Here is a 144,179-nt window from a genome sequence, read left to right on the forward strand (position 1 = left end):
CTAAGTAGGCTTAAAGTTAAATTTTGTTTATCCCTTCAGAATAAGGAGAAAACGTGACCAAGTAGAGAAGCACTGGACATGTTTACAACTCTGGTAAGGTCGACAAGCAGCCCTGAGATTGTAATGATAAATATATTATGTGGGAAAGGAATGTGGCAGTAAGAAAATCATGTCTGCTCTCTGGAACTTGCTTGGTCATGCCTGGGAGCCAAAGACCTGGACCACTCATTCAAGTCTAGAGGAGGTTGAAGGGATCTCTTGAGTGTTTTATAGCAACAAGACAGCGTCTCCAATGCTCAAAACAAGAATCTGACCATTCTTGGAGTAAAGTTGAGATTGAATGCGATCCTTAGGGGAAGGCTGTCTGTGAGTGTGAGCATACGGGTTCATGAGTGTGGGTGCCCTTACTACATGCTTACTGTGACGAGTAGGATAAAGATACAGGTTGGTCAGCATCAAGAGTCCAGAATGAAAAGAACAGACATGTGGGGCAAATCAGGGTCCATCCAGATGAAGCTGCCATATACTTTTTTTTTTTTTCCCAGAAAGCTTATTCCTGCATTTTATTATGGATGATGGTGGGTATCACATGGTATTTGAATTTCATTAGATAAATTTAAAAATGAGTGTAACAATTATTTTTTAAACAAACTTAAAAATACTACTCACTTATTTACAATTGTGTAAACATAAAATACATAAATATGACTTTACAATTATTTTAATGGGAACAAAGCAACACGGGGTTGAAAACCAATGCTCTAGAATGTATTTCTAGACACAGAATTTCTGGGTCAGTTATGATTAATTTTTACTTTACTATATGTTGCCTAATTTTTCTCCAAAGTGGGTATACTCAGATACCTTCCTTTTTTTTTTTTTTCCATATGCTTTAATGGTAGACAATAGGGGGAGGTTTCCAAGGCGTGGGAAGTCTGAAAGAAAGCAGAGGAAGCACTTGAAGAAAGTAGAGGAGCTGCAATTCCCTGCTGTGGAAAGAAAAGTGAGGAAGCTGATTTCATCTGAGGGCCAGGGAAGGGGAAGGAGGACACAAACGGGGAAAGAAAATGAGAAGCAAGTTCGGATGTTATTATTTTTTAAACGTCCCCTAGAGGGATTATCAGAAGAAGAAGGAAAGCGGCAGCCAAAGATTTCAAGTCAGGGAATAAGAACAGAAAAAATATATATATACCACCTTTTTCCTTCACATCTACTAGGATAACTATTATTTAAAAAGAAAAAAAAAAGGAAGGGAGGTAGGGAAAAAGGGAGAGAAAAAAGAAAGAAAGAAGAAAGAAAGAAAGAAAGAAAGAAAGAAAGAAAGAAAGAAAGAAAGAAAAAGAAAGAAAGGAAGGAAGGAAGGAAGGAAGGAAGGAAGGAAGAAAGAAAGAAAGAAAGAAAGAAAGTAAGAAAAGGAAGGCAAGAAAGAAAGAGAAGGAAGGAAGGAAGGAAGGAAGGAAGGAAGGAAGGAAGGAAGGAAAGAAAATCAAAGAAAGAAAGAAGGAAAGAGAGGTATCAGAGAGGATGTAGAGAAATCAGAAACTTCATGCCTTGCCACTGTGGAAAACAACTTGGTTGGTTGCTCAAAAAGTCAAGCATGGATTACTATATAGAAATTCCAGAAACTTACATCCAGAAATTCCATTTCATGCTAGGTACCCAAGAAGACAGAGACCAGCACGTGTTCATACACCCATGGTCATAGCAGCATTATTCCCCATAGCTAAAAGGTGGAAACAACCCAAGTGTCCACTGGCAGATGAAGAGACAAACAAAATGTGGACTATACATACGAAATATTACTGAGCCTTAGAAGTGGGCATTCAGACCCATACCACGATGTGGATGATCCTGAGCAACACTGTAAGTGAAATAACTCAAGCACAAAATGACAAATGTTGCATGATTCCTCTTATATGAGGTATCTAGAAGGGTCAAAATCATAGACAGAAAAAAAATAGATTACCTGGGGCTGAGAGAATTGAGATGGGGAATCATTGTCCAATAGGTACAAAATTTCTGTTAAGTATGATAAATAAGTTCTGGAGATGGATGGTGGTGACAGTTACAGAATGACATTGCAAATGTACTTGACGTCACTGAATTATTCACTTAATGGTTAAGATGATAAATTTTATGTGATGTGGATTTTGCCAAATTCTTTTCTTAAGTAATCCTCCCTTTCCATAAAAGGGAGATCGAAAGACACCTTGGGACCTAATTCCCACAAAGTAAAAAAGCTGACTAGATTTAATTGTAAGGGCCATAGAGGCAAGGACCCAAAGTAACAGATATTGCCTTTTCTGGTCACTCGATGACACTCTGTGCACACCCTAGACTCAGGAGGCATTTCTTTAAAAAGATTTTATTTATTTATTCGTAAGAGACACACAGAGAGAGGCAGAGACACAGGCAGAAGGAGAAGGAGGCTCCCTTCAGGGAGCCCAACATGGGACTCGATCCCAGGACCCCGGGATCATGACCTGAGCCATAAGTAGATGCTCAACCACTGAGCTAGATGCCCCTCAGGAGGCATTTTTATAGTTGACCAGGAGGCAAGAAGCATTGTCTCCTATTTTAAATGGTTATAAAGGGTTCACTCTCTCAATAGTCAAGGATTCAAAGAGGAATATTCCTACCTCCTTTTGCAAAGGCAAGGAATGAGACAGGAGGTGGGAAAAACCACAGTATGGAACTTTGCAGAAAATAGCATATGTCCAGGGAAAGACAGACTCTATCTGGACCAGATCAAAGTGATTGATGGAAGCAATGGTTAACACAAGAATGACTGAGTTTCTTTATATTTTACTGTTCAAGGTGGAGGGTGGTCTGTAAATTAAAGGGGCTAAAGTAGATGGATGAATATAGGCCCAATTCAGAAACTGTGATTAAGGATTTTTTTTTTCCCCAACAGAACTTCTTAGGAATCTGAAAAAGATACAGCCTCAGAGTTGAGGAGGAATGATAATGCCTGGGCTTCAAGGAAAATAGGAAGAAATTCACAATTCAAATGTCACCACTCCTCCAGTATTGACAAATGGGACCAAGCGATAAAGGGAAGAGAGTTTCAGTGGCCAGCTAGCATTAATTCTTACTAACAAAACACAGTTTGGTTATAGTTTTCAGGGGCCTATGGGAAATAAGTAAAGGGATTGATCTACCGATAACCATTTTAAGAGACGGAAGAAAAATAATTATTCATGATAGCCCCTGCCATAAAATGTTTCCAGACATTTCAATTGCAATGAACACAATTTATTCTCTGCATTTTTTTTTAGTAAAACAAAACAAAACAAAACAAAACAAAAAACCACTGAGGTTCAGCAGTACTGAATGATTCATGCAAGACTTCCTTATTTGTGGTCAAATCAAGACTATTCTCCAAATTATCCACCGGATATAGGATTACATCATTAAGGCACAGGAAGAGCTGATAGATTAAAAGAACATCATTTAAAAAAAAAAAGTAAGTAGGATCAAGAAAATGGGTGGCTTCCCTATATCAAGGTGTGATGTGCCAGGGAGGTGTAATAAATACATAATTACATGATTTATCATGTGACTCTATCCTAGGACTCAAACCGCCCACTGATGGACATTTGAAATCAAGTAGCTGATGACGGAGATCTTCCTGAAGATGCAAAATCATGAGAGTTGTGCACAGACTCCACAGTTTTAGACACCTAGAAAGCATCATAGTGGTGATAAGAGAAATAAAGAGATGATAGTGAAATTGATGACCCTCAGGCTGGAGAAATTAGAGCTAGACTAAATTTAGTGAAAACGTGGCAGGAATTAATGAGCATGGAAAAGCAGAGAACAGGCTGGTTGAGAAATCTCGGGACACACACTGAAGGAATGTGAAAAACAGACACTGAGCATCGTTACCATGTGGAAGATTTGCAATTCCAGTTAGAAGATGGGATGTGGCTGGTAGAAACAGATCTGCTTCCAATTTTTCTGGGTATTCATTATATATGGCTTGGGCTAGTAGAGTTTATCATTCTCTTGATACAGAACTTTTTATTGATGGCCTCATCAAATATCCAGGGCCAAAGAGTCTGAAAAAAAGAGCTCTTTATTTATGGCTTGATAGAAGAGCGAGAGGGTGTTCAATACGGAAATCATTTTACAGTTGGAAGCCAGTGCTGTTTGCTTCTTCTGTACTTTACAGGATAAGGAGGGGATAATGCAGCTCCAGTCCCAGAAAGTTTTAAATGCTATATGCTGGAAGGCTGGTGGAAAGGGGATGTTTCTCTAAAGAGAACTTTTCTTAAAATGGAGAGGTGCCATCTAAGAAAAGGTAAATGGGATCAATGAAGGTAGAATAAAGGCCAACTTTCAAAATGAAAAATAAGGTAAAATTCTGGGGCCAGAGGGTTACCAAAAATGTGGGGGAGGGTAGGCCCAATTACGAGTGTCACCGAGAGGCAAGAAGGATGGGCACCTGGGTGACTCAGTGGTTGAGCGTCTGCCTTTGGCTCAGGTCATGATCCCAGGGTCCTGGGATTGATCCTGCATCGGGCTCCCCACAGGGAGCCTGCTTCTCCCTCTGCTGTGTCTCTGCCTCCCTCTCTGTGTCTCTCATGAATCAGTAAATAAAATCTTCAATAAAAATGTTTGAACTCTAAAGACATCAGTTGATGGGGGCGATCGAGAACTCTCATCCATGCTGAAAAACGGCACTGAATGTCTTCTCGTTTCCTTTTGTTCTCTGGTTCACCAGCTGTTCCAGGCCCGAAATAAAGAAATATGAGCTTAGAGAAGACTTTCTGGGAAAACAGGTGGGAGGAAAATGTGACTGCCCAGATCAGAGGCAGATAGCCTTCAGAAGTGGAATGCCAAGTTGCTGACCCTGAAATTCAGGTGCGTGGTGAGGGTTGTCCTTCCAAGTGTCACCTCCATCTCCTTGTCAAAAAAATGTGCCCTGGTACTTACATGTTTGGCTTCATCTGTCTTCCTTTGGGGCCCCTTTTTCTCCTAACATAAACACTCTTGAGGTAAGTTCAACCCATCTGGCCTCCACTCATCCTGGAGTCTACATTATGTACATTTAGAGCTGCTGAAGCTGAGAGAAACTGAGAGATTTCACCCCAGAAATCTGAAAGGTAGGAGGTAGACACCATTGAGCTTGGTGCATTTGTTTTTTGTGTTGTTTTGTTTTGCTTTTAAGATTTTATTTATTTATTCATGAGAGACACACAGAGAGAGGCAGGGACACAGGCAGAGGGTGAAGCAGGCTCCCTGCGGGGAAGCCCGATGTGGGACTTGATCCCAGGACCCCGAGATCACAACCTGCATCGAAGGTAGATGCTCAACCACTGAGCTACCCAGGCACCCCTGAGCTTGGTGCATTTGAAGAGAGGGAAGAGCTTACGTCAGGAGAGGCTGGGATAGGAGGAATCACAGGACAAAGGCAGGACCTGGAAAATGCGAGAAGCATGGAGAAGAGGTAAGAAGGGAGAAGGTGTATTAGTCCTGTTTGCCATGACAACAACCCCCCACGGGTGGTAAACACTCTGGGCTTACTAGAAAGTGACTCTGGGAGGGATGTGAAGCAAAGAGACTGTACTTTGTCCTCTTGTGGACCAGACAGGGACCTACAAGCTGTCTTCTGAGTCACCAACTAGCACCACGCTAAAAATCCCACCTTAGCACACACCAGCCAGGCAGAGCTAATAAAGGGTAGTATTTCTCATCAGCTCCGATCCTTCAGATGCACCCGAAACCTCAGACCTAGGAATTGAGGGATGGAAAAGGATCCACAGCAGAAAGTATGTTCCCTATTTATTGTTAACTTTTATTTTGATGGCAAAACTGGAGACTAGGTTGTTGGCCATATAGTTAGTAATGGGACCACAATGGATAGTTAAAATGAACTGAAAACCGAGGTTGTACCTGGGTGGCTCAGTGGTTAAGTGTCTTTCTTTGGCTCATGTCATGATCCTGGGGTTCTGGGATCGAGCCCTGTGTTGAACTCCCTGCTTGATGGGGAGCCTGCTTCTCCCTCTCCCTCTGCTGCTCCCCCTTCCCCGCTCATGCTGTCTCTCTTGCCTTGTCAAATAAATAAATACAATCTTTAAAAAAAAGAACTGAGTCTGAGACGTACTAACATTTCCTAACAACCCACAATGGGTCCATATATTAGACGCAATTTCTATTTTCAGTTTTCTTTCCTCCTGGCATAACTAAAATCGGCTCTTTTATGACTGTGTATAAAGTTGCACTGCCTCAGAGTATCTCCAAATTCACCCTTTCTTCAAGCTTTATTTTTTTAAGACTTTTTTGGCAAAGATTTTTTTCTTTATTTATTCCTGAAAGACACACACACACACAGAGAGAGAGAGAGAGAGAGGGAGAGAGAGAGGGAAAAAGAGAGAGAGAGAGAGAGAGAGAGAGAGAGAGGAGAGACATAAGCAGAGGGAGAAGTAGGCTCCCTGTGAGGACCCCCATGCAGGACTCAATCCCAGGACTCTGGGCTCACAACCTGAGCCGAAGGCAGATGCTCAACCAATTAGTCACCCAGGTACCCCTAAATATTTTATTTATTTATTTGAGAGAGAATGAGAGCATGTGTGCATGAGCAGGGAGAGGGGCGGAGGGAGAAGAAGAAGCAGGCTCCTCATTGAGCACGAAGCCGATGCAGCACTTGATCCCAGGACCCCGAGATCATGACCTGAGCCAAAGATAGATGCTTCACCAACTGAGCCACCCAGGCACCCCTTCCTTCACATTTTAAAGGAAAGACAGACCTGCCATTATTCCAACATTCTGTGATGGGACACACAGATTTATACATTTTCCCATCTATGTTTTTCATCCATATAATTGAGACTGAACGCAAATCCGTTTGCACACTGAAGATGTTTCAAGGACCAGACTTAGGCTACATTAATGGGGATGTTTCCCCAACAGGGCTTGAGATTTGGGTTTGAAAAGTCATTCTTCTTCAGTAATTACAGGATATAACAGGACAATAGGCAGGGTGTTCTATTTCTACAAGAAGAATTGTATTGGACTGAATCCCAGCCACACTTCCCCACGTTTGGCCATCACAAGCTCCTCTCTTCCATGATTCTATGGAGAGGAGACACAATGCCCTGGGGTTTCTAGAAAATTCGGCAGAAATCATCTGCCTTCCTTTGCTAGTACTCAGCAGCTCGGGGCCCTCTGTACGCCCCAGCATATCCATCTGAATTCTGCTGTTTAACACAAGTGGGGCCATTTACTTCTATCTCTCGACAGGTCGGTTGTGTCAGGTAACAAGAAATACTGCCATGGCCCCGTCACGGAGGCAAATTGAATCTGCAAGACTTGAACTTGAAAAAACCTTTAGAAACGTCTTATTGGGGTGTTATTCTTCCACTCGAAGTTGACGGATTCCACTTCACAGAAATGCAATTATCCATTTGTTGTAAGAGGCTCCTGGATCTCAGCTATAAAAAAAAAAAAAAAAAAAAAAAAAAAAAAAAAAAAAACCAGTTCAGTGATGTTTCTCGTTAGCACTCCTCTTGGCAGGGCATGACGTTAAACATTGATCTGCTTACTATAATGGAATCATTTGCTGAGAAAGAGAGAGAGAGAGAGAGAGAGAAGGAAAGGTTTGCAAGAGAAAAACTCCGAGTGATGAGGGAAAGAATTTCCAGCCAAGCATTCATTAGAACCTGCTTTTTAGACCTGCGTCCGATGTGCACCAGCTGTGTAAGTTTTACTTCTTAAACCAGGAATCTCAGCACTGCTGACATTTTTGGGTAGGAGGATTCATTGTTATGGGGGCTTTGCTGTGCATCACACGGTGTCTAGCAGCGTCCCTGGCATCTGCCCACCAGAAGCCCCCTCGGGACAACCCAAGTGTCTCCAGAGATGCCTCTGAGAGGCAAAATTGTCTTTTGGGGAGAGCCACTGTTCTCATAAGTGTTCACCTGCTTGTCTGGAAAGTAAAACTCGTGAGAGTGGAGAGTGCTGTTGGTTCAGGGGATAGTTAGTGAAAGGGCAATCTGCTAGTGAACATACTGTACTATTATGACATACGCACCTTTATGTATTGCCACATCAAATTTTAAGTATCTTCACATGTAACGGATTTGGCAGATATTAGCTGACAGAACTGGATGAAGGCATTTAGGAGATGCTGATCCTTAAGGTGCCTGGGTGGCTCAGTGGTCGAGCATCTGCTTCAGCTCAGGGCATGATCCCGGGGTCCTGGGATCGAGTCCCGCATGGGAGTCCCCGCAGGGAGTCTGCCTCTCCCTCTGCCTATGTCTCTGCCTCTCTCTGTATGTTTCTCACAAATAAATAAATAAAATCTTTAAAAGAATAGCTGATCCTCTTTCCAACCATAGCAAACTCAAGAGTAGAGAATTTCCAGACACATTATGTTTTAAACCCCCACATAACTAGTTAGAGAGGATTAAGTGCCAAATGGCGATTTGATCCATTACATTTTACTCTGACTTTGAAGATCTTTGAAATTAAGAAAAGTACAGTGGGATTAATACTCCATGAGTAATACACATCCATTGTCTGGAAGCTTATTAACCTCCAGTCATCAGAATAAATGAATTTCCCCTAAAAATCACTAAGTGACCTACAGAATTGTAACACCGTAGACGGGGCCTCAAAAGTAAACTGTTCAGGGTGAAACTCTTGACCTCTGGTTGCTCTTCTGGAGAGAGGATTCTCCACCTCTAAGAAGAGTTCAGGAGGTCAGCAGACATAGCCATGGAGCAGACAGCTTAGAGGAAGCGTCGCTAAGATGTTCAAATCAAGAAGAAACCCACTAACTGTTATAGCTAAACGGATAAAAGATATCTGAAGCCACACACAGCAGAAGTAAATACAATTTCTCTTCTGGAAGAAACTTTGAGTATACGGATTCTAGATCTGTATATGTTTTGTCGGGATCTATTAATTTCTGACACTCTTCTGAAACTTTAGAAGCTAGAAAGTTTTCCTGGAAGGCTTCGTAGTCATTCATTATTTAAATAATATGAATTTCAAAAAAAAAAAAGAAAGAAAAAACTCTACATGCAAGAAGAGGTGCTTTAAACTCAATTCTGTTCTTTTATTATTTCTTAACACAAAAAGAGGAGGATTGCCCAATACAACTGTTAGATGCACGTGTTTCCTTGTGCAAGCTACGTTTGCATATTGCCAAGCAAATGCTTATAAAAGGATCAGAGACACAAACAAAACAAGTTAAAAGATGCAAAGAGTTTGAGGTGAGTATCTTGTTTCTAAAAGTGATGATTTAAGTACAACAAAACCAGGGTGTTGCATTGGAAAATTAAGGACACCAGAAGGGAAGGAAGCCAACTGGGCAAAGGAGACCCGGAATTGGTTTGTTTGGTTTATTTTTTTATAATTCTCATAAATGGGATATCCATAACAGAAATTCAAAGGTCTGGAGCAATGCTGGAATACCTAGAAACTTAATAATTTTTTCTCTGCATTTTAATCCTGTGTTAGGCTCCTCAGGAATGCCTTTCTTCCCCTGATGCAGGCCATTTATGGTTGATGCACATTTGCACTGTGTATTTTCCAGCAACTTTAGTGTCTTTGGACTCACAACACTGAAGAAAAAGAGTATTTTGGAATACCGTAGTGTCTGGTCCTTTAAATTTTTGGCATACATGGAAAACTTAACACGAGATAGGAGACATTCTCCTCTTGGGTTTAAACCTGTAATAAAATGTTGCTGACAGACTAATTATAAACGTTTTATATATTTCGTGCATATGTGCTTCTCTCTAAACCAATTTAATTCCCATTAATGCTAATCTTGTTAATGCCCACTTGGAGAGGAAAGGAATACTCTTCATAAAACTATTGATTTATTTGAGCTATTTAAACGAGGGATGAGAGAAATAGGAAAAGAAAAAAAAAAACCTCCGTTTTACCCACATCTGTATTTCTTAGAATATTTTCCAAACATTAACGAACATTCGGTTAAACATGGTACAAACAGGGAAGTGGGGAAAAATAAAGTGACGAAGTGGCGGTCCTCCAGCCATGCCAAAAAAAAAAAAAATAGTGACATTTATTCATCCTTTTAGTGTTAACTCCAAGATTAGAAAGGAGATATTACAAAGAGAAGCAGATTTTCTTTGTTAAAAAAGAGGTAAAGCAAAAAGAGCTTCATACTCCTAAGCTCTTACTGAAGTGCGTTTTTCCTTAAAAAAAAAGATGATCAAAACCACAACTAGGTAAGTTATGCTCCTACCCTTTTTAACCTTCTCCTAGTGTGACTGTCCATCTTGTTCTCCAGCTAAGACTCTGATAATTTCTCTCAACCTCAGCCAAGCCGAGAATTCCGCATCTCGGGGCACTTCAAGGAGCCCAGACCGGCTCTTAAAAGATACTGTGTCCTGGTCCGAGTGGTGTCCTTGACCACTGGTGACTCCTTGTGATGGAGTGTCATAAGGCTACCGAGGCCTCAGAGAGCAGTAGGAAACCCTCTCTGTCCTATATCAGACCATCCCCACCCCAGCTAACCGCTTCTAAGAGTATACACTGCTGACTTCTCATCCTCTCTGGAAGAAGTGGCATGAAAAAGGGAACAAGTGAGAGATGGGGTTCGGCCTGAGGCCAACCATCTGACCTTATTAGGATAAGTCATGTAAAACCTCCCTGAGACTCAGTTTCCTTATCTGTAAAACGGGGATCCTAATCCCTATGTGCTACGTTCTTACACCACATAGCAGAAAGACGGAAGAAGGTTAAGTTTTATTTGAAAGCACTGTGGTTAGTGTGCCGTGTTATTAATCAGGAAACGGTTAATTAATAATAATTAATAATTAATCAGGAAGAGGTGGCACGGGGAAAAATATTAAAAAGGAGGAAATGTAAGGAGAGAGAGAGTTTTATCTGGGACCCGTGAGAAGAGAGAGAGAGAGAGAGAGAGAGAGATGGAGACAGAAACAGAGAGAGGACTGATTTACCCTTAGGATTTTCTTAAAAGTTTCGTGGTGACCGATGCTCCTAGTTTAGGACTATGTATATAAAACATTAAAACAACAACAAAAAAAACATCAAAAAATGCAAAAAGTATTTTTTGCTTGTTGTGTATCCAAATATTGGGTGCTGGTGATGCCATGAAGATGGGGGCGGAAGCCAGAATGCTCTTAACATTCTCTGGGGGGGGGGGGGGGGGGGGGTAAAAAAAATACCGAAACAAACATTTTCAGCACAAATAGTAAACTGCCATTTCTCTACCGATCGGTAAAAAAATATATTATATTTTGATATTTTTTTTTCTTTTTAAATTACACTGTCACCCATCCCAGCCGAAGTCCTGGCCAGTCATCTGGTAAAACTTCAAGTTGAAGGGCCTGTAGAAGTCGCGCAGCCTGCGCACCACGTCGCGGTCGATGTCGGGGTGGGTCCTGCCCTTGGTCTTGCCCAGGCAGTGGGGCTTGCTGCTGCCCTCAGCCTTCTTGAGGCACGGGAAGCCCTTGGTCTTGTTGAAGTAGAAGTGCTTGTCGGTGATGATCCTCTTGAGGCCCAGGAAGTCCTGCACGCGGCCCAGCTCGCCGGCCGGGTCGCTGATGAGCCGCTCCCCGCTCACGAAGAGCATCTGGCCGAGGGGAAAGTGGCGCAGCCAGTGCTCCAGGTGCTTGGCGTAGATGCCGATCTGGATGGCGCTCCACGACGTGTCGATGAGGCCCGTCGAGCGGTTCTTGAACGTCAGGCTCTCGAAGGTGGGGATGTCGGGCCGCTTGGACAGCGTCTGCGTGTAGTCCGAGATGGCCCTGGTCACCGGGTCCCGCACCACCACGATGAGCTTGGTGTCCTTGGACATGGCCGAGATGCGCGCGGGCGCCTCGCGGGTGACAAAGTAACTGGGCGTCTTCTCCATGGTGATCTGCCCGTCCAGGGTCCTCGGCATCAGGTCCCTGGGGGGAGGATGGGGGGGGCGAAAAGGGGAATGAGTGTGACAGCCTCCAAAGGGGGTGACTTGCCCTGCGGTGCGGAGGCAGGGAGGGCTCATTCCAAGCAGGGGAGCATCCTCTAGACTCCGGAGCTGGGCGTGCATCCACCCTCCCACGTTCTGGTCCAGCTTGCACCAGCTTCTCCAGGGCCTTGTGTATTTAAATGGGGGAATAATACTACCCATTACCTACATTGTTGTGATGATTAAGCGAGTGAATATAATATACTTCAATACTTTAGGAGACTGCCTGACACAGAATTAAGTGCTCTGTAATTTTTTCTTTAATTTTATTATTATTAGGAACACACGATGCTGTGTAAGAAAGCAAGAAAGAACCTCCATCAAAGAAAGAAAGCAACCTCCATCAAATTCTTTAGGTAAATTAAACTATCATCATAAACACAATCATACCATTATGCTATTACAATAGCCTGGGCCCTTTCTGCAGTTTTCTTACAAACGATTCTATTTAACACAATGCCACTGCCTGGTACACAGCACACTTCTCTTTAAAATTTCCGAATTTGGGACAGCCTGGGTGGCTCTGTGCTTGAGCACCTGCCTTCAGCTCAGGGTGTGATCCCGGGGTCCTGGGATCGAATCCCACATCGGGGTCCCCGCAGGGAGCCTGCTTCTCCCTCCCCCTATATCTCTGTGTGTCTCATGAATAAATAAAATCTTTTTTTAAAAAATTCTTTAGGTAAATTAGACTATCACCATAAACATGATCATACCACTATGAGATGGTACCCTGAGCCCTTTCTGCAGTTTTCTTATAAACAATTCTATTTACTATAATGCCACTGCCTGGTACACAACACACTTCTCTTGAAAATTTCTGAATTTTCCTGTAACAAGACTTAAATCCATTTTTTATTGAATAATTCGAAATGCCATCACTGCAACACTCTACAGATCTTGGTTCCTCTCAACACGTTCAGCCATGGTGATCTGCCTGTCCAGGGTTCTCGGCATCAGGTCCCCGGGGGAGGATGGCGGGGGTGGGGGGGAAGCAAAAAGGGGAATGAGTGTGACAGCTCTCACACACTGTTACTATGTTATCTTTTCACAACGCCAAAGTGAATTCTGGCTCTTTGTTGTTCAAAACGTTCTCAATTCTCATCTGCTTACTCTTCCTCATGGCGTTAGGATCACTTTGCCACTTCGAAAGAAAAATATGCCACTGGGGTCTTCATGGAGCAGATGTTGCTGCCTTGATCAATCTCAGGGCCTGTCAAAAGTATGAGCAGGAGAGATGAAACCTATTTGCTCTCCCAATTTATTTTTTATATTTTTTAAAGATTTTATTTATTTATTTGAGAGACAGAGTGAAGCAGAGACACAGGCAGAGGGAGAAGAAGGCTCCTTGCAGGGACCCCGATGTGGGACTCGATCCCAAGACCCTGGGGTCACAACCTGAGCCGAAGGCAGACGCTCAACTGCTGAGCCACTCAGGCATCCCTTACTCTTCCAATTTGAATGTACTACCATTACCTCCACTGTTTGATATTAAGGCACTGCCTTTCTAATTCCAAGTTTTACAAGAAATAGCTCTAGCTCAAATCAATATTAGAATAAATGTATTTTGGAGATTTCATTTCAATGACTAAACGAAATTTGTCCTTTGATCCATTGTGGGAAGAATCAAACATCTAAATGTTCTTATACTGGATTCACTATTATTCCTGGAATACAATCCGTTTGATTCGGATACATTATTCTTCTAACAGAGTCCTACATTTGGTTCATCATTATTTTGCTCTGGATTTTTCATTCATATTCATTAATGGGATGTTTCTGTATTTTTCTTTTGATCAATAGCTTAATCAATTGCTAGAATATGAATTATTCCACCAATAAAATGAGTTGAGAAATGTTTCACATTTTTCTTTAGCTTAGAGAAGTTTAAGTAGCAAAATAGTTTTTTTAAAGATTTTTAAATATTATTTACTTGAGAGAGAGAGAGAGAGAACATGCGAGTGGGGGAAGAGGCAGAGGGAAGTGAAGAGAGGGAGAGAAATGGACTCTGTGCTGAGCATAGAGCCCGACGTGTGACTCGATCCCACAACTCTGAGAGATCATGACTTGAGGCGAAATCAAGTGTCAGAGACTTAACTATTAACTGAGCCACTCAGGCACCCAGCAAAATAATTTTCTGTTCCTTAAATCTGGTGAGTATTACCTACAAAGCTATCTTATACTGATGCTTTGTGGGTAAGGATAGGAAAGAAACAAGAGTTTTCAAGTATCTTTTTGGTTTCTTCCATAGTTATTGGTTTCTTATAAATTTTCTGATTTGTGTCAATTTTGGCAATTAATATGTTTCTAAAAGTCACCCAATTGAGCAGTTACATCCACAGTCTGGACTGTAATTTTATAATCCCCAGGAATTTGGTCTTTTCTGCCTTTCTTTCTGCTTTCTAGATTCTGTCATCTTATATTTATTTATTTTTATTTTTATTTATTTAAAAGATTTTATTTATTCATTCATGACAGACAGAGAGAAAGAGGCAGCTACACAGGCAGAGGAAGAAGCAGGCTTCATACGGGGAGCCCGACGTGGGACTCGATCCCGGGTCCCCAGGATCACACCCCGGGCTAAAGGTGGTGCTAAACCGCTGAGCCACCGGGGCTGCCTGATTCTGTTATCTTTTTAAGTTATTTTATTTGCATTTTAGCTTTTTAATGATCCCTTTGTTCTTTTTCTATTTCTGCTCTGCTGTTCTTCTAATTTATTTAACAGGATACTTCATTTATTTCCAATCCCTCTTCACAAGTCATGATAGCATTTGAGGCTATTATTTCCCCTCTACACACAAACTTGGTCAAATTTCACATGTACTGTTGTCATTTTCATAAATACTTAATTAATTGCATTTTGTACTTTTAATTTCCTTCTTAGTGTAGGTGTTATCTAAGATTGTTTTTATCTTTTACTTTTAATTCTAATAGTTCGTTTACCGCATTTTTACCATAACTTGGTTATGAGTTTCTATTTTGCCTTTGTGGTAAAAAAAATATACTTTGTGTTATGTGAATTTGCCTCTGTTAACGTCCTGTAATTTCATCCCACCTATACTATTTGCCAACTTTATATTAAGAAAAATTTCAAACACACCCCAAAGTAGAGAGAATGCTAATGTAAATCTTGTGTACCTTACATCCAACTTCAAAAAATAGCAACTGCTGGCCAATTTTATTTCATTGTCAACCCCCTCTGTTTCTGCTCCCTCCTCCACAAATGAATTACTTTCAAGTCTGTCTCAGACATCACTCAACTGGTTCATAAACATTCTAATTCCCCAACAGGTATTGGCGAGGATGTGGAGAAAGGGGAACCCTCTTGCACTGCTGGTGGGAATGCAAACTGGTAAAGCCACTGTGGAAAAGAGTATGGAGGGCCATCAAGAATCTAAAAATAGAACTACCCTAAGACCCAGTAAATTGCACTACTAGGTATTTACCCAAAGAATACAAAAACACCAATTCAAAGGATACAGGTGCACCAATGCTTACAGCAACATTATGTACAATAGCCGATTATGGAAGCAACCCAAGTGTCCACTGTCTGCTGAATGGATAAAGAAGATGAGAGATCCATTATATACAATGGAATATTACTCAGCCATCAAAAAGAATGAAATCTTGTCATTTGCAACTATGTGGACAGAGCTAGAGAGTATTATGTTAAGCAAAATAAGAGAAAGACAAATATCATGATTTCACTCATATGTGGAATTTAAGAAACAAATGAGCAAAGGGAAAGAAGAGGAGAGAGACCAACCAAGAAACCGACTCTTAACTGTAAAGAACTGATGGTCACCAGAGGGGAAGGCGTCGGAGGATGGGGGAAATAGGTGATGGGGATTAAGGGCACTTGTCATGATGTATGGAAGTGTCCAATCACTTGTTTTGATTGTACACCTGAAACTAATATCACGCTGTATATTTTACTAACTGGAATTTAAATAAAAATTTAAGAAAAAAACCTATTCTGCTTCCCATTGTCATTATTTTTGGCACAAATTCCTGAACATCTGTGGCAATAAGCCACTGACCCTGGGTTAGTTCAGTGATGTCGTTATTCTCAGATTTTTGCTGTCTTTGATATTTTAGTCTGGTTTTGTTTACTTTTTTCCTTGGAGAAGGACATGATAATTAGCTATCTGATTTCTGTTGCCTTTTGCTGTTGTTTTAAGAAATCTGCAATTCCTTTTGCAAAAGAACCTTTAAAGTCATCCGTCCCCCACCCTGCCCCCCCCCAGGGGTGTTCATTGCAAATGGGTCCTGCAAACTCTAAGACCCTAAGGTTTGGGGAGGACTAAGGAGCAACCAGAGTTCATTGTCATCACCATGCAGACACAAGTTGCTGTTACTGAACATGTGACATTAGCGTCACTGCATGACATGAATTCATGGGCTTGTCACTGCCCATCTCCCCATAGAAAACTAAGAAAGTGGCAAGGCCAACCCATTCTGGAAGCTTATGTTATGCTTTTACAAGATGAGCCAGGAGATCCATCCAGACATTGTTGGAATAATTCAGGGAATGGAATTTGATCAACTGCATGAAAAAAGTCTGGAATAGCAGAAGCAAACATGAAGTATCAGGGAAGTGATGATAAAGAGTATTTGGTGATTAAAAAAAAATTCTGAATCCTTGCCTCCTTTCCTCTGATTTCTGACTTTTAACTACTAGGCTTTCTTTTTTGACCAGTAATATAGAGAGAACATACTTCATTCAGAAGCTACTGGTTGGTGGTGCACCTTAGCATTCAGAAGCTAAGGAGGCTTGGTTAAGTGTCTGCCTTCAGCTCAGGTCATGATCCTGGGGTCCCGGGATCAAGTCCCACATCTAGCTTCCTGCTCAGCGGGAAGTCTGCTTTTCCCTTTCTTCCTCTGTCTTTCCCCCTGCTTGTGCTTGCATTCTCTCTTTCAAATAAATAAAGTCTTAAAAAAGAAGAAGCTACTGGTTGAGGATCTCAATCTCCCTCTCCTCCGTCTCAGGGGAACACACAGATCTCCAGCAGCCCTTTAGCACAGATTCTGGCTATAGATTGTGCAGCACAAGAGAAAATCCTACTGAGGTCTCTAAGAAAAAAAAAGAAACCATATTTTAAATTTTCTTACTAGAGTAGGTCAATAGGCGTTTGAAGAGGAAACTGCTAAAATAGGATTTCAGAAGAAAAACACATTACTTGCTGTCATCTACAGGGTGAGGAAAACAGGCTGGTTGGGCATGGGGGTTACAGTGTGGGTAGGGAGTCTAGTTAACTGGAAACCACCTGCAAGCCACTTTTTTTCAAAAAGGAAGAAGTGATAGTCTAAATAAATCCTTAACGAACCTAACATTGCAAAAGGACTCACAAAGGGATTCTTTAAATAGTAATCTCCCTTTTAATTTCTTTATTCATTCTCTTACTGCAATTTGAATTTTAATGTTCAAAACAGAGCTCATCCATCACACAGAATGCAATACATGTGTAATTTGGAATACTGTATTTCAAAGTGTTCAAGAGAACCTGCAAATCATCCTTCCTTACCTGAGTGAGACTTCCACTGTGACTCTACTCTGTGCCAGGCCTTGGGCCTGAAGGGGGAGGGAAAAAGCCATCCCAGTACACAAAAGCGTTGGAGATATCCCATACAGGCTAAGGGAGAAGAAAGGTGTACGCAGTAAACCTGTCAAGTTTCCCTACCTACGGAACAAGCTGGGGATGAATTGGATGATGGGAGGTGTAGGTGCTAGGAGGCCTTAACTTCCCGACTAAGTGTGTAAGGCTTTCCCAACGTCACCTCCAAATAACGATGAGGATTTGGAGACATTAATAGTAGGTATGGGGATGGGGAAGTGGGTAGAAACCAGAATTGTGAGGAAAAACTAGAAAAGGTTTGTTTTGTTTTTCCCTGAGGAAGGCAAGAGTAAGAGGGGATCTCACAAGCAAATTAAGAATCATTACAAAATGGGCTGCTAGTCAACGTGGAAGTGTCACCAAAATGTTTCCCTCTAAGAATAATTGTGCCAGTTGGCTTGGGAATAAATTGATTCCCCTTAAAAACAGCTCATCTCTCTCTCCCACCATAACAGGCAAATAACCGGCTTTTCCAGTTCATGGCTTTCCAACCAGGCACTGTCATTGCCTGAATGTCACACATATAAGGCCTTCATTGGACAGGTGTGTGGATGTCCCAGGAACATGTCAGAGGGGCTGTGACTTTCTCTGGATCCTTGTGATCTCGACTAGATGGGGTTCTCCTGGCAGCCGGAAATTCTAAACACTGGGTGTCATCTTCTTAAGAACAGTTCTTGGTATGTTCCTTGCCATAATGGTCATGTCAATGCTGCTTATGATCCAGATTCCCCAGCCCTTTGGCTTGATTCTTCAGGTGAGGTGAGTAAGCTGAGACTGGAGAGCTTGAATGACTAGCTCATGGTTGAAAGAATAGCTCCATGTTGGAACACGTGTCAAAATTCCTTTCCTTTTATAGTTGCCTAATATTCCATTGTATGTAGGGAGCATATCGGGTGTACCCCATTCATCCTCTGATGGACCTTTGGGTACTTCTACTTTTTGGATATTGTAATTCTTGTTGTGTTCTTTGGTGAGAAAGAGCAAATGTGTGCAACCCACTTTGTAATAATCCTTAATTTGCTTGATGCCTCGCCATATAGAAAAACCAATTCCAGATGGCTGGTACATATAAATATGAATGATAAAATAATAAATCATTTGGAAAAAAAAACCTTAGGAGAGAATTTTAACGATTGAGAGGGGCAGATATTCCTTAAGTTTCTTTTTCTTTTTTTTTTTTTAGATTTTATTTATTCATGAGAGAGACACAGAGAGAGAAACAGAGACACAGGCAGAGGGAGAAGCAGGCTCTGGGTGGGGAGCCTGATGAGGGACTTGATCCTAGGACCCTGGGATCACAACCTGAGCTGAAGGCAGCCCTCAACCACTGAGCCACCCAGATGCCCCAATTTAGCCCTTCTGCCAGATGAATAGCATGTTTTTCATTTCCAGCTGCTTTTCCTCCTCCCACCCCCACCCCCAACCTCTCTAGGCTTCTCTTCCCCCACTGCTTTGTCCCCAGGCACTAGGCTGCTTCTGCCCTAGGGGCCCTCAGGTGCACAGAGGGGGCCCCTTGCTGGCCCTGATACTCTGGCTCATTTCTCTGTCTCCCCCTCTGTTGGATACCACTTCCCACAGGCCTCAGGTAGCAGGGGAGGGTGGGACAGGGCATCTGTATGGGGCTAACCAGTCTAGTGCCAGGACTCTTGCTTTGGGGAGGAGGGTCCTCTGGCCTGTGAAGGGGACCCAGCACAGGGGAAGCCTTGCAAGGACCTGGCCCCAGGCTGGATCATTCCCCACTCCCTGCTCTCCCCACCAGTAAATTGAGCATTAAATAGAATACCTGGTGCTTCAGGGCATGCGAAGACTTGAAAGGGACAGTCCTGCTCAGTCACAAGCCATTGTCAGGTGCTGAGCCTCAGGGCTGAGAGCTCCTTGCTCCCTCTTCACTATCCCCTCTGAGCTCCCCACTGTCACTCATCTCCATCTCCTCTGAGCTCCTCTTCTTCTTCCCTATTTCCTGCAAACTCTCCCTCCTCCTCCCCATCCCCTCTGAGCTCCCTCCCCCTCATCCCTCTATTTCTTAAGTTTCTTAAAGGAAGAATCACAAAGAAAAAAATGAATTGGACTCTATTAAAAATAAGAATTTCTGTTCATCAAATGATACCAATGAGAGTAAAAAGGCAACCATTAGAATGATAGAAAATATTTAAAATACATATACCTGACAAAAGATTTCTAGCCATGATACATAAAGAGTTCCTACAAATCAAGGAGTTAAAAGGAAATAAAATCAAAGAAGAAAAATGGGCAAATGTCTTAAATAGGCACTGCATACAAAAAACAGTATCAAAATAGTCAATAAATGTATGAAAAGGTACTGCACTTCATTAGTCATCAAGGGAATGCAAATTAAAACACAACAGCATACACCCACCTCAATGGATAGAACAAAAAGCACAAAGAATTCCTGGTGTGGACGAAGATGTGGACAACTGGCTCTCTACTGCTCTGAGTATAAAGAGCTATAATGACTTTAGAAAACTATTTGGATCTATCGAGCAGAGCTGAACCTATGCATACAGTCTGGCCCAGCAATTCCGGTCGGAGAACAATGCAATAGAAATCATACATACGTTCATCAAAAGACATGTTCATGAACATTCATAATTAATCATAACAGCCCCAAAGGTAAGTTCCCTAAACATCCATCAAAAGTAAAAGACTGAATATATATATGACTGAATATATATACATGTGTGTCTATAGAGAAATAAAATATATATAAAATAATATATAGAATGGCATGAATGACTCAGCATTTGTGAGTAAATCCCATAAACACAATGTTGACAAACACAGCAAGTCACAAAAATGTATGTACCATGTTATTTCTCTTGTAAAAAGTCCAAAAACAGGCAAGACCCACCTAGAGTGTTAGATGTTGGGGACAGTTGTTACCCTTGGGGGGATGAGTGATTGGAAGGCAGTTCTAGAGAGATGGGAATATCCCACTCCATAATGCAGAATTTCTGTCCTTTTCTGAATTTGGTTATACTTCAATAAAAAATTTGTAAGACATAAAAAATAAACGGACCAATCTCCATAATTCTCCAAGAAAAACAGGCACTTCAAAATAGTGCATTTAGTAAGTCAATTACGTTTCCAACCAACTCATTGAAAGATTATAAAGGAAAAGGAGCTGACCTCCCATCCGTAGGAATCAGGGGCTCTCTCAATGACCTTTTCCCCTTTGCACAAGTCAAGTTTCAGAGCAGCAGCCACATAATCTCTGTCGCACACCTGGGCCACTGATTTCTCACAGTGCTATGTGCACAGTGGTATTCACAGCATCATAGTGGATGTGTCTCTGGGAGTGTGGACAGGGGTACAGAAATATCTGAAGAATGCATTATGTTTGCAAAACATTTTAGCAATTGTTTCCTCATTTAATTTTTACATCGCTCCAGGTGAGATAAGATAGGCATTGTGTCCCCCAATTTTTCTGATAAGCTAGCTGAGATTCAGAGAAACTAAGCTGCATGCACAGGTTCCCACTGTCTGGATATGGAAGGTGACAGATGGACACCCCAATGCCTAGTGCAAGGTCACTTCGTTGCAACAGATGAGAGAAAGTCAGCAGACAAAAGGGATAGGACAGGAATACACCCAAGATGGACAACTTGAGAATATGAGAAAGCTGTCCAGAGGGCGGCTGTGAAGATTCTGGCAGAACCCAAATTCTTACCCGAATACAGATAGAGAGAATCTGTCTGTCTGCATTAGGGCAGCTGACAGTGAAGATGATGAGATGAGGATGGTAAGATTAATGTCAGTGATATGATGATATTATGTGATAAGATGATATTAATATCAGCGATAAAGGAAACTGGACACAGAGCACAAGCTGGAATGGATGAAGGAAAGCATGCAGGTTGTTGGGTGCGGTGGAGGGCTCTTCCAACAGGATCCAAGCTTGAGGAGCTAGAGATCTGGCTGTTGCAGGATAGACAGCACCGTTCTGAGGAGGCTGGGCAGCTGAATTATGATGGGAACCAAGCAGTTTTTAAAGAAAATCCTTAATTTTTACACATCCTAAAATGATAGGAATTTTACTAAAAGAAACAGATAAGCCCTGCCCCAAAACTATTGTTTTGGAGAAAGAAGTAAGCTCCTGTTCCTCTAAAAAAGGGGGAAAAATGTTTCTCTTTAAGTAGAGTTGGGACTAATTTTTCTTTTTATTTATTTTTTAAATATTTATTTCAGAAGGGGGAGAAAGAGAGAGCCCGAGCAGGGGCTGTGGCAGAGGGGGAAGCAGACTCCCTACTGAGCAAGGATCCTGAGAACCCGAGAACCTGGGATCATGATCTGAGCTGAAGGCAGATGCTTCACCAACTGAGCCACTCAGGCTCAGTTTTTAAAAGTTAGGATTTCTGCCTAAGAATGCTGATGAGGACTAAACATTATTGACTTTATCACAAAATATGGCACCGATGGATCACATGTCTCCATGAAGACAACGTAGTTTTATGGGAAACTCAAAATTGGGCATAGAAATGTGGATTCATTTTGGTTCTGCAGCTCCTAAAATGTGTGATCTTAGCAAATCGTTTGGTTCTCTGGGCCTTGGCTTCTTCGTAAGCAAAACAGTACGACTAGTATTGTCCTCCAAGTCTCTAGGACCATCCCACCTCCAAGACTCCTGGATGGTGCAGGATTTAAATTCATTATTAGCTTGTCAGGCTTAGAACTTTGCACGGCCTCACTACTGCTCTGTTCTGAAGTGTGACTCCACCAATCACTTACACCAAAAAAAAAAAAAAAAAAAGATTTGTATAAATCATGAGGCAGGGCAAACTTGCATCAAGAGAATTCATTTCTAAATCAATGAGGTCTGAAAGAACACAGTTCAAATCAATGATGCTGAGGTTAGTCCAAATAAAGGCTCCCTTGGTGTTCCCCTAGCCCAGGAGATGAGTGGTGAGATCAGTTCAGAGAGGCCTTGCTACTTGTCTGAAGACACACAGTAATGAGTGAGAGTGACAGAATGAAAATCTAGGGTTGTTCAGCTCCAAAGTGCGTATTCTTTGAACTTCCCCAGACATGTAGGCAGCATCAGGAGGACTCTTGTGGTCGATGTTATTGGTCATCTCCAATATTTTGTCCAAACCTACGAGCATTCAATGCACAAACTTCCCTATTCATGGCAGGGTACAAATCATTCTGCTTGGAATCTTGCAAACAGGCAGAAGATACATGTTTTTCTAGGGCTTTCTTCCGTAAGGCAAGGACAGGCTGCCAGGAAAAGTCTGGAGAGTTGGAACACAAAGGTAATTTACCTTGAGGAGTCAATAAATCTGGCCCTTGCACAGCACATATTTTCTTCTTCGGCTACACAACCAAACAGAAACAATGCGTCTGTTTTTGGAAGCTTCTGGCAGCAGAAAATTCTAGGAAAAACACGCTCTCTGCATGGCCCTGGCCTGAAGGTAGTTCCCAGGGGTCCCCGATGGCGTGAGCCTGGAGCAGAGAAAGCTGCCAGAGACTCCCAGCGCTGTCAGCCCACCATCCCTCGGGCCCAGGTCCAACCACATCAGTATTTCTTTTCCTGCTGTTGTTCTGTTGGACTCCACTCCAAACGTGACTTGTAAGGCTGGAAAGAAAACTCTCTTTAGTTACTGTTTGAGTTGGCTTCTGTGGGAGGGGAAGACTTATGTTTTGGAACCGGCTCCCATGCTGACCCAATCTAGATGCACGATTCTAATCACCCAACCCTCGTCAAGGTATGTCATCGTCAAGCATGAAGGCTGTGGTTAGGAAACTCTTTCTGAAACTGGGAGCGAACAACCAAAGAAAGAGAGAGCTTTCTAACTCTCCCCAGGCCTTATGTCAAAGGGAGAAAGGGTATTTAAAAAATCAACCAACCCACCGAACAAACAAAAGCCGCATTATGTTCCTTGGTGCTCTCAGGGGAGGTTCTAGAGAAAAGTCCAGGATTCTTGGTTGATAATTTGGGGGAACTTCATAAAAGGGCAGAAAATACATCTGCATCCCAGTCAGAGAAGAGAATAACACTGAAAGGGAAGGAGCAAGATCTTAGATCATAAATTCAAGGGCGAATCCTTTATGTTTGCACAGGACCTTAGTTTTCCCAAGCAATGCCACCAAGCATCTCATTCATTGAGTCAGCACATACAGAAATAGGCCAATATTTTACAAGGCTCCGAGCCTCCCCCTCTGCTTTTCTCCTTCCAAGTTTATTCCATTGGGGACTGTGTCAGATTTAAAATATAATTTTTAACTCTGTATCCATGGATCCCAAAGTCTTTTCTTAAAAAGGGATCTGACTCTGGGCACCTGGGTGGCTCAGTTGGTTCAGTGTCTGCCTTCAGCTCAGGTCATGACTCCTGCTCAGCAGAGAGTCTGCTTCTCCCTCTCCCTCTGTGCTCTTGCTTTCTCTCTCTCTCAAATATGTAAATAAAATCTTTAAAAAAATGAAGGTGTCTGGCTCTTGGGAACTGATGTGCTTCTACCAACATCCTACCAAGATGTCAAAAAATATCCAGAGGGGAAAAAACCCTAACATTAAAAACTAAAATTCACATACAACCTAATAATGATGTTTAAATATTTAAGATGATCAGAATCTAAGAAATCACCTGGAGAAAGACGGTAACATGTCATGCCTCTCCACAATGGGTTTCTCTCTGAACTTTAGACATTTAAAAATATATATTTTTAAAGATTTATTTATTTATTCATTTATTTGAGGGGAAAGGGCAGAGGTTAGAGGTGAGAAATAATCCCAAGTAGAGCCCCACCGAGCATGGAGCCTGACACCGAGCTCAATCCCACCACTCATGAAATCATGACCCGAGTCAAAATCACTAGTTGGATGCTCAACCGACTGAGCCACCCAGGAGCCCCTGAACTTTAGACATTCTTGATGCACCAACCAAAAAAGTAACAATAATTCTTCCACCCTGTCCTGTGTAGAACTGAACACTTGCATCACCCGAAAGCAAGCACCTCCTCAAATCTGTACTACTCGTTCCTGCCCTTGTAGAGAACCACGCTCTGAAAAATATTTGCAAAATTTGGGGTGCTTGAGCATAAAGCAAGCATTTCATAGTCAGTCATACAGAAAGGCTAACACAATAACACTGCAACTAGCTACTTGACAAACAAGGTTGAGAGGTGGGAGGGTTGACATTACACTTTCTTAGTAAGTGCCCACAGGTTGTTCAAGTTTGAAAAGAGAAAAGACGCTTATCCTGAGCTAAGCTGTATTTCATTTGAAGTCTTATCAAAGTGACGTTTTCAGGGGACATCTGGGTGGCTCAGTGGTTGAGCGTCTGCCTTCGGCTCAGGGAGTGATCCTAGGGTCCTGGGATCAAGTCCCGCATTGGGGTCCCTGCATGGAGCCTGCTTCTCTCTCTGCCTAGGTCTTGGCCTCTCTTGCTGTGTCTCTCGTGAATAAATAAATAGAATCCTAAAAAAATAGTAACGTTCTCAGATATGCAATGATTCTGGAAACTTTTGCATGGAGGTATTTGGAAAAATCTCCTAAACTGCATTTCAGTTGAACAACAGATACAGTGAAATGAAAAGCTCAAGAATGAAGAAGTCAGTGTATAAGAAACTGAGGGGATGTCTCAGTTAGAATGAAGAGTTAGAATGAGTTAGAATGGAAATAAATCTTCATGAATGAGTCTACAACTAGTTGTTTTAAAAATGACTATAAATAGCAGAGATGAAGTATAATTTAGTCGGGGTTTAAAGTCTGATAAATATTTACGAACCCTCAGAAGTGTGTGTGTGTGAGAGAGAGAGAGTGGGGGGGAGAAGGAAGTTGGGGATGGGTAGGGGAAGAGAAGAAAGTGGGATTAAAAAGAGAAGAATGTTCTAGACAAAGACAAGTGGGAGGACCGCTCTGCTAGGCAGCAGCAGCCCTGAATGCCAAAATGGGAGGAGTTGCAGAAATCCCCTAATCCAGCCCCTTCATTTCAGATGCAGGAAGGTCTAAGAAGTCAGGCTGCAGAAGGGACACAAAGGTTAGCTTAGATTCTGGTCCACTGACAGCCCCCCACCCTCCGGCCTCTGGTTCCCTCTCTTTCTGTGATAGAGCATTCTTCCTTAATTCTAGAAATACAACACACACAGGGAGGGCCCAACCACCTTGAAACGTTTCAAATCCCTGGAAAATAAAGTTCCCTTGTGGAGGGCAAATCCCCTTCCAGTGCTTTCTGAGGCTGGAAAGTTAATGTTGACCATGAGCCCTGATGAGAAGCAGAATGGGTTTTCCTCCGTCCTACCTGGTACTCTAACCAGCATTAGAGGCTGAACAATCCAGAAGGGGAAGAAAGGGTTCCTAGCCCAAGTGGGCAGGTGGGGGCCAAAGGTGGGCACCTCTCCTGGCTCTGTGCTGGCCGCCACCACAAAGCCCCATCAAGGCTCACCGAGGCTATGACAGGAGTTTTATAAATGATTCATCGGAGAGGCCTGCTATCAGCTGTGTGCTACTGTGGACAGCTGCTTCAGAGCAGGGCTCCCTCAGACGGCCTGGAATTATCAGCTCTTTGCATATGTGTTGCTGGAGATAAGGGAAGAAACCTGCTCTCCTTGCCTGGGGATGGACAAACTGAGGACAGCGGGGAGGCCAAGAGGGATGCGCAGAGGGCACGACGGCAGAGAAACCCCAAGGAAGGTCCTTTGTTACGTTTTGGCAAGAGTGGGGCATTCGCTTCTTTAGGTTTCCTTGATTTCTTCTTTTCTCTTCTGTTTGTTAGGTTCTGGCCACAGAGTAGGTGCTAAGTCAACATATCTTTTAAATTTCAAACAGGAAAAGTGACATAAACATGTGGTTTTTATAGGGTCCAGGGCATTGCATTGCCTGGATGTTCTTTCAAAAATTGCCAGCAGGAGACGGGGCCCCCAGCTTCCCTGGTTTTGAACAGGAGAAAAGGATACACGTTCTATCACAGGAACAGAACCTCCAAGATAATCTCACTTCAATGCTACAAAGAAAACCTCCAAGATAGGACATCACTGTGAAATGAGGCGTGCAGAAAAAAAAAAAGAAAGAAAGAAAGAAAGAAAAGAAAAAGGAAAAGAAAAGAAAAGAAAGAAAAAAAGAAAAGAAAGAAAAGAAAAGAAAAGAAAAGAAAAGAAAAGAAAAGAAAAGAAAAGAAAAGAAAAGAAAAGAAAGAAAAGAAAAGAAAAGAAAAGAAAAGAAAAGAAATGAGGTGTGCAGACCAAACTTCAGGAAAGCCATTCAGGAGTGTCCATTAAGCGCAGTCCCTGGGCGTGGCTGTGCCACCTGCCGCTCAGAAGGAGAAAGCCATTGCTCTGCCAAGGACCCCCGTGGAGAGTATCACCACAGCCCTTGGACAAGATGCATCCTTGCTCAGAGCCTCCACCATTTAGAAAGTCTTCATCTTACACACACAGATTTACCATTCCCATTTATGCAACCCATGACCCCAAACATCCACTCTCATGACTAAGGCTGAGAAGCATCCCCAGGGAAGCTTCTCCAAAATCATGGCCCTGTGTCTTCGCAAACGTCTGAATGCTGACAATGGCCATGCGTTTGGGTTGCTGCTGACACAGAAGGTAGACACGGATCTGGTTTGGGGAAGATCTGAGTGAGGAAGCGGTTAGCGGAGAGAAAGGATAAGTCACTTATCCCATAGCGCAGATGACAGAGCATGAAATATCTTCCTGATAGGAAAATATCATTGGTTAGTATTATTGAGCGCTCCTTTCTTTGCGTCACCTCCTATGGAAATTCACGGTCCTGGAGGTACTTACTGGTCAGCCCGGTGTTCACAACAGTTGTACCCGGATGTCGAGGGACACTTTGTACAATTAAGCAAGTAGTGCTACACAAAGCCTTTTAAATATGTAGGTCAAAGGGCGCCTGGGTGGCTCAGTGGTTAAGCCTCTGCTTTTGGCTCAGGGGGTGATCCCAGGGTCCTGGGATTGAGTCTCACATCGAGTTCCCTGCAGGGAACCTACTTCTCCCTCTGCCTATGTCTCTGCCTTTCTCTGTGTGTCTCTCATGAATAAATACATAAAATCTGTTTAAAAATATGTGGGTCAAGGTGAAACAGACTAAGTAGGACACTTGGGTCTTTTCAAGGGCAGACAGTTGCACATTGAAAGCTAGACTTCAAAATAGCTCTAATTTTTGGAAAACATTTAGTAAGATTTAATCACCATTTTAAAAATTAATTAAAAGAATCAACTTTAGTTTTTTGGTTTCAAATTTTCATATTTACTCATTATAGCCAATATTTTACCTTTGGATTTTGATTGATAACTTGGAATACTCACAAAGAAAAATCACTTATGAAAACTAAAAGAGATCATTTTAATTTTTATACTTCCTCTAATTTACAATTTGGATCAAAAGATGTCCAAATTTTTCCTTTACACTTTAAAAATCCTTAGGCAAAGGGTTGCCAAACTCTGGCCCTCAAATTCAATTATTTTTATAATAAAGTGTTTTTTTTAAATAATAATGTATTTATTCATCAGAGACACAGAGAGAGAGGCAGAGACAGAGGCAGAGGGAGAAGCAGGCTTTGGGGAGCCCAATCCAGGACCCCATCCCAGGACCCCGAGGTCACGCCCTGAGCTGAAGGCAGACCCTCAACCACTGAGCCACCCAGGCGCCCCTATAATAAAGTCTTAGGAACACAGAGCCATGTCCATTGTCCATGGCTGCTTCTGAACACTGACAGCAGAGCTGAGCAAGCTGTGACAGAGACCATATGCCCACAAGGTCTAAAACATTCTCTTGACCTTTCCAAAAAATGTTTGCTGATCCCTGCGTTGGACCATTACTGTCAATAGAACAACATTAATATAAAGTCTTTTGTAGCATAATTAGCATTTTTCTAAAATTAAGTGTAAAAATCAGTGGTCCTGCCTAAATATATAATAGCTCATGATTTGTGTTATGTCCTGATTTTATGACTCATCTAAAAATTGCTGGTCCATCAACAGAATACTCAGCTGAGCAGTAATAACTAAATCTAGTCATCTTTGGTATTTTGCCAAAACTCTCAGACATGTAAAAACAATAAATTATATTTTTCCTTTTTTAAAGATTATTTATTTACCTATTCATGAAAGACACAGAGAGAGGCAGAGACGCAGGCAGAGGGAGAAGCAGGCTCCATGCCGGGAGCCCGACGCGGGACTCGATCCCGGGACTCCAGGATCGCACTCTGGGCCAAAGGCAGGCGCGAAACCGCTGAGCCACCCAGGGATCCCCCTGAAAGAGATTCTTAAGCAGGCTCCACGCCCAGTGAAGAACCTGACACGGGGCTTGATCTCAGGACCCTGAGATGATGACCTGAGCCGCAATCAAGAGTCAGACACTTAACCCACTGAGCCACCCAGGCGCCCCTAACTATATTTTTCTGTTCTGTCATTAGGAAGGAATATTTTTCCTTTGAACTGTCCACATGAAAATAAAGAGCCATAGTTTCAAAAAAAAAAAAAAAAAAAGGAAGGAATATTTGTCAACACAGGAGAAGAGAATATATTTCATTTAACAGTTTATGACGTTGAAATATCACTCTTTAACTGTTTATGAACACATGGATGTGGGGCTTCCATTTGTACTCTTGTTTGGAGTCCTGACAGAGAGGAGGTTGGGGTTGAGGGAAGTCACAGGGCTCAGAAAAATCCTCATAAAAGAGCAGAAGGCAGACAAAGGAGGCTCTGGTTCCAATCAGGCCCAAGAGCCCTCAGGAGTTGGACTTTCCAAATGAAGCAGTTCCAAATGACTCAGTGGTTCTACCATCACAGACACGTCCTAGACCTGCTCTCACTGTATCTGAGGGACTGCACAGAAAGGAGCCTATCTTCTTTCAGCACAGAGGGTTTAAAAAAAAAAAATCACAGGATGGAGGATGAGATCATGAAGAAAAAAGCTGTATTCCAAATTTCAAATTAAATTTATACCATACTAATACAAATTTTAATATAAACATATAAAGTGAAATTTGCACACATGAAAAAGGCTCGCTGCAGAAAAATTAGAAAAATCAGAGAGGCACAAAACCCTCAAAAAGGAAAAACCACCAACCATCAGTCAGATGCAGCATTTTAAAATATATCCATCTAGACCCTGCAGTTCTTCGTAACTGAATCATAAAATGGAATCATTTTGTGTGTACACCATTCTAAACTGCTTTTTGCACTTATGAATAAATGGGAAGCATCATTCTCTTTTTTTAAAAGATTTTATTTATTTAACAGAGAGAGAGAACACAAGCAGGGGGAGATGCAGAGGGAGAGGGAGAAGCAGACTCCCCACTGAGCAGGGAGCCTGATGCGGGGCTTGATCCCAGGATCCCGGAATCATCACTTGAGACAAAAGCAGACGCTTAACCAACTGAGCCACCCAGGCACCCCAAGAAACATCATTCTTGATATTAAATACACATCAACTTCATTTTAAATGGATGCACAGTATTCCACTCTATGAATCACCATAAAGTATGTAAGTGAATCCCTTATTGTTGGAGATCTAGGTTGTTTCCAATGTTAGAAATTCTAATATTTCATCATTTTCTTGATGTGGAGAGGAAGGCATGTGTATTTTAAAGGTTTTTAAAACTGCACTGCAAACTTGCCTTCTATGAAGGCATTTTCACTTTGTCTTTGATTTTTAATATATTATTTTGAACATCTTAGTTCTACTTCAGTAAAGGTTTATGTTTTCTCATGCGCTAATGCTGTGTGTTACAATATTGCACAATAACTGCCAAAAATACGGGAAATTTTTAATACTTATATTTTAAACTAGCATTTCCCAGATATTTATTAAGTGTATGACTTCTTTTAAAAGACATTTCCTGGTTATGTTTTTTTTTTTTCTTTTTGCCAATTGTTTTCTACTGGGATGCTTTCTTTCTTAGACGTTAAGCATTTTCTTTACATTAACAATATTTATACACTTTTATGTAACAAATGTTCTAGTTTATCATTTTACAGTATTTAAAAATTTTTAACATTTTAAAATCTCTCATATTTTTTCTTTATGACGTTTCCTTTTCCTTTAAGATGTTTTCTAAGTAAGACTGCCCCTCCATCAATATTGAATAAAGATTCATCTCTGATTTTAATATTGTTTTGAAATTCATTTTAAATGCTTGCTAATACTGAATTCTAAATTTTTTCCTTTTTAAAAAATGACTTTTTATCCAGTACTGATATGCCATCTACTCCATATACCAAATTCCTATGAAGCTTTCAAGCTGTGCATGGAATTTTATATACTTTTTTTTAAGATTTTATTTATTCATAAGAGACACAGAGAGAGAGACAGACAGACAGACATCATCAGAGGGAGAAGCAGGTTCCCTGTGGGAAGCCCGATGTGGGACTCAATCCCAGGACTCTGGGATCACACCCTGAGCCAAAGGCAGATGCTCAACCACTGAGCCACCCAGGTGCCTCTAAGTTTTATATTCTGTTCTGTGTTTATTTTGGCACCAGGAGAACACTTTTTAAATTATTGTAATTTTAGAATATGTCTCAAATCTAACATGAAATTGCCTGTGTATTCTATTAAGTGGGTTTTCTTCCAAAAGAAGAAATCATAAAATATTTTCATCAACTCCCCTTCCCTTTTTCACTTCCTTTGGCACTGAAATGTCATTAGAGGTAAAGATTAATTCAGTTAGAAATGACAGCTTGCTGTATTGAGTCTGTCAATCTAGAAGGATGACATATGTTTCATTGATACCGATTTTCTTTCACATTCCTAATAAAACTTTTATTTTATATTTAAATAGACATATAGTAAAACTGACTTTTCTGGAGCATGGTTATATGAAATTCAAGATGTATCTAGGTTTGTTTAGCCATCACCTCAATCAGAGTGCAAAATAGATCCATTTCTCTGATACTGTGTTCTCACTTTGTGGTCTTACCCTCTTTCCATTCCCTAACTCCTGGCAAATGTTGATCTGTTCTCCGTCACTATAGTTTTGACTTTTTGAGAATATAATATAAATGGAATTATGACACAGAATCTTTTTTTTTTTTTTAAGTAGGCTCCATGCCCAGTGTGGAGCCCAACACAGTGCCTGAACTCATGACCCTGAAATCAAGACCTGAGCTGAGATGAAGAATTGGATGCTTAACAAACTGAGCCACCCAAGGACCCCAGAATTATGACCTATGACCTTTGAAGCCTGGCTTCTTTCACTCAGTATAATGCCTTTGAGATCCATTCAAGCTGCTACATACATCAAGAATTGGTTCCTTTTCACTGTGGAGGAGAATTCCATTGTATGGGCATACCACAGCTTTTTTATTCACTCACATGGAGGTCAGTTGGGTTGGTTCCTGCTTTCAACAATCATGAATAGGACTGCTCTAATAAGCACTGGACATAGGTTTTTGTATGAACGGCACTTTTTCTCTTACGTAGCTAGCCACGAGTTGGATTTCTGGATCATTTAATAATTGATATATTTAACTGCCAAAGTGTTTTAAAGAGTGGCCCTTCCCTTCACATTCCCAAAGCAATTTGCTCCAATCCTTATCAGCACTTGATATTGTTGGGTTTTTTTTTCCCTTTCCTTTCCTCTAGATATGCAATGGTATCTCATAGTGGTTTTCACTACATTTTTTCTTTTTATTTTTAAAGATTTTATTTATTTATTCATGAGAGACACAGAAAGAGGCAGAGACATAGGCAGAGGAGAAGCAGGTTCCTTCCGAAAAGCCCCATGCAGGACTCAATCCCAGGACCCCGGGATCATAACTTGAACCAAAGGCAGTTGCTCAACCACTGAGCCATCCAGGCACCCCTGTCTTTCTTTTAGCAGTGTCTTTGGCTGGACAAAAGTTTTAATTTTTATGAGGTTCAATTTACCCATGTATTTCAGGGATTATGCTTTTGGCACCATGTCTATGAACTCCTTGGTCACAAATCCTTAGTAAAGCTTTTATGGGCAAATTGTATATGCTTCTTATTGTTATTATTCCTAAATAGCTTCTAGTTTTGCTATTTTGAGTGGATTATTGATTTTTCATTTTATCTAAATATACCTTAAAATTTTCCTTAAGATGCAAAAATCATTATTTCTTATGTGGCAATGTTTTTGGAAACCCTTTCTCTCCAAAAATTGAATAGATTGTGTGTTTACACAGAATGATGGTTTTGTAATGTCAAAGAAGCCATGAGGCATATTTGGGGTTTTTTTTTAAGATTTTATTTATTTACTCATGAGAGACAGAGAGATGCAGAGATACAGGCAGAGGGAGAGGCAGGATCCCTGCAGGGAGCCTGATGTGGGACTCAATCCCAGGAACCCCAGGATCACAACCTGAGCCGAAGGCCGATGCTCAACCACTGAACCACCCAGGCAGCCCCGTGAGGAATATTTGTGATAGATGTTTCCATTCACATGTGTCTCATTATCAATAGCCAAAAACAGGGGTGCCTGGGTTGCTCAGTCAGTTGAGTGTCTGCTTTCAGCCTGGGTTGGGATCCTGGGATCCCGGGACTGAGTCCTGTATCATGCTCTCCAATGAGAGCCTGTTTCTCCCTCTCCCTCTGCCTGCCACTCTGCCTTCTTGTGTTCTCTCTGTCAAATAAATAAATAAATAAAATCTTTTTAAAAAAGAGCCAAATATAACCTGTGAATATCAAGAAATACTTTAGGCAAAGGCAAGGTATCTAAAATTTATATAGAACTATATATATGACAGGATTCATATATTCAGGCCACCTGCACACCTGTAATGAGGCAAGGACAAAGGACCCTGACAGGTGGGACTGTCATGATGATAGTCTGACCTCAAGTCTCCAGACTTGCCCTTTGTGTGGCAAAGTCTGACACAGGACCTACCAATGGAAGGCAGAGGTTTTAACCTAAGCTCCAAGAATGAGTATCAGGAGATAATGAGCCCACTAAGTGTATATAAAAAGTGAACGTGAGCATTATGTGCATTTTCCTGGGAAAAAAAGTCTGAAATTTCATCAGACACTCTAAAATTACCATTCCATTTCAAGAAGACCCACTCATGTTCTCCCCCTTCTCTCATTTCAAACATGTCCAACTCACTATACGAATTCAATAAATATCTATTGAATGACTGTACAGATAAATATTTACTGAATTACTATTACATGGTCAAACTTTAGGGCTGACCTCAAGTGTAAGATTTTTATTTAGCAAACATTTATTGAGTGCCACCTTTGGCCCAACACTCTACTAGAATATGCAACTCCATGGACAAAAGGGCAATGCTCCTGTTCTCAAAGAGAAAGACATAATAGCAAATGTATTTCAGCGGGAAAAGTGCCAAAATGGGAGTATTTATGACATTCAGAAAAGGAGCATCTGACCTGTCTATGGACTGTGGAGAAGCCTTCCCAAATACAGTGGTGCTTGAGTGCAGATGAGAATGCTGATGACAGAGGAGCTCTAAGTAGCTCCCAGAACCCCCCTTTTTTTTTTTTTTTTACAAATGCTGGAGCGTGAGGCCATTGCAGAGTGAGTATGATATGGAGCCTGAGAGCCCATCACCAGTTATACACAGAGTCTCTTTACCATGGGTTTCAGTTTAACAAAGTCAAGCAGGAGAGGCAGGAGGAGTCTAGAAGAAATGGTGTTTGAAGACACAAAGGTTTAAGAGATCGTGGCACTCTCAGAGGACTCCAAGTAGCTCAGTCTTGCAGGAGGATAAATTGTGATGGATCTCACCATCCTATATCTACAAGTTCAATTTCCAGAAATATCAGTATAACTACACAAGCATTTACATAAATGGGTGTCCACCATAGCACCATCAAAAATGTTAAAATATGTTTTGTGATTGTTAGTTTAATTGTATTGACAGCCCCAATTATCCGCCCCTTGCTCCAATCCTTGCCTTTTGCCATGGATTTTGCAACTTTTTCATCACGAGTGGCATCTCTTTTCCTATTTCTGATACTGAGTTCAGCCATATGACTTGCTCCAGCCAATGGACATTAGCAAGTGTATAGTTATTTCAAGAAGTTTGAAAAGCCTCTTGTATTTTCCACTCGTGTTCTTGCGCCTGGCCATTACTATGAGGGCATGTCTGGACTAGGCTCTGGAGGATGAAACACAAACAGAACAAAGTTGAGTCACCCAAGTCAGCCAAGCAAAGACCACCCTAGATCAGCCTTCATCCAGCTGATTCCCAGACATGTGAGCAGACCCAGACAAGATCAGAAGAGCCATCTGGCCGGCTCACAGCTGACCACAGACACATGAACAAGGCCGGCTCAGATCTCAAACCAAGCGTGGAACCCAGCAGCCTTCTAAAATAAAGAACTATATGTTTCTGAGGTTTTGTGGTAATGCCATGGAATATTATTTTAGCCATAGATAATGAATACACTGTATTTGTATATACAATACAGGCTTACCAAATATCTGGACAGATGCACACCCAACTATTAATAGTGGTTGCCTTTGGGGAGAAGAATTGTTGGTCAACTTATACATCCAAACCCTGAAAGCACTGCTGTACTCTCTCAGAAGCAGAATTGCTATTCCTCTTTGATTCATCTTCCTTCTTTAACTTGTTCTTTAAATGCCAAAAGTAGAGCAGATATGAAATTATGTCCTGATTCTAGAAGGTGGCTGCCAGAAGAGTAAGAAAGAGTAAGTATAAAGGGCTAGAGCATTTGCAAAGCTTAGAACAGTTGGCTTTTGCTCCTGTCTGCAACACTAACAGAACAATGGTGAATGTGCCACCAACCTCTACTTTTTTAGCCTATTTTTCCTTTGTAAAGATGCAAGTGGCTCCCTGCTGCAAGTGGGGTCATTGAGATAATCATCATACTATGAATGGGAGAAGCCATGATGAGAAACTGTTAAAGCTACCCAAAATGCTGTACCAAGGAGCAAATAATCTGAACTCCTTGAGGTTGATCTAGCTTGGACTTTTGGATGATTAAAACAAATGAGATGTTTTACAGGTGGCTGGATACTGATGCAAAACATCTAAGATGATTTCATTCATCTTAGACCAACTCTCTGGGAGAAGATGTGGTTAACCTTTCTTAACCTTTACCAAGTCTAGAAAAAAAGAAAGTAATTACAAATTACTATTGATTTGGTTGGATTGTTCTACCCACATTAAGCTCCAACAAGCACCATTAACTGCCTGCAAGGCATTAAAAGTGACTGTAGAAATCGAAAATCTCAGGGGAGCATCCCTTGGTGAGAAGCATAGAACTCAGAGGTAGTAGGATGTGGTAATACCTCGGAAATGGGTCTGATTTAGGGACTAAAAGTATTTGGTCACATTTCCTACTAGGTAGGGGACCCATAAATATCTTAATTTTTTCTGTGTCTCAGTTTCCCCATCCATGTAATGGAAATAACCAAAGTACATGCATTATGAAAATCACATTCAGTCATTTGCCACTCTCTTCCTACTTCTGCCTTCAAAATAAGTATGGCAAAGGATCAATAAAGAACTGATGAGGGGGCAGCCCCAGTGGCTCCGGGGTTTAGCGCCGCCTTCAACCCAGGGCAGGATCCTGGAGACCCGGGATCAAGTCCCACGTCAGGCTCCCTGCATGGAGCCTGCTTCTCCCTCTGCCTATGTCTCTGCTTCTCTCTCTTTCTCTCTCTCTCTGTCCCTCATGAATAAATAATTTTTTTAAAAAAACAAAAAGGACTGATGCACTGCTGCTACTGACACTCTCCAATTCTCTCTCTCTCTCTCTCTTTTAAAGATTTATTCTACAAAGAGAGCACATTTTGAATGGGGAGAAAGGGAGAGAGGATCTCCAGAAGATTCCCTGCTGAGCATGGAGCCCACTGGGAGACTCGATCCCAGGACCCTGAGATCATGACCTGAGCTAAAATCAAGAGTCAGGAGCCCAACTGATTGAGCCACCCAAAGGCCCCCTTGCCCTATCTCTTATAACCAAAAAGTATTGATTCGTTATTAACCACCCTTTCCTGGCATGCTCTTATTTTTCCAATGTCAACTTGAATGGAGATATGTAAAAGATCTGTTGTAGTCACGAGAGTTCCATTAGGACTCTATCCTCTTAAATCCACAGTATAGTCAAGGGGAAATGCACCTTTATGGATGATACCAGCCCAACCATATTCACTTCTGCATTTAGACGTAAATGTAAATTTATTTATTTATTTTTTAAAGATTTTATTTATTCATGAGAGACACAGAGAGAGGCAGAGCCACAGGTAGAGGGAGAAGCAGGCTCCCTGCAGGGTGCTAGATGTGGCACTTGATCCCAGGTCCCTGGGATCACACCCTGAGTCAAAGGCAGACATTCAACCACTGAGCCACCCAGGTGCCCTGTAAATGTAAATTCATATTTACAAGTGCCTGACTAGAAGACATAAAATAATCTGCCCCACATTACAGGAATCAAATAAGGGCAAAAAAGTATAGCACTCCACTCTCTAGGCCAGAGCAGCCTCTCCAACATTCCCCAACCACTGTATGTCTGTAGAAGCAATCTATACCAATGAGAGCTAAGGACACTAAGAAACATGCAAAACATTTCCACTTATTTTTTTTTTAAAGATGTCATTTATTTGAGAGGAGAGAGAGAGAGCGTGCACACAAGCAGGGGAGGGGGGAGAGGGAGAAGCAGACTCCCCACTGAGCAGGGAGCTGGATGTGGGGCTCAATCCAGGACCCTAAGATCATGACCTGAGCCGAAGGCAGATGCCTAATAGACTCAGCCACCCAGGCGCCCCAACATTTCCATTTAGATAGATAAAACAGATCGCTTATTCACAGGAAAACTAGAATAATGTCCCTCTACACTGAGCTTGTTGAGACAGCCTCCAACCTCTTAATAAAACCAACTTTGTATGCCTCCTTCCAGATTCTCCACTGTTCACACACGTTCTGTTGTCCCTCTTTGTCCATAGTGCAGCTGTCTACGGTGGCAGGGCCCCAAGCCCCGTGCTCCTGACTTGTAGCCACGACGGGCCCCTCGGCCGAGCTGTTCTCCAGACCACATTAGAAGTCCCTCCACCTTGTGTTCCACTTTTAGATTCTTTGCGGATCGCCTATTTCTTTTGAGGGGTGCACACACGCCTTGGCTTCCCCTCCCCAATGGGCAGGACGTTCTCTGCTTTCAGATGTCTTCCGCACTGCCGGAATAGAGTCTTGACCTTGGGAAAAGAAGTAATTAGCCTGATAGGGAATAAACTGCCCTGTCAGCAATTTTCTCCCTCTTGGGTTTTGAAGAAAACAGAGGCCCAAGCGGGTCAGAAAGAAGTTGACTGCTCTTGGGTCTTAATGCCCCACTAAGCTCCAATACCAACTTCTGGCACCCCGAGCTCATTAGCTCTGACCCAACACTGCTAATCACCCCGAGCGCTGAATCAGCTTTCACGGACACTTAGAGACGCGTTTGTTAACGTTTTAACCTCCAAGTGCCCTGTATGGCCGTGAGGACCTAAGTCTAGCAAGGTGGCATAAACTCTAAGAAAGAGCACACCGAGCACTGTAGTAGGATAAATGGGTCTACTTTGTGGGGTCCCCATAAAGACAAAAATTGTTCTTACTATTCCTCTGGAAAGAATCTTGGTGTATTATTATGGGCAACATTACCCCTTTCTTGGTTAACGCTGGTGGAGGAGTGTGTTTAGACTTGTGGGTACAACTCTTTAGATCAGGGTTTCTCAACCTCAACACTATTGACATCTCAGGATGGATAATTCTTTGTTGTGGGGCTGTCTCGTGTAATATAGGGTCTGAGCCGCATCCCCTGCCTCTACCCACTAGATGCCAGTAGCATTCTCCTCCCCCATTCAGAGCATGACAACAACCCACAGCGGCCCCAGACATTGCCAGATGCCCTCTGGGAAGCAAAATCGCCCTCTATTCAGAATCGTTGCTTTATAAGATTGTCACCCGCATTAAAAAGAATAGAATAAAATAGGATAGGATAGAAATTATCAGATAGAATGAAGTAAAAATATTCTCTCATGAATGTGTATTCCACACTTGTTTGTTTCAATGTCTATGCATATAATAATATGCATCACAATTTTCAAAGCTTGAAAATTACAGATAGAGTGTCTTGACTCTCAAAAAATAATTATCAGTGCTACTGCTCAGAGATGGTTATTAGTCCCCCACTTAGAAATCTCTAATTTTTTTCAATAGCTTATTGCATGCTTTTTTGAGCTGTTTTTAATTTAATATAGTTTTCTATCAAAACTGGTAAAATTTTGTCTTCTATCGTATTAAGGCAATTGTATAATATATCTGTACCGTAGAGACACAACATTACCAAAACGGAACATCACGGATCATCTAGCAAATCAGTTGAGTCTCTGCTACATGCTGAAGAAAAATGTGTGAAGCCAGACCCCTCTGTGTCAGGATTTATCATCTCTTTCAGTATAAAATCTAATAAATAGGGACACTTAGGGGCTCAGTGGTTGAGCATCTGCCTTTGGCTCAGGGCATCATCCTGGGGTCCTGGGATCGAGTCCCGTACCAGGCCCCCCCGTGGGGAACCTGCCTCTCCCTCTGCCTGTGTCTCTGTGTCTCTGCCTCTCTCTGTGTGTATCTCTCATGGATAAATAAATAAAATCTTTAAAAATAAAAAACATAGAAGTAAAATAAAAATCTAGTAAATAACATCTATGCATGTCTCACTTTGCCAACAGATTGCACAGAATTAGTTGGTGAATATTAGACTCATGTAAGAAATGGTATTTGTTAGGGACATATAACAAAAACCTGTAAAAAACTGAAACAGGTATATAATGATCAAATAATGTTTAACAACACCAAAGTTGTTTCAAGCCAAGCTTCACAGACCACACACACACACACACACACACACACACACAGTGAGTACAGAAGACGATGCTCTTGGTTTGCGCCATATGACCATAGAACCCGGACATGGAGTTTTGTAGGCAGTAGTAGGGCATGTTGTTATGCTGAAATAGACATCTGGAATGAGCTGGAAATGCTGTTTGGAAGTGAAAGAGAAATGGGTGGAGATAGGAACCAGAGGCAGAAGGTATAGCCAAAAGTGAGAAGTTATACAACCCACCAGGTCTGTAAAGGAGAAAGGAAGAACTAGATCTCAAGAGTCCAGCGTCTAAAACCTAGGATGGAGCAAAAGATCAAGTGAAGTCTTGTCTGTTCTCTTCTTACGGAGGCTCCCTTCTAGAAAAAAAGTCATTTCAAGATCTGGCTATGTAGTTATTTTTAAAAATGGGTGAAATTAAAAGTAGTAGGTAAAAAAAAAAAAAACAAGCTAGTCCCATTATTTGAGAAAGAAATAGGATGGGTTCCTTGAGACAAAGGAGATAACAATTGGTAGGACAGAGACTGGACCTTGGGGGCTCACAGGGTAAACTCAAGAAGAAAAGACAGCATAGGAGGAGGGTGGTGTCTTGGGAAACAAAACAAGAGGGTACATTTTAAAAAGTGGTCCTGATCAAGTGTCAAATACCAAATGCTGCAAAGACATGATAAAGAGGTGAGGAAAGAACAGACTCCCTAGGCTCTGTGGCCCCTATGGTGAGGCAGGCTCTTTAGTGCTGCCTAAAGTTAGTTAGTTTTACATGGACTTTAGTATTGTCTGCTCTTATTTGGTTGTTTTTATTTATTATTTTTTTAAGAAAAGATTTTACTTTATTTATTCATGAGAGGCACAGAGAAAGGGGTAGAGACACAGGCAGAGGGAGAAGCAGGCTCCATGCAGGGAGCCCGACGTGGGGCTCGGTCCCCGGACTCCAGGATCATGCCCTGGACCGAAAGCAAGCGCTAAACTGCTGACCCACCCAGGCGTCCCTTATTTGGTTGTTTTTAATTAAATTTGGATTGTCTTTCAATACCTGCTGTCCTCTGTCTCCGGAAGACAGTTCTGGTGACTGGTGTCATTTTGATACATAATTTATTCCTAGTCTATTTCAAATTCATTATTATAAAATTATACAGTGTATGTTTTGTAATGTCTTCAGTATTTCTGGCCATATGTATTCTCATTGTTTCATTGTATTTTGCTCCTTTTCTAGTTTTGTGGTTTCAATGTTGCTTGGCTCATTTTCATTCCTTCCGAGTGTGATATTAAATTATATAGACATGAATTCATTCTACTTACATCACTGACTACACAAGTATGATAGGTATTTAGTTTATCATCTGGCTTTTATGTAAATGACTTTTATTCTTAAGATTTTATTTATTTATTCCTGAGAGACACACAGAGAGAGGCAGAGACACAGGCAGAGGGAGAAGCAGGCTCCCTGCAGGGAGCCTGATGCGGGACTTGATCCCACAACCCCAGTATAACACCCTGAGCTGAAGGCAGACTCTCAACTTCTGGGCCACCCAGGCACCCCTCTAAATGACTTTTAGCCAAAGATTTTATTTCCTCTCTAAATCAAGAATTTTAAAGAAAATAGTTTTTTATCTTGCCATTTTATTAATTTTATTTTCCGTTATTATTTTTCAGGTGGTCAAAGTATGAGTTTACCATTATTTAAACTTTCAAGATACTGACTACACTTTTTATGGCAAGTATATAAACATTTCTATAAATGTTTCACAGGCTTTTGAAAAGACCACCTGTTTTCTGTTTGTAGATACACAGCCTTCTGATACCTATTTTTTTTTAATGAAAATTAAGTGTATTTTGGAGAGTTCCATGTGTTTATTCATATTTTCCCAACTTATCTGGCAAAGATTCAAATGAATGGTTGGAGTATTTTACTGGTATTGTGATATTTTAAGCCATCTCTGTTCTGTGAATTGTATCAGTGTCAGTTTCCTGGTTATGATATTAATCTACAATGTACAAGATGTTTCTATTGGGGGAAGCTGGGTGAAGGGTACACGGGAACTTTCTGTCCACTTATTTGCAATCCTGCAAATCTATAATTATTTTAAAGTAATTTAACAAAAACCCCAAAACACAAAATCTATTTTCATTACTAACAGCTTTCCCTTCATGTATCTTGATGCTACAAGGGTACACCATCTCATACATAAAGTTTCATGAAAATTAAGCTATGGGTTGTACTCTTGATTATTAAAAAGTTTTTTTTGTTTCATTTTAAGTGTTTTATCTTGGATTTTGCATTGTCTGATGCCAATTTTGTCATGCCAGCTTGCTTGCTTTTATTTCCTTTGAGAGACTGTAAGTGTGTGTGTGTGCGTAACTGTGTATGTGTACACGTGTGTTTATGTGTGCACATGTATATGTGTGTGTATGCATGCGCATGTGTGTATTGCATGTGTGGGTGCATGTGTGTGTGCATACATGCACACATGCGCTTGAGTCAGCTTTGACCATTCTTATATTTGTAAACACTATTTCATATTGTCCTCCTACATCTCTTGCAAACTACAAATAGCCATCACAGATGATTCATTTCTTTTTCTAGTATATAATTCCACTTGTTTTTATTGTAAACTTAACTTTTTCACATTAGCCATTTGAGGTCATCTTAATGGTTAAAAATTCTTAAGTCACAAACTTTTGGTCCCTCAACACTCTGTAATAGGAGAGCAGCACTTTCTAAAAGACAATATTTTGAGGAAAACACCTCATGGAAGCTTCATTTATCTTCTTTTAAGGGAATCTGTTTTTGTTATCTAGATGACCGTAAGATTTTTTTTTTCTACCCCTTCATCCTCTGGGAAACTTTTCTCTTTGGAATCAGGATATATGTAGGGCCACATTTACTACTTTAATGTGGCGTTTGGTTGGCCTTTTCAACTGAAGACTAAAATCTTGTTGAGAAAATCAATGATTTTTTTCAAGTTTTCTCCTATTTCACATGGAAGCTCTGTACATCATGAACAGGAAGGGAGATGCTCGTTCCAATTCCTCCAATTGGTTATATTCTCTTAAAAGATTGAGACTTGTATTTGATCATGTGTCTGCCTGCTGGCCCTGTGGGGTACCAGAGATTAACTTGAATTTGTCCACAGTTAGGGCGGAGGTGGCTTTTGCTTTTCTGAGTTCCTGCTGAAATCTGTCACAGCCAGAGGAAGGGAGAAGAGAAATGTCACGTATTATCTGGGCTTTACTTTGTCTAATTAGAAGTCAAATTATTCAGCCATCAGACAGGATGAATACCTACCATTTACATAGACATGGCTGGAACTGGAGGGTATTATGCTGAGTGAAATAAGTCAATTGGAGAAAGACAATTATCATATGGCTTCACTCATATGTGGAATATAAGAAATAGTGAAAGGGACCATAAGGGAAGGAGGGAAGACTGAGTGGGGAAAAATTAGAGAGGAAGACAAACCGTGAGAGACCCTTAACTCTGGGAAACAAACAAAGAGTTGCAGATGGGGAGGTGGAACGGGGGGTAACTGGGTGATAGCATTAAGGAGGCACTTGATGGGATGGGCACTAGGTGTTATACTCTATGCTGGCAAATTGAATTTAAATTTAAAAAGAATATAAAAAAAGGAAGTCTAATCAGTGCAAACCAACACCAGAATTAGCTGTGCTGAGCCCCCTACCTGCCTCTGGGGGCCCAGGTCTGGTCTGCAGGTATGAGTGCTGTTCCAACAATCCTGGCACTTGGTGTCTCCCTAGAGTAGACCTGGGTCTGCCCCTGGTCCCTGCATAGCAGCACACGCTCCCTGAGATCCTGACACCTGAGCATATGGGTTTCCAGATGGTCCCTTCTAGCCCCTGCACTGGCTACCCTTCACAATCCAAAGTTCCCCGCACTCCCCTTGAAGAAGGTTATGAATTTTTTGGTATGTTGATGGTGACCTGCTCTTGCCCCATTGCTGGTACTGCTTGCTCCTTATGGCTACCATTTCTGACTTTTTCACTGGAGATGTGGGAGAAGGGGAAACTTACATTCATATCATCATATCGAACTAGGACACATCTTCAATTTTCATATTTTCTTATTATCTGCTTGGACCGTGTTTGATTTTCACGTCCTCAAGGTAGGGGGAGAAAATGGATTCTGTGTACCTGAGGACACCAGAGCAATCACAGTGAAATCAAGTGGAAGATCATGAACAGAGGTAATGTTCTATGGATGCCCCATTGGGGCTGCCACACACCGTGCTCTGGCTGTATATGTCACTATTCTGAGGGCATGGGGTCTCCTTTCCAGAGACTTCCTGCACAACTGGGTGTGCCAGCCTGCACTACCTTGCCCTCTTTCCACTCCTCCAGCCCTGAGAGCTGGGGTTGGCTGGAAGAGGAGAGTGACAAGTCACAAGAACTAGAACCTAGTAGTCTGGGTCTGCATTTTACCTGCCCTTCCAATGGATTTTTTTCCCCCTTTTCTGCCTGGGTTTAAAAACACAGACAGAACAGAGGCCTCCTATGTCCACAAAATGACACTTTAGGGGAAGGGGAGGGAGAGAATGGAGCATGAAAAAGAAAGACACAGAATGCTCAAGGGACTCAGAGTTGATTCTGTCTAATTATACTTTTTAAATTCCCCTAATTGCTCTGTTTAATTATTGATGTGGAAAGTGTTCCCTTTTAGGGAGTTGAGTCATCAAGAGCCCTCAGGACCAAAGCAGACATCACCTGCTTTGGGTTTGGTAATTAAGGCATTATGGGTCGCCAGTGGAGGGGGGCAGACCCCTGTGGGAGAGCAGACCCCCCTCCCCACCCCCACCCCCCCACCCTGACAAAGAGCATGAAGAGCCAGTGAGAGTAGAGTCTTGAAAAGCTCACTTAAGACAGCCTCGGAGCCTCAGTGGCTTCTAGCAAAAGCGACTGATAAACAGACAGGAAAATAGACCCTCTGTTGCAATTTGCTCCCACTCTGCTCATTCATTTTCTTCCTTCTAGAACCAAGAGTTTGTTCAGATTCCCAACTACGGCTGCAGTGGATCTGCTCTTGTGAGTTTCAGGTCCCTTCATTATCTGCAATTGTTTGGGGACTTCGAGTCCTGAAAGACCAATATTTAAAGTGTTGATGCTGGTGTGTGTGTGCGTTTTAACGTGTCATGGAACCACTAGGGCCTACTACAGATATTGCTAAGAATTTCCTCGTTTCCTACCTGACATTCATCAGCATCCATTCCTTTTGGCCCCCAGAAAAGGAGTGCTTCCTGGGTTGCCAGAAAAATGGGTACTTGGATGTTACTGGAACGGGAACAGCTGGACTGACCCACTAGATTCCTATGTGGGATTTGATTCAGGATAGATCATACAGTGAAGGAAATCACAGTCCAGTGGGGACAACAAAGGGTTCTGTTTCCTTATCTGTAAAATCTAAAGTCTCACCTGCATGACCTCTAAAGCCCCTTGGAGAGCTCACATTCTGGGTATGTGGGTCATGGAATAAAAAGTCTGATAAGGCTGCAAAAAAGGTGGACAACACAGATGAGCTACTCTGATCCCCCCTTCACCGAAGGACTTGTAGCCCAGCTGTGGGAAGTATAATGAACTGACAGCTTCCTGCTGTTAGGAGGCCTTCCCTGGGGTCAGTCTCAGCCATTGAGCACATACTTTGCTCCGGGCGGCTCTTGGTGACTGAACAAGATGGTGGCACAGTCTGCCCATGCTGGGACCTCCACTGACCATGCTTGGCTTGACATGGTCACTATCCTGGGGAAACCCGCCTATGACAAATCCCATTTGGTTTGTCACAGTGACCCTTAGAAACACAACTATTCAAAGTCCACGGTCAAAAAAAATCCACTCAACAAGAAATTCATTTCCCATTCATACCTGACCACAAAACCCTCCTTCTTTCATGACACCTACAAACACTACAGAAGTAACATTACAGGGAATGCATTTTTCAGGCTGACTTTGAAGATTTCAAAAGCATTTCATATCAATATGGGAGAGCAGTAAACAAAAGAACTGAATTTGTGCTGAACTTCATTCTTTAGCTTGCTGCCTTTGGATTCAAAGATGAAGCAATTTTTACTCTAGGTCTCCAGGTGGGGCTGGTAGAGACCATCATGTCTACATTGAGTCAGTCTGCCCAATTCAGCCTCCTTTCCTTTTCCTGTAGAGGTGGTCATCTCCAAGACACTATTTATACTCTTCACTCCCTTCAAGGATCTGCTTTGTGGAAAACCCAAATGGCGACAAAGTGTTAAGCTATAAACAAAGTGGCATACAACTCCAAAACGGAAGTCCAACCACTAGAACCACACTGGGGCAAGCAAAGTCATGAAGAAAGTGGCATTTGAATTTATCTTTGAAGAATGAGTTGGAGGGGGCGGTAGGATGGGTAAATAAGAAAAAAGGCCTTTCAGTAAGAGGGATGGACACATGCATAAAGGCACAATGATTTAAAGATGGCGGACCACAGGCAGTGCATGGGAATGGAGTATGGGTATGTATGGTGGTGGGGGCAGGAGGGTGGGCTTGGGACATAAAGCTGAAAAATATGTGGCTCAAGATACACAGCTGCCACAAATGCTTGTGTATAATCTGATGGGTCCAGAGACTCTGATATAGCAAATGGTAACTGTAGGAGAATAATGAGGTACCCAAAGCAATAAAATATGGAAAAAATCCATAGCAGAGTACTTTTGACAGCCCTAAAAAAAAAAAAAAGATATTTTACTTCTATGTAGGTGGTTTCCTTGAACGAATAGCACCTGCCATTTGTTAGGGAGAAAATAAATTGCTTGTCCCATGGTACAAAAAAAATCAATCATAGCATAACGCCAACCTATCATGTAAAATTCAGTCCCGAGGCCCATGTTTTCAGGAATGAAATAGGCAGTTAATATTCCTATCTCTGTCTACTTATTCAGGAGAAGAAAAGGACCTGCATAGCTCCTAAATTAACCTCCTGAAGACTGTGATCAAATTCCAACAACGAACTTCATCCATCCTGTGATTTTATAAATCACAATTTGCTTTAATTTAAAAGGGGGGCATTCCCCAAACTGTGTCCCAAGGAACACACAGTACTATGGATTTTCATGACAAATGCGTGGTTTGGCATGGTCACCGTCCTGGGGAAACACTGCCTATGACAAATCCCATGTGGTTTGTCACAGTGACCCTTACAAACAAAACTATTCAAAGTCCATGGTCAAAAAGAAAATCCATTCAACAAGGAATTCATTTCATTCATACTTGACCACAAAACCCTCCTTCTTTCATGACACCTGCAAACACTACAGAAGTAACATTACAGGGAAGGCATTTTTCAGGATGACTTTGAGGATTTCAAAAGCATTTCATATCAAAATGGGAGAGCAGTAAACAAAAGAACTGAATTTATTTTTGAACTTCATTTTTGAACTTGCTGCCTTTAGACTCAAGGATGAAGTTAAAGGCTTTCTCTCTCTAGCTTGGTATGTAGATGGTCCTTCCAACTGGTTGTGCTGTGGTACGTCCTGTGAATGGCAAGATGGGAATATTCAATTTACTGTTTCTGTGGTCAAAAGAGGAAAGCTCACACCTGAAGCACACTTTCAAGGTATAAATGATAAGTTCTAGGCCTATGGTTTGCTGAGCTGCTGAACCACCATCTGCGGAAAGGATTTCCTATTCTGCAAAATTAAGGAACATTTTATGACTGCAGTGCATGCAATAGTCTTGTGTTCATTTTAGATTTCAGTGATGTGATAAAAATTGCACATTACTAAAACAATGATACAAATCTGTCCAATACAAGTTAGGGAGAATGCAAGTCAGTGAGCTAGGCATTCAAGCCAGGCTGAATGCAGCCCAAGAGGCTCCCTGGAAAAGTTTTAGGGAAACCTGACTAAGCAAGAGGGTGGGTAAGCAGGTGGGTTCTAGACATCCCTCATTCAATTAGTACAGATTCTATTATATGGAAAAGTTGGCAACAGGGTTTGTTTTTAATTTTTGGAATGAGTCCTAGTGGTAAAGACTTTTTTTTTTTAAAGACTTTATTTATTTACTCATGAGACATGGAGAGAGGCAGAGTCATAGGCAGAGGGAGAAGCAGTCTCCCTGCAGGGAGCCCAATGTGGGACTCGATCCCAGGACCCCAGGATAACATCCTGAGATGAAGGCAGATGCTCAACTGCTGAGCCACCCAGGTGCCCCTAATCTCTAAGTTTTTAAATTCGACTTTTCACATGGTTAGTCTATCAAGTGAGTATGAGGGAGGCATTTCCTTTTCCACCTGGTGTTTTGACAGCATTGACTCAAATCCTCCTCTTTTTGAAGACCTCAGTGAGGGTCCCGCTCATTCCATTCTGCCCAGGAACCAACCCACCAGCTTTCACATCCCAATAAATAGAATCAAACACTAGTGACTCTTTATTTCCATTTGATCCAGTTAAGCAACTTCTCCAGAGGTCACTTTGGTGTCAGCCGGGTTCAAGATAATCCATCTACTGCCACAAGCCTGAATTTCTTGATTAATTCAATCAAACACTTAGGGAACAAAGCATACAAAGATGCTCCATGTAATTTTATCATGACTTCCCAACTAAGGGAATTCAGAGCAAAGTGTGGATTGAGACCGTTCAAAGAATGGCCAACTTCTCAGACATGCTCATCAGCAAATAGCTCGGGATTCAGAAGCCAGAACCCAGAGTTCTTGGGTTTTATCCATTTTTCCATCAATTTGCTATAGGTATAATTCCTGAGCGACCAACCACCCTTACATATGGTTTTTCCTCTGGTTGGAGCAGGAGTTTGCAAATGGCAGCTGTATTTGTATGTGAGGGGGTGGATCGGGGTGCCGATCCTGACCACATCTCAATATCTGCGATAGAAAAACTAAATGGGTTTTGTCCCTTTTAAAAGGGTTTCAGACAGGAAAGACCTCCTTGAACGTTATAAACTTGAATAGAAAAAATGTTCATTCTCCTTCCCCACCCCCCACCCTGTTCCCAGAATCTTTGTTTGCACGAGGCTCAAAAAAAACATGTAAATCTTCGCCCAGACTAAGCAAATCACCTTAAAAAGGAAGGTTAGAGAACTGTTTATTATTTGAAATGTCTCTCCCTAGACCTTATTTTTGATAAATTGGCTTCAGCTTCATTACTTCATGATATATCTCCCTTGACATTTAATTATACTTACTCCATACACATTAAGCGAATCAGTCTGAACAGCTTCTTATTAATATGCAAATTTCTCCTTTGAAAACCCATGAATCTGTGAAAAATCTCTTTAGACTTCCATTAAACCCACTCAGGAAGTTGTATACCTCACACAGACACTTGCTTTATTCACTGACTCAATGATTCAGCATTTACTAATTGTCTGAGTTAACTATTCTGGCCACATCAAGAGGAGGTGGTAGGAAAGAGACAGGGGGGACAGGGAACCAAATGGGATTCAGAAGCTTAAAAGATGAATGATCAGAGGCCCAGGCCTGAATTAGCGGCTGTAATTCGAGTTCAGAATCAAGCCCCTTTGCAAAAAGCACATTCAGCCAGAGGAGTGGAAACAGCCCACGCTGGACTGGAGAAGCCACGAACAGACACGGTTCACCAGTGAGTGACTTCTCTGGCACCAGCTGTGAAGTCTGGAGTAGAGGCGGAGTTGAACTCGGATTCGAGGTGGTCCCCTACAGAAGAGAACTGTCCCATGCACTCACTAGCAAAGGGTCCCTGCACATGCGTGCATTTACAATTGCATTTGCAAGAGACCTGGTTGTCATGGAAGATGGAAGAAAGACCATGCATAGGCTAAGTCAGCAGTGGGATAAGGGGAGGCCAAGAATGACCACTCCCCGCCGACCGCCCTGGGAAGCTCAGATTTCAAACTGGCAAATAAATGGTCCTCAGGCTGTCATCAGGGGCCAGAAGCAAATTCCAGAAGCACACTGCAGACCTGGCACCGGGGAGATGGAGACGATAAGATGCGCAAGGGGGAAATGAGCTTTCCAGGAGAATCCAAAGGCTGAAGGGTCAGAATGAAAGTGGAAAGGTAGAAATCCACACAGGAAAGAGATCTGGATATTCAGAGTTTAGCAGAGGATTAAGAAATTCTCCGGTATCTGCAGACAGGATACCCAGGATGGGGAAAGGCCACCATGCTCTGGCGTCCTCAAATAAAAGTGTGAAATCTGGGACATCTGGGCAGCACAAGATAAGAAGATCAAACAGTAGCATGCCAGAGTCCAGTTCTGGCGGTTTTTATAATCTTGGTCAAGACTTTGAATATTTCCAAGAAACATTTGCAGCAAGTAAGCAATGTGGTGACATATATAATTTTAGCTCATAATGAAAATGGAAGAATTATACCGAGTCATTTTCAGTGATGTCTGTGATCTTATCCCGAATAACCTCATCCTCTGTAGATCCCAGCCTCATCATCTTACCTAAAAGAAGACAATGGCACCTGCTGTGTCCTTTTCTTAGGGGTGCTCTAAGGATTACATTGAATGAAATACATCTGAGAGTGAGAAGGGGGTTCTGTAAGCTGTAGAGAATTCTATATGTGTAAAGTTATTATATATGGCAATAGCTCTACAGGTTAGGCTTTCTCATTTATACACTAGCCTTATAAATGACCCCAACTGAGAAAGAGAAATAAACTGCCTAATAAGGGGAATAGAAAAGGAACAAATAAGCAAGGAGCCCTGCTAGAATATAGGTACCACTTCAGGTGATTTTTATAAATTTTTTCACTCTGTCCTCCCAGTGACCTTTGAGGAACATGGAAAAATTGTCATTGTCCTAAGTTCTTTGGAAGGAAAAGGTCTGACACCCAGACCCTCCTTTAAAAATTAGAGTCTGCAGACTTTACAAGGAAAGGCAACAACAGTAATCACAACAAAACCCCCAAATAACTCATAATCTGAAAAATTATTAAACTTTTTTTAATAATAAATTTATTTTTTATTGGTGCTCAATTTGCTTAAACTTTTTTTAAGTCAAGAAGAAACCCCTATGTATCTGTGGTTTGAGGTTGCTCACATCCATTGCAAGTAGGTTAATTCAAAATAATAAATAACAGGAGGAATTTGTACGTGATACAAAAAGGTTACTTTCACAGAAACAACTCCCCAACGCTTTCAGTATAGTCTACACATTGCTCAAACAGAGCAACAATAACCAGAAAACCTCCATTAAATGCTTATTATGATAGAGAATCATGGACTCAAGTATAAATTTCTTATTTAAAATTCTTGTTTTATATTTATTGCAACAGATCAAAAGAAAAAGGACTTGCATTAAGGACTGTAAATTCTAGAAAAGTTTCTCTGAGAAACTTGTCACAGCTCTCTCAAAGCAAGCCAGAGATAGAAATTAGGATGGACTTGGTGTTTTTGAGAAAAACCAATCAGAAGTATCTATTTTGGTACCTTCCTTTTCTGGTCCAAGAGTGACCGCACGTGAGTTGTCCTCTCCTTGACTAGATAAACAGAAGAGCATGTGAGAATGATTTGGGGAGTCAATGAATCGAGTCGGATCCAAATCCTGGCTGTTCCACTTAGGAGATGTGCCAATTTGAGTCTTTGTTCCTATTGATGGTTTAATGCCCAACTTATGGCATAAGTTGGCATTACTTATAGGCAGATACTATATTCAGGTTCTTGGAATAAGTAGTCGTCAAGAATGGTCACTACTCCCACTAAACACCGTCCTTGATGAGATACGTTCTATTGTACTTTAGGCTCTTGAACAAGGTGGGCTCTCAACATATATGGTCTGTTCTTATTATTTGAGGTTACTATGTTCTCTTAAGTCCCTGGGAATGCTGAATTAGTGAATATGGAACCACTGTTCCCAGGGGAAATGTAGGGTTAGGTTCCCATGAGTCTTTGGTCAAACTTTGGCTAATCAATTCATATAAAACCTAATTTTATGTGTTTCTGTTGAAAGCCTTCTTATTTATTATGTATTATCGACGCATTAACACTGAGCTCACAGCCAGCCACACTGTAACTCATGACTTAACAAAGCTTATCTAATGCAGGTATTTTCTCCATAGAGCACGAGAGCTGTCCTTTACTTAGAAATAGTAGGTATTTCAGTACTACCTCGAGGAGCCACTCTAAACAGTGAAATCACCACCAACAAAAAAAACCCACAAGAAATGTGAGAATCATGGCACTCCATAGATGGCAAAAAAGGATTCTTATTTACAGTATGAGAGCTGAAATAGGAAAGCAGAACGTCACATGGTATGACCTCAGCTGAGAACACACATGCAGAGTGACTCAAATTTCTTGTGGCTCTGTTGCATGCCCAAAAAACAACCAGGAAAGCACTGGAAGAATTAATTTGGGAGTTGCAGATAAGTGTTGGCAAGCAACTTATGCACAAACAGGAACCTGTGAGTTAACAAGGGTCAACTGTATTATTAGATGGTTGAATAGAAAAAAAGAAATAAAAAGCGTATAAAAGCAGAGCAAATGCATATGCTCAGGTTTAGTGATCCTTTTATGGTTAGAGCAACAAAAAGGTTAAACTTATCCGAATCCCATCTGTCATCTCCCCGCAGTTCAGCCTGAGAACCCAGGCTTTACAGAAGGCACTAGAGTTTCAAGGTCTCTTTTCAAATAGATAAACCTGCCAACATTGCCTGCAAAGTCGGTTCTAAGACAGATGAGCTTATGCTTTTTTTTTTTTTCCTGTCTGGAGGATGAAAAGAGGTTTGAGTTGTCATAGAAGAAAGGCAAACGGTAATTTCTAAGGCAACCAATGGACTTGCTTTTGTTGTATGAATATGGGAAAATATGCTCTTTTTTTAAACCTAAGTTTTCTTTGCTCTATGAGACAGCAGCCACAAGCTGTTTCCTGCGTCCTCGGTACCCAAAAGGGTCCACAGGTAATCTCTGCACAGGGCCACATTTTTAAGAACAGAATGAGGGGAGGCTCTTTGGAATGAAGATGTGAATTCCATAAAAGAGAGAAGATCAAACTTAGTAATATTGCTTACTGACATCCCCAAGGTTTCATCACACACACCCCAACCCACTCCATCCCCACCATGATCAGTTTAACACATGGAAACTGACAACTCCAGATGAGAAGCTTCTTATCACAAAGTCATGGAGCCAGTATGGGCTTTCAAGCCAAGAACCCAATGCCATCTCCCAGGCTCCATACTTAGAAGAGCTCGGCCCTCAGTTTTGTGCTCTGCTGTCACAGACAAAAAAAATTTCAGGTGTTTTTGTTTTTGTTTTTTAACCGGGAGTCCTACACTCTCATTGTGCCCTGGGCCTCACAGATTATAAAACTGGTCTTGCATGGAGCTGATCGCTAACTGAGGGAGGACCCCACGGATTCCTGGTTTAGGGCTTCTCCCACCCACACTCAGTGATTCGACATTAGGTCTGCGAGATGGGTCACATACACAGACTTCTGTGTGTGGTGTCAACTTTATGCCTCAAGAGCCCATCCATCTGCCCAGGACAGGCTGTGAGTCAATCTCTCTTGCACCACCAGCCTCAAACACCCCGGAATCACAGCCTCCACTCGGCTCTGCCAAGACCCACTTTATCTCTATTAAAGGAATGAGCCAGTGGACTGGCAGGTTAGGAACACAGTTGTTTCCTGGATAAACAGTGTGGCCTTCTGCACTCCTTCTGCATCATGCGGTATATTTTATGCATCTGTATTTTTATAAAGCAGTGAGAGAAATAAGTAATTTCCTATCATCTAAGAACAACAACTGGACTTTGTGTTTGGCAGGCTGCCCTGTCGCCCTTCATGCTGCTTTCCCGTCTGCAATTCTCCCTCTCTCTCCTGCAGGAGAAAAGGCCTCTGGAATGGTCTCCCTGCAGGTCCCCATAACTTCGCAGAAAGATGAATAAATCAACGTGAAACTCTGATTGTCTTATTTTCTCTCTCTGCTCCCTCCTGTTCTGTCCTCCCAATCTTGAATGGCTCGAGAAAAATTAATGCCCGTGTCTCTGGCAAACGTATTACGCCTATAATTCAGTTTTAAAACAAGCATACCAGCAGTGGCCAAAGCCGGGGTAGAATGTTCATTTTTCATCCGAGTAACTGAATCCTTCTCTTCAATTTTCTTTCAAGTATTAAAAGACAACTGGTGCCTCACTAAAAAGTCTTATAAAATTTCCACCAGACACTTGTCAGCTGACAGTAGAGCCACCTCCTGCACCAGATAGGGATTGGGGGGGGCGGGCGAGAGTCGGATGGGGAAGCATTTTTCCTGTACCGCCCAGGCAGGTTACCCCAAAGACACTGAAAAGTAGTAAGAATTATGTATCCCATCAGCCTCCACTTTATGCCATCAATATTTCAGTAAGGTTAAAATCTGGGCTTTGGTGTTTCCTCGGGTGACAACGTGGCTGAATTTGACAGAGTTTTCCACTAACACAATAAACATTCATGAGCAGATTGCTTTGCCCTGCCAAGGTTTTAAGAGGCGTTTTCTATCAAGAAATATCTATTTGGCCTGTAAGTGCTACATTTGTGTATTTTAAGTGACACATCAATTTTATAGTGTTTTCCTAGCCAACCAAAGTGACACGTCTCCTTAGTTAATCTTTAGACATCTAGCAACTGTGTTTCGTGGAATTGAATTCCCTGTGGCATCGCATGAGTAAGCCATCCTGTGTGTTTACAGATGATGACACCACTTTTTCTTCCCCCAGAAAAATGTATTTTATCGTTGGCTGCAATGACCCTACGACATCCAGATTGACCACATAGTAGCCTGGAGAGGTGGATTCACCATTTTGCAAAAGCCATGACTTTGTTTCTTGATATTTTCATGGTAGCACTGTCTTTTCCTAGAAATTCATTTATCCTTCTTTTCCCTGGAAGTGTCTGATTTCCCACTTCTGATCCTTATCATTGCCTCCTCTTCCCTGAGGATTTTAATCCTTTAGAAAGTAATTGTATGCCACCTGTCACTGTCTCCCTCTGCTAGGAATTGAAAACCAAGCACCAGTAAAATAATATGGAATGTGAAATTTATGAAACCGTGCCCAGCATTGGTGACCACTCCAACTAAGCTGAGAGCCTCATTGAGACACTGCAGCCCTGTCCTCTGGCTCCATCATGTTTGAGTGGAATGGAAGCTTGTACAGGATATGCCAACGGGAGAAATCCCTCGTTTTATTTTGTTTTATGTTTCTTCACTAAAACTCTGGGCAGCATCAGAGGATATAAGAGCAGAAGAGTCTATCTGGAAGAAGTTGAAAACAAAGCAGGCAAGAGTCTATGAAACACCATCTATTAGAAATCTCATGGCCAACTGTCTCAATGACCTACTGCTGTTTGACAAAGCAGTCAAAACTGACTGCTTAAAACAATGCAAAGCATTCATTTGCTCCTGTTCCCGTACTGTAGGAAGGGCTCCACTAAGTGGTTCTTCTGCTCCATGTGAGGTCAGTAGTATTCATTTAGCTTTATTCATCCTGGAGCTCAACTGGAGCTCAAATGGCATCTGGGTCCTGAGTTGGGACGCTGAAGAGCTGGGGGCTGGCCAACCTCCCTCTCCAATATGGTGATTGGCCTCCACTTATGGTGGCTCAGGGCTCCAAGGAAGCAAAAGTGAAAGCCATGAGGCCTCCACATGGCTAAGTGTAGAACCAGTACAGCATTGCTTCTACCTCATTCTACCACTGGACACTGCAAGGCACAGGCCATCTCAGATTCAAGGAGGAGAAGATAATTCAATTCTGCCTCTCAATGGGAGAAGTAGAATGCATGAAATGTGGATGAGAGGAATTGTTGGTGGCCATCGTTGGAGATAAGCCTATAGCCATTTCCAGTGTTCTTCTAAATCCAGTTCTAGCTCAGAGAAGAGTACTAAGGTCCAGTTTGGGGAAGACAGGATTGGGGAGTCTTGGTGATTCTACCTAATTTTACTTCACAGGTTAGAAACACTACCAAAGAACACTTATTTCCTTAAACATCACTGTGTATTTGTTATTATGTCCTCATTTCAATAACTATCACCATCAACCAACCTATGGCTAAAGCAGAAAATCTGTACAGTAGAATCAGATCATGTGCAATCCCCTCCACATTTCAACCAGTGAAGGTCACAAAGAACAAAACATAAAACATATTTATGCTACCTTGTATGGTTCAGGAGACCTTGGCTTTCAACGTCACAGGAAAAAAAATCTCAGCCAAATTTCCAGAGATAAAAGTAACAGATGATAGGTCTTTGAGATTCTAACAGTCCAAAGGATTCTCAGAGATAATTTTGATTTTGTATGATCTTTACTGTTTATACTGATTTTATTATTTTTTTCAGGATTTTTTTTAAGTAGGGTCCACACCCAACGTGGGGCCTGAACTCACAACCCCGAGATCAAGAGCCACATGCTCCACCCAGAGAACCAGCACCTGTATTGATGTTATTTTTACTTTTTGGTACTGATTTTAGAAACCTAACACCAACTATGTAAGACAATAGTCCACTTGATATTTTCCAAATGTATCACTGAAGAGCTATAAATAGAAAGTATCCTCTGCTCCCAAGTTTGGGCTTAGGTAAATAAGCCTTCAATCCTTCCATGAACATGTTTTAAACTTATAGGTCCAGACTGATACTTGTCTTTTGTGTTTCAACAAGTAGATCCTTTGGATCCATCTTAGGTATAGATGACATGCATTTTTTTTATGATTTTACTTATTTATTTGAGAGAGAAAGAGAGAGAAGAAATAGAGAGAGAAGCAGAGGGAGAGGGAGAAGCAGACTCCACTGAGCAGGGAGCCCAATGTAGGATTCAATGCCAGGACCACCAGATCATGACACAAGCCAAAGGCAGATACTTAACCAACTAAGCCACCAACATGTATTTTTATATAAGAGAAAGTGTGGTGCTTTCTGATGGGCCTCTGATTACTATGCTTTTATGACTTGATCTAAGTGCCCTCAAGCAACAATCTATGTCATAGCATTATCTCTGTCACTGACTAGCTGCTTGACATCAAGCAAGATATTTTGCCTTTTCTGAGCTCTGAGGGGTTTAGGGGCTACACATCAAAGAAATATTAAAACTCCAGTGAAAAGAAAGGAGGTACACATCACCATCGACACTTCAACTCTTGCGAAATGTTTTATAGGTTACAATGCACCTTTATGGAATTATCTCATTTGACTTCCATATGCAGGGTCTCTTCCATCTTTAGTGGTCTACAACTTGATGATCTAAGAAAACACATGCTCAATTGGTAAAATTCACTTTTTTTTTTTAGCAGTTTGTTTTAAACTGTCCGTGTTTTAAATGTTCCTGCTGTGGGAAAAATTCACCTCCTTTAATCTCTACATTTATGTTGGAAGACCACATCGCTTTCAAAATATTTTTCAAAACTCAAAGAGAGGTGTGACTTACTATTTAATGATCGGCTGTCGTTCCCACATGTTCTGTGGTTCACTGGGAGAAATTCAGCGTAGAGTAAGAATCTCCAAGAGAAAAAGCATTCAATCTATCTTCTTGGAAGATCTTGGCACTTGTTCTCATTAAGGGCTACCCCAAAAGAGTGAAACAGAAACACTAGGGTCTCTGAGACCCCCCCATATCCTCATGTGAGCAAACTAACTTCCCTTATGACGGTTTTGTTCCATTTTACTTCAGTGTAAAATTTCATCTGAACCAAGAGTTCTAAGGTCATCAAATATTTGAAAACTACTGCTTAAGGGAACACATGTGGATTTGTAAATCCTGCTAAATCTACTTATATATTGTGATATAATTCTCCCTACTGATGCTGTAAAAGAATTTTTTTCTTTTTTTAACTGAAAGCTATGATATAAACTATTCAGACTGACCCTACATATCCCCAAAGGCCTCCTTTATAGTTCTACCCTGTGGTTTGAATGAGCTTTGAATGGATGCCAAACATTTTCTATCTCCCTGGCTAAAAAGGCTAAGACTACAAAAGAAGTCAAGCCAGAAAAAAAAAAAAAAAATCTCAGGAATAAAGTTTTAAAGAATTTTCAGATGCTAATTCTGACCCGGGTGCCAGAGTGATTCACTGGTGGGTGATGCTGACTAATCTTACTTTGGACTTCTTAATCCATGTTCTATTAATGGATTTTAGCCACAGCTCAAAAGGTTAGGAATTAAAGACCCCATTTCCACCTCTTTTTATTAAATTATTCTAACCTCATCTTGGGTAATTCATCACTGTCTCACTCACTCTTGGTATACACGTTGGGAATGGAAGGGCCAGTTTCTAGAATTGCCCTCACCACCTTCCCAAATAGATTAGATGAAAACAAGGCCTGAGTCCAGTTTCTTTGAGATCTGAGAGGGTGAGACTTTCCATGTTACACCCTGTGCTGCAGAATCACCCGCTCTAAGAGACTCCTGCTCCTTGAGAGAGCTCTCTTCCCTTCATGGAGTCATACCCCTTGCCTTAGGCATGATCATTTTCAACGCTGATTTAGGTGGCATCTTTGGGCACCATGGCCAGCTAGCCATCCGTTGGCTGTATACACCGAACTCATGTAGGGGACATAGATCCTCAAGGCTACTCAAACAACAGACAAGCAGTTCAGCCCCTTCTCCATCTGTGAATGGTGCTGGCTTTCTGCTTCCTGAACAGGGAGCAAAACAGAAATGGAAGCCTTGACTTAATTGTACCTATAACGGACTGAGTTGTGGTGCCCCAAATTCACATGTTGAACCCTTAAACTCCAATGTGACTATATTTAGAGACAGAGCCTTTAAAAAAGTGATTAAAGTTAAGTTACCTAATAAGACTTAGAGACTCTTCTAATAAGAAGGGAGAGAGACCCCAGTGTGGCATGCACAGAGGCAAGGCCATGGGAGGACACAGCAAGTAAGCAAGGAGAGAGGGCTCAGGAGAAACCAGCCCTGCTTACGTCTTGAACTTCCAGCCTCCGGAACTGGGAGACAATATATGTCTGTTTTTTGGTGTGTTTTTAAAATATTTTTTTATTTATTCATTTGAAAGAGAGAAAGAAAGCAAGAGCACAAGTCCAGGAGAGGCAGAGGAAGAGGGAGAAGCAGAATCCCTGCTGAGTGGGAAGCCCGACGCGGGACTCTATTCCAAGACCCTGGGATCATGACCTGAGCCAAAGGCAGACGCTTAAACACCTGACCACCCAGGTGCCCCTGAGTCTCTGTGGTTTAAGTCACCTAGTCTGTGGTACTTTGTTAGGCAGCCCTCAAAGACCAAGACAGTATCGCGTCCCTCCATACCTGGAATTAGCCTGAAGGAGAGAACATTCTAGACTCATATGTCTGTCTTTAATGTCTGAGGGGCTATTGCATAGAGAATCAGATTTTTTTCTATGTGTACTACAGAGGAAATCTAGAATGAATGGGAAATGATAAAGATTTTGGCTTTATTATAAAAGAAGAAAAAAAAAAGAGTACTTAACTCTTAAAATGAGCTATAGACCAAAAAAGAGGGAAACCCAGATACAAGTCACCATTTGCTGGGATTTTGGAACACTGCACTCCCTATGGCTCTATCTATAATGGTGTCAAGGTGGCAAAACAAGACTAAGGAGGCCTCTTGTGAATGGTTATGCCTATGATCTTGGGGCAAGTTGTATAAGGTCTCTTAAGCCCGGGTTCCAACATCTGGTTTTTCTTAAAGCAAGTCCAATTTTTGAGAAAATCCAAAAAGACCATATTGGTGGAGCATCATATAAATGGAAACAGCATCCTCACCACCATCACCATGTTGTTTGTGCCACCAAATAAAACCATTCCAAGGACAGGTATCTACTTATCTGTCTAAGCAGACGGGTAGATGTTTTTTGCTTGCTTTGTGCTTTCCAGCCTCTTTATTTGCTCTGTTTGGCTCACGCTGACACAGAGAAGTGATGTCAGGAGGCTCTGACTCAGGTGAGCAGTAAGGAACAGATGGTGTCTCCAGAACCCCCAAGCCTCTCCTCGTGCCCCTCTCCTTGGGGCAAGAGTGATTATTGTGAACGAGCAGTGATAGGATGAGCAAAGGTGCAGGTTTTCCACAGGGATCTGCAAAGCAGCATCCTCTAGCAGGCAGTGCAGCCGCTGCCACAGGCAAGACAAAGGCACCCCGATTGGGTATTGTTTACGAACATGGTGCCCACGCCATGGGTTATTGTCCTAATCTGATTAATGAAATAGTGCTGCTAACAGGGTGTCCAGCTTGCTGCCTCCCATGGCTGACCCACATCGGGCAATCCCCCCCAGAACATCAATTCTCAGCGCCCTTGTCAGATAACCATTTATGAAAAGATGAATGCATGTGGCAATCTCGGGTGAAGGAGGCTGATGTATGTGTTGTTAATGATCGAAATAATCAGTTTGGTAATAACTGGCATGTGGGTTTGTCAAGTGGCAAGCTGAGGAGCATTAGCATTCTCCAGGCACCTGGTCTTTATCTCTAGGCTGGTGTCTGACAACTCCCCAAGATCCCCATGAATAAATACCAAGCCGTACCCAGACATAATTAAACTGCCAATGCAGATATACCTAAATAACATTGATATCTTAATGACACCAGATAGTGTTCAAATAATGAAAGCAGCATGAGAGGGAATCATGCACAATGAATGGAGACATCAATGCTCTGCTCACTTCCGTGAATAACTCGAACCGGTGCTTGCTTGTCATCATGGCGGAGATTGTATTTCTTGAATTTTCTCTTCCACTGGTTTGCCTTCACCATCTGAGAAACCTTTTCTCCCTTCTTCCTACCTATACATGGAAGCTAAGCATCTCTGCAGGGAGGAGGTTTTATATCTTCATCACAGTCCACTGGCCTTGGAGGTGGTAGTCCTGTGATCTCTGAAGTAACGCAACTGTGCTTGGGACACGGAAGAGAAGTGACCGTAGATCTAAGGCTGCATTACAACTTCCACGAGGTCATGGAAAAGAGCTCTCTTCCATGGAAAGGACAGGCTCTTCCTCATGTCTGGGTCACTCAGAGCATCTAGCAACAATAACTCAAAAAGTATCAGGTGAATATTTATCTCCAACCTCTTGCCATTTGGGGATTGCCTGAGAATGGGACTATATATATGTATTTCTCTACTTAATTTCCACTAGTCCTTTTACACAAATGTCATGACACTGTCTACTAGGTAGACCCTCTCCTCATCACTGCAATATGTACACTTTTACCCTGTCTTATCCCTTGATCTTCAATGCCACTCCCAGGAAAAAAAATGGAGCTGCTCCCCAAATTTTGTTTCAACCAGTTCCCATTATCCTCCAGATGATTTTCCACTCTGACTATACCTCTCTCTTTACTGACTATTCATAGACTTAATTTCCTCATCTGAAATATGTAGAGGTTGGACAAGGTCATCATCTCTCAAACTGCATTCTCTAGAACATCAGCCTTTCATAGCATAGTACCAACTAGGAGATTGTTCACTAAATATGTGTTCAATGAATGAAAATACATGTACCATGAAAAAAATGGATTTCATATACAAGTAAGTTTGGGAGAGTTGAGATAAATGTGTTTAATCTTTACTCTTCGGCTTTGAGACCCTTAACAGGCTAATAAGCAGTATGAGACTCCAAGATCATATGACATGCAACATTTAGCAAACATATTGATCTGGAGCATTCATGTTTCTGCAGGTTTCCTAGAAAGCCCTCACGGAATCCGTATTAGACCCAATGATGACCAAATTTCTTATTCTATTACATATTCTATGACCTATTTGATTGCATGACTATGTCCCTTACATAGAGGCCCACCCTCCATTCCCATCCATCTCAGGGGAAGGGAAGGAGTCTTCAGCCGGATCTCTCCCCTCAGCATTTAACACTATGTCTTGATTTTTAAAGTCCACATTATTTAATTATACTAACAAATCCAAGTCTCATTTTCCTACTCCAATTGTTTCCAATAACCATTTCCACTGTCTTTAATGACTCTCTAACTGTACTGCTTTTATATATTGTCTTCATTGGTTCGGGCTGTCGGGCTGCTGTAACAAAATACCATCAACTGGGTGACTGAAGCAACTAACTCTTATTTCTCACAGTTCTAGAGGCTTGAAGGTCCAAAATCTAGGTGCTGCAAGAGCTGGTATTTAGAGAGTTCTCCTCCTGGTTTGCGGATACCCACCTTCCTACTGTATCCTCATATGGCAGAGGAACAGAGGGCTCAGTTTCTTCCTCTTCTCATAAGGACACTAATACCAACCTTCGTGTTCCCGTCACCACCTCATCTAAACCTAATCACATCCCAAAGGTTCCATCTCCAAATATTATCGCATAAGAATTAGGGGGTAGGGAACACAGACATTCAGTCCATAGCATATGAGCACCATGTTTCTTAACAACCTAGATAGTACTCAGTTAACTGAACCATCAACAACCTTGACCTTTGGTCTACATCATCTAAGACTTCACTGAGCCTCCACTCCACACCTGCTACCCATCAACAAAGGTGCAAACTCAATGTACAACACCACTGACTCTCCGCCTCTTATGGGGATATTTTCTCCTGCTGTACTCCTTATGCTCACCCACCATTAACAGTCCTCTTACCTTAGGTAAATTTCCCTGACACTGATCCCTCCCCACGAACCAACTCCATTGCTCCTCACTCGGTTGGGCTCTATAACTGGACTGATGCACACTACCATACACTAATCCCTTCAACCCCCATGACGACTTAACTATTTGCTCTATCCATTGTCCTTGCTAGCCAGGTCTTTTTCCATTCTAGCTTCTAGGAAACTTACTGCAAAAAATCACAAAACTTGCCTATCTTAAGTCACCATGATTTAAAAAAAAAATTTATTTTCATTGTTTTTATGTACTCTTCACCCCCAATGTGGGGTTCAAATTCACAACCTCGAGATGAAGAATCACATGCTCTAGTAACTGAACCAGCTAGGCTCCTCTCCATAAATTCTTGTCAACAAATATAACTGGACTGTTAATGGTTAATTGTACTCAGAGGACTTTCTATTCATTTCTTATTGATTATCTGAAAACCTCCCTTTCCCTAGATACACCATTTCCCAAAATGCCCTCAGGATGTTGATAGATATTCTATGAAAAGAAGGTTCCATGGTCATAAATATGTTTGGGAATATTCGGTTATTAAAACAAGCTTCTTTCATTTATTCTCAGCGCATTAAAATACTAACATGCATTACGAATCTGCTAAAAGGTGAAGCAGCATGAAACATTTAGAAGTTTATTTGATAATTGATCCTATTTATTAGTAATTTACCAGGTCTACTACCACTACCTAGTGGTAGTAATTTTTTTCTTTTTAATTTAGAACACAAGAACTTTGAATACCATTAGCTGAAATTTTCTTTTCTCTTTTGCTCTTGAATTTTAGTGGGTTTTTTTTCCCAGTTAAATTTTCTTTTCAGAACTTGTGACAGAGAAGCCTCCTAGCTGTTCATCTGGCCAATCCTCTTTCCTTGTGAGAATATGTCTACTCTTCATTTGCCAACCACCCACCCAGTATGGTGTGGCATGTGACTGAGCTCCCACCAAGCAGGAGAGCAAAGATGGTGTGCATCTCCTGGTCTGTGAAAATCTCTCCTCCACTATCCTTCACATTCTCTTCCATTTCTAGCTACTGGAATGAAGATGAGCTCTAGGGCAAGCTGGGAGGCATGTGTCAGTTAGAAAACTGGGTCCCTCTGAATCACCACATGGAGCAGAGTCACCTGACCCAAAACACCTGCAATGTCTGTTATCTGAGTGAAAAATAAACCTCTGTTTACGCAGACACTCAAATTTGGGGATTTATTCAAGGCCGGGACCCGGGTAAGATGAATGCAAAATTTTCCACAGGTGCGCAATGTAAGGGGACAACCTAAAATTCAATAATCAAGGTAAGATTTTAATGCAGTATTTTTTAAAAAATCAAAATTGGTGCAAAAAAAATCCATCGTGAACAACCTATCAACATTTTCAAAAAAGGCTCACCATTTATTTGCTTCCATAGTGTGTTTCCCAAACTAATAGAGGTTTCTTTCATCATGCACATAGCAGCAGATTACCTGTCCTGTGTAAAGGCCACCCAGGTTAACTCTAAACTGCTTAGCCAGAGTCCTTTGCTCTCAGGCTCTAAATTATTTTTTCCTGCCTAAATATACCTCTCATTATCTGCAAAAAATAAAAAAATAAAAAATAAATTTAAGAAATAATTTATTTCTATGAATAAATTGCATTTGCTTCCATCTTTACATCATATGTGAACTGCTTCCCATCCTTAGCTTTTCTTTCTTAACCTTCTTCATCGTACAGAACCCTCTTCACTGAAGATCCAACCTCCATGAGACTTTATCTGAATGATCTACCCTGCCTTGTAGCACATCCTATGTTTTCCATATCTCATTTAAGTCAAGAATTACTATTTAGCATCCAACTCAGCTGCATGCTTTGTGAAAGTGGAGAGTCCTGTTTCAATCCTCCTTCTATCCCCACACACAGAGATGCCAATTGACGGGCACTTACTGATTTGATTTAGACTTCAGTTTATGGCTGTCTGACTGGCAATTGCTGTATTTGCTTCTTGAACACTTTAATTTTCCCTTGGCTGACCACAGTACTTATAATCTAAGTGCCAGGTATGTCAGGGCAAAATACGATTGCAGCATTGATCAATACAGCTTCCCCATGAAAGCCTTCTCAAGGGCAATGTCAAACATTGCCCTGGGGGAGGGGCTCTTTCTGTCTCCTCTGAGGTGGCTGGCTTTGGCTCTGTCACTTCATTTGTAAATGTATTTGTATGTATTTTAAAAAGGAAAAAAAAAAAAAAAGAGTTCCCATCTCTCCTGAAATACGTTTTTCTCCAGAACTCTGCCTACTGGCTGGAGGGACAGTGTTAAAATCTACCTTCCTGATTTTTCAGCACTGCATTTGTTCGGAACGTTTCAGGCCGGTCTGGGGGACTTTTTCAAATGCAAATGAAGACAAAGAAAAGTATAGCTAAAACTTTTCATCCTCCAGCCTCATCAGCAGCCATTGTACTTGAGAAGAGCAAATCAAAACAGCAGATTAGGGTGAAGGGCTTCCCACGGCTTACCTTTTCACAGCAAGCAAATAATTTGAACCTTGGGTAAACCCAGTCAAGTAGTTCCTCCTTCTGTGGTTCCTGACTCAGGCATAATAATCCTTCCCCTTTATCTGGGAGAACTGCCATCTATGGCCTAGAGAAGTAGCCTTTTAGGATCATTTTGACTTCCAGTTCCCTGGGTCTAAGGCTTCCAGGTCTTTCTATAATCAAGTTAAGGTAGATTTTTTTTTATTATTATTCCCACCGGGCAGAGTCTGCATAATAAGCAAGAATTTTTTTACTGAACCAAAGGAGCCTAGAAATTCCAGAGCCCTGTTAACAAGTGATGAGACTGGGATGTCTGGGTGGCACATTGCCCCCCCCCCCACTCCCCCACAGGGAGCCTGCTTCTCCCTCTGCCTAGATCTCTGCCTCTCTCTCAGTGTCTCTCATGAATAAATACATAAAAGATTTAAAACACACACACACACAACAAAGTGATGAGGCTGTCTTTAAGGCTGAGTTGTGGAGCTGGAGCCCCTAGCCTCCAGCCTCTTGCTGGCCCTGAGAGTGCATGTGGGACAGGAGAGTGAGTGGGGGGCACCACAAGCCCCAGGACAAGAACACGCCGCTCCCCCCACAACAGGTGCAGCCCGGGATGGCCAAAGAGAGCAACTGCACAGAGCCTGTCCATGCAGAGCCCAGCTTTGCAGGAAGGAGCACAGACCACCGCTGCACCTGCTCGTGTGCAAGCCCCCACAAGCCACCACTGTGTTGGTGCTTTTACAACAGTATCCGTAGAGATGTCTCGGAGGAGGATACCGTGCCTTCTCTTCTTAGTTGACCAAACGGATATCCCCTCTCCTGTGCCTGCTGCGGGGTCCTGTCCCTATCAGATTACTTTCTCCAGAAACCATCCCTGGGGCAAAATTCTAAGCAGTGGTTCAACTGACCCTGAAAACCTCTGAGATGGCATCTCACCAAACGAGTGCCCCATCCACGGCACCCTTTCGCTTTAAAGACTTTTCTTCTGAGGTGCCCTAGCCAGCTAAATTACTACATTCTCAATGCTCCTACAGAGTTCTTTCTAAGCACATGAAATAGGATTGATTTCTAAAAAAAAAAAAAAAAAGAAAAGAAAAGAAAGGAAATGAAAAAAGAAAAGAAAAAAAGAAAAGAAAAGAAAATTAAACTCTTTATCTCTAACCCCTGCTCTTATTCTTTCAAGTACTTCCCTTTATTTTTTATTTTTATTTTTTAGAGAGAGAGAGAACAAGTGAAGGGGGGGGGGGCTAGGGGATAGAGAGAGAAAGAGAATCTCGATCAGGCTCCACGCTGAGCACAGAGCCCGATTTGGGGGGCTTGATCTCACAACCCTAAGATCATGACCTGAGCCGAAACTAAGACTTAGATGCTTAACCAACCAAACCAGCCAGAAGCTCTAAAGTACTTTCTTTTGAAACTCCTAGTAGACTTTTGGCCTACCTGTGCACATCTTTATCAAACTTCCCTTAGGAGGATAGTCCAGAGGGAATTTTATTCCTTTGGTGCCCTTTATAGATAGGTACCTATCTGTAATGGATGGTCTAATCATTTTCCTATAACTTTAGGTGAGAATGTCAAGGAAAGTGACCCCAAGATACACGAACGATGCCCACAAGGCTGGGGGCTGGCTGGACACTGCAAGGAAAATCAGAGGTTCAAAAGGAAAAACATTCTTGGGGAATTAGCCAGAGCTGGGGATTTCCTGTGTCAAAAATAAAACATCTTATCCATCGGATTGTAGGTTTATTTGGTGACGGGGAGAGGGGGTTGCTTGCTTGTTTTGCTTTGTTTCTGAGCATTTTTATTGAGTTGCTAGCCTGTGATCTAGGGAGCAGGACGGGGGTCCCCGTTTCCACCTGCCCAGCTGCAAAGTTCAGCAGTTTGTGCAGCTCTGAGCCCTCCGCTGATGGCAGGGAAAGTCACCGCACTCAAAGAGGTAATTGCCAGTTATTGCTCTACTGGTTCCAATTTTAGTAGCAAATGAACAATGTATAATGTATCAAGCCTATTAAAAATAAAAATGAGAAATAAAAGTGCTCACAAGGGGAATGGCAAATCCACGAAGTTTACCCAGCCCGCACCACTAGCAGACCTGCCATCCCACGGTGCCAGGCCCTGCTTGGCTCTGAGGTCACCGGGATGCAGCCTCTGACAGAGGCTCAGCGGCCACTGAGCAGCCCTTCCCCGTGATCACTGCCTTCCTTGCTGAGCGCTGGTGACTTACAAGTGTCAAGTCCCCAACCCAGGATGCTACTCTAGTTAGAAGCACATTCAGCCTTCCTTCAAAAGACAGCCAGGGTTCTGTTTGCCAAGCAACAAGGGAGAAAGTTCATTCAAGCTTCTCAAAACCTGCCAGGTGGGATAAGATGCCATCCTGGAGGTCCTAACAGATGCCGTCTCCCTCACCATCCATCCAACCCCAGGACCACCTTATTATCTTGAAACTAAACGATGGCAATATCTTCCTAAGTTGCTTCCCTACAGGCAGACTGTCCCCCTTTCTGTTCCCTCATGCATCTGGGTGCTGTCAAATCAGTCTTCCTCAATTCCCCCGAGGATGGGGTTACTTAAAATCACTCAGTGGCACCTGACTGATGAGTGGATCACGATGGAACACTTCAGTCTGGAATTCACAGTTACCCCCAGAGGAGCCCCAGAGTCCTTACCTCACTTGCCTTATCTCACACCTCTTCCCAGCTCGTGACCCACATTTCCGCTGATCTGGAACATCTATGGCTCCCTGAGCACAGATCAAACTCTCACACCTCTTTCCTAAGCCCTGTGTCTGCCTGGAGCTCACCCTGCCCCCATTCCACCCTGGGAAGCCTGCCCCAGACCCTTGCTCTTCTGAGCCAAAGACAGGCTTCCTGCAGTGTGGCAATGAGAAGGGGCAGGTGGAGAAGCATCACCCTCCCTTGTTTTAAATGGGCGTCATATTAAACATCCATTTCACCTAGACAGATTCAACTTGGCAGCAAGAGAGCACAAGCGAGGGGTGCCTGGGTGGCTCAGAGGTTGAGCGTCTAACTTTGGCTCAGGGCGTGATCCCGGAGATCAGGGATCGAGTCCCACGTCGGGCTCCCTGCATGGAGCCTGCTTCTCCCTCTGCCTGTGTCTCTGCCTCTCTCTCTCTCTCTCTCTCTCTCTCTCTTTCTCTCTCTCATGAATAAATAAATAAAATCTAAAAAAAAAAAAAAAACAGAAAACAGAGATGAATATGCAGGCATTCTTGGCTAAGTTTTTCTAAGTATAAAAGCACAGAAACAAATCATGAAGGTTAAAGGTACCGCTGGCTTCATTAAAACCCCTCCTTCTCTCACATCCTTCACCCATCTTAGGCAAAATGACCAAAGGAAAGTCAGAATGTAGGAAACCTCCCTCCACAATGAAAGCCACACCCAGCGTCCAGATCCTTCTTCAGGGAGGACCCAGATGGCTTCAAGCTAATGGTTGCTCATGGTACCTTTCCCAAAACAGCAGTGTACTGCGACCAGCAGTAAGCAGGGGCTGCCCCAAAAGAAGTGGAATCCCTCCCCAATTTAGGGAGGGTTAGACAGCCAGGGGTGAGTCCTAGAATAAATAAGAACAACAAAACACTCAGAAACTCAATGGCACCAGTGCTTGCACCCAGCAGAAAATCCTTAGGACAGCAGCAATTTTCCCTGAATTTAAGGCAGCAGCCAGCATAAGAAGTTCAGACATTGTCGCATCGTATACCCAGGGTCGGGGCTCAGCCAAGTGGATCAAACAAAACCCACAAACTCCCAATGAACCGAAGCCCATGCAGAAATCGGCCCTCTTGCCCAGCAGATTCACAAAATGGCCAGGGGTCAGGGGGACAGCCCAGAAATGCTCTCCGGGGGGGCGGGGGTGCTCCATGCTGAGGCCCCTCTTCCCCTCCTCGTTGTTGCTGAATTACTTAATTAGAATGTTTTTTTTTGTCAGAAACTGGACCTCCTGTTTATCTGAGGTGAGTGGTGCACCCTGTCTTTTGAGCAAATTACAGGCTCAATATTCAAGCATGAGTCACCCGATAACCACCAACATCAGCTCTAGAAGGAGAAGCCACAGAATTAAGGGAAGGGAACAAAGCCCTAAATAGAAAGGGACAACAAGTGATGGTGATCTCCATGTGGGAGAGGAGGGGGAAAAAATACAGCAAACCAACAAAATTCAAATTCAATTTGAAGTAATATGTGCCCAACATGCTCACATGAAATACAGATTCTGTAAAAGCAAAGAGAAGACGTGAAAGGCTATGACAGGCTCAAGACAGACATGTAAAGGGGTAAGTGAAACAAATTGCTAAAAAGAGACCAAACAAGATTGAAAAGTGAATTGTTGGGCCGCCTGGGTGGCTCAGTGGTTGAGTGTCTGCCTTTGGCTCAGGACATGATTCCAGGGTCCTGGGATCGAGTCCCGTGGGGAGCCTGCTTCTCCCTCTGCCTGTGTCTCTCACAAGTAAATAGATAAAATCTTTAAAAAATAAAATAAAATAAACAAAGATGCCAAGGTTTGGGGAATTAAAGTGGCATTCCTCAAGTTCCCTGACTGGGGAGATGTTGGAGATATTGCGACTTAAATTCTAGAAGATCATCCAGCAGAGCCCAAAACGTGAAAATGCACAGCGTGGAGGTGGAGGGCGGTATGAGGGTGTAACAGAGTCGCTCCCAGGCCAGGAGCAAACAGTTGCCGTGTCCCTATTCCTGTTCGTAACTCATCCACGCGCAGGTGCCCATCCCTCTGCACATGAGACCTGTCCTGGCACCTTGTAAATGACGCCAGGGGCCTTGGGGCCCAGGTCGGGCCGATTCAGCAGGAGTCTCGGGGACAGAGCCGGGGCATCAGGATTCAGGGTCTCCTCGGGGGACCCGACTAAGCAGCCAGGGCGGGGACCCAGGGCCCTGGGAGGATGGGAGCTCGGGCTCGGACTGCAGCTGTGCATTTCTGTCCGCCCCCTGCCCGCGGGGGCTGTGGTGCCAGGACGTAACACTAGACTGCAGGTGTCCGGCCTCGCTGCTCCTGTGCTCGCCGGCAAGGGCTCACCCCGAGCGGCTGCGACGCGCTGGCCGCAGGCCTCCCAGCAGGCCGGAGGCGCCCGGTGATTCTAGCAGGAGGGACAGGCAGCAGATGGCAGCCTGCTGCGGGGTGGGGGTGCCGAGGGGCCCCGTGCCTTCTGTCAGCGCCAGGGCCCCGATCGCAGGGGTGCGGACGGGAGGACCGGAGGGGCAGGCAGAGGGTACGGCGCGCTGGGCTGTGTGGGGCCAGAGGCCCTTCCCCAGCTAAGCCCCGGCCGCACGCTCACTGGGCCGCGGGGCTCTGCCCCTGGAGGAGTCGGGAGCCCACAAAGGCACCCGGGTGTCCCTCACAGATCCTCAAGCAGAGACCAGTGTTGGTGCTGCTCTCTCAAAGGGAAAAACGGGGCGCCGGGGTGGCTCAGCGGTTGAGCATCAGGTGGTGACCCAGGGGTCCTGGGATCGAGTCCCACATTGGGCTCCCCACAGGGAACCTGCTTCTCCCTCTGCCTGTGTCTCTGCCTCTCTCTCTGTGTCTTATGAATAAATAAATAAAATCTTTAAAAAATACCTAAAAATGAGAACACAAGACAGATCTGGCTCTGTCCCCTTCATTCCCTTCTATGCGTGGCCACCACCACCTCATCATTTTGGGAAGGGCCAAGCCGTAACTTTGGCTCTGCCTCCAGGAAAGGGGAGCCCGGCAACGGGCAAGAGTCCACAGGGCTCCTACAACAGGCCAGGAGGTGGGTCAGGCCCAGTCCAGGGCAACCGGCTCTGCGAGAGCGGTGGGGACAACCCCAGGCCACTCCACTCCGTGAGCATCTCACATCCTGTCCCCAGCCAGGCTGCACACGGAGGAACAGCGGGCCAGGACGGTAACCCTATCTGATTCCTGACACGGCAGCCCCTTCCCGCCCCCTCTGATCTCCCTTACATCCTGGGATCGAATGGCCCTATAAAAATGTCCAGCGTGAAAGATAGATTCAAAAACTGAAGAAACATTATCCCGATGGCAGTCCTTCGGACATCCTCTGTCTTCAGCCTTCCCCCGACCCCGGGCCCCACCACACCTACCCCCTGCTCCCACCCCCCCGCCCCACCCCTGGCCAGGCAGAGAATTTATGGGCTGTGACTCCTGTTTTTCTACATTGATGGAAATTGCTAGCCAACATTTCTACTGGGCCAAACTCCATCCAAAGAGTCAAATATCAAGGCACCCAGCTGAGGTCCGGGAGTCAGGGTTTATGAAGCCAATCCATGTGCCTTGCGACCGTAAACCATCTTATATTTACTATGACAAGACACTATTTGAGTTCATAAAAAGATGATTTTTGTCTAACTTTAGTTGTCTGGAAGACCTTTGCTTCTTTTACAAGGAGATTGTTTATCAGGAGTGGATACAAAGCCTGAGGAGTGACGTCAAGGAGCTGTTTGCTCACTTTGGAAAGACTTTTTTTTTTAAGATTTTATTTATTTATTTATTTATCCTTGAGAGACACAGAGAGAGGCAGAGAATAGGCAGGGGGAGAAGCAGGCTCCCTGTGGCGAGCATGATGTGGGACTCGATCCCAGGACCCCGGGATCACACCCTGAGCTGAAGGCAGACATTCAACCACTGAGCCACCTGTTTGCTCACTTTGTGGGGGTAAAGGAGTTGGAGTCTAATCAGATCTAAAAAAGCCCTAAACAAAATCCCACGGATTCTCAGGGGTTGAGCTGAAAAGTGGAAAAACATGTACCTGCCTCATGTGTGCTGCAGATGGAAGGCCGGGGGAAGGGAACCCATTCCCCAAGCTCCCAGACCTTGCTTCCTCCAGAGATCTGTGCACTCCATTTGGAAAGGAAGAAAGTCAGTTGTGAACCTCTGAAACATGTCACTGGAACCCTGGGGCAGGCAAGAGTCACGGTCACTTCTCCAGGGTGGCACGGAAAAAGATCAAAACACAGGATGAGGGGCGCCTGGGTGGCTCAGTGGTTGACGTCTCTGCCTCTTTCTGTCTCTCATGAATAAATCAATTAAATCTTTAAAAAAATAATTAAAAAAAACAGGTGAATCTGAAGATTACAGAGGCACCACCTGCCACAGAAGGGGGGCAGCAAATTCTCTGCTCTTTCAGGAACCTGAAAGGTCTGTCTGTGGGTTGGTCAGTAGCTCATGATTCGCTCAATCACGATGCATCATTAAAGGACCTTAAGTCACCTAGACCCTGGGAAACTTGAGTAAGATTTTTTTGTAGGTCATCTGCTAGTGGGAATCTGGGCAAACTCAGAAAACATCAGAGATGTCCATCTATTCTGCTGATCCCATTCAGGGGAGAGGTCCGGGGCGGGGGGGTGGGGGGCACATACAGTTTTCTTCATCTTCACAGCAGCTGGATGGGTTGGAAATTCAGAAGGTTCTTCCCAGCTCTGACATGCTCTGCCTGCTGCTAGGAATCAGTAGGGGGAGTCCAGAGAGCTGTAGCTCAGCAGAACATGAGGAAATGTCTTCTCTCAAGACATATGTCCGTGACGGTGAACTGAAGACCACTGTTCTCCCTTTTTCTGGGTGTGGACATTTGTCCCTGGAGAACATGGCCGGAGCTCCTTCCTTTCTTGAACGTATGTTTCTGAACTTTCTAAATGCTTTTAATTAACTGCGAGAGGGCAATGCAAAAATAACAAAATTGCAACTACTAGCACCGGTGCCAGAGTCATAATTTTTCTTAATTATCGTTGAACGAATGGCCCGATCTTCTCTGACACAAAGAAACATTTGGACCCAGTCAGTTGACCAAAAAGCTGCGTCACCATTGCTTGGTAGGAAGCTAAAGGTTCAGAATTCATTTTAGAAAGTTTTTAATGTTAATGCAAGAAATGCAGTTCTTCCATCAGCAACACTTGAGGACATGTGTTAATGACATTTTCTTCTATGCTGACCTTATATTCTGCTTCTGCACAGCAAGGTGTATTTTTTATTGGTGTAGAAAACACTAGAAGTGGAATGCACTGCCAAAGTTTGAAGGGAGCAAGGATCTTCTCCCAAGACACAGGTTCTTTTGGACAGAGATCTGTTTTTCTGAGGAAATCACCCAATCCAAGACTCTTTCAGTGTTTGAATTTAACCTATTTACATTTATTTTGATGTCATAAATCTGAAAGAACGTGTTTCCTACCATTTTATTTGATGCATTCTATTTCCCATGTCTGTTTTCTTTGTACCTTCCTTAACTTCAGTTAGATTGATCAAGTTTATTTGTATTTTGTTCAATTGTCTCCAGCTTGCAATTATTTTTATTCTTTTAGTGGTTATGTGGAATGTGTATGATGATGGACTTAAGAAAATCAAAAAGTTAATATTGCTAGCATTTTCGCAATCAACACAAAGACTTTAAAATGCCCTGACACTACTCCTCACTTCATCTTTCATTTTCACTAATAATCCAAACAATTCATTCCCTCTTAATTTTATACTCAATTATTCATTTAGACGTACTACCACACTTAACAATTTCTTGCCTCAACAGTGCTTTTACGACACCATGCTTTCCTTCCGGATTCAGTCTTTCTTGCTGAAGTGTGTCATTGAATAGTGGTCTCAATCAATGGCCGTGTGTAGTTGACTCTCTGACCAGGTTCTCCGTATTCTGTCCTTTGGAAATCTTATTAAATGGATCTTAGGCCTACGAAGCCTATTTTTCATGCCTCTAAACTGTTCATTTTCAGTTTCTATCTCCTAATCTCTTTGATAATTTCATCAAATCTTTCAATGATTCTTATTTTTCAGCTATCTGGCTCTGCTGTTGGGAAAATGTATCAGGTTGAGCTTTTGTTTATTATTGTGTTTTTCTGCTCTTTTAATTTGCAGTTTATCCCATCCATTGGGTTGTTCATTTCAAGTCTACTTTTTAAAAGATTTTTATTTATCTATTCCTGAGAGACATAGAGAGAGAGGCAGAGACACAGGCAGAGGGAGAAGCAGGCTCCATGCGGGGAGCCTGATATGGGACTCGGTCCCAGGATCCCAGGATCATGACCGGAGCCAAAGGAAGACACTCAACTGCTGAGCCCCCCAGGCTTCCCTCAAGTCTACTTTTTATTTCATATTCTCTCTGGTTCTTTTAGAAATCTTCTTTGCACTATCATGCTTTTTCATTATGGTTCTTATGTTTTATTTTACTTCTTTAATAATCTGAAATAAACATATTGGTATCTTTCAGAGCATGCGATTTTAAAGTCCACCTTGGTTTGTTAGGGCTACAGCCTCTCCCTCATGGTTGCTTTCTTTCTTCAAGTGACTGAAATTGCTAACGGTGCACTCATCCTCAATAGTGGCTGCTCATTCTGGGGAAGTTACAAAACTTAGGGAACCAAGTTATGAAAATCATCCAGGGTAGTCTCAGTTTTTCATCTGCCAAAGATATGGTGGATTCCATAGTCCTGAGTCCCATCTTTACGTTGATTTCTCAGTTAGTGGTTCTCATACTTTACAGGAAGTATAAACTCAGACCACATGCAAATATACAACTCATATTAGTTGTGGTTTTATTTCCTTGTGGGTGAATTTTTTTCTTTTGTCCAAAATCCTATAGAGAGGGAAAGCTTCCTCAGCACTTTTGTTTGAGCTGGGAGACCAGCCATGAGGTCAAAGAGCGTGGAGTTTGCCAAAGTATTCGGTTTTATGTGTGGAGCAAAATTTGTATCTCCTGGCAAACCCAAGTCAAATCCCAGAATCCCAGCCTTCCGCCTGCAGGTCCTTTTTCCCGCTTATCCTTTGTGGCTTCCTACAGCTTCAGGCTCTACTTACTGTTCTGGCAGGATTCCCCTTCTTTAAACCGTGACTGCGTGAACTTGTTTTTATTGTGGTGGTTGTTATATTTTATACAACATTCCTATGTGTTTATTGTTAATAGTTGGAGGGAGGCAGGAAATAGACCACATCTTTCCTCAGCTTCATCCTTCTCGTTGCTGGAAATGTTGCTGAGATAATTAAAGGTTTTAATTATGAGGTTATATTTGTACCTCATCTCTTGACTGGAGAGGCTAAGCATGCAGCAGCTATGTGCATTGCTGTAACACAGCAGGTGTGTGCAACAACATGAGCCCTCCAGTGAAGACTGCTACGGAGGGACACCTGGGTGGCTCAGTGGCTGAGCATCTGCTTTCAGCTCAGGTCGCGATCCTAGGGTCCTGGGATCAAGTCCCTGCATCGGGCTCCCTACAGGGAGCCTGCTTCTCCCTCTGCCTGTGTCTCTGCCTCTCTCTCTGTGTCTCTCATGAATAAATAAAATCTTTAAAAATTAATTAATTAATTTAAAAAAGAAGACTGCTATGGAATGTTGCTGTCAAGTACACAAAGCCTGATGTTCTGAGCTGATACAAGGAATGAATCAGATGATTCACTGCTCATGTTCCCAAGCTGTGCCTTGCCAGCTCCTCAATGTCTAGCTCCCTCTTTAACCATTAATGATTTTTAAGATGTTCATTTTTCACAACTCTCAGCTTCTGAAACTTGTATGCAGAAGACTTGACTGGGAGTAAAATCCTGATGTATATTCAATCCCTTGGAAATGGCAGTGGGGGAAAAGGTCAAAATGGAACTTCTGAATCGTACACTTAAAGAATCTCAATGACACCTCCCTTCTGTTCCCTCCCTGGTTTTTGCATTGTGTTCTAAAGATCTAAAATGGATCTTTAGCCATTCCACACTCCTCCCACCTTCCTGCTCACATGAACTGTGTCCTAGATGGGTAGACTGGAAATTCTATTCTGGGAGTCACCACTAATCCTGCTTGGAAAGTACCACAGAGCAGAAGATAGCAATTAGCAGATTACCCAATAGTTAACCTCACACCACAAAGTCTTCTTATAGCTCAAAAGTGATAAAAATTTGCTAGAAGTTTTGACATTCAAACACTCTCAACACACCTGAGAGATTCCAGCTCTTTCCCCTTTGCAGGGAATGTTCTTAGGATACGGGAGGCATAAATCAACAGTCACTGCTCCTATCAGGCAAAGAAGGTTCCTGTCTATAACATTTCCATTTTTTTTTCCCAAATGGCTGGTCATTTTCTTCTTCAACTATCTACTACAGAGATCATTTCTTGCCTTTTGTCCCAAAATGATAAGACAGATGCTTAGTCCTACTGCACCATTTTTAAATGATAAAGGTAGGGCAGCCAGGGTGGCTCAGCAGTTTAGCGCTACATTCAGCCCAGGGCGTGATCCTAGAGACCTGGGATGGGCTCTCTGCATGGAGCCTGCTTCTCCCTTTGCCTGTGTCTCTGCCTCTCTCTCTCTTTCTGTGTCTCTCATGAATAAATAAATAAAAATCTTAAAAAATAAAATAAATGATAAAGTTAGCATCACATTATAAATAATTTTGGAAACAAGGAGAGGAAATAATCACTCCTCCATAATTCTAGCACGCTAGCTTCTTAATGTATTCCGCTCACTTTTTGCCTTATGATTTGTATTTCAATATATGTATTTTTCAAGTATTTACAAGAGTTTTAGGTTCCTAAATTCCCCTCCCTCTCTTCTTCCCTTTTCTTCCTTCCTTCCCTCATTCTTTTCTTCATTCACAACAACCCTCAAACTATAACAAGGTAAAAATTCTTGGCCATAGATTACAGAGAAGGAAACGGAGAGGCAGGCATGTGATGGGTCAGTTGCTCAGCATGAGAGAGAGACAGGAGGTGTCCCTTTGTTGTTTAAGCTCTTCTTGGCCAACTGCAAGCCCAGGAAGCTCACATTTGCTACTTCAGCCCACACAAACTCATGGATAGTGAGAGCCACCCCGACTAAGGAGAAAGGAGGGGCAGGGGGTGACTTGGGAAGTGTTGATTATGAGTTTAGTCAGCAATGATTAGAGATCAGCAAAGATTATGAGTCTAATCTGCCTGTCCAGAAGCAATTAAGTCTGTTTTCTTGTGAGTAATTAAGCCAGTTTTCTTGTGAGCTGGACAACTGCGAGAAGAAAAACATTCACCCTAATACTCTGCACAATAGCAATACTGGAATAGGTATATATCTCTGCTAGAGGCTGGCTTTGGTGAACTTCGTTCATTTAAAATAACAAACTTTTTAAATAAGAAATTTTTAAAAATTCAGGTCCTTATTTTCACATTACATATTACGCAGCTGATGCATTCCTCTGAAGACTGCAGGAAGACAATCGTCCTCAGAGGACATCCAAGATGGTGCTGGCGACCCATTTGGCAACTCCAATTTGCCTCAGATGTTAACTGGCAACTTTCCCTAACTTTCCATGGCTCTGTGGTGCTTCAGGGAAGATACCTAATGCCTGGAAGAATCATGAAAATGGAAGAGAATTCACACTGGAGAGAGGATAAATAGATAGAAAGACAGACAATATAACAAGTATAGTAAAATGTTAAGGAGAATCTAGGCGATGAGTAGGTGCGTTCACACTACAATTCTTTCAGCTTTGCTACATGTTGAAATTTTTTATAATAAAATGCTGTTCAGGGAAACCTGGGTGACTCAGCAGCTGAGCGTCTGCCTTTGGCTCAGGGCGTGATCCCAGGTCCGGGTATCAAGTCCCACATGGTGCTCCCTTTGAGAAGCCTGCTTCTCCCTCTCCCTATGTCTCTGCCCCTCCCTGTGTGTCTCTCATGAATAAGTAAAATCTTTTAAAAAATAAAATAAAATGCTGTTCAAAATAAAACAAAAGAGAGAGCTTCCCAGGAAAATGCTTTCCCACATAACAAAATGCTACTGGCTAGACTTTTGTTTTCATGTGTCTTCAGCTTGTTCACCTCACCCTCTCACTGTGTCCTTTTGACCTCTATGAATTTCTTAGAAACATGTCCCTAAAGATGACCAAACATGATCCAGAAGCATTGAGCCAAACCCATTTTGGGGAGGACAAAAGTGCTTCCTGAAGAGGGGAACTGACTTGTCCCAAGTCAAGTCATCACACAACAAGTTCAGGAGCAGAACACAGGTGTCCTCTGTTCCAGAACACACAGTGTCCCTGTGCACTTCTTAGGGGATGAACAATTGGACCTCTTTCTTGTAGGACTTTAATCTGAAGGGAACTGGAAAACGAACGTGTTTGGAAACTAAGTTTCCTTAACAAGTCAGGATGCAGAGGGCAGCCCACAAGCCAGCCAAGGGGATGGGAGAGCAGCCTGGTGATTTGATTCTATGACTAATACGGGGGCGCACAAGGGAAGTAGCTGTTACTGAACCTGTGGCTTCTGTTCATAAAGGCTGGGTTCCCTAGAGGAGATATCCGGGCTGTCCAGAAGCAATTCAGGTCATCTTCATCTGCTAAGGTCCTTTCACCTGCCTGAACTTCAGACCCATCCTTTTACTTTACAGGAATCAGGAGACGGGAAATTCAATGGCTGGTTGTTGACTTTCCACCAGGTGTGAGGCACTGGGCCAGAAACAACCGGGGAATTTCTTAAAAACTGAACAAAGCACAGATTTGAGGAACTAACCGTCCTGCTAAGGATATAGGAGACACAAAAGGAGTAACTTAAAAGATTGTATTGAATTGCAAAAACGCCATGACCCTTTTCATAAGACCACGCCTTTGAACAGCCCGATGACAGTGGACAGGAAGGGAATTTTATGTGTGGTCCTGGAGCCCAGGAGGGTCCTGGAGAAACAGGACCACTCACTCCATTACAAGTTTTCCTCTCACATCTGAATTTCAGTCAAAATACTGAATGCCCATCAGATTGCTTACCTTGATCTTCTAACTGCTGGACCCATTTGACCTTTACTGTTCTTCGTTCTTCTAGCTCTTGTCTGTCTGCATTTAAGATGAATGCTGTCCTGGCCTTCCTGGCATTATAGTGAGCCTCCATCTCATCTGACCTCTCTAGATGCATTTAACTTTTTTAAACATTTTATTTATTCATTCAAGACTGAAAGATAGAGAGAAAGAACATGAGCAGGGGAAGTAGCAGGCAGAGGGAAAGGGAGAAGCAGACTCCCCACTGCGCAGGGAGCCCAATGCAGGGCCTGATCTGAGGACCCCAGGATCATGACCTGGGCTGAAAGCAGACATTTAACCCACTCAGCCACCCAAGCGCCCCTCCAGATGAATTTTAAGATACCCTTCTGTAATCCAAAGGCTCCACTCAGGCTTCTTAAAAGGCCTCCTGTCTCCCTCTCTTAAAAATGCAGTCCTGCATTTTTAACAAAAATGGGATTTAACAAATCCCTGATTTGTCCTCTGACTTCTAACAGATTACTCCAAGTCTGCATTGCAGTATGACACTTGTCTGATGAAGACTCCATCTGGAACTCTCCCTGCCCCCACCACTTGTGGGCATCTAAAGCCACAACTCTTTACCCATGGTCACTCGCCTTCACCCATTGCCATACTACTATGATGAAAATTTGGGCAGAGTCACTTTTAATTCCTTTGTTATTCTCCCAAACCAATCAGACAACGAAATGCAATGTTTCACCCTCTTGTAGGTGTCATCTGCTGTGGGTTGCTTCACTATCTCTAGCCCAAATAACAGAAGTGGTCTTTGGGAGGCGTTCTCATCTGTAGGGAGGCTCTATCCCACATCCAACAACCCCCTCAATTAATTCAGTCTATGCTCACTGTCCTATCAGTCTTCCTAAGACATTTAAGGCAGGCCATGTATCATTACCCTGCTCAGAAACTCACCATTTCTGTAGGAAAGAATTTCAGAACTTTCCAAGTGACTTTCAAGATCCCCCACCATGAGGTTCTAATCTTGCTTTCTCATCTTACCCCATAATCCTCTTCACAGACAAAACATCAACCCATTTAAATCAATCTTCTTGCGACCACACTGCAACAGCACCTACGTGTACCCCCTCCCTACTTTGCTGTTCCCTCTACCTGGAATTCTTCCCCATGTCTCCCTGCTTATCTAATTTCTACCCAGTTTTAATGATCTCCTCTCCTCCAGGAGGCTTTACCTCAATGCCCCACCACACGGAGATCTCTCCTGCTCTCTCACCTCTGAAATTCTCTACTATGTGCCATCTGCTCCCCTCACCTGGCACTGCACACACTACCCTATACTGCGACTCTTTCTGAGTCTCCCACCGATTTACAAAAACTCCTGCACTAAGAGGGGAGAAAATATCTTTTGGAGGCTCAAGAACATTAGTAGCGATGCTTGAGGTCAGAAAGGAATGAAATTCCCACACTCCATTCTGGTTTCAGCCTTTGCCAAATTCACAAGACACTGTAAATGGAAACGCATAGCTCTCTCTCTGTGTCTCCTAATTATGGTGACTTGTGTCAGAGAAAAAAAGTGGGAAAACCTTTCTTTTCTTTCGTTTTTTGAGAGAGAGAGCACATGAGCCGGGGGAGAGGGGCAGAGGGAGAGGGAGACTCAAGCAAACTCCTTGCTGAGGATGGAGCCTGACAGAGGAGGAGTAAGATCTCATGACCCTGAGGTCATGACCTGAGCCCAAATCAAGAGTCAGAGGCTCAACCCACTGAGCCACCCAGGCACCCGGGAAAACAATTCTTAACCTTCACCTCCCCCTCCAGTGTAGCTTACAGCCTATTCTATGGGGCATTTAAAGATTTTAGCTCCTTCTGCATTTGTCTAAGTAACAGCACAAGACCAAGCCAAAGGTTAGCAAGGAGTCTGCCAATACAAGGTAAGAAAGGAGAGAAAAATTGGGATCGTACTGACCATCAATAAATACTCACTAAACCTATCCAATGGATTTTCAAGAGCAGGAGTCTAGGAATCCACAGGCAGGGGGTAGGAATTGAGATACATTTGACCTACAATTCTGTGTTAGTCTCAGGTGTATAATGATTTGATATTGTATATATGGCAAAACGATCACCATTATAAATCTAGTTAACATCCTTCATCACACATAGTTACAGACCGTTTATCTCGTAATGAAGACTTTGAAGATTTACTCTCCTACCAACTTTCACATATGTAATACAGTATTATTAACTATAGTTGTCATACTGTAAATTACAGCCCCATGGCATTGATTTCATTACTGGAAGTTTGTAAATTTTGTCTCCTTTCACCCATTCTACCTCTCCCAACCCCAAGTCTGGCAACCAGTCTGTTCTCTGCATCTATTCTGTTTTCTGTTTTTAGATCCCAAATCTAAATGGTTATTTCTGTGTCTTTTTCTGACTTCTATCACTTGGCATTATACTCTCAAGATCCATCCATGCTTTCACAAAACAAGGTATTACATTTTATGGCTGGTACATGTATCTCTTAAATTGGTGTTTCTGGTTTCTGTGGATAAATAGCCAGAAGTGGAAATGCTGGGCTATGTGATAGTTCTACTTTTAATTTTTTAAAGAACCTCCATATTGTTTTCCATAGTGGCTGCACCAACCTATGACCCTACCAACAATGCACAAGGGTTTTCTTTCCTACACAGCCTCACCACCATTTGTTATTTCTTATCTTTTTGGTAATAGCCATTCTAACAGGTGTGAGGTGATAGCTCATCAGTTTCAATTTACATTTCCCTGATGATTAGTGATGTCGAGCATCTTTCATGTACCCGATGGCCATCTGTATGTCTTCTTTAGAAAAAAAAAGTTTGATTGTCTGCCTATTTTTTAATCAAATTGTTTTTCTTGCTACTGAGTTGTATGAGTTCTTTATACACTTAGACACCTTATATACTTGGATATTAACCACTTATCAGACATATGATTTGGATCTTCTTATTCAGTAGGTTCTTTTCATTTTGTTGATGGTTTTCCTTGGCTGTGCAAAAGCTATTTGATGTAGTCCCAACTGTTTATTTTTGTTTTGATTGCCTTTGCTTTGGGGATCAAAGTATTATCTCTAAGACTGATGTCACGGAGCTTACTGCCTATGTTTTCTTCTAAGAGTGTGAGATGTTACGTCTTACATTCACGTCTTTAATCCATTTTGAGTCAATTTTCGTATGATGTATAAGAACGTGGTCCAGTTTCATTCTTTTGCATGTGGCTGTCCAGTTTTTCCAACACCATTTATTGGAGACACTGTGTTTTATTGGCTTCTCTGTCATAAATTAATTGATAATATAGGCATGAGTTTACTTCTGGGCTCTCTATGCTATTCCATTGATCACGAGTCTGTTTTTATGCTAGTACCACATGGCTTTGGTTATTATAGCTTTGTAACATCGTTTGAAATCAGAGAGCCTGAAGCCTCCAGCTTTGTTCTTCTTTCTCAAGATTGCTTTTACAGTTCAGGGTCTTTTATGGCTACATACAAATTTTAAAATTGTTTCTTCTATTTCTATGAAAAATGTTACTGATAATTGATAAGGGCTGCACTGAATCTGTAGAGTGCTTTGGGTAATATGGACATTTTAAAGATACCAATTCTTCTGACCCGTGAACACAAATGATCTTTCTACTCATTTGTGTCTTCTTCAATTTCTTTCATCAAAGGAATCTGTGTTGTAAGGCACTCTCTAGGTAATTCTGATGCCGGCTTGGATTTGAGAAGCACTGGCCTCACAAATAGTGCTGGTGGTTGTATTAGGAACTGCCACATAATGAGTAACTCCAGAACTTAGTGACTTAAAAAAACAGATGTTGATTATCTCATGCAATTTCTGAAGGTCAGGAGTCCTGGGGCAGGTTATCTAGGTAGTTCTAGCTCAGGGTATCTCTTGAGCATGCAGGCGAGTTATGAGCTGGGGCTATGGTTGGTCATATGAGACTGGACTATGCTGAAAGACCCATTTTAAAGTCATTAATGTGGCTGCTGGCAGGAGGCTTCAGTTCTTTGCCACATGAGCCTCTTTAGAGGGCTACTCCCAAAGCATGGCAGCTAACTTCACCAAGTCAAGTCATCCAAGACAAAGAACATGACCAAGTTGGAAAACACAGTCTCTTGATACATGAACCTGAAGAGTAGCATACTATCAGTTTTGCCATATTCAATTTAATATAAGTGAGTCAATGGGCCTACCCCTACTCAAGAGGAGGAGGATTAAGCTCCATCTCTTGAAGGAGAATCAAAGAATTTGTGCACCTATCTTCAAAACCACAGCAGTGGTTGGAGGTATCCAAAACCTTTAATAACACATAGCACCCATTTTAATTAAGATCTCTCTAGCATGTGACATCAAGGGACATTGTAAGAATCAGTTCATTATTCTAAGAACAAGCAACTACTCTAATTTTATTTTCTTGCCATTAAATTTACCAGTGCTACTAACACAATTTCCATATCTAGTACTGGATGCTAGAACAAGCATGTGCTTAGTAGGATGGCCTAACCAGCATGCTGTTAATTACTGGAACTAAGGTATCTTCATCTTGATTCCACCTAGCCTGGACTAGACAAGATCCTCTAAGCTATTACCAGCTCTGTTTCCAACAGGTCCATGGGGTTGCTGCCCAGCTGCCTTGCTACAGGGAGCCTGTCTTCCCCAGGGCCTTTCACCCTGAAAAAACCTTTAGATCAGGCTGTGGAGGGAACCAGCAAAGCCAACTGTGCCCTCCTAAGAGAGAGGAAGAATGGGAGCTTGAGAATACTGGTCATGACAGAAAAGCCCAGAAGCTTTCCCTGTATTCATACAGCACAGTACAGAATAGAATGATACAGTTTTAGGCCAAGGGAGTGAACAGAAATCAATGAGTTTGACATTATTTTGCAGGTGAAAAAACTCAGTCCCAGAGAGTCAAGTGCCTTATGTAAGTTCACTAATCAATGATAAAGCCAGGAGTAGATGCAGGCTTCTCTACTACAAAGTGCTTCTCTACCACAATCAGCAAGAACTGCTATTTGCATCAAGTTCAGGCACAATCTAATTCATTACTTTTATGTCTGATGACATTTTTAAAGATCCCAAGAGGGACGCCTGGGTGGCTCAGGGGTTGAGCCTCTGTCTTCGGCTCAGAGTGATCCCGAATCCCAGGATCGAGTCCCGCATCAGGCTCCCCATTAAAAAATGGGTAAGTCAGTTTATTACCCAACATTCTTCTTCTGAGAAATTATGCTAAGGAAATAATCATGAGTAAGCACTCAAGATTTAGTTATGTGGAATCCACCGTAGGTTTGTTATAGTAAAATACCAGAGTCAAATTAGACATTGAACAGTGGGGAGTGCTTATGTGACTTATGGCACATCCAGACAACAGAATCCATGCAATATTAACCAAAAAAAATTTTAAACTCTTTAAAAAAAAAAAAACAGGGGCTTCTACAGTGGTATTTAGAGAGTTATGCCTTCCTCACTCAATGCCTTAATTCAATCCAGTCTAGAGTCAGGGCCCCATGGTCACTCCTCATACTTGGATCTAGTACCAATACGGTGCCTAAGATACCATCTCATGAATGAGCATACGAGTGAATGGCAATTAGACTCACAGTGTGACACCAAAAATCCCCTAATAACAAAGTCTCACTTGAGTGAGAGGAATTACAAACACCCTTTCAACATGAATAATTATTTGCAGTATGGTAATCATTTGAATGTGAATGACTTCATGTATTAAAAACAGAATTTGATTTTCCATTGTTATGGTAGTGAAATCTGCCGTTTACATTAAGTATACAAAACGTACGAGCTGTCTGATGTCTAAATACCCAGAAAAAATATTTTAATGTTAGAGATGCTGGAGACTCCTTACCCATACCACACATAACTATACACTTTAAAATATCCAACGCCTAGCATTGTGTATCTTTTTATAAAAATAAATGAAGACATTTGTATAACTGCACACCTTTTCCCATTTGAATGAAATGCTTCTCTCTGTTGTTTGAGAATCATGTGCACACAGGACTTTGCCACACTTCTCTACCTGTTCAATACTGGTGGGAATATAAACTCATACAATCACTTTGGGAGTTAATCTAGCAAAATGTATCAAACATTCCAGCCTTTGACCTTTCCATTCTATTTCTGGGAGTAGGTTCTAAACAATTTGTACTCAGTATAACAAATAGCATTATAAACAAAGATAATTATCAGAGGGCTATTTATAGTAGCCCCAAATTAAAAAGTACCCAAAGACTAAATGATAAATTATGACATGTTTTTATTTTATTTATTTATTTATTTGAGAGAGAGAGAGCAAGTGCAGATAGGGGCAGAGGAAGAGGGAGAGAAAGAATCCAAGCGAACTCTAAACTGAGCATGGAGCCCGAGATACGGTCAATCCCAGGACCCTGAGATCATGACCTGAGCCAAAATCAAGAGTTCAACACCCTGGTGCCCCTATGATACATTCTCAAAGGGGAATTTAGAAGTCATTACAATATTTATAAAAGGACCACCAACATAGTTAGAAAACGTTTACGGGCACCTTGGTACCTCATTGGTTAAGCATCTGCCCTCAACTCAGGTCATATACCAGGGTCCTGGGATCAAGCCCCACATCGGGCTCCCTGCTCAGTGCACAGTCTGCTTCTCCCTCTGCCCCTCACCCTGCTCGTGTGCTCTTGCTCTCACTCTCTCTCAAATAAAATCTTTAAAAAGAACAAAATGTCTATACTGTACTCCTAAATGATAAAATCATTAAAAATTATACATACACCTTGAACCTAATTAGGTAAACATTTTTTTTAATAGCTGATGAAGAGTAAAATGTCTGGGAGTAAATACCTCAGATTGGTTACAAGGATAGCCTTTAGTGAGTTTGCTACATCGTCTGCAATGGGTGAGCACAGAGTCAGTGGTGCTGTTAACTCCAACAGATGTATTCCTAAAATCACCACACTGTATAAAATCACACAGTAAAAACCACAGGGCTTATGGGGATAATGGAGTTAGGGTATTAGACTCCCAACTTTATCAGTGCAATATTTTAAAAACGATACGAACCTAATAACAGCAGCAGAACAGTTTTACACACCTGAATGGTTAAGAAATTCATACATACTACAATAAATATGGCACCTGACCTTGGAGAAGCCTTAAAGTTTGCTAGTGAAAGTGGGCACTGGAAGGTTGCAGCTAGCCAGTTACTGTGAAGTGGTAGCAGGAAGGTGTTTTAAAATGGGACCTGGAGCTGCACACCAGCCAGGGTGGGTGGGCCTCACAGCTTGCAGTGAGGTAGCTGGTGGATATCTGAGATCTGTGTGTGTGCATGCGAGTCTGCCCCTTCTTGCATGGCTGGGTTCAGCTGAGAGCCCTTTTTTCTTCATTCACCTAGTGGTTCTCGAGCACAAATATGTGCATAAGCAAATATGATTGGCATTAGACAATAACAGGCTCCTAAAATATGAATTCCGTTGCAACACATTCCTGTTTGCAAAACACGCATTACAGCAGAGCTGACTGTATTCTCTTTCCAATAAGTAAATAAAATTTAATATGAGCTAGTAAAATCCTATTTGTAAAAGCTGTCTACACACTCTACACTGTCTCAAAACACCTAGTCACAAGAACAAAGGATAAACAGATGTGAATCTGCTTGGCAGCCAGTATGCAGAAAAGCAGCAATAGATGGACTAAATATTTTGCTCTTCAAATAAGCTGTGTTACATCAATGTTTTGAAGACGTATCTCCCAAGCACTACTTGATGATGAGAAAAGCTATGAAGCGGTTTTAATAAACTTTGGTCTATCAGATAAGTATTGCACTAGATGACCTTGGGGTCATTTCCAATGCTAATGATGAGATTTTATGACAGGATGTTTTTTTCTTAATAACGAGGTATTTATTTGGGGATAAGAATAAAAACAAGCTCACATCCCAGAGGGCTGAGATTTAGCACAAGCTCTATGAATTCCAAACAGGAACTGAATATAATAACGATAAATCCAGTCACGCCATTCTGAGCCTAAATATTTCAGATTTTTTCCAAAAAAAAAATGTTTAAAGTACATTTTATGTTTTGTTGGAATAGCATTTTAAACTGCAAATGTGTGAAGCATCTCTTATCTCTTGTCATTTTTATATGAACATATGCTGTGAAATAGTCCAAATTACTTTCTTTTGATTTTAGAAGACACTAATTTCCTTTAACTACTGTCTTATTATCTCTGTGCCTATAGAATAAAACCCAGAGACTCAAAATCTTTTCACTTCCTAAATGTCACCTGAGAACAATATCGAGTTTTCCTCTGATTTTAAAATTACCTTGACTTAAGCAAACACATAAAAAAGGCCCTTCCTGGGAAACAGTTTGTCCAACTAGACACTTCCTTTTTTTCTGATGGATGTTATAAAAGGGGAAGCGACTCATTTGGCAAAGTATAGTACATCATTACTCAAATCTGAGTTCAATAGTTCAGATTTTTAGAGGCCTTGGGGAGGAAGAAAAAGAACTTTCTGTTTTCAAAGAAAATGAACACTGAGCTAGCATATTCTACAAAAATCTGATAATAGGCATATGTAAGTCAGATGTCCAAATCAATATGCTGGAATTGCTTACACAGCTAATTACTTTTCAATTTTTAAGAACTTCCTGTTTGGAAGGGCAATGGTTTCACCTACCTCTCAAACGGTGCTGACACGTTATGGTTAACGGGTATACATAATTCACATGTTCAAGCCAATACACTAGGAGTCATTTAAATGACCTATTATTTATTTGAATTTTGTTATAAATGAAGGAGAAGCATGCTTATAAAAGTAGAGCCAAACTACCATTTACTCATCTGATGCAGTTTGCTACACAATCAAGGGGCTGAAAGTGAAACGAGACATTTAATGTCCAGTGGATTTCTAAGCATTTCATAACCATCATCTTTTAAATTCGCAGAGCACTGCTCACACATTGTATCATTTGATTAATAATTCTGATGTTTCTGTCCCTGAGAAATCAATCACCTAATTTTAAGAAACCGTATCTGAAATACCGTCTATCTTTCCGAATGCCTTATTTTTAAACTAGCATCACCATCGAGAGTAGCCCTAGGCACACGCTTTGATAACGTGTACACAGACGGCACAGTTTGTGAGACTCTGTCATTTGTTAATTTTGTAGAGGCAGATGATTTAAATTCCTAACAAGACAGTATAGCCATTCAGTACCCAGAAACAGGGGGCAAAGTTTCTTTTCAAAAAAGATCAAGTGGACAAAGTTGTGGAAACTGAAAATACAGTAAATTTAGGGTCTTGGGAGAAATTGACTGGAACCGCCTGGCTGTGGAGAAACAGGTGATGAGGGAGACAGTATCAGGAGAACATGAAACGTCTGATACTCGGTGTGCGCAGGGAAGAAATGGGATGATGTCACTGATGGAAAGACTATCCAGTGGTTGAATCTTAAAAAAAAAAAAAAAAAAAAAAAAAAATCAGCGTTGATGAGAAAGGAAGAAAACACAAAGCAGTTAAATCTCTTCGTCCTCCCAAGGAACTTTAAGGCAAGTGTTCAGAAGATGAAAGCTCGTAAAAGCAAGTTCATTTTCCTTTCCACGCTTGCAATGGAGTTTAGAATAGGCTAGTGCAGCACTGCCTTGAAAATTTACAAATATTTTCAAGAAAACGGGCATATCAGACACTACTTGTGTTCAACAATTAATGCTGAAAGCCTTAAGCATCCATTAAAAAAAATTCAGGGTGCCTGGGTGGCTCAGCAGTTGAGCATCTGCCTTTGGATCAGGGCGTGATCCTGGGGTCCTGGGATCGAGTTCCCCATCAGGGTCCCCGCAGGGAGCCTGCTTCTCCCTCTGCCTGTGTCTCTGCCTCTCTCTGTGTATCTCATGAATAAATAAATAAAATCTTTTTAAAAATAAAATAAAAAATAAGAAAAAAGGTCCTAGCTAAGACTCTGATAAAGAGACTTTTGATCAAGTCACCATGTAGTTTTACTACATGAGGATTCATCATAACGGCCATAAAGTCTGTATGAAGACCCCATTGGTTGATTCCAGTCTAAGCAAGAAGAGGGAGACAGACACGGGCCAAGTTCATTGCATTCCTCATGTCTTCTGACACATTTCCACGTACTCACCAACTCACTGCTGGCTGGCATATGTCACACGACAGCCACCCAACCTGGTCTCAGGATCCCCAATAACTTCCTAACTGCTGAAACAAACACTCCTCCATCTCAAACCTCTATACCCCCTTTTAACAGCATTTGATACCAATGATCTTGAAACTCACCCCCTCTACCACCAACATTTTATTATGAAAATTTTCAACACGGTGAAAATGAGAAGGAATGGTGCAAGAGACACCCTGCGCCTACCAACAAAAAATTTGTTTTAAGATTTTAAATTTATTTATTCATGAGAGACACAGACAAAGAGGCAGAGACACAGGAAGAGGGAGAAGCGGTAGGACTCGATCCCAGGACTCCGGGATCATGACCTGAGCCAATGGCAGATGCTCAACCACTGAGCCACCCAACTAAATTCTAAATACATATTTTCCTTAAAATCTGTATTTGTCTTATCCCAGGATCTACCCATCTTTCTATCCATGCAAATTCATCTGATCTTTTTTCAATGTGTTTCAAAGTAAACTGCAGACATCCACACCATTTCCTTTATACACTTCCCCATGCACAGCATCAACTCTAGAAACTATATGCCCTTGGAGTGAAAATATAAACATGTTTTCCTGGTCCTGCTCTCTTTCCCCAGCTCCTTGCATTCTGCTACACACTCTCACCTGTCGGCTTTGTGACAGCTGGCAAGACCTCAACAATCTCGCCTTACGTGGTTCCCGAGCCTAACCTCCCCCATGAGCTCCAGCTTACCCTGAAGCTCTTTCCACTTCACACCTCAGACAAAGTTGCTTGTTCTCATTGGCACCTGTCATTTCTTCCTGGGTTCCTGACCACGGTCACAGTTACTAATAAATATACTAGAGCTAGGAATCTTCAAATATTTTCCAATTTCTCCTCCCTCCCTCATGCCTAGCATCCCATGCAAAGTTTTATAATCCCTACTGCCAAAACTTCTAGCAAATCTTTCTCCCCTTTCCCACACCGACTGCCCTGCTCCAATTTAAGCCTCTATCATCTGTCCTCTAGATTCTGATAGCTCAGGCTGCATCTTCTACCTTTCTAATGCCCCCTGGGATGAGGTGTCCACACCAGAACCAGAGGCAATCTGTGGGATTAGTCCTCCACTGAAAGCCTCCACCACCCCATCCCCATCTGTAGAGCTATACTATTCAATATGGTGGCCACTGGCCTCACCGGGCTATGGAACCCATGATATTGGCTACTCAGATTGGAGACGTGCTACAAGCATCAAACACATAGATTTGGATGATTCACATGAAAAAATGTAAGATGCCTCATCCAGAATGATTTTTGATTACTCATATTTCGGATGTATTGGCTTTCAAACAAACTCTTACAGAAGTTAATTTCACCTCTTCAGTCTTACTTTGCAGGTGGCTTCTAGAAAATTCAATATGGCCAATGTGATTCCCATTATATATATATATATATATATATATATATATATATATTTTAAGTAAGCTCCACACCCAGAATGGAGCCCAATGAGGGGCTTGAACTCGTGACACTGAGATCAAGACCTGAGCTGAGGTCAAGAGTCAGAGGCTTAACTGGCTGAACCACCCAGGAGCTCCTCCCACTAGATTTCTATTAGACAGTGATGATCTAGAAGAAAATCCAATCTCTTCAAACACGCCATGTACTAATCCTCAGAACTCTTTCCTCGTGTTTGGCTCCAGATGTGATGTCTCATCACCACCCTCCCCCCCCCCACCCCCCATCTGTAAAGACAATGTTGAACTCAACCACATGGCAAGATGGTTTCTCATAACGGAGATCAGGTGAGGAAGTATGACCTCCTTATATCCCCAGAACTCCCTCCAAATGCTTCGAAGCATGCCCAGGCATCCAGAAGACAAAAGAGAAAATGAAGACTCAGGGGAAGATCTACAAACCAAAGATGCACTTGAGTACAAAGTCAAGGAAACATCAGAACAGATTCTCAAGCTTTTCATGAAAATGACCAAAGCTGCTTTGATTTGTGTGTATATAATATCTCTTCCAAAATAGAATGTGTGGGATCCCTGGGTGGCTCAGCGGTTTAGCGCCTGCCTTAAGCCCAGGGCTTGATCCTGGGGTCCCAGGATCGAGTCCCATGACAGGCTCCCTGCATGGTGCCTGCTTCTCCCTCTGCCTGTGTCTCTGCCTCTCTGTGTGTGTGTGTGTGTCTCTCATGAATAAATAAAAATATTTTTTAAAAAAATAGAATGTGCATCACTGAGTGTATGATCACCTTTACATGAAATGCCACCATTCTACACAAAATTTCAAAAAGTTCCTACAGGTCACTGCTAAGCAGTTTCTGGGTGAACTATCTTATTCTCACACAACCGCAAGGGAGTTCTGCTATTTCCAAGTTGTATCCCAAGTGGGAAGTTATTTCTACATCATGCATTCACGCCTGCTATGCACATTAGTGGAGAGTACCCACCTGAGAATAAAAAGGTAAGAAAGGGGAATCAACATGTTTGAAGCCTTCAGCCTACCCTAGAAGTCTGCAAACTCTTGGTAGTGAACCAAAGGTCTGTTTTGGTAAATAAAATTTTATTGGAACATAGCCATGCCCGTTCATTGACATATTGACCAAGGCTGCTTTTCTTTTCTTTTCTTTTTTTTTTTTTTTAATGAACAAGTAAGATCTTTTTTTTTTTTTAATTTTTTATTTATGATAGTCACACAGAGAGAGAGAGAGAGGCAGAGACACAGGCAGAGGGAGAAGCAGGCTCCATGCACCGGGAGCCCAATGTGGGATTCGATCCCAGGTCTCCAGGATCGCGCCCTGGGCCAAAGACAGGCGCTAAACCGCTGCGCCACCCAGGGATCCCCAAGGCTGCTTTTCTGCTACAAAAGCAGAGCTGAAGAGTTGAGACCACAGAGCCCAGAAAGCCTAACATATTTACTCTGGCCCTTTCCAGAAAAAAAATTCCTGATCTCTGGCCCCAGGGTCAGTTTCAGTTTTTCATTAAACCAATAGTGAATCTTTTATGTGGCAGGCAGAGCTCATGGCCCTGGAGATATAAGGTTGAAAAAGACTAAAGAAGTGAATCCACAGCATGGAGCATTCCCAATCAGTTTCTCGAAGGGTCCTGAAGCACATTCATTTTGGACTTCTCAAACAGGACTTCTGTTCACATTAGCCAGCGTTTTTCAAAGTTTTCCCATCGAGAGCCACTCTGCACCCACTCATCCATGCATGTGTAGGCACCGGAACCAAGTTTGTCAAGGTAGTAATACTTGTCTTGCTTACCACATGGGATCAACGCTCCTATTTTATCCTATCAAAGTGCCTCGCATTAAACAAAACAAAACAAAAAACAATGGATTCTATTACAATGTCTTGTGATTCACAGTGTAGTAAACTCTTCGTATAACACCAGCTTTTGTTTGTCTACATCTGGTCCTCACCATAAACCAACCATTGGTTATAAACTAATAGCCATTCACCTTCGGATGACATTGATTTGCTCCACCCATGCAGAATTTTGTTTTTAGTGTCGCTTTTGGTTTTTCATTATTATTACATATTATTTCTCAATTTTTCTTTTGAAAAATCCAAGGGCATGGCAATAACAAGTCTATTTTCTCACTTGGTAACAATCAGTCGGAGCTAAGAAGTAATTTCTCCAATGCTTGCTGCCAACTTGCCACCCTTTGCCACAGGGCAAATGCACCTGAAAATCTCAAGAATTTTCATCACAGGCATTAGTTCTCCACGACCTCCCCCCCATGATAAATATAAAACAGATCCAATTTGTTTTGTTTCCATCATTAAACTCTAGCAGGTCATTCTAGTAGACCCTCTGGCTTTGGGGAGAGCTTTTTTAACAGATACTTTCGTAATCCTGAATCCTCCCACACCAAGAAGAAAGAGCGAGACCTCATTAGAAAGAAAAACAAGTAGCTTTTATTTCTTAGAAAAAAAAAAGAAAGAAAGAAAGAAAAGAAAAACCCACAGCATTTGATGAAAGCACTACAAGAATAATTAGAGTCCACCAGGAAATTTAAAAAAAAAAATCAAAAAAACAGATGCCAGATTTTGTTTACTTAAAACCTTTGTTTGGGAAATGAAATAATTTCATCTCTGCAGCATTTTCCTACAGCCAGAATTTTTTAAGCTATCAGGTTAAAACAAATGAGACTCTGATTTGGAAAGGTGATGAGGCATGCAATTAGCTCCAAGAATGTAACTTTAGTTGCAGCTTAATTCCATTCTTTTTTTTTAATATCTGAACTTTGCAAGAATCTACAAAGACTTATGATCATACCAAACACATCCATCGTTTTTGACTTTGTCCTTTAAACTAGCCTGGTAATTTTGATATTTCTATTGAAAGGAGAGATCTAATCCAAGAAAGAAGCCTGAAAAAAGGAAAAAGAACTTTATTCCCATAATTTGATGGATTACTTCCTACTCTGAACACTCAAGAGAGAAAAAGCAAACTTAAAAAAAAAAAAAAGAAACAGCAAACTTTTTCCTGTCTGTACTCAGATTTCCCCCACTAATCTTTAACAAGCAGGCAACGATCATAAAACACAAATTACTCACAAGGATCCATGGGCCAATCATGTTAGCGGGGTCCCTAAATCTGTACACACCAAAGTATTGGGAAAATGCTCTAAGATGAAAACCAGGCATTTAAAGATGAATTGACCACTGATTCAAGTCAATGCAATGCTTTAATTTACCCATTCCGGGAGGAGAAAAACATAATGCTCTAACTTGTTCCATCCTCTGGCATATTTTTGTCATTGTTGCAAAACCTCCAAAACTGAAGTTTTATCATCTGGAACATGGAATTGTTTCTTAACTGGATTCTTCAGAATGGTGCCCTAGAATTGGAAGCCCTGGGTTCCTGTCCTTTATAAGCAAGACGATCTTTATCTCTCAGAGACCTTCTAACTCCAGCAACGTTTAGAGTTTATGATGCTATCTGGCTGGAACCAAAGGAAGTTCCCATCAGGAGCCAAGGCCTTTTTTTAAAAAAAAAGATTTTTAAAATGTATTTATTCATGAGAGTCACAAGAAAGGCAGAGACACAAGCAAAGGGAGAAGCAGGCTCCCTGCAGGGAGCCCAATGCGGGACTTGATCCCAGGACCCCGGGACCACAACCTGAGCTGAAGGCAGACGTTCAACCGCTGAGCCACCCCGGGGTCCCAGCAGCCATGTCTTAGGTGGCAATGACCTGACCGCTACAGTAAAGGGCTTGTGTTGCCACTCATAATGACCAGCGGCCAGGAAAGAAATTAGATGATGGTTATTAATAAAATAATAATGGAGGTAGACAGAAGAGTGCTTTGGTGTAACAACTGGGCTGTGCCCTGGCTGGGAGTATTAGCATAACTCAATGAATAAAAAAAACGGAATGTCAATCAAAAGGTACACACACAGCCTACTTCTCCCTCTGCCTGCATCTCTGCCTCTCTGCCTCTCTCCCTCTCATGAATAAATAAGTAATATCTTAAATTTTTTAAAAAAAAGATGCACACACAGAAAAGAGAACTCTGGACATTGGCAGTGACTCAACCATGTTCAGGAGGAAGAGGCGGTCGGCAGATTCTTACAGGTAAATGGGAGTACAGGATCACATGATGTCACAAGCAACCTGGCACAGCCACCGGCTTGCATGGCCCCAACTTCCACGAGCAGTAAGCAGCTTTCTGATTGCATTTCTGACAATATTCGGGCTTTCCCATACAGCAGTTTAGGAGGAAACCTGCTCATCTGGGCCACTTAATAGTTAAAAGTTCTTTCATAGTTACTGTTCATATTTAACGGATGGGGGTGGAAATCAAGTAGACCACCCGGATTTCTGATAGGCTCAGTAGGATGGATTCTGGAATCTGATAACTTAAAAAAAGAGAGAGAGAGAGAGACAAAGAGAGAGAAGTTGAGAAAAAACACAAGTGGTTTAGTTATCTCACAGGCCAACAGACTCATAGGATAGACAACCACTTTTAACAATTTAGGTTTTCAACCCTGTGTTGATACGCTACCCAGTTCTCTAAGGGAGGGTCCAAGACCAGGATGAAATGTGTCCAATCACATGGGGCAGCCTCTCCATGTCCACGATCTCTGAGCCGCTGATGGCCTGCTGTTTGGGCAGGAACCACACAGGGGCCATGCTGAGAACACAATGGAATACCCCGGTGGTGAGGTGCTGGCATACCAGAGGTGGGTGGCCCTGGATCCAGCACCAGTCCTACCATTTAACTTGGCTGTATGGCCTTGGACAACTTACTTCATCTTTAGTGACAGGATCTGTCTAATAATAGTCATCATATTAATAAAATATCCAGACTACATGTAGATCATTTGGTAACATCCAGTACAGGGTGAGGCCTCACCAAACATTACTAATTGTTACCTGACATCTAAAATAAGAGATAATCCAGACAGAAAATCAATAAGGGAACATTGACCTTGAAGGAACGATACATTAGACCAGGTGGACCTCACAGACATACACAGACCACTCCATCCATAGCAGCGGAAATACACGTTCATCTCCTGCAGGCGTAGAATGTTCTCCGGGACAGACCACATGCTGGTCTGCAAAACAACTATTAATGAATTTAGGAAGATTGAAACCCTATCAAGTTCTCTTTTCAGACCCAATAGTATGAAGCTAGCAATCAATAACAAGGGTGAAACCGGAAATATCACAAATATGTGGAGATTGAACAACCCACTCCTGAAGTAGTTTTAAGAGGGAAGTCACAGACACCTGGGTGGCTCAGTGGTTGGTGCCTGCCTTCAGCTCAGGTAGTGATCCTGGGATCCAGGATCGAGTCCCACATCAGGCTCCCTGCGAGGAGCCTGTTTCTCCCTCTGCCTGTGTCTCTGCCTCTCTCTGTGTGTCTCTCATGAATAAATAAATCTTAAAAAAAAAAAAAGATGGAGGTAAAGACCACCAAGTGCCTACATTAAGAGAAAGATCTCAAATGAACAGCCTAACTTGACATCTCAAGGCATGAGAAAAAGAACAATCTCTGCTTAAAGTCAGCAGAAGAAGAAAGCAAATAACAAAGATCAGAGCAGAATTAAATGAAACAGACTAAGACAAAATATTTCATCAAATGTCCATTTCAGGGTTCAAATATTTTGCAATTGTTTTTAAGAAGACTCAAAATGCATGAAGAAAAGTGTGTAGTAACTAAGATGGAAAGATACAAACAGAGAATGGCATTAAATCAAAGAAATTATCTTCTCTACATAAGCATTAGTAGCCTGTCCTTTGCACAACACATGTTCACAAAACTAAGCCAATCAATGGGGTTCCTGGGTGACTCTGTTGGTTAAGCCACCAACTCTTGATTTTGGCTCAGGTCATGGTCTCAGAGTTGTGAGATCGAGCAAGCATGGAGTCTGCTTAAGATTCTCTCTCTCGGGATCCCTGGGTGGCGCAGCGGTTTGGCGCCTGCCTTTGGCCCAGGGCGCGATCCTGGAGACCCGGGATCGAATCCCACGTCGGGCTCCCGGTGCATGGAGCCTGTTTCTCCCTCTGCCTGTGTCTCTGCCTCTCTCTCTCTCTCTCTCTGTGACTATCATAAGTAAATAAAAATTAAAAAAAAAAAAAAAGATTCTCTCTCTCTGTCCCTCCCCATCACTCTCTGTCTCTAGAAAACAAACAAACAAACAAAAAACGAAAACTAAAAAACTGATCCAATAAAGATAAGGGAGTAAGAATTATAAGGAAACACTAAGTTCTTTGCATCTTGAGATGCAGGGCCATGCTGTTTTGTTTTGCTTAAGAGAAAATGTAATGTGAACAAAACTATTTTTACAGTTGTTGAAAATATCAAAAGAAATGTTTCTAGGGAGATTTTCATGATTCTGGTAAACCAGAGTCTCAGAAGCACAACTCTGTGTTTAAAAACAGAAGCAGAAAATGCCAGCATGTCACCTAGACGTGGGGACGTTTGGGTCCCAGCACACTGGCATCCAGAACCAGCACCTCAATGGGAAGAACCAGCCGGGGTGCCCAGGTTCTGGTTCTCCAGCGCACTCGAAGTTGGATTTTCTCTGATCCTTGAACTTGGTGATTGCTCCACATCTGTTTTGCTCCCATGGCTGGTCCTGTAAGCCACAGTGTCTAAACCAAAGGAGAAAGCACCAGGTCAAGCAAGCAGCCAGGAGCGGTAAGCTGGCCAAGAAAATCTGGACTGGGGGCACCTGGGTGGCTCAGTGGTTGAGCACCTGCCTTTGGCTCAGGGTGTGATCCTGGGGTTCTGGGATCGAGTCCTGCATCGGGTTCCCCGCAGGGAGGCTGCTTCTCCCTCTGCCTGTGTGTCTGCCTCTCTCTCATGAATAAATAAATAAAATCTTAAAAAAACAACAACAACAACAACCGGGACCGTGCTGGCATCTCAGCCACAAAGAGCAATGGTTCCATCCCATCACCAGCTTCCCAACCCGACAACTGCTCCTCCTGTGTCGTAGGAAAAATGCCTGATGCCAACTGATTTTCCCCTGACCCCTACCTCCGTCCTTTCTGTTCTCAAAAACCTGTCATTTACATCAAAGGGATTTGTTTTTGTTTTGGGTTTTTTTTTTTTAAAGGGATTTGTTATGTTTTGTTTTTACTTTCCAACAAGAGTACAAGTCAATCAGGGGTGGGGGACTTTTTACACCTTCCTCACTTTGCCAGCCACAGAAGAGAGAAGGAAAGCCCAACAGAATGGTCTCTGTGCTTGGTTTGGGGACAGCGAGGCGGAGGAGTCAGCGGAGGGAAGATCAGCAGGTCTGGAAGCCACAGGTGCTTTGGGAGAACAGGGCACAAAAGGGAGCGGGTGTGCAGAGGAGGACCTCCGGATGAGCCCTCATCCCTTGAAGTCGTCGGGCATCTCCTCCCTTCCTTGCGGATGTTTTTTTCCTTTGGTTTTAGAATAATTTCAAATTCTAAAATTGTTCCAAAAAAGTAAAAGACAGCGCAGAAACTTTGCAGATACCCCTCCACCCAGACTCCCCTAAGGTTATCATCTCACGTTTCCCTAGCACTGTGATCAAACCCTAGAATTTAATCCTGGTATTGTTCCACCGACAGGCTGCACACACATTGTCTCATTTTTCCAGTTTTTTCCAAGAATGCCCTTTCTCCAGGATCCAATCAAGGATCCACCATTTTTACTCACTAGTGGTTAGTCTCTGGTCTCTGACAGTTTGTCAGTCTTTGTTTCTCGTGATCTTGACATGTTTTAAGGATGCCAGTCGGAGATTTTCTTCGGTAGCTGCCCTGCCATTTGGGTTGATCAGATGTTTTCTCATGATTAGACCGGGCTTGGGCGCTTGGGGGAAGGATACCCCACAGGTGAGGTGCGCTCCTCGCTGGCTACACCAGGCAAGCATTAAGCTCGTCGTCACCTGGCTGCAGTGGGGTCTCCTGATGTCTCCTCTGTAATGTTCCTATTTTTTTCCACTCCTCTGCAGCCTTGCCTTCACCCGACCACCACCCTTCTCCCCCACCCTCCCCAGGCACCGGGCTGCAGTCACAAGAACGGTTCTCCTATTGGGAGTCCGAAGGCACCTCCTGTGACATCGTCCCTTGGGTGGGGGGGGGGAGGATCTTCCTGATGTGTCTCTGTTGGTTCGGGGTTAAACAGGCTTCTGTGCACTGCCCGTTAGGAAATCCGGGGACCCTCCTCCAGAGCCTTACAACCCCGGGAAGCTACAGGGCTGCATAACTGCTGTCGAAATAAAATCATCTGGAAGTATTTTCATTTGAAGCTGGCTTTCAGAAACAGAGGCAAAGCACACTAAGGAAACTAATCTGGGGCATATGGTGTTCCTTTTCACTCATGCACATTTCCAATATAAATCTCCTACTCATTTATATCTTGTTTCTCAGGTTTATTGTGAAGGCAGGTCTCTTTTATTTCTCTCCAAAGAATAAACTCCCTGCCTAAGAGGAGTGAGCTCAGGCAGACAAGCAAAGCAGAGCTCGGCCACACTGAACAGACAATCCCTGGGCTATTGATGCTACTACCTAAGGCCACCTGCCCCAATTTCCCTAATCCAGACCGCACTTAACTCGCTGATTACAGGTTTTCAAAGTTCAGCTGCTTGGGTCCCTTGCTGACTCTCCCTCCCACTAGGTGGCACCACATGTCACCTTCAAAAATGGGCTGCTCTCCCAGTCTGCGAAGGAAGATTTTATTTTTTTCAACGGTGCAAGCATATCACACGCCTCATGGTCAGTTACTAAATTTCATTCATAATAAACACTTCCTCTTTTCTTTATTTCTTCCTTCCTTTCTTTTTTTTTTTTTTTTAAACATTTACTGTCATCGGACAGCTTCTGGGACAGGTCAAATCTGAACTCTTGGGACACAGTCCTCAAGTGATCATAGGAGACATGTGAATGTTCCAGGCATGGTAGTCATGACCACGTGAGTAATACAATAAAAAAAATCGAGAATTGCATCACTGGAGACCAGCAACTGGGAAGATGCTTCAGGTCACTGAACTCAGCATTTCCTCAATTTCTAAGTTCTGGTTTCACACACGTTTATCTATTAACTGTACCACGATCCCCCATGGAGATTCTTAAACTGTATCAAGTTACATCAAACAGGGCCGTCCAACATTTTAAGACAGTCTTATAAATGCGAAGACTAGGGAGTTATACTACATTAACTACATAATGTTGTAGTTATGCTATCACTCAGATTCCTCCAATTCCTTATTAAAGGCCTATCTGTAACGGAAAAAAAATCTCATTTTCGCGACTGTAACTCATTGCCTCGAACAGAAACCAACTTTCAAAAAGTGCGGAGTCCAATATCACTGGGAAACGTACCAAGAGAGGACACTCTTTATCTGCCAAGTTACTATTATTTGGTGGAGAAAGATAACCTTCCTAAAGAAAAGTGCTAAGTGTGTAAAGTTCCCAACGGGACCCTGGTGATTTGAATGATGGTAATTGCAATTTGCAGTTGTTCACATGCACGCTTTAGGGATGGGAGGCCCTTTGTTGTTTATATCAAGTAGGTTTGTTTGCTCTGTGACACTCTTCCCCTCCCAATGTGAGCATCTGGTCTATGTAAGGTTAGCCCCCGATGTCATTAATTGCACAGGCTTATTATTTTATTCCCATGACCCCCTCCAAGATACAGATTTGGCACGTATTCTTTCCTGGCCAATCGACAGAGTTATGCATATGAGACAAACATTTTGGCCAGAGGGTTTTCTTTTTTAAGGGGAGGGCAGATCACGGTATCGTGGAGGATTTTTCCACTCTGAGACAGCTATGCATTTCACATAAAACGTATCAGCACACGATAAATCTCATTGTTATAAAGGAATATTGGCATGCAAGCTATTCTAGTTCTAGGCTATAACAAACGTGGCTTTTGTTGTTTTTAATACCCAGACTCACTAGACCCAAAGCCATAACCTCAGTGTCTGATATATCACGCTCAGAAGTTCCGCAGGCACTTAATAACTAGCCTGTTACCAATTCTATCAATTTCCCCACCTACCAAGTGTCTGCTCTTACATGCACGCTTGGGGACGCGCACACACACACACACACACACACACACACACACACACCAGGACTAAGCTGTCTACTGGTATTGCTGGAGTCATCTACTGGGATGCTAAGTCCAGAGTACAGGCATTCAGCTAATAAAATGAAAGCTCTGTGGCTTCTCAAAGGGCCTGTTTGCAGCCTCTCGGTGGATAGAGAATGTACAGTCACTGGGAGCTGATGGGAACTATATGCATAAAAGAAATTACCCCCTCTCCCCCTGTAGACACACACCCTAGACTCGAGGTCCAAAGCAACTTCTTTCCTCTCTCCTCCTACCCCACATCCCTTCCCACTGTTCTTTACTCTAAGGACAGAGGGGCTCTCTTTGGACTTCAGTCCCTATGACCTTGCATGGGTGGCCAGGCTCTGCAGCTCCCTTGGCTCGAATTTCATTTCCACCCATACAGAAGGGGCTTGTGGCTCAGGAGGGTGGGAAAGTGCACATGGAGGTAGTTTGCAGCTGCTCCCAGCTGCTAAGAAATGCCGGTTTCTCCTGATAGGAACCCAGAGTTCCTCTGTCCCGTCCGCCTCTTCGGTAGACTTGGAAAACAAGGCGATGATCGTGAGAGGCCACAAAACTTTAAATTTTGATGGAGCTGGGGTGGGGTGGGGGGAACCAACTCTTAAACTCCAAGCCGATTGATCTCTGATCTTCCTGGATGCTAGAAAGTAAAATATTTTAGGGATACTCTTCTCCACTCAAAAGAAAACACATCATAACATAGGGGAGAAGCATGCCAGCCTGAGAGATTAGGTATGGAACAGTTACTATCTTGTCCCAAAATACGAGAGGAGACAAAAATGTTACACCAAATAAAGTTATTTATACGTACATATGCGTGTGTACACATGTATGTTTAGTATTTTATAAATAGGGATCTTTGGTCTTACAAAGAAAAGAAATGACCCCCTTTCTGAGTTGGCACAGAAATACCCAGGGACAGAGGGGGGCCTTCTCATTCAATTCTTAGCTCACCTGCTCTTGAAATGACAATAGCAGCATTTGGCTTCCAGAAAAGATCTCAAAGCCTTAAAGCTAATGAAAAAAATTCCCTAACTTTCCTTTATGAACCCACCACCCATACCATGGAAACACACGCAGACTGTTCATTGCAAAGGATTGCTTTCCCATGACATGCAAGCCACAGACATTTGTCGTACTGATATCATGTCTGCTAAATTAAGTAATGTTGGAATGTTTTTTAAAGCCCCCACCAGGGTGGAGTTTCACATCCAGAAGACTCCACCGAAGCATCCTACGTTATCATTAACACATTTCCTGGCATATAAATATCTGTCTTTTTCGTTTGTTCTAGAGGAACATTAGGGCATTTTAAACCAATCAGAGCAGCTTCCCTTTTTAGAGATTTTGAAAAAACTCAACTTTCTTGCCTTTACTACAAATCTGTCCAAAGGAAGAAACTGATTTTACTAATCTTGGGATGCAATTTATGAAGTACTTTATGTTTTTTTCTCAGTGAGGCAAATGTACCGAAATATCCCAGCCATGGTCGTGGCCACAGTATTCATTCTCAAACTCACTCTCCCTGGCATTTTCTTTCAGCTTCCTAACAACACACTTCTCCCTTTGTCAGGACAGTAGGGGGCACTGCCACAACGATCTATTATGGCCAACTGTGAGATTTCATAGGGCAAAAAAACCCACGTCTGGACATATAAGATTGTCCCACGTCAATGAGCATCTAAAAAATATTTTACAGGGTTTTTTTTCTTCTATAATTCACTTTGGGGTGCAAACACGAGCTGTCTTTTTGTTCACGTCGCGGGGGTTGGGGGGGGAGGCGGGGTAAATCAGAAGCATGTGGCAGAAATCCCATATAATAAATTTGGGGCTGACTCAGGAAAGTCTCACCAAATCCCTAATTGTACATACTGGCCAAACACCAGCAGTAATGTCCACTTAATATAGGTTAAGTAGTATTCTGTGCAAGAGATTTTTTTTTTCCAGAGTTAATGTTCAGTCTCTCTCACAAACATCATACTCCCAAGTTCAGAGCCAAGATGAAAGAGAACTGTGGCAAAATTTCATTAAATGAGCGCATAATCCAGGCTGTATAGGTGGGTTTTTTTTTTAATAAGAGTTTTATATGTAATTGAGTTAAACTTAAATTTATGCATCCAATAAAAACCATTGCAAATGGTAAAACAAAGACATTGCCACGACACTTAGAAAATTAAATTCACCAAACCATGAAGTCTACCGTGCAGTTATTTTTGTAACCACCATAAATTGCTTTATAGCACTCCTCTGCTGGAATAAACAATCCAAGGAGAGATTTACTTTACAGCGTGCATCTAGTTTCCAAAAGAGAGTGACCTAAAAGTTTATGACTTTTCTTTCTTCCCCCCTCTCTCTCTCTCTTTTTTTTTTTTTTTTTGTTAATACTTGTGTTTCTAAGTTACCTTGAAACATTCCTCCTCTCTTACATGATCTTAGGAAGGTTCAAGGAAAATAAGATCTAGGTCTGTAGACAGACACTGCCCTCAAATACTGAATTCTGGAATAAGAAGAACCGATCCTACTTTGTGGAAATAAAGTCTACATGGTAAAACGAAAAGAAAGAGTTTTAGTGCCAAATGTTTCACCGTATTTAATGGCACCTCAGATCCAAACGTTGTCTTTAGACCTTTCGTGAAGTTGGCTTGAAATGTGTTGTGTCACGGCACTGTACCAAGCCCGATTCAATGCAAACCTCTATAGATAAGAGTTTTAGGGGTCTTTAATCACTTCTTTCTTGTGTCCTTGATGGAAAAAACAGAGCTGCCTTTGTGCTAAAAAGAAGGACCTGTTGTTTCCAGATTCAACAGGTCATTTTTATAAGAACTTCCCAGAGGATACAACATAAATGACAGAAACACAAGGGGATTTTTTTTAAGTGGCTGATGATTTTAAATGATATATATTCTATATTAAGGGAAGGTTGTTTGTTTTTCTTTCCAACAAATGGAAAGTTACTGTTTTAAAAATGTTTAAGGTTTGAACTTGACTTTTAAGACCACATGTTTTCTCCTAAGTTGGGTTACTGTAAATTCGGCTCCCGAAATCAATCTGAGGGTGTGCCTGACTCCTCAAATAAATAAACTTGTCAGATCAAGTTCATTTCTGTTTCGGAGATGAATTATTTAGTTAGTGAGCTTCTGAACTCTATTTAAATTGTGCCAGTAACTTTTGTGATGCTGTGTCAGTTAAAACAACAAAGAGAACACGTACTTAATGAACAAGATATAACATCATAAAATGAAAATTCTGGCCACATGATTTTTGGTTGTTCTCGGAGCAAAGAAAACAGGCCAATATTTTATGGCAAATAAAATCCAGGTGACACCAGGATTTATTGGAGTTTGGCTGATTCCATTAATAAAGGTGGTCTAAATTTGAGAAGACTGGCAACTTTAAGATTGAGATCTGAATCGGACTTGTTTCCTAAACTTTATTAGGAGGGTTTTTCACAATGTAACCAGTGTCCTGATTTTTTTTTTTCTCCCTTTCTTTTTTTAAAAAGGAAAAAAAAAAAAAAAAAAGTTGCCTCATTTGGAAAGATAATTGTTTGAAGACCTTTAGAAAAGTTTCATCCAGGCCAGAAACACGAGACACTATTCTCTTTAAAGTTAGGAAACACTTTTTTCAAAACTCATTCCTCACCACAAGCACAAGTTATTACAGGGGAAGCCCTTCCTTAAAGCAAGCACACAGGCTGGTTGCTGGCACGAGCGCTAACCTGTATTTCCCAACTACCCAGCCTCTGGTTCTTGACACTTTTACTAAGTCTCGATATTACTAGGGCAGTGATCTGGCAAAGGGTCAAGGTAAATGAATACCTGATGGCAGAGACTGCAGGAACCACTGGGTACTGTTCAGCAGATAAAGAAGAAATAAAAGCATGCTTTCTGCGGGAAAAGCATGGACTAGGCTACACGCCTCCTAATGCCTCCTAATCGAGGAACCGATTTCTAATTTAGGAGGTCCCTTTCCACCCACCCAAGCCCTTAAGCTAACAACAGAGACACACGGACCGGACCGAGCAGGAGAAAAAGATGGGATTGGCTGCGTGAAGGAAAGGAAATCCCAAGGACGAAAGGAAAATCGTGAAGGCCAAAATGTTCCACCCCTTGCCTCCCTTAACACCCATTTATTTCCCTGGAGGCAGGAAGGCACGATGGGGAAGGAGACCCCTGCACTCATGGGCAACGCCTGAGGCCCCTTTGCGTGGAACCTGGAAGGGGCTGAGCTGGGGTGGGGGATCCCTGCACCCCGCGCACCCCGCGCACCCGCGCACCCGCGCACCCGCGCACCCGCGCACCCGCGCACCCGCGCACCCCGACCCCGACCCGACCCCGGCTGTGCCCTGCGCCAGCTCACCGGTACCAGGCGAGGCCCTTGTCGTAGCTGCGGTCGAAGAAGTGGGGCTCGGCGCCCACGGCGCGCACGTCGGGGTGCACGCGCAGGAACTCGAGCAGCGCCCGCGTGCCGCCCTTCTTCACGCCGATGATGATGGCCTGCGGCAGCTGCTTGCTGCCTTCGTCCAGCAGCAGGGCCAGCGTCCCCGGCGGGGCCTCGGCGGCGCTGCTGCCGGCCCCCGAGCCGCCGGGACCTCCGGCCAGGCCGGGGGGCTCCTCGTCCCAGGCCGCCTCCTCGCCGTCGTCGCGCGGCCCAGCCGGCCGGCGCCGCCGCCACCGCCGCAGCTGCAGGAGGCGCTTCCCGTGCGCCGCCGCGGGCCACGCCGCCGGCTCCCCCGGGCCTCCCGCCAGGGCGCCGCGCCCCGGGGCCCCCGCCCCGCCGCCGCCGCCGCCGCCGCCGCCGCCGCCGCCGCCCGACGGCCGCACCAGCGGGCCCGCCAGGCTCTGGCAGCGCTCGGCCAGGCAGTAGAAGACGTAGAGCGACGTGAGCAGCGAGCAGAGCATCAGCAAGAACCTCCGGAAGATGCTGCGGGACAGCGGCTCGGCGGAGGCGGAGGCGGCGGGGGCGGGGGCGCCGGCCGGGCCCGGGGGGGCCATCCTAGCCGGAGGCGACGTCGGGCCGCGCGCGGGCCATGCTAGGCCGGGACCCCGCCGGGTGCCGCGACCTCCGGCTGGGGGCCCCGCATCGCCCGTGCGTCCCTGCGGCCGTGCGAGCTGCCCGGGGACACCGAGCCGCGGGCGCCCCGCGCGGGATCCCGGCCTCCGGTCGAGGGGGCGGGAGGGGGACGTGGTGCCGTGCTTAAGAGACCATCGTCGTCGGCTCGCCCGCCCTGAGCCTGCGGGGCGCGCTCGGCGCCGGGGGGCCTGGCGGCGGCGGCGGCGGCGTCTCAGCGCGGCCCCGGGCGGCCTCCCGGCGAGGATCCCCGCTCAGCGGTCGTGCATCCCTGGCTCGGGCCCGGGGCGGGCACTCGAGGCTCCGGGGACGCGGAGCTCCGGGCGCTGCAGCCAGCGGCGAGCGGCGGTGCCCTCCTCCGGGCCGCTGGCCGCGGGGGCGCGAGGTCCCCCGAGTGCGCCTGCCCCGGCGGGAGCCCGAGGCCCGAGGCCCGAGGCCCGCGGCGGGCCGTGCGCCCCTGCTCCGCAGCGCCCGGGGTGTCCACCGGGAGCGGCGCGCCGAGCCGGGCTGCGCGGGACCTGTCAGCCGCCGCGGCCACTGCGCTCGCAGACGCTGCCCCGCCGCCCCCGGGCCGTCGCCGCCGCCGCCGCCGCCGCCGCCACACGTGGGGCGCGGAGGGCAGCAAACTTGGCGGTGACGTCAGCGGCCCGGGCTGCACCGGCTCCCGGACGGGCGCGGCGGGGCGGACCGGGTGGGATGGAGAAACGGCGGCGCGGACCCCGCAGCGTCGGCCCAATGGCATCCGAGAGGGCGGGGGCGGCCGGGGCGACGCCCCTTCCCCGCTCCGCGCCCCCGCTCCGCCACCGCCGCAGCCTCGCCCCCTTTCCGGCGCGCGGGGGGCTGCGGGGGCTCCGGGGTCGTCGGAGCGACAGCTCGGGCCGGCCGGATCCCCGGGGCCTGACTTCCACCCGAGCCACCTCTCGGCCTCGGCTCAGCCCTGAGCCCCTCCGGGTCCCTGCCCCCGCCCCCTGCCACCTCCCCGGCCCTTCGGAAGTTTTCTGGGCTGCAGTTGCCAGCCCCGCCGCACGCCACGCCCCCGTCTGTCCGGGGCGAGCCGAATTCCTCCCCGCCGCCCGCTGCCCCTGCCCCGCCGCCGCTGGCCGCCCCGAGCCAAGGCCTCTTCGCCCCTCGCCCGTATTTTGTCTTTTCCTCGTGACTCTTTGGCCTCGTACTGGCTTAGGGCGATCGAGAGTTCCCCAGGACCGAGACAGGAGCAGCCTCTGGGGAACTGAGCCCATAAACAAATCGAGGAGAGAAACTAAGTTTTAGAGGGAAAAAAAAAAAAAAAAAAATCGGGTCCCCTGCCCCATCCCCCACAGCCAGGGGCGAGGAGCCGGTGCCGCCGTGTGGGTTTGTAGGTGTGCGCGTGCGCGTCGGGAAGGGAGCTCCAGCCCTCGGACAGCGGCGTCCGCTTGCTCCCGCCGGCCCTGGCCCGGTTACCCCTTCGCGCTCGTCCGAGAGCCGGTCAGGAAGGGAAACAGATCACCTCGCTGCGCAGTGGAGGGAGGCGGCCCGTGGAACCTGCAGGACGTGGGGGGCTGATTCCATTTCCATTTGCTGCTGGTTTCTTGGCTTCCTTGTCTCGGCAGGACGCCTGGCAACGTGGGCGGGAGGCGGCGGGCCCGACCGACCCCTGCAAGTCCCCCAGGCCGCTGGGCCGGCCCAGGCGGCCGCGCACCCGCACCCGCACCCGCACCGCGCCCTGCGCCTCGCCGGGAGCTCCGCTGCCCGTGCCGGCCTTGCCAACCTCCCCGCCTGCCGTCCTGCGCCCTGTGCTCTGTGTGACCGTGGACGTGGAAGTCAGAGGAGTCCCCCTGACCCTTCCTAGGGAGGACCTAGTGATTCTCACTCTGTGCTGGGGTGGAGCTGGTGTGTCTGTGCCTTTGCTAGACCTGGGGTTTTTTTGTTTTTAAGATTTTATTTAGTTATTCCTGAGAGACACACAGAGAGAGGCAGAGACACAGGCAGGGGGAGAAGCAGGCTCCCCATAGGGAGCCTGATGCGGGACTCGATCCCAGGACCCGGGATCACCACCTGAGCCAAAGGCAGCTACTCAACCACTGAGCCACCCAGACATGGTTTTATGTTTATGAAGTACTGATTCCAGCCTCTTCTGCAGAGCAGCCAAGAGCTTATTAGCTTCTGATGCCTTAAAGCAGTGAACTTTTTACAAGGATGAACAGCAGATCCCGTAAGGTCTGCTGTCTCTTTGTGTCCTAAAATTGGATATTGACAAGCCAGTTCAGTTTTAATACTATCTGGAGCTTTAATATATTTTGAAGTTTTTCTCTCAGTGTTTCAGCCTGATTTGCAGAAGGAATACCAAAAAAAAAAAAAAAAAGTCATTTTAAAAGTGAGTCTGAAAACATATGCAGTCTCATAAATGCCTACAAACATGCCTCCGTTTCCTCCTTGGGAAAATGATGGTCTCCACATTCCCTGCTAAAGCCAACAGGGTACAATATCATGCATTTAGACTTTCACATTTCAAACCTAGGTATCTTCTTTATGTGGGTGTTAAAGACCTACATACTTAAGAGACACGGTTTTAGGAGCGCTCACAATGTCTAGGGCAGCTCTGTACATTACAAATAAATTACGAGCCACAAATACAAGTCTTATAGATAACTTTAAAATTTCACGTAGCCACCTTTTAAAAAAAAAAAGCCAAAAAAGAAAAAGGGGAGGTCAATTTTAATAATACCTCCAGCCAGCATACCTAAAAATGTGACTTTAACGTGTAGTCCATATGAAAACTATCGAGGTCATTTTAGATTCTTTCCTTTCACATCAAGGCTTCGAAATCTAGTGTGTATTTTACCTTTGCAGCACATCTTTGTTGGGACCAGCCGCATTTCAGATACTCAATATCCACAGGTGACTAGTGGCTGCCATACTGGGCAGCACTAATGGGGATGCTATTCTTGGTGAGAGAGGTATAGCTGTGAGAGGCTAAACAGGAAACAGGATATTCACATCAGGATAACTCATGGCAGGGAGGTTATTTATGACAGAAGTATTTCCGGAAGAGTGGATAAGGCAAAGGCCAAGGTACAGTGCAGTAACCCTGGGCCAGTAGCACCAGGGCTGTTGCTGCCCTTAGGTCGAAAGGAATGAGGGAGAGAAGTTTTCAAAACCCAGAAGGAAGTCATCTAGACAAAGCCCTTCAGAGAAGAGGCAAGCTTGACTGCTAGAACCCAGAACCGCCTAAGGCAATGAATGTCTCAGGGAAAGAGTCAGGGGAAGAATGTTTCTGGTCCAAATAGCAGGGGAGAGATATGTGACATTATGTTTAATCATGAGAAAGCATCAAAAAGACTGATTAAAGTCTCTGGATAACATTAGAGGGAGTCATATTCCACAACTTGTTAGAAAATTCTTTGTCTTTGATCCACTCGGGTGCATTTATTAGAATGGAAAACCATTCCAGCTCATCGTTCTTAGGGCGCTTTCAAAGAGGAGCAGTGGCCACAGAAATACCAACAAGCACAATGGACTCTTGCACTTTCTTGTTTCTCCTTTTCTCCTGACCTTCCACATTATAGGATGTAGCCACTCCTTAAAAGTGATGAGTGCTGCCAGGAAAAGCACTTTAAAAAAAAAAAAAGATTTTATTTATTTATTCATGAGAGACCTAGAGAGAGACAGAGACATAGGCAGAGTGAGAAGCGGGCTTCTTGCGGGGAGCCTGATATGGGACTCAATCCCAGAACTCCAGGATCACGACCTGAGCCGAAGGCAGATGTTCAAACACTGAGCCACCCAGGGGGCCCATGAAAAACTCTTACTACCACAGAAGCTGGTCTTGTACTCCGGTGAATAAATGAGGTTAATGTTTGGTGACTTCCAGCTTACTTCTCTCTTGGTGAGTCCCCAGTCCTACTGTAGTATCCTCACCCAGTGTCCTACCCTCTGTGTCCCATAAACCCACTCACACTAAACCCATAAGTACAGAGGATGGCTCATCTTCTCTCACAGCCCACCCATGGAGAGTTTACACTGTAGAGTGAGGAATATCTTTACAAATGACCTTCTCCTACCTGCCCCAGAAGCAAGAATGCATAATATTTTTAAAATGCAATAAACAATGAAGTATAATAAATCATATCCCAAATTTCAACTTTTAGTGCCCAGAGATGACTATGGTTAATATACTGGCTAGTAATTTATATGTGTGTGTGTGTGTGTGTGTGTGTTATTTATATGTGTTTCTATATAATCTTATATACGTAAGTTCTCGCCATATAGAGATAGATAAATATATACAGAGAGAAGTGGATGTAGGTCTATATGAGATAGATGATAGGTAGATAGATAGATAGATAATAGGTAGAGATAATTCTTTAAAAATACTAAGACTTTCTAGCAGTGTGGAAAATAAAGAAAGCATCCTTTGGCCATTTGTAAAAATGAGCGTAATTGATGTGTATGGACTCATTAATGGTTCTGCTCAAAGAATTTGGATGCTTCACAGGACCTTTTTTTTTTTTTTGACCTTTATTTACCCCAGAAGATATCTCTATGACCCTCCCTTGCCCTATTTCTTTCCTGTCCATCCCTCACTCCCAGACCTCCTTCCATGTCCTTCCAGCTCCACTGGCCACACCAACATGGAAGCCAGAGAGCTCAGGAGCCCATTGATGTTATAGATGAAGGTCAGCCTCTTCCTGGGGCAGGAACAGGAGGTAAGATGCATCCAGGAGAGCAGAGTATGTCTCGCAAACGGGGACACATGAGCCTTAGGAGCTTATCATTTTAATGAGACAAAATACGCACACAATCCTTAGAATGCACATCTGCATTGTGTTCAACGCAAGTACCAGATGTTGTGTTACACGTTCATCAGATTCATTTTCAGGGTTTACTTATGCCCCCCCCCTTCCTGTCTCATTACTGTCTCAAGGTCCATGGTGTCTCTACCTATAACACACATCCCCTTCACCCTTCAGCTATCAGCTGGAACATATCTTCAAGGATGCCTTCCGTGTCCCATCTCCTGCCCCTGCTTTGCTCAAGTCTCCTGATGCAGATTCTCTGAGTCCCCAGCAATGTTATCTCCAGACTTCATGAGTATTTGTGACGTTATAGGTTCTCCCCCTTAAACTATAGACACTCCAAAGAGCCTAAGACCATTGCTCAGTACTACATCTGGACATCTAGCATATCATCTAGTGCAAGGAGATGCCCAATAAAGATTTGTTGACGAACTAATAAGTCCAGGGAAGAATGGAGCTGGACATTCCGGTCTGAGAGCATCTCACAAAAAGGCCGAGTCAAGAGAGGGCACTGTGCGGACGCCTGAGTGGCTCAGGAGTTGAGCGCCTCCCTTCCACCCAGGGAATGATCCTAGAGTCTACGGATGGAGCCCCAGAGCCTGCTTCTCTCTCTGCCTGCGTCTTTACCTCCCTCTGTGTGTCTCTCATGAATAAATAAACAAAATCTTTAAAAAAGAGAGAGAGAGGGCACTGTGTGTTATAAACTACTTGTGGTTCAGCATGAATGAAGTGTGGGCTGTAGGGAGCTAGAAGTAACATAGAAATGATGATAGAGAAGAAAGCAGGACCCAGATCCTGAGGGCCTTGTGCAATTTTCTTGAGAGTCTACTTTTATGGGACATCTGGGGAGATCGACAGGAAAATCTTTGCTTTTTTAGGAAGATTTCTCCTCCACAAAGCTTTCTCAGTAGTGTCAAGACTGGAGAGCAGGAAGCCAGCTCGGTGACCGATTCCTCTTAGAACAGAGCCATTGTGACAATCAACAATTAGCTAGAAATTAAAAGGGGGACTTGGCGGAGATGACGGATTTCAAAATGGGTCCTGAGGGATTGGTTGGGGGCAGGGGCATGATATTTTGGATCATAGAGCATGAGTACTAATGTGGCAGTCACAACGGGTAGCCAGTAAACCTTTAATTAATAACTGTGATCAAGGGGCACTTGGGGGGCTCAGTGGTTGAGCGTCTGTCTGCCTTTGGCTGAGGTCATGATCCCAAGGTCATAGGATCTGAGTCCCACGTTGGATTCCCCACAAGGAGCCTACTTCTCCCTCTGCCTGTGTTTCTGCCTCTCTATGTCTCTCATGAATAAATAAATAAAATATTTTTGTTTTAATGTGGCCAAATCTTTATTTATTTTAGCCCCAAGAAATCATTTCTATTAATCTATTGACTTAAGAAAGTTTCCTGGAAGCAGGAATGTGATCTCAGTAGCCTCGGGACTTGTCTCAGACTTCTGCGTTATGCCAGTCTCTGTTTTTACTGTGTACCTCTTGTCTTTTCTTTGGGGAACTCACCATTCCTGAAAATGAAGTCACCAGATAAGAAGCCATGTGCCTTTGTTCTTTGTGTTCTCACCTAACACCTCTCTTACCATCAGTTCTTCCCCTCTCAAGACTTGCATCAGACACTTTGCATCCAAGAATTATCTCAAAGCCCCAAAAGGATCCCCCTGACATTCGATGTCAGAGTAATCTGTCTTCCGTCTGCGTAGCACCTGGTTTTCCAAAATGCAACTATATATAAGCCAGATCCAGAGGTTCAAGGATAGGACTTCACTGGGATTCCTGGAAATCTGTGCCCTTGCCCTAGGTTTGCCAGAAGGACAGAGATAAGCCTGAGGGGCTAGCGGCCATAGTTTATTCCCCAAGGGGTAATCCTCCTGATGATGAAGTCAACACAGGAATAAAAAAGTGAGCTAGGGGGCAGCCCTAGTGGCTCAGCAGTTTAAGTGCCACCTTCAGCCCAGGGCATGATCCTGGGGTCCCGGGATAGAGTCCCACATTGGGCTCCCAGCAGGAAGCCTGCTTCTCTCTCTGGCTGTGTCTCTGCCTCTCTTTCTCTCTGTGTCTCTCATGAATAAATAAAATCTTAAAAAGAAAGAGAAGAAAGAAAGAAGAAAGAAAGAAATAAGAAAGAAAGAAAGAAGAAAGAAAGAAAGAAAGAAAGAAAGAAAGAGAAAGAAAGAAAGAAAGAAAAGAAAGAAAGAAAGAAAGAAGAAAGAAAGAAAGAAAAAGAAGAAAGAAAGAAAGAAAGAAAAAAGAGAGAAAGAAAAAAGAGAAAGAAAGAAAAGAAAGAAAGAAAAAAGAAAGAAAGAAAGAAAGAAAGAAAGAAGAAAGAAAGAAAGAAAGAAAGAAAGAAAGAAAGAAAGAAAGAAAGAAAGAAAGAAAACTGAGCCAGGGAGAGATCGGTTCTAAGACACTTGGTCTGAGATCCTGGATCGCCACACTGGACTAAATTCTGTTATTCCCAATGTTCTTGGAGATTTTGGGGTAGTCTGTCTCAAGATCATCAGATCTGGTTTCCTTTTCCACCATATACACTTTCTTGCCACCTGACCAGACAGTCTCACTGGTGACCTTATCAATGACCCCAGCCTGGACCGAGCATGCTCACCAGGTGAGACCTACCTGGTGTTACCTGCTCTCGCCTGTCTGATTGTCCCTGTTCTTTTGCCCCCACATAAGTCACGGATCACCACCACTGAGCTTGACTCCAGAAAGTGTAGCTCAAACACAAGCAAGCTAATTGGGACATTTTAAATCATCTTTGTACTTACCTAATGAGAGGTTGAGCACATTACTATTTTTTTTTAACTATAGTATAGGAACGTTTGCTTTTGAAATCCGATTGATGACTCATATGCCACAGATATACCTGTTGCTTTGAATGATACGGACGCATCATCCCAATAAAGTTTTTAAAAGCTTTTATCATTCATGAATGGGAACTTTTTGCTTCTCAGAACTTATTTCAATCACAGCAGTATTAACAGAATGGAAGGTTGATACATCCCTGCTTGAGCTAGAGAACTACTTGGTCCCACAAACTTGGACTTATAATCAAAACAGGCAAAAGCAAAGAGACAAAAAATATATATACAAGTAAATAAAGACGGTCCAGGATCTTCAGATCTCAGATTCAAGTGCTTCATTTCTTGTTCTCAGCCCCGGAAGTAATAAAGGCAGCATTTTAGAAAATGATTTTGAAAACCAAATGTCAGATGAGTTAGAAAAGCTTGACATCTGCCTTTGACTCAGGTCATGGTCTCAGGGTCCTGGGATCGAGTCCCACATTGGGCTCCCTGCTCAGTGGAGAGCCTGCTACTACTCCCTCTTCTCTCGCCCCTGCCCCCACCCCCACTTGCTTGTGCTCTCTCTCTCTCTCTCTCTATCTCAAATAATAAAATATTTAAAAAAAGAGAGAGAGAAAAGAAAAGCTAAGCTTGAAGCAGACAACTGAATGAAGAAGCTATAGTTAAATAAATGGCAGTCATGAAATCATAGAATCCCAAACTGCAGTGTTGGTAAGGGGTACGGATAGGAAGAGAAAAATCTAAAATATCTCATTAAGCAAGAAACATGATAGAGTAGATGCAGCATGAAGGAGAAGAAGTCAGAATCCTTTCCAGGTATTGCCACTGAATTGATCTTTCCATAACTGTCCTGATATTTGTTTGCCAGTTGGCTTTTCCTCTATCTTTGCAGTCAGATATGCTGGTTTCTCACTCTAAATTGACTTGGAGATGTGCCAGTAGGACTGGAGAGATGGGTTTGGGTGGGTAGCAGTCAAGTTGGCCAAGCAGGGTTGGAAGCTGGGTCAAGTCCCATTCAGGGTTGAATACACAAACACAGTCTTGGGCTCGAGTCATTCCTCTCCAAACAGTGAAGCTTGAAATGAGGTCACAGGGACTCTTGGGATTCTTTGGATTGTCATCTAAATCAAATAAGGTTCTCACTCTCACTGGGAAAAAATTGTTTTCTCGATCACAGGTGAGAGGATGACTAGAGACTTATTATTTCTGAGCTGTGAGTTACTGAGAATTCAAATAAAGAGATGATTAGGAATTCCCAAAATAAGTGGAATTTAGGAGGACCTTGTTGAAAAGAAAAAATTCCTTTAGGGGGAATTTAGGAGTTTTTGCAGATGGAGATGACCACGGTAGCTGTTCAATATTGAGAAGCAAACAAAAATTACTGCAAGGCAATATTGAGCATCCCTGTTAAATATTAGCATATTATAGTCTCTGAGGTGACTTTTCAGTAGAGAAGACAGTTAAATTTTGTTTAATTCCATGTTTTGAAGCCTTTTGTGCCATGGACTCCCTTTACCCATGTCCTATCTAGTAACCTTCATTGTTCAGAGGAGTGCAAATCAAGAAATATAATCCTTAACTGTAAAGGGCTTGCTTTTGTCAGGAATCTCAGAGGACACATGTTTTGTGAACACACTGGAGCCTCAGCTACATATAATGAGGGCTTGGTTTACTTTGAGACCAGGTGGAGGACATTTCACCAAGTATCTGGGATTCGGTTTGTTCTCTAGGGGCCCACCACCCCCAAGGGATGGGGTTTTAACTAAGGATTTGACAAATGGTCATTTTCAGAAATTATTGATTTGGCCAAAAATAACTGGGAAGGTTGATAATTACATAAAGATTTCCTCCCGCTTCTCCTTGCTTCTGTTCTGGATCAATTATTTCAGATTCTATCCCATATGAAAAGAAAGGGGTGCAGGTTGTGAAATATACTCTATTTGAAAACTGAATTTGGGGTGCCTGGATAGCTTAGTGGTTGAGTGTCTGTCTTTGGCTCAGGGCATGATCCCGGGGTCCTGGGATGGAGTCCCACATTGGGCTCCCTGCAGGGAGCCTGCTTCTCCCTTTGCCTATGTCTCTGCCTCTCTCTGTGTCTGTCATGAATAAATAAATAAAATCTTTAAAAAATAAAATAAAATATTTCTTTGCCTTATAAGACAGGAGGATAAATCAGAGGGAAAGGAAGGAGAGGGGCATACTGGAGCTTTCTGAGCAGGAGCCAGTGTCCTGTGATTTCCACTCCAAAACATATGTTCAGCAGGAGCTGGAGAAGAGACAGGTTGAGCCTGAGGGAATCCCGAGAGCAAAAAGAGAATGGGACCTTAGGTTCCATGGAGGGTTCAGAAGGGCCATGGCGATCCTTTTCACAAAACACCTGCAACAAGTCGTTAGGGGGCGTCTGGTAGCTCTAGAGGCTTGAGAAACACCCAGATGTTACTGAGAGGATCCAGGGTCTGGAGGAGGGAGTGAAATTTGGAGAAGCCTAGCAGTCAGGAACAAGAAGGCATAGCCACAACAGTGACAGGCATGGACTAGTGATCAAAGACAGGAAGGGCAAATGGGTGGCTCATCTGTTGCCCCATGGATGGATAACAATGGTCAAAGTCCAGATCCACTATGACGTCTCGGGCACCCTCTGAGACCAATCAGGAGATACTGGGTGGGAGCAGAGGCATTGATAAGGGTGCAGGGACAGGGGAACAAGGAGTGACCCTGAGATCCCCCCCAGAACGAACTGAGATTGTAGTCTACCACTTAGAAACATGGTCCGGAATGGAAACTCCCTTCAGTTTTCAGAAGCACCAGAGAGTTCTTTTTTGCAACACCTGACTTCCCAGCAAGAGAGTGTTGTGTCTGCAGCATCACTGAAGTAGGTATGGATCTCTATACTTGGTTCTCTCCTGAGACGCTGGAAGGCATGCCTTAGTAAGACACCCATGGGTAGCATATCTTTCTGCAGATGGTTTTTTCCTTTTTCTTTTTCATTCTGATGATTATTCTCTACACAAAAATATAGCTTTTCCAGTAATCTCACTGAACAACTAGGAGTGCAAGATTAATTACTTGCACTGGATTCTTTGTCTAGGGCTGCCAGAGCAAATGACCACCAACTGGGTGGTTTTCGACAACAGGAAGTGATTTTCTCATCCTTCCAGAGATTAAAAGTCCAAAATCAAGGTGTCGGCAGAGCCATCGTCCCTCCAAAAGCTGTAGGGAAGGATCTTTCTTTGTCTCTTCCCAGCTTCTGGTGGCTGCCGACAACTCTTGGTGTTCTTTGGCTTGTAGATGCTTGGCACCAGTTTCTGCCTCCATCATCATATCACATGGCCATCTTCTCTTAGGGTGTTCTTTGATTCTTCTTATAAGGAGGCTGGTGATTAGTCTGAGGGCCCACTTTAATCCAGGAGGTCTTAATTTTAACTTAAATATTAATTAAATAGGGTCTGTAAAGACCCTATTTTTAAAGATCACGTCCACAGGGATTAGGTATTGAACGTATCTTCTGGAGGACACAATTGAAACTACAACAGACATGTGTCAATGCAACTGGTTTAATAATAATGGCTAATACTGATGAGCTCTTGCTGTGTTAAGTGATTTGCAACCAAGGTCTCTTAGTTCTCTGGTGGCCCCCTAAGAGTAGATTTTATTATTCCTATTTGACAGATGGAGAAGTTGAGGCTCAAAGAAGATGAGGAAACACACCCTAAATTGTGCAGCTCTGAAGTGTGCTGCTATGTCTTGTTCACACGTGCAGGTGTTCTAGAAACGTCCTCAGGTGTTAGAACTTGGACAAGCTTTCTCTTCTGGGAACTTCTGCGCATTCTTATCATTCTCTTTTCCTAGGATAGACCGAAGTTCATCTTCTGGCATCTTTGGTCATTCTCAGAATTCTTGAAGTCTTTCCATGACAAGGAAGGGGAGAGGGAGAAGAAAAAGGGAGAGGAAGAGAGAGGGAGAGAAACAGAGACTAATTTTGCCAATGTCTCTAATCTGGGGGTAAAAGAGCATTTCATCCATCTCATCACCTCTCCTCGTTAGCCTTCTGCCCTTTAACTGCTGGAATAATATGAGCTAGAACTGTAAAAAAAAAAAAAAAAAAAAAAGCTTATTTTTACTAGTTAAACACTGGATGCCAAGGTGCACCTCTATGCTTTTTATAGCTTGACCTCTGACACAGGTTTTACTCCTTTAAAGGACTTAGAATAACTCACATCCCAGCCTATATAAGCATATGACTTTTTAAGACCCTTTCACAGGACAAAATAATGTTTTTAGACATGGCTATACAGTGATTTTAAAAACAGTCCTTTCTTGGCTTGTATATGATTAGGTCTCTTTGTTTGTGTTCATAGGCGATGGAAGCAAGGGCAAGACCAGAGAGCGTTCCCAAGAAAGAGATCCTCTGAGCCAGCTTCTTACCTAATCAATTTGTCCTCTTGTAATAACTCTCTAGCTTTTTTTTCCCCCAAGTGATGAACTACTTTTCCTAATACCTATTCTTTTCCCCTGCTTGAAATGACACATTTATCTCGTATTTAAATTGATACATACTTGAATCTGTGCTGGGACGTTTTATTTTGGTCCATTGATCTGTCATTGTCATTAGAACCACATGATATTGTCACAATATTTATTGTATACTTTCACTGGAAGACTCCAAAAGCTATCATTTCAAATGTCTTGATTATTCTCACATATTTATTCTCCCCCCGGTTTTAGGCTTCTTAGGTCAGTTACCCCCAAAGCATGCTGTTTATGTTTTTATTGGTCTTTTCTTTACGTGTATTGCTTGCTGGGGGGTGGGGGAGAGGGAATTCGCATATTTATAATATGATACATTATAACCCCTTCAAGGAACATGAAACGCCTTCTATTGTATGACAGGAAAATATTCCATTACCTTCATAAAATTCCTGCATTGTTTCCTGTGGTTGTTCATAAGTGATCTAGATGAATGATTGCTCTGTGAATGAATTTTCCCCCCATGATAGTTTCATGATTTTTCCCCCAGAATATAAGCAGACTATGAACTTTTCCATATATATTCATTCAGTAACTGGCAACTTTACAGGGCACACCTATTACTTTCAATGTTCTCAGTAGACAATTACCTAATTTCTAGTTGATAAAAATTTTTAAGTCCTCTTTCCAAAAATTTAACTCATTCATTTTTCTTGCCATGTTGCATTGATTAAAACTGTAAGAATACAGTGCATCTCGGTGGCTCCTTTGGTTGAATGACTCCTGATTTCAGCTCAGGTTATGATCTCATGGGTCATGGAATCGAGCCCCCATCCAACTCTGTACTCAGCATGGAGTCTACTTGAGATTCTCTCCTTCTCCCTCTGCCCTTCCCCTTACTATTTCTTTCTCTAAATTAATTAAATAATTAATTATTTAAAAAGTTTTTTAAACTGTAAGAATAATGTGAAATAATAGCAAAAATATCAGGTATCTTTTCTCTGCTTATGTTATTAATGAAATGCTCCTAAAGTTTGATCTTCCAAAGTATGACATTTGTCCTTTTTTCCACTCTGGAATCTTAATCTTATTAAAGAATTACCTAACTTTATTTCTGGTATTAAAAATATTCATTGATTATAAATGGTTTGGATTTTGTTTAGAGGCTTTTACAGATACTAAGATACTTGGAGGGGGAATTGTTTTGCTTTGTTTGTTTTTTGTGATCTAGTAACATTCATGGTACATCAATTTGTTTTAATGTTGAAGTGTACTCACATTCACCTGTTTGGTAATTTGGTATTGTAATTATTATTCCATTTTGCTATTGTATGTTTTTTGATAAGGTTTTATTTACTTGCATTTATAAGTCATTTAAAAAGTCAGCCTTTGGGGGCTCCTGAGTTACTCAGTTTAGTGTCTGCTTGTCCTTGATCCCAAGGTCCTAGAATTAAGCACTGGGCTTAGTTGGGCTCCTTGCTCCACAGGGAACCTCTCCTTCTGTCCCTTCCCCTGCTTCTGCTCTCTGTCTCTGTCAAATAAATAAATAAATAAATAAATAAATAAATAAATAAATAAACATATACATAATACCCACAGACATAAATATGTAAAAAATAATAATAAAGGGAGTTTTAGTTCTTTTTTTTTCTTTCTTTTTAAAAATTTTATTTATTTATTTGAGATAGAGACCCAGTGAACATGAGTGGGGAGGAGAAGCAGAGGGAGAGGGAGAAGCAGACTCCTCACTGAGCAGGGAGACCGATGCAGGGCTCTATTCCCAGACCCTGAGATCATGACCTGAACTGAAGGCAGACGTTTAACCAACTGAGCCACCCAGGCACTCCAATAAATAAAACATATATTTTGTTTGTTTGTTTGTTTAATTGTTTTTTAACATATATTTTTTTAATGTTTAAAAATAAGCCGGCCTTTTGTTGTGTTCAATTTTTGTCAAGTGTTTTAGTATGAGTAAGCTGGCTTTCTAAAAGGACATGAAAACTTTCTATATTTTTTAAGTGTTCTGAAAGAGTATAAATAGGGCACCTGGGTGATTCAGTAAGTTAAGCATCTGCCTTTGGCTCAGGTCATGATATCAGAATCCTAGGATGACGGAGCCTGGAATCAGGTTCCCTGCTCAGCATGGAGTCTGCTTCTGTTCCTCCCCCCAGTTCATTTTTTTTCTCTCTCTCTCTCTTTCTCTCTCTCAAATAAATAAATAAAATATTTGAAAAAGAGTATAAATAATTTATGGGTTACATATTTAAGAGTAACATCAAAATTATTCACATGCCAATTCAGATCTGGAGCCTTAATAGAAAAGGGTGCTCGATGACAAATATTTTTCTCATGGTTGTTATATTAAGAATTTCTAGTATTTTTTGAACCAGTCTCTATTCCTTAAAATCATTTGTGAGAAATGAGATCAAGATGGTAAACAGCATACTCATCCATGTTTTCACCCACTCAAAGTGAATCAATTACTTTGGGGGGTGGGGAGGAAAAAAATGTAACAAGGAGAACAGAAATGTTGCAGAATGCATGAAAGCAAGACAGAAAAATAGATTAGTTATATGGAGCCAAGTGCAGTCCAAAATACTACAGGAGACACTGTTTTAGATATAAAAGTGGTCCCATGTGGTCCCAATGCCACAGTCAACAAGTGGGTTCAAAAAGTGATGGGCAATTCATCAGGGTGATGAAATGGGAGATGATGCTCAACTTTCTTCCTCTGCCTCTTCCACCCACACTGCTTGCTGTGTGGCCCAGCAGTGGGAAACCCTGAGAGCCTCAGGTTCACCAAGGGGCCAGCCCACCTCACCTGGCAACAGCTCCTAGCCCCCATCAGTGACCAAACTACAGAAAAAAGCATAGAAAAACAGAGATTCTTAAAGATTTGCCAGATGTGAAATTGCTGTTGTTGTAGGTTACAAAACAGCTGAGTATCAGCCGAGTATCAGTAATGACATTTGGTTTAACCTGCTTCAAACCATCACGACAGATCAGATTTTAATTGCATTAAAAGAAAAAACAATATCTGTAGGTAAAATGATTGACAAAGGAAACATCTACAAAGACTCTTTTTATTTTTTAAGTTTATTTTGAGGGAGAGGAGGGGCAGAGGGAGAGAGAGAATCTCAAGCCTACTCCATGCTGAGCAAGGAGCTGGACTCATGTCTCCATCCCACAACCCTGAGATCATGATCTGAGCTGAAGTCAAGAGTCAGACGCTTAACCAACTGAACCTCCCAGGAGCCCCTGAAAAATAATTTTTTAGAAGTAAATTAATATCATTGGTGAGGATCCAGAGACTATTGGATTCATAGAAAAGAATCTGGATTTCTGCCACAGAAAAATCTCTTTTCCAACACCTACAAAAATGAGTAAAAATGAAGAGACAACCTCTCTCCCATTACAAAATTCATCAATAAAAAAAGAAAGAAAGAAAGAGAGTAAAAGAGAGGAAACCTGACTCAATCAGAGCAGAGCAAAAGGATAAAGCTTGATTCTACTTATATATATGCCTTTCAATCCCCAGAAACCATCCCGGTGAACAGACATAATCCTGAGAATTTTTACTGATATTCCCAAGTCAGGAGGCAATACAACTGAGGGAGCAGCTTTCTCTTTTTGACCTTTCTGGTAGATATTGCTGTTGGGGAGCAGGGAAATGCATGGCATGAATTATGGGGTAGCCTCATCCAATAAGCAGAGTAAAAACATTGGTGATAGAAAATGTTTTCAAGAATGAGCAGAAAATAGAAAATCTAAAACAGTTATACAAAAAGTATATTGGTGTTGACTTTTATGAAGGTGAGGTGCCACCCTCTATCAAAATAGAAATGATAAATCCTTCCAGAAATTTATGCTAAATAACTATTTGCACTTGTATCCAAAGATGCATATACAGGGTTGCTCAATTTCCATGCTGTTTGTAATAACAAAATTGTTAAGATCCTAAATGTCCATCAATGGAGAAGTAGTTAAATAATTTAAAAGGCAGGCCTTCCTGAGGAGCACTCTGAGGCTGTAAAATTGGATGACATAGACCCGTATGTCAACACTAGATTTATCATCAACTCATTTGCTTAAGCGAAAAAGTACGTTTCAGAGCAGTATGGATAACTCACATGTGGACTTTTCTATATAACACAGAAGGCATAAATCCCTACATTTGTAAATGCATCAATGCAGGGAAAGAATGAACACCCCACTCCTAAAAGTGGTTATTTTTAAGAAGAATGCAAGCAAAGAAATGTGAAAAAGATATTTTTTTTCTTGCTGTACTTAAATGTTTGATTTCTTTTTGTAATAATGTTTTCAGGCTTTATTTGTATGATATCTCTGTAATAAACATTAAAAGCATGCCAAATTATTCTATTTGTCATGTTATTCGAATTGAAATGCATTCAATTATAATTTTTAAAGACATGGTATCTCTTTATAATTCTAATTATTGTTTAGTGCACTTGTGTATCACACCCCCCTTTTATTAAGCTTGCCAGAGTTATGTACATTTATTTCTTAGAGATTTTACTTCTTTATTAAAGATTTTATTTATTTATCCATGTGAGAGAGATAACATGAACAAAAGAGGAATCAGAGAGGGGCAAGGAGACTCTGTACCAAACATGGAGTCCAGTGTGGGGCTTGACCCCATGACCTTGAGATCATGACCAGAGCCAAAACCAAGGGTCCAACACTCAACTGACTGAGTCACCCAGGTGCCCCTGTATCTATTTATTTTGTTCAAAAAGGCAGTTGAGAAGTACAGCTACCATTTCTGCTTTCTGATTTGTTGATTTTTGCTTATAACTTTGTTATTTCCTTTCTTCTTTCCTTAGGTGCTTTTGTGGTGGTGTTCTAGAATCATGAGCAAGCACAGAAATCATATTTTATTCATTTTCATTTGTTTTTGCTCAGTGGTAGGAGTTTTTAGGAGCATAACTTCTTATCTGTGTAGAACTTGGTCCACATCCCAAAGCTTTTCTATGTGCCATTTGTATCTAATTAATGGATTACTCACTGTATGCTGGGCATTGTGTTATGAGCCTTATATACAAGGTAGGAACTCTTGCCTTATTTTACATGTGATGAACCCAAAACAGCTCTTTGGATAGCTGGCCCTCCCTTATTCTTAGTCCAAGTTGCTTAGAAGAATGAATCCAGCCTAACTTTGAGGGATGGGCACATGAGCCAACACTAATCATCCCTTAGCCTTAGTCATTGGTTCAGGACGAGGCAAATGACCCAAACCCAATTAGAATTTTTCATAAGACTTTTGCTAAAACTCTCTGAAAATAATAAATGTTCTTTCCTGTAGAATCTTTAGCTACGTAGCACAATGAAAACAGAGATATCTTTGCCCCATTGTGGGTAGGAGTTTGCCTGAATCTGAAGACAATTATGAGGCACCTGTGGTGGTTTATGGTGAAGAAGAGACAAATTTCTAGTGATATTATCTGAGTACCTATAACCAAATGTACCTGAAGTCAGAAGAATTCCTTGAATTTCCTGATTTAACAAGCTAATAAATTCTCTTTTTTAATTCCATTTAGTTAAAATCACTTCCTATTGCTAAAATCAAAAGAGTCCTTAGTTAAATCTCGAAGATCCCATTATTAATTGGTGGATCCAATCCATAAACTATTAATTGGTAGATCCAAAATATGATCACAGGTAATCTAATACCTAAGCCCATACTCATAACCATAAAATCTGTTGCTTTTATTCATTCACTTATTTATTTACCTACTCATTTGTTCATTGAACACATATGACATTGAAGAGGTGTGGGTTAAGTCATTTAGCATCTTTTAAGATGGGGAAAGAGTATGGAGGTCATTCTAGATGTGATAGGAAAACCATTGAGGGATTTTCAGTAAAAGTAATATGATACTATTTACATATTTAAAAAATTACCCTAGTAATACATGGTGAATAAAGTCTGGGGGGACAAGAGAATGTACAAAAATACCAAGGAGGAGACTCTTAACAGTTCTCCAAGAAAGAAGTCATGGACTGTGGAGTGGGGTGTTAGTGGTAAAGCTACTAATAAGAGAAGATACTGAAATGCTTTTTGGAGGTAGAGCCAATGGGATCTGCTGCTGGATTCAATGTGGGGCATAAGGGAAAGAAAGGAATCAAGGCTGGCTTCTAGGTCTTTCATCTAAGCAACTCAAAGAATGATTGTTTTACTTACATAAATGAGGAAACATGGATTCCATAATGGCTTGGAAGCAAGAATCAAGAGTAGAATTTTGGTCTTGCTAAGTTTGAGACCTTCATTGGACATCCACATGGAGATGTTTAACAGACACAAATCTGGAGCTCAATGGAGAAAATGTGACTGAAGATATAAATATGGAAGCCACCAGCTTATTGAATATATTTATTTATTTATTTTTAAAGATTTTATTTACTTATGTGAGAAAGAGAGAGTGCACAAGTGGGAGACAGAGGAAGAGGGAGAGGGAGAAGCAGACTCCCACTGAGCAGGGGGCCTGATGCAGGGCTCAATTCCAGGACCCTGAGATCATGACCTGAGCTGAAGGTAGACACTTAATCAACTGAGCTACCCAGATGCCCTTTATTGAATGTGTTTAAAACCATGGAAGTATGTTTAATCATGGCCCGAGGAAAGAGCATAAATTAAGAAATGAACACTAAGCTCTGAGATCTTAGGTGTTCCATATGGTGTTTCCCAATAAAGATTGGTAAAAAGAAGGGGAGTCAGAAAAGAAATGTGAGAAGAAACAACCAGTGGGGTTGGAGGAAAATGAGCTTACCTGATAAGGTGGAGAAAGAACTTGTTTCAAGAATGATCAGTGGCAAAAAAAAAAAAAAAAAGAAAGATAGAAAGAACGAACGAACGAACTGTGGCACAACTGGTTCAAATGGTGCTGTTGATCAAACGTAATATGCTAGTATAGAAATCTGGGCGATAATAAGACCAAAAAAGGGTCAACGAAATAAACTGTCACTGAACTGACACTCTTCAATGCCAAATAGTATTTTACCCCCAGGGAATGTCTTCCATTTCTCTCTTTTGTACATTCCTTCCTTCCCAGTGTTCTCTGCTTTCTGGTGGGTCTGCTGAAGTCAGAAGTCAGAAGACTCCTAAAGAAGACTTCCACTTAAATTTCTTGGTATGTATAATGATTGGCCCAATAATCTCTTGAAAGCAAAGCTAGATTTTTCTATTTGATCCCAAATCTACCCATGACCATGATTAAGTCCCCCTGCATGAATCCCTTTGTCATCAATATTCAGTTATTAAAAGCAGATCATTTTTATTAAAGTACAGAGGTATAAGAACAGATGTTTAAGACATGTTTTATGTTAATAAGACCTATTTACAGAAGAATGCATACATTATGACTTGTTGAATTTTAGGCAAAAGGACTTGCCAACACTGTGCTAGAGTGTAGGATACTTGGGACAATAATCCTCGCAGAAATGACAAAAAATTCTTTTAATACAAAAAACAGTTAAAATACATGAAAATCTGCAGGAGTCCTTTAGTCCTGTGTATCTTCATCAATAACAATAGTTAACATAATTATTTTGTTTATTTAGCCAGCATTTATTATGTGCCTTACACGTGTGAAATCTCAAGGATGGAGTAATGATCAACATGATGAACAAGGGATCCCTGGGTGGCTCAGTGCTTTGGCACCTGCCTTAGGCCCAGGGTGTGATCCTGGAGTCCCGGGATCAAGTTCCACATTGGGCTTCCTGCATGGAGCCTGCTTCTCCTCTGTTTGTGTCTCTGCCTCTCTCTCTTATCTGTGTCTCTCATGAATAAATAAATAAAATCTTTAAAAAAATGATGAACAATTTTGGCTCTCACCAAAGAGGTGGTATGAAGAAAAATACAAAACAAGACAAGAAATAAATAAGTTCAGATACTGAATGAGTGCTATGAATAAAAATAATACATACGTGTGGTATACAGAGCTTCCAGGGGAAATGACAACGCAAGTTAGAAGATTCAAGGACGGCCATCTCCTTTTACTGAATATTGATTATGACACGTGTTCAGCTGATCACACTACATATATTATTTCCAACTTTTATTCACCATAGCCCCTCCAGGTATTATTCCCAGTTTGCAGATGAGAAGACTGAGGTTTAGTTATCTAGCATAACTTGCCCAAAGTCATCAACCTAGAAAGTGATGGAGCTGAATACATACCTCAGGTTGTATACTTGAAACCTCAATTCTACAGGATTCCTGCATCTTATGGTTATTAGTATTTACTCACTATTACACTTAACTTTAACACACACTAGCACCACTTATTGAGCAGGCAGTAAGTATTAGCTGTATGCTGGAGTCTCTATCGGTATCAACTCTCAACCTTACAGCTCTCCTGTAGGATCTTAGAAACGCTAGTCCAGGCTACAAAAGTTGAAGCAAGGTAAGTTGGGATGCACTCTAGGTCTTTCTGGCTATGCTTTTTCCCCTCTACCGCACTTGGAGTGGTCTGAAGGCCACAGATGTGCTCCAGAAGACTCGTTACCAAATTCTTTATCCATTTGGCTACTATACCTGACTTCACAGGGCAGCAAGCATGTGCCATCAGCCCACAGCTCCAGCCGCATAACTAACCTTGCCAGGTGTACCTCTACTGTACTTGGATCAAGTAGCAATTGTCACTGAAGGGCAATGTCATTCCTCAAACAATTTTAAGCTGCTCAAGTATAACTCCATTCAGTTTATATCACCAAACTGACATAATGAAGGATGGCTTACAGAAGGAAAGTAGGTATAAAGTATACCTTCTTGTGCACTTGAATCATGGTTGAGCCATAGCTAATAATCACTAAGTGGAAGCACTTTCAATTCGGTAAAGTTATCATTTTTTAAAAATCCTTGGAACTTATATACAGGTCAATTTCTGATTGCATGCCTGTGGTAGAAATAAACTTGGATATATCAGATTCAATCTAGCATCCCCATTTTACAGATGAGGAACCGAAGGATTCTATCAAAGAGTAATTTGCATTTGCATAAGACTGTTCTAGAATGCTCACACATATCAAGTCTTTTGATCTCACTAACAACGCTGTGAAATAATGATCATTCTCATTTTGAGATAGGTCAACTGAGTTGCAAGCAGGATAAGGGATGTGGAGGCGATCAGGATTTGAACACCGTCTCCAGGGTCCATGCCCATAAACACCCCACAGCACTACCCTCTACATGCCTGCAAAGTGGAAAAAAACATTCACGTTGGAATAACATAACTTGGTAAGTTTTTTACTCCACCTTTCCTCTTTTTCCCCTTCCTGCCATTGACTGTACCCTGGCTTGTGTGTGCTACTCTTTTAAACAAGGGAGGAAAAGATGAGAGAAATTATAATACTGCTAAACTAGAAAGTCTCTTTAAAAAGAAAGGTTTTGAAATTTAGACATCTTTTAGTTTTTTGAGATAAAATTTTCTTTTAAAAAAAAGATTTAATTTATTTATTTGAAAGAGAAAGAGAGAGCAGAGAAGGAGGGGGAGAAGCAGGCTCCCCGCTAAGGAGGGAACCCTGTGCAGGACTTGATCCCAGGACCCCAGGATCATGACCCAAGCCAAATGCAGACACTTAGCCAACTGAGCCACCCAGGTGCCCCGAGATAAAATTTTCTGTATTCCTTTGGGAGGGACATATACTTCTTTTAAATCAATGCCCTGAACTTCTAAAAGAAAAAAAAAAAGAGAGAAGATTCCTATGATGAAGAAAATAATCAAGAAGTTTTATTTGGGAAACCTATCAAAGCTGTGAAGTTCTAAAATACCCATTTAGAGAGGAAGAAAGAATGAGAACTCTTAATATGTCTGTGTGTTAACAGCGCAGTGAGTCATTGTGAGCAATAAATGAGTTCATACATATAAAGGGCTTCATAAAGCACCTGACTCATAGCAAGTGCTCAATAAATGGTAAATATCGTAATTAGCATCATTTCACTCTACTTACTCTTTAGACATGGCAATGGAAGCACCCTCCAGCCAAACTTACAGGATGTGTGTGTTTTATATGTTGTTTCCAGGCTATACGAGCAACAGGAATAAAAGACTTTAAAGCATGCAGTTCTCTTTAAGGAAATAATGATTTTTAGTTAGAGAAAACTGAAGGACTGTGAGCAGTGAAAATGAGTTCGCCTTGCTAACCACGCTTCCCTGGCACATGGTGGATATTTGGTAACTCTTCACTGCCTAATGTACTAATTTACAATCTAGTTAGGGACAGAAGACATACTTGAAAAGCTCATTGACAAAAAAAGGAAGAGGGTGCCTAATTGGCTTGGTAGGTAGAGCACGTGACTCTTCATCCCAGGGTTGTGAGTTCGAGCCCCATATTGGGTGCAGAATTACTTAAAAACAAAACAAAACAAAAAACCAGAACAATAAGGGAGAAAATAAACACCTATCAGAGAAATAGAATTAGGTCACAGGAATGCCAAAATGGAATTTCTAGTGTTCATGAATCTAATGAAAATGTATACCTGACCTGATATTTCATGATACGAGTAATATGTAATTAGATACAAATTGTGGGATAAAAAATATATAGGATTGGAAATTCAGAGAAGGAGCTCACTGATGGCTGGAAGAATCTAAAAGTTGAACAGATGGGTTTTTTTTTTTTTTTTAATGTTTAGGGTTTGGATAGGTGGAAGGAAGAAGAAGGGTGTTTGAAGCCAGGGGAATAGCATGAGGTAGACATCCAGGTAGGAATAAATATGGGTGGGGATAATTGATGAATAGGGTCCAGGAAGAAATGACAACTCTTTTAATGGGTTGTGGCACAGGGCATCTTGAATAAGTTGCCTATACTAGGGGGTAGTTTGCAGATACCCTTTATTGAGATCTTCTTTGAGTTCAGGATGGAGAATGGGCCTCCTTATCTATGAATGGATGCTTGAACATTCTCTGAACAAGTGCTTCATTACATCCTCTGATTTGGAGGAGCCCAATAGCCCTATGAGAAGTAGCATGCACCTGTTCCAGAGGTAGGGCTAGATATTTAGAAGTATGTCTGGGAATCCTGGAAATCTGGAAGGGGTCTGTGTGTGTGTGTGTGTGTGTGTGTGTGTGTGTGTATCTAGCTTACAGGTATGGATAAGAGGGAGGTTAGTGAGAGGAAAGGACTCTGATGTGTGAGTCCCACTTGGGGACAGAGGAAGCCCCAAGGCGTTGATTCCAATAGCAATGTCACGTTGTGATCCAATTACCTCCTTCTCGAGGTCTCCCTGGGTGGTTGCTTTCCTAGGGACATTTCTTCCCAGATGCGAAAAAAAAAAAAATCTAAAATTTGTTAGAAGCGGTAAAAACAAAATCTACCTTCCAGAAGATAGAATTAGAAAATTGAGAGAAAAAAGAAAGCATTTAGTCTAGGGTGGCTGGAAGGAAATAGAAAGATAATTTAAACTATGAGAAAGAAGATGATAGAAAAGGATAAGAAAGGATTGAAAGATTGATATGTATAGCTTTAGTGTTCTTGAGGTCTTCTCTAGAACAGATGCAACCAGGACAGAATCAACTTAAAACCCCTGAGACTTTTCTTGAGCTGAACCAAGCAAAACAGACTAAACAAATTGTCAGATTATAAGACCAAACATCATCACCTAATGTCCCTCTGCCTCTCCTCCTAAACATGGTGCTGCCTACGGGAAAAGAACAGAGCGCCAGGTATCTAGACAAGTAGGCAAGAGTTGCAGGGAATGACTCCACAGTGGAAACAGACATCCCAAAGTATCAAGGGTCAAAGGTGATCCCCCAAACAACTGAACTGCAAAGGTAGACAGCATCACCAGAGAAGGGGCAGAGGGTGAGTAGCTTGGGTTGTATGTAGACCCCTGTCCACCCCAGAGGCCGTCCACACACTAGAAGAGCATGGGCGATGTAACCAAGAGTTTCCTGCTGATCAGACTCTCCTGGGACACTTGTTAGCCAGGCTAGACCCCCTGCTCATCCACCTCTACTAAGAACGTCCAGTGTAGGGCCCAGAAAATGCTTCCATTAACAAGCCCTCTGGGTTATTTTTATTTGGGCAACACTGATTTAAGGGACTTCTAGAAAGTTGCAAGGGTGAAAGGTGGAGGTCTGGCCACTTAGCATGCAGAGGGGCTACTGACACAGCGGATCTGTTAAAGTGAGTGATGCAAGCAGTGGCATGCAGAGGACATTCGGGTGAGAGCTGTAAACAATTCTGAGTTGGCATGCTCTGCAGATGTCAGCCTGTGTCTGTGGCATGCATTAAATAGGCCACAAATCCTGGGCAAGAGGGACAGTCTGCCATCAGCAAATGTATCATAAGTCTTTCTCCCTGAGAATTTTTCTGATGACAGTGTAGGAAACAAATCTAGATATTCCACTGAATCAATGTTGTCATTAACAGATTTACAATTTAATCAATAGTATAGGCACTTTAGGCAAATGAAGCTCGTAGGAATAGCCGTCGTAAACGCCTGACAGCGTAAGAAGTTATTTATCTGTTCCTCTCTCTATAAATCTATATCTATTTTCCTATCAATAGAGAAGAGGAAATACATAGAGAAATATAGATATATTCCTCTGAACCACTCCCAGCTTCTGCTTAAACTTGCCTCCATTCTCAACTGGCACTCTAAATGTAAAATAATTGAAGTATGCCAGTAGCTTGGGAGGCAGATCTTTGGGATCTGCCACGAAGCTTCCATGCCCCAAAAGATAAAGCTTTGGGGCAAGGCAGACAGGAAAGACTCCGTGGGAACATATTGGGGAAAACCATCAAAGTCTTTCTGTCTCTGCAAGCCAAAGATATTACTGGCTTTGCAAGCTGGAGGTACCCCCTACTTAATATTAGTTTGCATTTTCTTTTTTATGTTGTTCTGGCCAGAGCTCACCTAACCTGGAGTGCTTCACCCACTGGGAGAGAATAAATTTTTATGTCTTTCTGGAATGCACCCCATTCCCCTTGTTTCTCTCTCCCCTTTCACCTTCACCTTTCTCTCAGCCCAACTCAGCCCTTCCCTTTAAAAAAAAAGTGGCATTAGTTCTTTACAAGTGAGCAGGAACAGAACGAAATGTTTCACATCTGCTCTCAGAGTTCACGGATTAGCATGAGAATGAGTAGCCAGTGTTTCAATGATGCACAGTCCAGTGGATGAGAATGGGGCTCAAGCCTAGTATCAGAGAGCTCTCTGGCTCCTGCCAGATGTCCTAGGCCTAGGACACAAAAGCAGTGAACCCAGGGCTTTAACAAATCACCTTTCTCTGGGGCTAATCACTCAAGAAAAGGTTTTGTTGGGGGTTTGGAGAGGGTCAGGTTGGTATTTCTCCAGTGAGCTGTAGCCCTGAGCTGTTGCCCTGCCCAGCCCCTCCGGCCTTCACCTCAAGCCTTTCTAAAGAGACCTCTTATTTCTTTCCCCCAAAGGCAAGGCTCTGAGGCCAAAAGCTGCATGCCGGAGTCTCCCAAAGCCACGAGGGCGGCAGGGGGCTCATTAATCAATGGTGACCATGTTGCTGGTCTAGCTCTCACTCTCTGTCTCTGAACAATAAAGACTTTAGCAAGAATAGAATGGCTCAGTGGGCATGGACAAGGTCAGGCTTAGTGGCAAGATGGTTCCGGTGTTATCACAGTTGGAGGAATCCTGCACTTTCTGCAGGGACGTTCTGGGAACCAGAGAGTGGTGGTTCTCAGAGGCTGGTGCCTGGACCGGAAGCAGCAGGTGTCAGATGGCCAGGCGTCAGGAATGTGATTCTCGACTCCACTCTGACCCCGTGAATCAGAAGTCCGCAGTGAGCTCAGGCATCTGTGTCTTTGATACGCCTCCTGGGGCATCCTGGTCTGCAGATGCTCGCCTTATTCCCGAGGAAATCGAGGCGAATGCCTTTTAGTTTGTACACTTGCTTACATCCGGATCCTTAGTTATTCGCATCCCGGTGAGATAGGGTGGCTAAGCATGGTGATGTGTTCCAGGGCCGTGGAGCTTCCGAGGAAGCAGGTCCTGTAGTCCTAAAACTGAGAACCCCTCCCTCCAGCCCCCCAGGGTGGGGGGGGGTATGTGGCAAATTGAAACAAACTGGTCACCCTAACCGAGGAGCAAGGCCAGTTTGGATATTCCTGGACTGATCCACATTCCTTCCCACCCGGCTGGTGTTGCTCTTTATGTTCTATCATCTATTGGGTTGAGAAAAAAGAAAGGAGAGAGCCAAAGGAGAGAGTTTTGGTAATGCAAATACAACAGAGAACTAAAACAAAGTGGGGAGTGGGGGCTTGTGAGAAAGAGAAAGCTAAAAGGAAAATAATTATGAAGGGACCCATGGATATTGTATTTTTAAAAAGTCTCCTTTCACAAATACATGTTTTCTGCCTTTAAAGAGAAAGCTCAGAAGCTTCTTCCCAGACTCAGGATGAGACAGTCCATTTTTCGTCACCTTTCTCTAACCTCAGCAGAAAATCACTAAACCAGTTAAGTCTTTATGTCTCCACTATACATTCTACATATTTCCATTAGGGCACTGAGTTATTTTGTCCAGATTTATCTCCTGCGCTGCTCCGTAGGAAGTTATATATATGGATCTCAAGGTCAAAGGAGAGATTGGAGACAGAGATATAGTTTGGGGGAGTTCCTGAATCTGAGATAGTATCTGGAAAGAGAAGAGTAGCCTCTCAAAGTCAGGGATCTGTGAGCTAACGGGATGTAGGACACAGGTGGAGGGGAGGGGAGGTTAGTCTCACCCTGGTTTGGAGGGGGTGCTTCTGGGAAAGGTATGCCAAGGTCACAGCATCGCCACCAAGTACTCCACCTAGAAGTCCTCTATCCCAGGAAGTGATGTGACCAGGCGTCCATACAGGGTTAGAGAGGCAGTATTTGGTTCCCAGGAAGGAAAAGTCTGGTAATGACCATGAGGAATATGCTAGTTTGCAGAGATGACAATCCTTCATTAAACTCCTCATCAAATTTGGAAATGTTTTTGTTTAAAAATTATAGGAAAAATAGGGAAAAATCAGGGTGCAGTAAAAGGAGCCTTGGTTTTGGAGCTAAACAAAGTCAGGTTCAAATCTTGCCCTTTTACTTATTATGTGATCTTGGGCAAGTTACTTAAGCCTCCTTTTACTAGAAATGAGGACTAATAACATCTATTTCAAAAGGATTCTTTGAGGATTATACAAGGTAATATGTGCAGCCTGCATCACGAACCCCTGGTACATAGCTAGTGCTGCATAAATGCTCAGAAACAATGTGAATATAGTATCATGGGTTTGGATTTTTGTTTCCAGAGAGACTCCAGTTCCATTTCTAGCCCTGGCCCTTGTGAGTACGTGACTTTTCATCATTTAAGCTCCATCTGTGAAATTAATTTAAGTATACTTATCTCTTTGAAAAAGGTTTAAAAATTACATAAGATCAGGGATGCCTGGATGGCTCAGTGGTTGAGTGTCTGCCTTCCGCTCAGGGCATGATCACGAGGTTCCAGGATCGAGTCCTGTATCAGGCTTCCTGAGGAGCCTGCTTCTCCCTCTGCGTGTGTCTCTGCCTCTCTGTGTGTGTCTTTCATGAATAAATAAATAAAATCTTCAAAAAAAATTACATGAGCTCACATACATGAGGTGCTCAACAATTTGCTGTCATTCCCCCTTCCCAAACCATGCTACCCACACTATTTTCTGAGTTCCCACACCACTGGGCTTGAACTTCCCCACCAACTGCCATGAGTGATGGCAGCCTCCTCATTTCCCTCTAAGTTCCCTTTGTGCATCTATGTATCCCCTGCACAGCATCCGGCAATGAGCTCTGAGATGAACTGAGCCCTGGAGAATGGACATCTGGTAATCACCAGGACCAATGTAACGGGAGCCTGGGTCTGGCAAAGGCAGGTTAGTGAATGCCCGGAGGCTCAGTGGTTTCTCTGACTGCAGGTTGCAGGCACAACAGGTGGTGAGGGGGGCCCCCCAACTTGACTCAGGACCCAGCTATCAAGGAGCACTCTTCCTACAGGAGAGCACTCTTCCTACTGGTGAGCACTCGTCTATAGGTGGTGCTCTTCCTACTGGTGAGCACTCTTCTTCCAGGTGAGCACTCTTCCTAGAGCTGGTGCTCTTCCTACAGGTGAGTGTTCTTCCTACAGGTGAGCACTCTTCCTAGAGGTGGCATTTTTCCTACAGGTGAGAGCCCTTCTTACTGCGATGCAGGGCTCTGAGTGTTTGGGAACCATGTAGGGTAGAGTCAAGGTTGTCATCATCCCCAGACCTCTGGTTTCCTTTTGATTTCTGTGCTTCTTCAGCTCTTCAGAGAGTAGAGAGTAGTGGGAAGAATCCTGAAACTGGAGTCAGCTGTTGGGTCAGTCCCCAAGCTTTACCACTTGAGTTGCATAAAAGGGGGCAAGGACAGCCACCCCTACCCCCTTTCAAAGAGCCCTCACTCTCATCCCAGGTGGCCCTGCCTGCAGCTTTGTGAGGTAGGCACGTGGTAGGACACCAGGTGTGGGGTCATGCCAAGACACGACTTAGAAAGGCTAAATGAGTTGCTTGGTGACACAAATGGGACCCTCAGACTCTCTGACTCCAGGCTGCCCTATTGCCCTGCCTCCTCCAAGAAACTCCAATTCATCTTCAGTTCCTTCCTTTGCAAAATGAAGGAGTTGGGTGCTAGGAGCTCCAGAAGGTCAAGTCAGACCATCTATGGTCCTGGGGCTCTACATTTCTTTTGTTCTTTTTGTAAAGGTTTTTTTTTTTTTTTTTTTTTTTTTTTTAATTCATGACACAGGCAGAGACACAGGCAGAGACACAGGCAGAGGGAAAAGCAGGCTTCCTGCGGGGATCCTGATGCAGGTCTTGATCCCAGGATCCCGGGATCATGCCCTGAACCGAAGGCAGACGCTCAACCACTGAGCCACCCAGGTGCCCCATTTCTTAGTTCTGAGTGGTGGGTGGGTAGAGGTGTAGTTAAGAGCCGCCACTGGGAGCGGTGGAGCGGGTTTATCAACCTTGGAATCTCGGCTCTTAGGTGCCCAACTTTGAGGAGGTTCCTTAGTGTTTGCACGTCTCAGTTTTCTCCTTAGTGAAATAGAGATAATGATAAAAATAGCACACCTCTCAGAGTAGCTGCGGCCCGCGGGAAGGGTTAATACAGGTAAGCCTATGTACCTGCCTGGCACTCAGGGTACCAAGTGTCAGCCGTCCTCCCAGCGAGGTGAAGGGGGTGCTGCAAAGCAAGGGTCTCCGGATTTCAACCGCAACTCAGGCCCCTGCCCCTGTATTTGCTTGATTTCTTGCTTCTGGTTTGACTTACTAACTGTGGTGTGAGTTGAAACCCTACCTCGGGGATGATAATTAACACCTACGGAGTTTTTCCGATGCCCCAGGTCCTGTTTACAACCTTCCCATCATAATGCTCGCAACGTCCCCAGGGTGAGGATGAGCAACCTGAGGCACGGAGATGCCAAGCTGCCCCAGGTGCCCGGTGTAAGACCACGAAGGCAGAGCAATGTTGCTTTGCTGGGCCAAGTGTTTTCCAAGGTGCTGATGGCAAATGAGTGCAGCTGACCTGGGCTTGGTGTGTCAGCACATGCCCCTGCCCCAGGGGGCCGCTGGCAGCCCCCTTTCTCCTGGAGCAGGCTGATCCCAACAGGTGTCTGCAGGAGATGTGCTTAACCACCATCCCCCCCCACCCCCGCATTGGTGAATCATAAACAGGGAAAATGATGTGTTTGTCATTCCTGCAGCGGTGCCTGCGAGCGGGCCCTGCCAAGCCTCCCACTTCAGAGGATCCCAGGGCTCGGGGAGCATCTTTGGCTCACTTGCTCCGCGATCAGCGATCAGCGCAGAGTCTGGGAGCAGCCCCGCCGAGGGGGGCAGGAGCAGGCTGTTGCCTTGTGTGCTCCTGTCCTAGTGTCGCAAGCAGATGGCAGCATGGGCCCTGCTGTGGCTGGGACGAGCGGAGCCCTGCACCAGCTTACCAGGGGCTTCCCTGGAGGCCGTAAATCAGGGCGGAGAGCGGCCGAGGCCCCAGTCAACCGACCGAGGACCAGCCCCACCGCTGATCTAATTGCCCAGGAGCACAGGGCCAAGAGGAAGTAGAACAAAAGGCAGGCCCCTTGCAGGACGGAGTCAGGAGGAGGAGCAGCCCCACCGACTTCCACAGGCCGCTGGGCTCTAAATCTTGAATCGGGATTCAAGTGCTATTTAGCATTGGGTGAATTGGGACTTGAAGCAGAATTAATTGCCTCCAAATTGTATCTTTCCTCCCAGCCATCCATTAGTTTGCTCTGGCAGAAGGATAATGACACTTCATGAAATACAGCCGCAAAATCGAGCCTTGTTCACTGCGTCCCCGGAATGAGCTCCAAAAAGTAGAAACTTTCAAATAATGTCTTTCGCCGTCACTCACCCCCCAGCCCTCCCAGCTGCCAGGACGAGAAGGAATATAAAACCACTGTGAGGTTGCCATTGTTTTCTCTCCAAAGAAAATGTATTTGTTTGTTTCCTATAAGAATAAAATTTCAGGACCTTCCAAATAAAGGATTGCAAAGGAATGTGTTTTAATTTGTAGCAAAAGAGTCAGATCTGGGATCCCTGGGTGGCGCAGCGGTTTAGCGCCTGTCTTTGGCCCAGGGCGTGATCCTGGAGACCCGGGATCGAATCCCACATCGGGCTCCCGGTGCATGGAGCCTGCTTCTCCCTCTGCCTGTGTCTCTGCCTCTCTCTCTCTCTCTGTGACTATCATAAATAATAAATAAAATTAAAAAAAAAGAGTCAGATCTCAACTTTGGGGACACCTGGGCGGTTCAGTGGTTGAGGGTCTGTTTTTGGCTCAGGGCGTGATCCTGTGGTCCTGGGATGGAGTCCCACATGGGGCTCCCCGCAAGGATCCTGCTTCTCCCTCTGCCTATGTCCCTGCCTCTCAGTGTGTCTCGCATGAATAAATACAATCTTGAAAAAAAAAGATCTCTACTTTGGTTGTCATTGTTTTATGCAAGGTGTATGACCTTCTCAGTGAAGGTCACCGCCCAGAGAGCAGGGAGTGGGGACCCTTGAGGTTGAGATGGTGTCAAGACACGGTTCCCCTTGAAGATGCTTCTCAATCACTCCAGGAAATAAGCAGTAAAAGTCAAAGCTAAGCCTGGATTCAAATACTCAGAAAGTCGATGGCTCTTTCAGAGTGAAGGTTGTGTCAACGTCATTTTATATCCTCTTGAAGGTATTTGGCGCTCAGAGTGAGTATCAGGAAGAGGCCAAGGAGGTATTGAACACCTGTATTCCGACCAGCAACTGACCAGAGGCTGAAACGCTCCAGGATCAGTGATGCCCAAGTGCAACTCAAGGGGATTTGAAAGGATCTCACCAGTGGGGGATGTGTGCATGTGTCTATACATATATACACACAGACATATCATTTAATTTTTTTTTAACTTCAGGGCATATTGTGTTTGTAAACAGGAACTAATATTATACCTAATTCATGTCATTGTTTAAGTAAGGGGCCCCCAGATCAATTGCCCACAGAGGAGGCCCAGCATGTAAAAGCATGAAGCTGTGGGGGAGAGAAGGAAGGGATACAACTCAAACACATCCTTGCCAAACTGAAATGCAAACCCAACATTGTTATTTATCTTGATTCCTCAAGGGATCCTAGAGGTTCTGTGTTTTTTTTCCTCGCTCTCTCTTCAATGTGAACTTAAAGGAAAAACACAGACGACCCCCACTCCATGGACCTCATCCAGCCCGCAGGCTTCTGATTTGAAACCTCTGCTCTCAATAAATGGCTTGTGCCTGAAGCAGAGAAAAAGCAAGTGGGGCAGTAATCAGAGATCTTCATGGATCTCGGTTACCTGGCCCGGAAGGTAGGGGAAGCAGAGGAATCAAGCTTGAGCTGACGTGGATTGCCCTCAAGGAACCGGAGGCCCTTTGCAAAATTGGTGCTCAAAGTGGAAGCCCTGAGCTGAAAGCTGTGTTACCTGAGGCTTCCCATTAAAAAAAAAAAAATTTCTCTCGTTTCTTTACCACCTGCCCCCACCCCAGAACACCCTCCAGTTTATGATGTGTTCGTTTCTCGCTGATGAGCCCTTGGTAATTCAACAGAAAGAAAAAAGAAGTACCACAAAAGTTTTTTCCGTGCTTGCTGAGTCAGCACTGATGAAATCCAAGAGCGGAAGTTCAAGTGGGTTCTTCAAAAATAGCCCTTGAAGTTTTCCAGGAGGCTTCGAGGTGCTGGCAGGGTCTGCAAACAGGAAAGCACGAGTCCTGGGATGGAATCATGACCCTGCCCCTAAACTAGGTGCCTTGCATCCCATCCTCCCCAGTGGTGTGAACGTTGCTTGGGCAGTGATGGCTAAGGTCGTTAAGACCGTCTGTAATATTTACTCTTCTTGTCTTTTCTTTCTTTGGATGGAGGGCAGAGGCTGAACTTGAGTAGTAAATGAGATTTGTGTCCTTTACCTGGGCCAGTCTCTCTGACTCTTGTGTTCGAAAAACGTAAGTTGTGGTCTTTGACCTGTGTGTTAGAATCACTGAGGCACACGTTCAACATTTACAGTTGCCTGGATCCCTCCCAAACCAATTAAATCAGAACCTATAGGAATGGGATGGAGGTGAAGCACTGGTTTCTGATGGGGTGAAAGTGCAGTTAGAATATTATGTGTATGTATTTATATATATATATGTATATATGATATATGTAAATACAAATATATAAAATAAATGTCTTATACAATATATTTTATATGTGTGTGTACATATATATGTATAAAACATACACATGCATACACTCTTTAGGTAATTCTTTCTTTTTAAAAAGATTTTATTATTTATTCATGAGAGACACAGAAAGAGGCAGAGACCTAGGCAGAGGGAGAAGCAGGCTCCCCTCGGGGAGGCCGATGTGGGACTGGATCCTAGGACCACAGGGTCAGGCCCTGAGCCAAAGGCAGACTCTCAACCACTGAGCCACCCAGGTGCCCCTCAGATAATTCTAAATAACAGCCAACATTAAAAACCAATGCCTCAGGGGAATCTAGAGTACTTGTAAGTCAGTATTTCGGTAGACAATTGTGTCAGTTAGAAGGAGCAGAAAATGTGGGACTTCCCTACTTTTCCTGCTTTAGCCTAAGAGATTCCCCAGGGCAAGAGGAGGAAAGAAATCATAGAATAGCTCAAGCAAGACCCCAGTAGGAAGTAGCATCATGTGGTACCATGAGTGTGAGCCAGGCTCCAAACATGGTCCCTAATGACCTACACTTCCTGGCATTTGTACTCTAGTGTGAATCAGAGATGGTCCAATAGGATAGGTGACATTATGTGACTTCCACGATTAGTCGTAACAAGATTACAGCTTCTGCTTTGGCTCTTTTAAGCTGTCTGTGTGGGAAACTAGTCTCCAGGCCTTGAAGATGCTCAAGTGGTACTTTGGAGGGGCTAACATGGATAGGAGCAGGGGTGTATTCATCCACAGAACACCATCCATTGTGTCCTCTGCCTATGGTTCTCCCTGCCTTCTGATGGGTCCGATGTGCCCTTCTGCACACCCAGAGGTATATGCAGGAAGTACTGCAGGGTGGACCAGGGCTCCCTCTTACAGCCATAACAGTGCAGACCTCACAGTGAAGTGTCATAAAGAAGAATGGTACAAATCAGCCTAATACCTTGTATCATTTTTTACTACCCATTTGGCATGATTTATGTTCTGGAGAGCTCTAAAGATGACACTCCAGAGATCTGGTCCAGATAAGTGATGCAGAAACCACTAAATGAATGGATTTCTATTCCCCCCTCCCCCAAATACCCATAATTCTAAGATCAACCTATGGAACCTGACCATTCAGTTCTACAAATTATTCCTTTTTAAAAAACTGTTTTATATTTTCTGACTGCATGTGAAAAGACTATTTCCTTATGCTCCACTCAGAAAAATAAAGGATGTAAATAAATATATGTATGTTAACCATACTGCATGGTATACTTGGACCTAACAGCTCTTAAGAAGGCAGTTTTCTAAACCATTCTAACAATTACTGACTATAAATAAATATATACCAATTCCTTAACCTGGAAATTAGTATTTATTGAAATGCCATCTGTCTTAGTCGGCTTAAGTTGCCATCACAAAATACCATAGGCTGGGGACTTAAACAATACAGATTCATTTCTCAATAGTTTTAGAGCCTAGAAATCCAAGATCAAAATGCTGATGGTGACTCAGTTTCTGGTCAGAGCTGTCTTCTCGGCTTGAAGAACACTGTGTTTATGCTAGGTGCTCATATAGCCTTCTCTCAGTGTGTGAGAATGTGGGCAGCGGGGAGAGTTCTGGTCTCTTTCTTTCTTGTAAAGGCACTAACCATATTAGATCAGAGTCCTACCCTTATGAACTTATCTAACCTGAATTAGTTCCAAAGAGGCCCTACCTCTAAAGATAGTCATATTGGGGTTGAGAGCGTTGACATGTGAATTTGAGCAGGACAAAACAATTCAGCCCATAGCACCTTCTAGTAACAAATGAGCCGGGTATGAGAAGCTTTTAAAGTACCAACATGCAGGCATTCTATGAAAACTTCCCTATGATCGATGTTTGCGTGATTCTATTGTCAAAAATATGAACAATGAGATTTTTTTCTTAAGCCTATATTGCATGAATGAAGTAATTCCCACACTACTTCCATCAAATTAATGATGTCATTTTTAAACCAAACCGAACATGACATAAAAAATTACACTGAGATACATAGGAAGGAATGCATTTTGAGTTATTTAAAATGTGTTTTCATGTGTAGCTATCACATATTAAGGAACTGGCTATTCAGAGTATTGTTCTAAAGTGACGGTAAATAAACTTAAAAGATTTTCAAATTATGGGGTGCATGGATGGCTCAGTTGGTTAAACATCTGGCTCTTGATTTCAGCTCAGGTCATAATCTCAGGGCATCAAGCCCTATGTCCCCTCCCTGCTTGCACTCTCTCTCTTTCTCTATAAAATAAAATAAGTAAATCTTTAAAAGACAAAACTTGGGAAGCTTACTCTTTGTAAAGAAGTTTACAGGTTTAACAATTAGGTGTGTGTGTGTGTGTATATATATATACACACACACATAGAGAGACAAATATGCACACATACATATATTACATATGTTATATATATAATTTAAAGTAGAAGTCGATCTCTATCTAACTTCACCTATTTATCTAGTTATCTATCACTCTGTGTAATCACATATACATATGTGTGTTTGTGTGTGTGTGTATAGTTAAATATCTATATGGTTAAACCTACCTTTCTGTTTTTCTACTCCCTGTTAACACAGTGTTTCCCATCCCACAACATTTTCCTCTTAATACTAGTTTGAAAGACGTGGGGATTGAGGGCACAACAGCAAACAAAACAAACTACCTGAACTCAAGAAACATACATCCTAGTGGAGGGTAGATTCCCTCCCCCCCCCCCCCAGAAAAAAGAAGAAAGAAAGAAAGGAAGGAAAAGAAAAGTGAAGTATCTACCGCATAGTAAACATTGAAAAATGCAAAAGAGAAAAAACAAGGTAGGAAAGGGGATTAGAAGTGTCAAGTGGGATTCATTTTAGGAGGATTGATGAGGAAGGTAATTTTTGAGTGAACGCCTTCAAGAGGGAACCATGCTAGTGTCTGGAAAAGAGCTTTCCAGATAGAAGGAACAGTAAGTGCAAAGGCCCTGAGGCAGAAGCATACTTAGTTTTTTCCAGAGTGTCCCACAGGTCCATGGCTGGGGAGAAATGAGCAAGCTGCAGGGTAGTGGCAGATATGGTCAGAGGGGGAGAAGGCAGGTCACGTAAGGACTTCTTGCTTCTTTTCAATTCCCTTAAATATAATGTTAATTCCTTTAATCCTAAGTACTAATTTCTTGCAAGGCACATTTCTTTGCCCAAGTGTGTTTGCATTTTATTGGCTTCCTTTTCATTATAAACCCGTGTTCTGTGTTTTCTTAGATTTGTCCTTATCTATTCGGCATCTGTTAACCACAGAGCCAAACAACCCAAGTTGTTTACATAGGTGCTGCCGTCCAGCTGTTGTAAGTGTGCAAATCATGTTACAAATTCTTTAACCACAAACCCCAACACTTGTGCTTTGCTTCCTGCCCAATAGGGTATCCCACCTGACAATTTCTCCACACTATAGTAATAAAGGTTCTGGCCTAGGCTCTTTCCTTACTCCTGCTTTCTGCTTTTGGGTCATTATTGGTGCTTCCCTATGGTCCTACATTCCCCATGGCATGCCTTCTCCTCTCAGGGAATATAAATAATCAACTCTTCTTTCAATGGCATCTGCCTCTCCACGTTGTCACTCAGTTACCTCCACAAAGTAAAGTCCCATAGGTACAACTGAGACAAGTTCATGACAAGTTACTACCCATTGGTGATGGGTAGAGTTGACATGCTTTTGCTCTGGAAGTGGTTTTGCTTGTATTTATGAAAGCTCAGGGCAGCCTGGGTGGCTCAGTGGTTTAGCACCACCTTCAACCCAGAGCGTGATCTTGGAGACCTGAGATAAAGTCCCACGTCGGGCTCCCTACATGGAGCCTGCTTCTCCCTCTGCCTGTGTCTCTGCCTCTCTCTCTCTCTCTCTCTCTCTCTCGTGTGTATCTCACGAATGAATAAATAAAATCTTTTAAAAAAATAAAGTTCATAAAGTCAAAGTGCTTCAGTCAAAGGTGTTATGTACCATTTTATTATTAGTTGGGAGTCAAACACCTCCTATGAAACCCTCAAAAAGCTGGTTTAGAACTTGTGGTTCAGATTCAATGCCTCAAAGACATCTCTTTGCCCCTTAAGCTCTATATTTACAGATACTAACATCTTACCACCCTCTGATAATCCATATGGTACAGGAATTCAAAGCAAAGACAAGTAAAATTAGAAATGCGTGCAAAGTAGAGAGGAAAGCTGAGCAAAATGGTGTGTTGGGAATTTCCAGGATAAAGAAAGCTTCCAAAGAGAGGACTGCACATAATGAATATTTTATTATATTTTATTTTTAAAGATTTTATTTATTTATTTATTTATTTATTTACTTACTTACTTACTTACTTATTTGAGACACAAAGACAGGCAGAGACATAGGTAGAGGGAGAAGCAGGCTCCCTGCAAAGAGCTCGTTGTAGGACTTGATCCTGGGGCCCCAAGATCACACCCTATGCCAAAGGCAGATGCTCAACTGCTGAGCCACCAAGGCATCCCCATATCGAACATTTTAATACTTTGGGACTTAGATAATAGTAAATTTGACCCAATAAATGTCCCATAATTTGACAATTCATATTAGTACTTCCTCTTCTATAGGAGGATGAACACAGTAGCTTTCCTATTATGCAATGACTGGATAGCTAGTGAATCCAAGTAAAAATAACTCCACTTCCAGAAGTATGAACTAAGGTCATATTCAGAGATATGGAGAAACTTCATGTGTAGTTAAATTGATTGCATTGTTGTTTATGGCAATTAAAAAAAGACGAATTATGGAATTCTCTACATTGAAATATTTGAAGAATACAAAGATATGCTCAAGAAGCTCAAATAGAAAGAAGATGCTCAAAATACAATGGTAACTGATAAAAGTAAGAAATAAAGCATATATTTGTAATATGAATCCAATTTTAATTTAAAATGCATGGTATTTATAAATAGAGAGAGATAGAAGTGCATGCAGGAAGGCAGGAAAAAAATAGAGTGAGATACTAATAGTAGTGATTACTGGGTAGAAGGTTTATGAACAGAGTTCAGGACAATTGCAGCCATTAGAAAGTAGGATGGAACTCCTGGAAATTAAGAAATGCATAGGGAAGATGCCCCAGAGTCTTTGAATAAATTCTAATCATAGGCTGAACCCTGAGCTACTAACACGCAGAACAGACTACAGGACATCTAGCTGAAACTAAAAGAATTGAACTGACATTTAAACTTGGGCTCACAATTTAAAGCTAGCCAAATTAATTGCCTAATTTAAAAAATCAGGGGTCCTGGCATCACGTACGTCATTGGGCTCCCCAAGTGTAGCCTGCTTCTCCCTCTGCCTGTGTCTCTACCTCTCTCTGTGTCTCTCATGAATAAATAAATAAAATCTTTAAAAATAAAATAAATTTTAAAAATCAAAACTCTTTAGAGCTATATAACAGAATTTGCGGTCCCTACAACATATCAGCCACAATGCCTAGGATGCAATCCAAAATTACTGAACATACAATTAAACATGAAAATGCAACCCTTTCTCAAAAGAAAAGACAGCAGACAGAGATTGACAACGAGCTGATGCACTAGAGTGGATGTCTGGGTTCACAGACAATACTTTCAAAGCCACAATTTTAACTGTGCCTGAGGACATAAAAGTGTGCTTGTCACACTTGACAAGTAGCTGAAATCTCCTCGGTTTACTCATCTGCAAACTGAAGGGATTTCAGCTAGAGCCAGATGCCCCAGTGCAGCTGCAGAACTCTCTCCACAGTCCTACTAGCTAGCTGATGGAGAGTCGGTCCCTACATCCCAGGATGGGAATACGCTCCATTGCATGTAACTTTTACTTTGCTCTGAGAAGATTGTTGTTAATACTGACAACTCCTCTGGTATTTCAGGCACTGTGAGAAGCAGCAGCAATCACTTCCTTCTGAAGGATGGAGACCACACATCACAGCATCCTCCTGTCTCAGGACCATCTGGCTACTGATAACACAATACTAATATCCACACTCAATTAAACTAGGCTTCCTTTGGGGGAAACAAAGATACAAAAGAGGTAATGTCCAAAGAATCATATGATCCATGATCCAAATTCTGGCACTACAGAGAGCAGCTGTCTGGGAGAAGCTAAGGGAGAAGATATACAGCTGTATACTCATGATGTGACTGTCCCTTTGATAGTGTAACAAGAAGTTCTTTGAACTTCTTGACTTAGGAAGGTAAAGGGTAACAGACAGATTTGGGGGAAATTTCTCTGAATTCTGTCAAGTTGGGTATAAAGAGGCCGAGAACATCTAATAAGAAAGCAAGAATGACCCTTCCTTGGATCCAGAGTGATATTGATGTGGCAAGTAGAAAATCATGGGTATTGTCTTATCTGGAAGGTATAAATATGGATGTAGGGCCAGGCTTGATGGAGTTGGGATCTTGAGACAATTGGTATAGCCCTTAGAGTGCCTTACTGTCTTTAGCTCACAAATCAGAACAAGTCACTCTGATCTTTCCCATAGGAATTGCAGGCTCTGTAAACTACTGAATTTCAATTTTGACTCT

General features: G+C 42.8%; 1 protein-coding gene across 1 annotated transcript; it reads right to left on the bottom strand.

Annotated features, from left to right (window-relative positions):
* Window positions 1–9,038: 9,038 nt before the first annotated feature.
* Window positions 9,039–105,117, bottom strand: HS3ST3A1 (heparan sulfate-glucosamine 3-sulfotransferase 3A1). The gene is made up of 2 exons (XM_026005690.2): window positions 104,190–105,117; window positions 9,039–11,894 (listed from the first exon to the last, which is right to left on the bottom strand). Exons 1-2 carry the CDS (start codon window positions 104,822–104,824, stop codon window positions 11,273–11,275), a joined length of 1,257 nt encoding a protein of 418 aa, XP_025861475.2. The 5' UTR covers window positions 104,825–105,117; the 3' UTR covers window positions 9,039–11,272.
* Between the last annotated feature and the right edge of the window lie 39,062 nt (window positions 105,118–144,179).

Source organism: Vulpes vulpes, chromosome 12 (genome assembly GCF_048418805.1).
Source record: "Vulpes vulpes isolate BD-2025 chromosome 12, VulVul3, whole genome shotgun sequence".
NCBI classification, from domain to species: Eukaryota; Metazoa; Chordata; class Mammalia; order Carnivora; family Canidae; genus Vulpes; species Vulpes vulpes.

Excerpts from the sequence above, each read along its gene's own strand:
- HS3ST3A1 (XM_026005690.2), bottom strand. The coding sequence starts at position 104,824 with ATGGCCCCCCCGGGCCCGGCCGGCGCCCCCGCCCCCGCCGCCTCCGCC. Across the intron at positions 11,895-104,189 it reads AAGGGCCTCGCCTGGTACCG|GGACCTGATGCCGAGGACCC; the intron begins GTGAGCTGGCGC and ends TCCTCCCCCCAG.